Below are 144,179 nucleotides of genomic sequence, written 5' to 3'. Positions count from 1 at the left end.
CCTGAAAAGAGATCAACACACACCAAGACATACACAAAGCCTAAACAGGTGGTCAAAGCTTATGTAATCTACCTGGACTCTCTAAAGCGGAGAGAGTGGCTTTGGGTATACTTTCGGGGGGACTGGTACAGTCCTCCCTGGATTGTGTAGAGCACAGCACAGGTCATGTAGGCTCAAAGAGCAACTACTGTGGTGGAGATACCAGGGGCTATCGAAGATCTGTCTATGACTTGCAGCATAGCCCCTTTGGACAAAAGCGTTTTACCATGTATGACTTGGGCCATCATTGGGAACAGAGCTCTAGGCAGGCAGACTTTTGCAGAAGTCTCCCATATGCCGTATTTCCTCCTCTGCCCCTAATTTCTTCCAAGATTCATTTACAGCAATATCTGCCTGTTGTGATAGAGTTTTTTAACACGCTTACCTCCACATCTTTGGCAGATATCACTAGGACTGGCTTGTCCTTCCCTTTCCATGGCAGTGTGGTAACTGCCTTTGCAGGGGTGTTAGCCAACTCATTACCTTTGGCTTCTAGAGTACTTGGCCTTGGTATGGGCCCTAATTTTGACATCTCCTCTGGCATTGGCAGCACCTCCATGAGTGCTCCAACTCTCTGCATCTTTGATTGGTTTGCCTGAAGAGGTGAGAAAAGTCTCCCAGATAACTCTAAGTGGTTTTACCCCCAGCAAAGTCTGTAGGCCCCAGTTAGTGCAGAAAACTCTACTTTTTTCCCTGGGCAATAAGGTAGGAATGGTTCCGTTTTGACTACTTGGTGAAATGTAGAGTAACTTAACTGCATACCCCATAGAGAATCATGTGAGAACCCTGCAGCCTTCTGTATCATTAGCTCTATACAGTCACTTTATATATATATATATATATATATACAGCACCAGAAGCTTGCACCTGTAAGCCAGGTCCATACAAAAGTTTGGAATCAATAGTGCTGGCTGACTTACCCTTTTTCTATATATATATATATATATATATATATATATATATATATATATATATATATTTTTTTTTATATAATATATATATATATATATATATATATATATATACACACACACACACACACACACACACAGAGTTTGTCTAAAATCATCATCATTCAAGGGCAGCTTTTCTTTACTTCTATTAAAAAATCTTAATCCTTTCAGTATTTATGAGCTTCTGAAGTTAAGGTTGTTCTTTTCTTTCTAAGTTCTCTCTGATGACACGTGTCTCGGCAAACGCCCAGTTTAGAAGCAAATCCCCATAGCAAACCTCTTCTAAACTGGGCGTTTCCCGAGACACGTGTCATCAGAGAGGATTTAGACAGAAAAGAACAACCTTAACTTCAGACGCTCATAAGAACTGAAAGGGTTAAGATTTTTTTTAACAGAAGTAATTTACAAATCTGTTTAACTTTCTGGAGCCAGTTGATATATAAAAAAAAGTTTTTTCCTGGAATACCCCTTAAGGACCCTTGACATACGCGTACGTCATGGAGAATTACGGCCCCTGCCGCGCGCCGGGCGGGGATCGGAAGCGGATGCCTGCTGAAATGCTTCAGCAGGCATCCAGGGCAAATGCCGAGGGGGGCCATGTAGGCCCCCCATGTCGGCGATCGTCGCAAATCGCAAGGGAAATCGCCCCTGCGATCTGCGGCGATATCGGGCTGATCAGGTCTCAGGGACCCGACCGCCCGGTAATTTTGCATGATCCCGGTTGTCACAGACAGCCAGGACCATGCTGAAGGCTAGGAGCGTCGGTTAGCTAACTGACCAATCTCAGGGGGGGGGGGGCAGTTACTTCCTCCCGCCCTGCCTGGCCCCTGGAAGTCCGGAGAGGACGGGAGGAAGACCGGAGGATGCGGCGGGGGACGGGGGAGTGCTGGGGCCCAGCCCCGGTACTTATCTCGTCCCTGAAGACCCGGATCCCGGCGATGAAGACGGCGGCGGCGGCGACAGGTGAGTGGATCTTCAGCCGTGGTCGGGCCCTTTACAGCAATGCACGTCGCCGTAAAGCGACATGCATTGCTGTAATGGGACCCTGTATACTACAACTCCCAGCATGCCCAGACAGCCCTTGGCGTCTGGGCATGCTGGGACTTGCAGTTTTGCAACATCTGGAGGTCCACAGTTTGGAGGCAACTGTGCAAAACTACACATCCTCAGCATGCCCTTACTGTCCAGCCATGCTGGGAGTTGTAGTTCTGTAACATCTGGCCCTTCAGATGTTGCAGAACTACAACTCCCAGCATGCCTGGACAGTTTTGGCATACTGGGAGTTGTAGTTTTGTAACATCTGGAAGGGCACAGATTGGGAACCACTGTATTAGTGGTCTGCAAACTGTAGTCCTCCAGATGTTGCAAAACTACAACTCCAAGCATGCTGGGAGTTGTAGTTCGGCAACATCTGGCTCTAAAGATGTTGCCGAACTACTACTTCCAGCATGCCTGAGAATGTTTGGGAGTAGTGGTTTTGCAACAACTGGAGGCACACTGGTTGGGAAACATTGTCTGTTTCCTAACTCAGTGTTTCCTAAGCCGTGTGCCTCCAGCTGTTGCAAAACTATAACTACCAGCATGCACTGATAGACTGTGCATGCTGGGAGTTGTAGTTTTGCAACAGCTGGAGGTCCCCCCCCCCCTGTGAATGTACAGGGTACATTCACATGGGCAGGGGGCTTACAGTGAGTATCAGGCTGCAAGTTTGCGATGCAGCAAACTTTGTGCGGCAGCTCAAACTCGCAGCGGGAAACTCGCTGTAATGCCCCGCCCGTGTGACTGCACCCTAAAAACACTACACTACCACAGAATAAAAAGTTAAAAACACTACATATACACATACCCCTACACAGCCCCTCTCCCCTCCCCAATAAAAATGAAAAACGTCTGGTACGCCACTGTTTACAAAATGGAGCCTCCAGCTGTTGCAAAACAACAACTCCCAGTATTGCCGGACAGCCGCTGACTGTCCAAGCATGCTGGGAGTTTTGCAACAGCTGGAGGCACCCTGTTTGGGAATCACTGGCGTTAAATACCCCTATGTCCACCCCTATGTAAATCCCTAATTCAGGCCTCAAATGCGCATGGCGCTCTCACTTTGCAGCACTGTCGTATTTCAAGGCAACAGTTTAGGGCCACATATGGGGTATCGCCGTACTCGGGAGAAATTGCCTAACAACTTTTGGGGGTATTTTTCTCCTTTCACCCCTTATGAAAAGGTGAAGCTGGGGTCTAGACCAGCATGTTAGTGTAAAAAAATTAATTTTTTACACTAACATGCTGGTGTTGCCCTATACTTTTCATTTTGACAAGAGGTAAAAGGGGAAAAAAGCCCCCCCAAAATTTGTAATGCAATTTATCCCGACTACGGAGATACCCCATATATGGGCGCAAAGTGCTCTGGGGGCGCACAACAAGGCCCAGAAGGGAGAGTGCGCCATGTACATTTGAGGTGATTTGCACAGGGGTGGCTGATTTTTTTGCGTTTGTCAAAACCGCTGTAACAAACAAAACCCCACATGTGACCCCATTTCAGAAATTACACCCCTCATGGAATGTAATGAGGGGTGCAGTGAGAATTTACACCCCACTGGTGTCTGACAGATCTTTGGAGCAGTGGGCTGTGCATATTAAAAATTTTGTACAACCCACTGTTCCAAAGATCTGACAGACACCAGTGGGGGGTAAATGCTCACTGTACCCCTTGTTACATTCCTCAAGGGGTATAGTTTCCAAAATGGTATGCCATGTGGGTTTTTTTTTTTGCTGTCCTGGCACCATAGGGGCTTCCTAAATGCGACACGCCCCCGAGCAAAATTTGCTCTCAAAAAGCCAAATATGACTCCTTCTCTGCTGAGCATTGTAGTTCGCCCGTAGTGCACTTCAGGTCAACTTATGGGGTACCACCATACTCAGAAGAGATGGGGTTACAAATTTTGGGGGGTATTTTCTGCTATTAACCCTTGCAAAAATGTGAAATTTTGGGGGAAACACATTTTAGTGAAATTTTTAAAAAAAATTTTACATATGCAAAAGTCGTGAAACACCTGTGGGGTATTAAGGCTCACTTTATTCCTTGTTACGTTCCTCAAGGGGTCTTGTTTCCAAAATGGTATGGCATGTGTTTTTTTTGCTGTTCTGGCACCATAGGGGCTTCCTAAATGCAACATGCCCCCAAAAACCATTTCAGAAAAACGTAATCTCCAAAATCCCCTTGTCGCTCCTTAGCTTCTGAGCCCTCTACTGCGCCCGCCGAACACTTTTCATGGACATATGAGGTATGTGCTTACTTGAAAGAAATTGGGCTACAAATATAAGTATAAATTTTCTCCTTTTACCCCTTGTAAAAAATTCAAAAATTGGGTCTACAAGAACGAGTGTAAAAAATGAAGATTGTGAATTTTCTCCTTCACTTTGCTGTTATTCCTGTGAAACACCTAAAGGGTTAAAATGCTGACTGAATGTCATTTTGAATACTTTGGGGGGTGCAGTTTTTATAATGGGGTCATTTGTGGGGTATTTCTAAGATGAAGACCCTTCAAATCCCCTTCAAACCTGAACTGGTCCCTGAAAAATAGTGAGTTTGAAAATTTTGTGAAAAATTGGAAAATTGCTGCTGAACTTTGAAGCCCTCTGGTGTCTTCCAAAAGTAAAAACTTGTCAATTTTATGATGTAGACGTAAAGTTGACATATTGTATATGTGAATTTAAAAAAAATTATTTGGAATATGCATTTTCCTTACAAGCAGAGAGCTTCAAAGTTAGAAAAAGGCAAAATTTTCAAATTTTTCATCAAATTTGGGGATTTTTCACCAAGAAAGGATGCAAGTTACCAAAAAATTTTACCACTATGTTAAAGTAAAATATGTCACGAAAAAACAATCTCAGAATCAGAATGATAACTAAAAGCATTCCAGAGTTATTAATGTTTAAAGTGACAGTGGTCAGATGTGCAAAAAATGGCCGGGTCCTAAGGTGTAAAATGGCTGGGTCCTTAAGGGGTTAAACCAGGGGTCAAGTCCTGGGAAAAAAAAGTGTGGGAACTCACCCAAGATTTCCACATAAAGGGGTATTCCGCCCCTAGACATCTTATCCCCTATCCAAAGGATAAGATGTCTGATTGAGGGGGCCTGCCGCTGGGGACTTCCACATTCTCCCTGCTGCACCCGGCATTCGTTTAGAGCATTAGGTGCAACTCCGGAGGCTCGTGAGGTCACGGCCACTGCCCCTCAATGCAAGTCTATGGTCATGCCCCCTCCCATAGACTTGATGGCCGTGATGTCACGATCCTCTGCCCCCCTTCGCCAGTAATTCGGAATGGAGCGAAGTTCACTCCATGCACCGGATGTCTGAGTTGCCACAGCCGAGAGCCTTTGGATAGGGGAAAAGATGTCTAGGGGCGGAGTACCCCTTTAAGGGCTGGTCCTGCAGGACTCCGTCTAATTTTTCCTGCTGTGGAAAAAGTGCAGGAACTCCTTTCCCATGAGTTCCTGCAGGACATGAGCCCTGCATTAAACATGTATCATACCTCGCATAAGAGGTAGGAAAAAGAAGTTCCATTACCATAGAAATGTTATATTCACTTAAAAATGTAGCATGTTAGATATAACATGTGCTGTATATACAGTAAACAATATTACAGACTTCAAAATAACATACATCACATGGACTTCACAGAAAGCTTCTGCCTATAACTTCCAAGTTTTTTTTTCACAAGCTTGTTATTCAACTTAACTTGTCAACACATCCCATAACTCTGTCTTTCCAATGCTGATTACTCTGTATTCCATCACTGTCACATCCTGACTTCCTTCTTAACTCCTTACATCCCTTTCTTCCTACTATAGCACTACTTTCCATATGTTTGTGTTTCCCAAACAAAATAATCATATTCCCTCCGTCTCCAATCCCTGCCTTATTTTATAAGGGCTTACTGGGATATTTCCCTCCGTATTTAAGATGCATCCCCTTTTCCCAGAGAAATGTCCCTCTGTAGAGGCTTCTCTTTTAATTCCTAGAGATCGGTTAAGGGGGTTTATCAGGGATATTCCCTCTTAATTACTTAAAAGGCTCCCTGTCTTACTTGCTGCCCTATCTTATACAAACCCCCCAAGACAAAACACACATATATGGACAAACAGACCCACCACATATTACTCATACAGCATATCCTTTTGACTTGGAGGAAAAACATTATACTAAAAGCATGCATACTTACCCCTTCAGACAAAGGAGCAGGATCAGCCCGGGAAGCACAGATAGAGGTGGCAAGATAAAGTCTTACCCTACAGCGCTGTTTTATCAATCTGTAGTTCCAGGTGTCACTCCTCCTCCTCGAGGTCTGAAGGTTCGGCAATGCAGCTTTTTAAGTCATCTTCGACCCCACCCAGGAAACACCTATATGTTAGGGAATTCAATGGATTCCTTCAAATATGTTGTTTGATCCTGAATCAGTAGTTATAAGTGACCAGGCCTGGTAGAAGAATGAATGACACAGACTCCAAAGCTGTATACCGACTCTTCTCATGTTTTTACTACAGAAATCAGATTCTTATAGACATACATGAAAGGATGGCACACTTCCAGATTATACATGGTCCAAACAGCTGTCTTATGGAAGGACGATGTGCGTGAGGCTTCAAACTAAATGGCCTTGAAGCTTTCCTGTAAGCTCAGCAATTGTAACCTTGAATATAAGTTTCCTGGCTATAATTGCTAGTGAAGTTCATGATCAGTTCATAATGAAAGAGTACAAACAAGATGACAGATTATAGACAACATGGCTGATGATATACAAGATGGAGTATAAAATCTAAAAGTAGTATATAAAAGAGTATATGAAAACTTTTATAAAAACGTATAGCAAGCTAAATTCCCTCACACCCTTTATATAATATTGCCAAACACTGTGCCCTGAACTGATTAATTGTCCTACTGTGCCTTGAAAAAGAGATCTGTCTGTGCCCCCTCAGACAATGAATGATGCCACTGCCCATCCTAATGAATTGTGCCAGTATGCAACCCCCTCCCCCCCCCCATGACCTGTGCCACTGCTCCCCTAATAAACTGTGTCCCTGTGTTCTAAAATCATTGTCTCCCAACCTGTGACTCTCTGGTTTTTGCAGACTACAACTCACATCATGTGCTGCCAGAAGGGCATGATGGGAGCTGTAGTTTTGCAACAACTGGAGAGCTACAGGTTGGGGAACATAAATAAAGTTAGTGATGAAATGACTGGCTTTGCCAAGAAGCAGCTTGCATGGCAGCGAGCTGGCAGATTCAGAGTGAGTTTACTAAAACTCCATGCAATAGAAATAAAAGAAAGTTCCATAGCACTCACTGTGTGAGTTTTCATTTATTTAAAGCTGGTACATTGAAGAAAAACAACAGGCAATGATCATTTCGTTTAACACTCCATCATAGCCATGATAAAGTGTTAAACAAAACAATCTTCACCTGTTAACAACAGAGAGTCCAGATCAGCTTACCCTAAAAACGCCTGGGGCGACACAGACTGGCATGGAAAGACACCCAACGAAACAAATGAAGAGAAACAGTCGTCCAGTGCAACCGCTCGTGGTAAAAGCTTCAGTGATAAAATCTTGCACATGATCACATCAAGACAGATAGATATGTAAACTGTGATATGTTTTAATTGGAGTTTATATATATATATTTATGCAGAGTCAGCTGATCAACTCAGCACACCTGAGCAGTAACGTTAAGTATACACATATGGGGAGAAATTCCAAGTGAACAACTAATCACCAATATGTATAAAGAGATCAACATATTAAAACGCATACAGGCTGACATAAATACAACATAAATCTAAAAAAAAAAAAAGTGACAGGAATAAAATCATACAAATGTCCAGACACAAGGTGAACATACAGTGGGGATCAAAAGTTTGGGCACCCCAGGTAAAAATTTGTATTAATGTGCATAAAGGAAGCCAAGGAAAGATGGAAAAATCTCCAAAAGGCATCAAATTACAGATTAGACATTCTTTTAATATGTCAACAAAAGTTAGATTTTATTTCCATCATTTACACTTTCAAAATAACAAAAAATAAAAAAATGGTGTCTGCAAAAGTTTGGGCACCCTGCAGAGTTAATATCTTGTACTGCCCCCTTTGGCAAGTATCACAGCTTGTAAACGCTTTTTGTAGCCCGCCAAGAGTCTTTCAATACTTGTTTGAGGTGTCTTTGCCCATTCTTCTTTACAAAAGTCTTCCAGTTCTTTGAGATTTCTGGGCTGTCTGTCACGCACTGCTCTTTTAAGGTCTATCCATAGATTTTCAATTATGTTGAGGTCAGGAGATTGTGAAGGCCATAGCAAAACCTTCAGTTTACGCCTCTTGATGTAATCCCCCATGGATTTTGAGGTGTGTTTAGACTCATTATCCATTTGTAGAAGCCATCCTCTCTTTAACTTCAGCTTTTTCACAGATGGCATCAAGTTAGCATCCAAAATTTGCTGAAACTTTATTGACTCCATTTTTCCTTCTACTCGTGAGATGTTCCCTGTGCCACTGGCTGCAATACAACCCCAAAGCATGATTGATCCACCTCCATGCTTAACAGTTGGACAGAGGTTCTTTTCATTAAATTCTGTTCCCCTTCTTCTCCAAACATACCTTTGCTCATTCCGGCCAAAAAGTTCAATTTTAACCTCATCGGTCCACAGAACTTGTTTCCAAAATGCATCAGGCTTGTCTATATGTTAATTTGCAAATTTCAAACGCTGATTTTTGTTGTGCGGACATAGAAGAGGTTTTCTTCTGATGACTCTTCCATGAAGACCATATTTGTACAAGCATCTCTTTATAGTGGAATAGTGTACCACAACTCCAGTGTCTGCCAGATCTTTCTGGAGGGATTGTGCAGTCAAATGTGAGTTTTGAATTGTTTTTCTCACAATTCTGCGAGCTGTTCTGTCTGATATTTTTCTTGGTCTTCCAGATCTTGTTTTAACTTCCACTGTTCCTGATGACTGCCATTTCTTAATTACATTTCGAACAGAGGATATTGACATCTGAAAACATTTTGCTATCTTCTTATAACCTTCTCCAGTTTTGTGAGCGTCAAATATTTTCAGTTTCAGATTTCTAGACAACTGCTTAGAAGAACCCATGGTGCTAATTGTTGGGGCAAGGTCAGATGAGTCTGGGCATTTAAAACCTTTGAAAGTGTAAATGATGGAAATAAAATCTAACTTTTGTTGACATATTGTAAGAATGTCTAATCTGTAATTTTATGCCTTTTGAAGATTTTTTCCATCTTTCCTTGGCTTCTTTATGCACATTAATACAAATTTTTACCTGGGGTGCCCAAACTTTTGATCCCTACTGTATACAAAGATCTCAATACAGATAGTAGTGATATCATACCATATTATAAAACAAGGATATATATATATATATATATATATATATATATATATATATATATATACAAACAAAAAAGGTTTTGAGAAGGCTCACAACAGAGGAGAATATACCGTATTTTTTGGCGTATAACATGCATTTTTAATGCAAAAATTTTTTGCCTAAAGTCTATCTGCGTGTTATATGCCGATAAACTATTTGTGACCCCGCAAAAGCCGCTGCAGTTCAATAAATTAAAGCGGGCGCTTTAAATCATTGAACTGCAGCAGCTTCTGCCTGGCCAGAGTCCCACTGCCACTGCCAGATTCCCTCCCCGTCCCCGGTTTTATAGTTGCATGTCCCGCCGCCGCTGCCAGAATAAGTGGAAATGTGCATAATTAAGCACTACACTCCCCGACGGCAGCGATCTCCATTCAGCTCTACTAGACTTATTATAGACATTTTAATGATATTAGGTGCATTCTTTGCCATTATATACCAGTACTGGAACAGGACGACGTATTGAAGAATGTTATCCGAGAAGGTATAGAGGTAGCTGCAAAAAAGTGCGCTCTCTAGATAATTCGCTTTCAGACAGTGAATTCATAAGTGCAGTATTTACCTCACCAAACAGGCAGGGGAAATTTTAAGTCCGGTAGTTCCATATGTATCACACGTTCAGTAATAAAAGTTTTATCAGAATCCACATAGTTTTACATCTACATTATTACAGGTAAGACTTATCCACATAAATGCTTAATCAATTGTAAAACCAATGTGTAGTGTACATGGGATCCTGCAAGATCTGTCAAAAGCAATACGTAGGTTGTACCATGAACCTTGCATATGAAGACACATCTGGGATGTTTGTAATAATTGTGTCAATGTCCCTGCGCTTTCAAGGCATTTCAGAGAGGTGCACAATAATGATGCAGCCTTACAGTACAGGACATTGAAAACATATTTCCTTTGAAGAGAGGTGGTGACTTACATAGAAAGTTACTTAGAGTAACTTAAATAGAGAGAGCAACTGGCCTTTTGTTTTGGCCACTAGACAGCCAATGGGTTCAACTATTTTTTTTAAGACGTTGCTGTCCTTGTGTGCTGAATTTTTCTTCACAATTTAGTGAGCTGATTACTTGTATCTTATATATATATATAGACTTATAATGGGGACATCCAGTAAAGCTGGACAGAAATCAATGCTAGCCAGGTAATGAAGAGCTTAAAGGGGTACTCCGCTGAAAATTGGACCTGGCGTGGAACACCAGTCATCCTTGCAAGAGCGAACTCTGCTCCGGATGACTGGCAACTACAGCCACCACACCCCCCTCCAATTATGTCTCTGGGAGGGGGCGTGATGGCTAGTACGTAGCCGTCACTCCTCTCATAAAGATGAATGTAGGCGTGGCATGACATCACGAACACGGAAGCTCCAATGTTGTTATGTTGGGAACTCATGCTAAAATAAATAAAAAAAATCAAGTTTTCCCTATTATTCTGCACTCAATACCCCTGGATTTGGAGATTTTCTTCTATCCCTGTTGAATTGCGCACAGGAGGCGGGCCAGCCAGGTGAATTTAAATATTCATTGGCGCTGGTCATGTGAGCGCTCTATAGGCACCAGCACTCATGTGACCAGCGCCAATGAATATTCAAATTCACCCGGCGGGCCCGCCTCCTGTGCGCAATTCAGTGGGGTTGGTGTGGTTTAGTGTGGGTGAACAGGATGACCATTTTCCTTTAACCCATTAAGGACCAATACAGTTAAGTGCCACTAAAGAAATGGTAGTACCGGCACCCCCAGTCAGTATGAACCAAACAGGCACTTGCACAAGTCGCACTAGGCGGCACAGCCAGTGGCGTCTCCTACAAAGTACATGTGGTGCTCAGCAGAGAAAGCAAAAGTCCAAATGCGATAAAGTCCAGTCAACAAATAAAGCAGATAGCAGCACTCACATGAATTGCAAGCATGATCCTTTATTCTTGGAAACAGACGCAGGTGTGTTCCACAGGAGAGCGACAACATTGTTTCACAACATGCTTCTTCCGGCTCTGTGAAACAACGTTGTCGCTCTCCTGTGCAACACACCTGCATCTGTTTCCAAGAGTAAAGGATCATGCTTGCTATTCATGTGAGTGCTGCTATCTGCATTATTTCTTGACTGGACTTTATCCCAATACAATTAAGCCTGTATCCCCTTTAACCCCTTGGGGACGGAGCCCATTATGACCCTAAGGACGGGAGCATTTTTTGCAAATCTGACCACTGTCACTTTAAGCATTAATAACTCTGGGATGGTTTTACTTATAAATTTGATTCCGAGATAGTTTTTTCGTGACATATTCTACTTTATGTTAGTGGTAAATTTTCGTCAATACTTTCATCAACATCATTTGTTGGTGAAAAATTCAAAAATTTCATGAAAAATTAGAAAATTTTGCATTTTTCTAACTTTGAAGCTCTCTGCTTATAAGGAAAATGAATATTCCAAATAAATTATATATTGATTCACATATACAATATGTCTACTTTATGTTTGCATCATAAAATTGATGAGTTTTTACTTTTGGAAAACATCAGAGGGCTTCAAAATTCAGCAGCAATTTTCCAATTTTTCGCAAAATTTTCAAAATCGGAATTTTTCAGGGACCAGTTCAGGTTTGAAGTGGATTTAAAGGGTCTTCTGGTTAGAAATACCCCATAAATGACCCCATTATAAAAACTGCACCCCTCAAAGTATTCAAAATGACATTCAGTAAGTGTGTTAACCCTTTAGGTGTTTCACAGGAATAGCAGCAAGTGAAGGAGAAAATTCAAAATCTTCATTTTTTACACTGGCATGTTCTTGTAGGCCCAGTTTTTGAATTTTTACAAGGGGTAAAAGGAAAAAAATCCTCTCTAAATTTGTAACCCAATTTCTCTCGAGTAAGAAAATACCTCATATGTGTATGTCAAGTGTTCGGCGGGCGCAGTAGAGGGCTCAGAAGCGAAGGAGCAACAATGGGATTTAGGAGAGTGAGTTTTTCTGAAATGGTTTTTGGGGGGCATGTCCCATTTAGGAAGCCCCTATGGGGCCAGGACAGCAAAACCCCCCACATTGCACACTATTATGGAAACGACACCCCTCAAGGAACGTAACAAGGGGTACGGTGAGCCTTAACACCCCACAGGTGTCTGACAACTTTTTGTTAAAGTCGGATGCGTAAATGAAAAAAAACATTTTTCCACTAAAATGCAGTTTTTTCCCCAAATTTTACTTTTTTTTACAAAGGGTAATAGGAGAAAATGCCCCCCCAAATTTGTAACCCCATTTCTTCTGAGTATGGAAATACCCCATGTTTGGACGTCAAGTGCACTGCGAGCGAACTACAACGCTCAGATGAGAAGAAGCGCCATTGAGCTTTTAGAGAGATAATTTGTTTGGAATGGAAGTCGGGGGCCATGTGCATTTACAAAGCCCCCCGTGCTGCCAGAACAGTGGACTCCCCCACATGTGACCCAATTTTGGAAACTATACCCCTCACGGAATGTAATAAGGGGTACAGTGAGCATTTACACCCTACTGGCGTTTGACAGATCTTTGGAACAGTGGGCTGTGCAAACAAAAAAATTTAATTTTTCATTTTCACGTACCACTGTTCCAAAAATTTGTCAGACACCTGTGGGGCGTAAATGCTCACGGTACCCCTTATTACATTCATTGAGGGGTGTAGTTTCCAAAATGGGGTCACATGTGGGTATTTATTTTTTTGGGGTTTATGTCAGAACCGCTGTAAAATCAGCCACCCCTGTGCAAATCACCAATTTAGGCCTCAAATGTACATGGTGCGCTCTCACTCCTGAGCCTTGTTGTGCATCTGCAGATCATTTTACGCCCACATATGGGGTATCTCCGTACTCAGGAGAAATTGCGTTACAAATTTTGGGGGTCTTCTTTTCCTTTTACCTCTTGTGAAAATAAAAAGTAAAGGGCAACACCAGCATGTTAGTGTAAAAATTGTTTTTTTTACACTAACAGGCTGGTGTAGACCCCAACTTTTCCTTTTCATAAGGGGTAAAAGAAGAACAAGCCCCCCAAAATTTGTAGTGCAATTTCTCCCGAGTACGGAGATACCCCATATGTGTCCCTAAACTGTTTCCTTGAAATTCAACAGGGCTCCGAAGTGAGAGAGCACCATGCGCATTTGAGGACTAAATTAGGGATTGCATAGGGGTGGACATAGGGGTATTCTACTCCAGTGATTCCCAAACAGGGTGCCTCCAGCGGTTGCTAAACTCCCAGCATGCCTGGACAGTCAGTGGCTGTCCGGAAATGCTGGGAGTTGTTGTTTTGCAACAGCTGGAGGCTCCGTTTTGGAAACACTGCCGTACAATACGTTTTTCATTTTTATTGGGGGGGGGGGGGAGACAGTGTAAGAGGGTGTATATGTAGTGTTTTACTCTTTATTAGATGTTAGTGTAGTGTTTTTAGGGTACATTCACACTGGTGGGTTACGGTGAGTTTCCCGCTAGGAATTTACGCTGCGGCGAAAAATTTGCCGCAGCTCATACTTGAAGCAGGAAACTTGCTGTAAACCCGCCCGTGTGAATGTACCGTGTACGTTCACATGGGGGGGGGGGGGCAAACCTCCAGCTGTTTCAAAACTACAACTCCCAGCAGCATGTACTGACAAACCGTGCATGCTGGGAGTTGTAGTTTTGCAACAGCTGGAGGCACACTGGTTGGAAAACCTTCAGTTAGGTTCTTTTATCTAACTCAGTATTTTCCAACCAGTGAGCCTCCAGCTGTTGCAAAACTACAACTCCCAGCATGCACGGTCTGTCAGTACATGCTGGGAGTTGTAGTTTTGCAACAGCTGGAGGCACACTGGTTGGAAAACCTTCAGTTAGGTTCTGTTACCTAACTCAGTATTTTCCAACCAGTGTGCCTCCAGCTGTTGCAAAACTACAACTCCCAGCATGCACGATCTGTCAGTACATGCTGGGGGTTGTAGTTTTGCAACTGCTGGAGGCACACTGGTTGGAAAACCTTCAGTTAGGTTCTGTTACCTAACTCAGTATTTTCCAACCAGTGTGCCTCCAGCTGTTGCAAAACTACAATTCCCAGCATGTACTGATCACAGAAGGGCATGCTGGGAGATGTAGTTATGCAACAGCTGGAGGTACGCAACTACAACTCCCAGCATGCCCAGACAGCTGTTTTCTGTGTGGGCATGCTGGAATTTGTAGTTTTGCAACATTTAAAGTGCTACAATTTAGAGACCACTGAACAGTGATCTCCAAACTGTGGACCTCCAGATGTTGCAAAACTACAACTTCCAGCATGCCCAGACAGCAAACAGCTGTGTGGGCATGCTAGGAGTTGTAGTTTTGCAAGATCTAGAGGGCAGTATAGAGATCACTGCAGTTTTGCAACATCTGGAGGGCTACAGTCTAGAGACCACTATAGTGGTCTCAGACTGTAGCCCTCTAGATGTTGCTAGGCAACTTACCGGCTTCCGTCGCATCCAGGGAGCCGTCCTCTTCTGCCGCACGCCGCCGCAGATCTCCGTCGCCGCCCGCCGATCGCCGTCGCTCCACTGCCTCCGGACGGGTAAGTGGACTCCGGTGCCGCTCCTCTTCGTTTTGCCCGTTCTGCCCCGCCTATTGTGGGAGGGCAGGACGGGGAAAACAAAAGTAACCCCCCCCCCCCCGCCCCAGATCTGCTTTTGGTGGTCGCGTCTAGACCACCAATAGCAGGGATGGGAGCGGTGGCACCCCTGCCACCTCACTCCTATCGCTTTAGGGGGATCGTGGGTGTCTTAGACACCCGCGATCCCCCTTCTATTCCGGGTCACCGGGTCACCATAGACCCATAATGATCCGGAATCGCCGCAAATCGCTAGTGTGAATTCACTTGCGATTTGCGCTGATCACCGACATGGGGAGGTCTAATGACCCCCTTGGGCATTTGCGCGGGGTGCCTGCTTATAGATATCAGCAGTCACCCCGGCCCGGTCCCCGCCCGGCACGCGGCAGGGACCGAAATTCCCACGGGCGTATGGATACGCCCTTCGTTCTTAAGTACCAGGACGTAAGGGCGTATGCATACGCCCTTCGTCCCCAACAGGTTAAAGACCAGGCCTGTTGTTTCAAATCGGAGATGCTTGACTTTATTAGAGAATAACTCTGGTAACGTTTTGCCAATCACGATAATTCTGACATTGTTTTTTTGCCACAAGTTGTACTTCATGTACATAGTAAAAGTAAGCCGATATAATTTGTAGTTATTTTTTTTTTTTCACAATGCTAAAAAATAATGACATTTTCCCAAATAAAAAAAAATAAATAAATACTCACTAGGGGGTATAGTGAGTATTTTAACACCCAAAACATTTTTGGCAGGATTTATTGCAAAATCAGTGCTAGAAATAAAAAAATAAAAAATTTCCCACTAATGCTTTAATTGTGGGACATATTTTTTGTACATCACTTCTAATATTTAAAGAAATGCACCCTATATTTTATTGAGCCACTCGGCCCGTGTTTGGAAATACCCCCACTTAGGCCATATTTGGTTCCTTTGCCGTGTGGTAGGACCCAGAATGAGGTTCAGGGCATTATTTTAGGCCGAATGGATTATAGGCAGCACTTCATGCCTGCAAAGGGTTTTAGCTGCCAGAACAAATCAGAAACCCCAAAAGTGACCCCATTATGGGAACTTCACCCCCAAAACTATTGATCTAGACCAAAAGTGAGTACTTTGAGTCCTTTTTGTGTGGCTGGAAAGGTTACAAAGTCAGTGGAAAAAACTGAAATTTGCCTTTTTTCTCTCCCACAAATGCATCATTGGCGGGATATATTTTTTGTACATTGCGTCTGAAAAGGAGGAAATGCACCACACATTTTATTACGCTGTTCGTCCTGTGTTTGGCAATACCACTGCTTAGGCTGTATTTAGTTGCTTTGCTACATGCGTCATATACAAAAGATAGTCCCCTAAGGGTTACAATGACCCAACGCTACTTTACCAAAACACCAAATGAACAAATGCGTTTATGAGGATCAAATGAATTCATATTTTATTAATACAAAATTAGACATGAAATCGACATAGCACCAGAAGAACAATTGACCTCTTAAAGACTCAGGGTGTACCTGTACGCCCTGAGCTCGGTCCCGGTGTTAAAAATGGGGTCACGCCGTGACCCCGCATCACACCGGGTCGGTCCCGGCTGCTAACGATCGTTGTGCCGTGCGCTGTTAACCCTTCAGACGCGGCGATCAAAGTTGATCGCCGCAACTGAAAATAAAAGTAAACACTTCCCGGCAGCTCAGTCGGGCTGATTGGGACATCACGATAAAATTGCGATGTTCCGATCAGCTGGGACGCAGGCGGAGGTCTCCTTACCTCTCTCTGTGGCGTCCAATCTGGGTTTGATTGCTCCAAGCCTGAGCTACAGGCTTGAGCAATTGAGCCCCTATCTCGCTGATCCGTGCAAAGCTTTGCAGGGATCAGCATAAGAAATCAGTGTGTGCAGTGTTATAGGTCCCTATGGGAGCTATAACACTGCAAAAAAAAGTGGAAAAAAAAAGTTAACGAAGGTCATTTAACCCCTTCCCTAATAAAAGTTTGAATCACCCCCCTTTTCCCATCAAAAAAAAACATGTAAATAAAAATAAAAATTTACATCTGGTATCGCCACGTGTGTAAATGTCCGAACTATAAAATTATATTATTAATTAAACCATACGGTCAATGGCGTACACGCAAAAAAATTCCAAAGTCCAAAATAGTGTATTTTTGGTCACTTTTTATATCATGAAAAAATGAATAAAAAGCGATCAAAAAGTCCGATCAACACAAAAATGGTACCGATAAAAACTTCAGAACACAGCACAAAAAATTAGCCCTCATACCAGCCCGTACGCGGAAAAATAAAAAAAGTTACAGGGGTCAGAAGATGACAATTTTAAACGTATAAATTTTCCTGCATGTATTTATGATTTTTTTCAGAAGTACGACAAAATCAAACCTATATAAGTAGGGTATCATGTTAACCATATGGACCTACAGAATAAAGATAAGGTGTCATTTTGACCAAAAAATGCACTGCGTAGAAACTGAAGCCCTCAAAAGTTACAAAATGAAATTTTTTTCTTCAATTTTGTCGCACAATGATTTTTTTTCAGTTTCGCCGTGGACATTTACGTCCTAAGCATAACCGCGGGCATCGGAGCAATGCCCGTGTCATGCGCGGGTGATCCCGGCTGCTGATCGCAGCCAGGGACCCGCCGGCAATGGCCGACGCCCGCGATCTCGCGGGCGTCCGCCATTAACCCCTCAGGTGCCGGGATCAATACAGATCCCGGCATCTGTGGCAGTGCGCGATTTGAATGAATGATCGGATCGCCCGCAGCGCTGCTGCGGGGATCCGATCATTCATAACGCCGCACGGAGGTCCCCTCTCCTTCCTCCGTGCGGCTCCCGTCGTCTCCTGCTCTGGTCTGTGATCGAGCAGACCAGAGCAGAAGATGACCGATAATACTGATCTGTTCTATGTCCTATACATAGAACAGATCAGTATTAGCAATCATGGTATTGCTATGAATAGTCCCCTATGGGGACTATTCAAGTGTAAAAAAAAATGTTAAAAAATGTAAAAGTAAAAAAAAAGTGAAAAATCCCTTCCCCCAATAAAAAAGTAAAACGTCCGTTTTTTCCTATTTTACCCCCAAAAAGCGTAAAAATTTTTTTTTTAGACATATTTGGTATCGCCGCGTGCGTAAATGTCCGAACTATTAAAATAAAATGTTAATGATCCCGTACGGTTAACGGCGTGAATGAAAAAAAAAAAGTCCAAAATTCCTACTTTTTTAAGACATTTTATTTAAAAAAAATTATAAAAAATGTATTAAAAGTTTTTTATATGCAAATGTGGTATCAAAAAAAAGTACAGATCATGGGGCAAAAAATGAGCCCCCATACCACCGCTTATACGGAAAAATAAAAAAGTTATAGGTCATCAAAATAAAGGGATTATAAACGTACTAATTTGGTTAAAAAGTTTGTGATTTTTTTTAAGTGCAACAATAATATAAAAGTATGTAATAATGGGTATCATTTTAATCGTATTGACCCTCAGAATAAAGAACACACGTCATTTTTACCGTAAATTGTACGGCGTGAAAACGAAACCTTCCAAAATTAGCAAAATTGCGTTTTTCGTTTTAATTTCCCCACAAAAATAGTGTTTTTTGGTTGCGCCATACATTTTATGGCATAATGAGTTATGTCATTACAAAGGACAACTGGTCGTGCAAAAAACAAGCCCACATACTAGTCTGTGGATGAAAATATAAAAGAGTTATGATTTTTAGAAGGCGAGGAGGAAAAAATGAAAACGTAAAAATTAAATTGTCTGAGTCCTTAAGGCCAAAATGGGCTGAGTCCTTAAGGGGTTAAGGACCAAGAACGTACAGGTACGTCCTTGGTCCTGCTCCCGTGATATAACGCGGGGTTACACGGTAACCCCGCATCATATCACGGCGGGCCCGGCGTCATAGTGAAGCCGGGACCCGCCGCTAATAGCGCGCAGCGCCGATCGCAGCGCCGTGTGCTATTAACCCTTTAGCCGCGCGCTCAGAGCTGAGCCACACGGCTAAAAGTGAAAGTAAAAACTGCCGGTTAACTCAGTGGGCTGTTCGGGATAGCCGCGGCGAAATCGCGGCATCCCGAACAGCTTACAGGACAGCGGGAGGGTCCCTACCTGCCTCCTCGCTGTCCGATCGCCGAATGACTGCTCCGTGCCTGAGATCCAGGCATGAGCAGTCAAGCGGCAGAATCATCGATCACAGGTTTCCTATGAGAAACCAGTGATCAATGATAAAGATCAGTGTGTGCAGTGTTATAGGTCCCTATGGGAGCTATAACACTGCAAAAAAAAAGTGAAAAAAAAAGTGAATAAAGGTAATTTAACCCCTCCCCTATAAAAAGTTTGAATCACCCCCCTTTTCCCATAAAAAAAAACACAGTGTAAATAAAAATAAAAATAAACATATATGGTATCACCGCGTGCAGAAATGTCCGAATTATAAAAATATATCGTTAATTAAACCGCTCGGTTAATGGCGTACGCGCAAAAAAATTCCAAAGTCCAAAATAGTGCATTTTTGGTCACTTTTTATATCATTTAAAAATGAATAAAAAGCGATCAATAAGTCCTATCAATGCAAAAATGGTGCCGTTAAAAACTTCAGATCACGGTGCAAAAAATGAGCCCTCATACCGCCCCATACACGGAAAAGTAAAAAATTTATAGGGGTCAGAAGATGACAATTTTAAACGTATTAATTTTCCTGCATGTAGTTATGATTTTTTCCAGAAGTAATACAAAATCAAACCTATATAAGTAGGGTATCATTTTAATCGTATGGACCTACAGAAAAATGTACTACATAGAAACGGAAGCCCCCAAAAGTTACAAAATGAAATTTTTTCTTCAATTTTGTCGCACAATGATTTTTTTTCCGTTTCTCCGAGGACTTTTTGGTAAAATTACTAATGTCACTGCAAAGTAGAATTGGTGGCACAAAAAATAAGCCATCATGTGGATTTTTAGGTGCAAAATTGAAAGCGAGTCCTTAAGGGGTTAAAATCATGGCATGATTCCACAAATAGTGGTCCAGTGGACAAGAACTGATAGGCGGTGGCTGGAGCAAAAACAATATAATTGCAAGTAGTGAATGGATCAAATAATGATCTCCATCTGAGCCACCAGGAAGCAGCAATATTGATAAGTAAAGTGCAGTCTTCAAAAGTGCATACTATAAATAATCTATATCTGGATCACCAGGAAGTAGTAGAGGTAAGTAAGATGCAAAAATTTATTATTGTTTCTTACTTACCTATACTACTTCCTGGTGATCCAGATGGAGATTATTTGTAGTATGCACTTTTGAAGACTGCACTTTACTTTACTTTACACAATATTGCTGCTCCCTGGTGACTCAGATGGAGATCATTATTAGAGATGAGCAGCAGGGGCCATGTTAGAAGTTGCGATATTTCGCAAATATATTGACGATTATTTGTCCTATGTTCGTGAAATTCACATATTCGCTCACTTCGTTCACTTTTTTTTCCATGCGAAATTCGCATAAAAATTTGCATGTGAAAAAATACTAATATTCTTCATTACAAATATATAGCACTATATTCAAAATATTAGCGAAATTGCAAAGTGACGATATTCACGATAAAAATTTGCATTACGAATATTCGTGCTCAACACTAATCATTATCTGATCCATTCACTACTTACAATTATATTGTTTTTGCTCTAGCCACCGCCCAACAGTTCTTGTCCACTGGACCACTATTTTTGGAATCATGCCATGATTTTAATTGTTCTTATTGTGCTATGTCAATTTCATGTCTTATTTTGTATTAATAAAATATGAATTTATTTGATGCTCATAAATGCATTTGTTCTTTTGGTGTTTTGCTTAACTACATGGTGGGACCAAAAATGAAAGGAACCTCATCATTATAAAAATGATAGGTCCCACTTCATGCCTGCAAAGGATTGAATGATAGGTCCCACTCCATGCCTGCAAAGGATTGAAGCAGGTAGATCCATACCACACCCCGACAAGTTACCCATTTTTTTAAAACTACACCCCCTAAAGTATTCACTTGGTTTAGTAGCGTGTTCTTTGAGGCCTTTTTGTGTTGATGGTATTAGCATAAGTCCAATATGCATCATTTGTGGGATACATAAAAAAAAACAGCTTCTGAAATTAATGAAATGCACCCCAACTTTTATAAAACGCTGCATGTCCCATGTGAGCGTGCATACAGACCATGGCGCCGGAGGGCATTACTTACAGTACCTGCTAACTCCAGGTCTTTTTGAAGCTCTCAGCAAGTGTCCTTGGCTCATGGACAACTCTTCTGATTATTCTTTTCACTCCTCTATCAGAAATCTTGAGCGGAGCACCTACCCGAGGCAACTTTATGGTGAAATTATTTTCCTTCCACTTCTGTATTATGGCTCCAGCAGTGCTCAATGTGACATTGAGAAGCTTAGAAATGTTCCTGTAACCAATGCCACTTTGGCAATGATACATTTTTGTAGGCCATTGTAACACTCACGTTTCAGAAGACAGGAACACCGGTGGATGTGGATCCGCTGGACCTGTGAAGCAGATGACTCGGACCTTACCAGGGAGTGGAGTCTAAGGTGCAGCTGGTTTTCACCAGAGCCCGCCGCAAAGCGGGACGGACTTGCTGCGGCAGGCGGCACCCAGGTCGTTACCACTGGCACGGCTCGATCACACAGGTGGCTGAGGAGATGTGAGGCACAGGAGGGATAAGGCAGCTAATAGTCAGGATAGCAGAAGGTCAGGGCAGGCGGCACAGTAGCATAGTCAGGACATAGCAGGAGGTCAGTAGGCAGGCGGCAGAGGAGTAAGGTCAGGTCACAGAGCAAAGGATCAGATACACAGCAAGGCAACTCTCAGGTATGCTTTCTCTCAGGCACAAGGCAACAAAGATCCGGCAGGGAAGTGTGGGAGGAGGAGGAATTTATCAATGAGCCACAGGTGTACTACACTAATGGGCACACTGACCCTTTAAATCTTAAAGCTCTGACGCGCATGCGCCCTAGGGGGTGGGGACATGCGCGCTGCAGCAGAGAGGCAGAGGCGGGGCAGGAGAAGCACCTGGTAAGTGATGGACTGGGATTCGCATGCGGGTGCGTCCCACTATGCGAATCCCAGCCTCGCGGGCAGCAGCAGGCAACGGGACCATGCGCTCACAGCCAGCGTGTGTGGCCGGAGCGCATAACATAACAGCTATCAGTGGGGCCTAAACTGATATTAATTTGCAAATATATTTAGAGAGAAAAAAATATATGTACACATATTCAAAACGTGTGTGTGTGTGTATATATATATATATATATATATATATATATATATATCCACAGCAAGCCTATTTTTATAATCTGCCTTTCATCTTTTGCGTGAAAAAAAATGCCAAAAAAATGATTAGATGAATGGATTGACTGTGACAGAGAAGCAGGATCCTGTGTCTTGAGTGCACACACTGAGTGTTAAGTTTATTATAAATCTTACTGGGTCAAGATGACAGCATATTTGAAACACGAAGAACAGATTATCTTGTCATATCAGAAGGAAGCCATTACAAAGTTTGTAACATTACTGTCATACATCTGAGTGCATAAGTACTAGCAGTGCATTAACACATATTGTATAGAACTCCTAAATACGATAAACTGTGTCATTAAGGAACAAAAAAAAAAAAAAAAAAAGAGATTGTAAATTTCTAAGCTGCTGTCTTCTGCCATGACTTTTAAAGGGGTTATCCAGAGGGAAGGGACCTTGCACAGTAAAGAAAAAAAACAAACCTTTACTCACCTCTAGCATTCCCGCTGTGACTTCAGTGTCCTGCTACAGTCCCCAGCCGCAATCCTCTTCATGTCAGAAATCGCAATGCTGGGTGATGTCAGGGCCCAGAGTGTCACACTGCTCTCAACCAATCATTGGCTGAGGAGGGAAATCACTGCAGCCAGTGATTGGCTGAGAGTCAATATGACACTCTGGGCCCCTATGTCACTCCATAGAAATCAACACTAAAATTGCCCATAGATAGGGGAAGGGTGCTACAAAATACCACAAGTTATGTGCCCAAAGGGCACTATTACCCTTATTGTCCCCTATCCACTAAAACATAACTTTTATTGCTTGCTTAAATTACATAATGTGGATACAAAGTTTAAAAATCACAGCACCAGTGTTTATATAGGACCAATGAATATCACCTAATGAAGGGAGCACTACACAAACGGCACCCCAAGAATATAGTCATAAGGCACCTAATGGATTCAAATATATGCACACCATAAGAGAATGCCACACAAATATGCACTAGTGCCTAATCACTAATGTGCACCCTAAAAGAGCATGCTAAGCATACCTAAGTACATATAAATAATAAATGTAAACTACTCAATGATTATGCACTTATGAATGCATCCTAATGTGCACTCATGAATATGTACTAGTGCACTCTAAAGATCATTCTGTGTTTGCAACAGCTGGAGGCACACTGGTCAATTGCTTTGAAGGTATCACAAGTGTGTTTAATTGGCGGAGTGGCTGATGTGTGGGAGGGAGAAGAGTGACTTCACACTTACAAATAAGGAATTATGGGATTTGTAGTTTGAGGGAACGAACTCCAACAGGAAATAGCCAGTTCCCAAAAAGATAGCCTCAGCTTGGTAATCTCACAAAAAATTTTGCCCCATGACAAGCGCGGATCCTTCCTAAGCATGGCTATTACTCTGTCTGGCAGGTACATACTAAAATCCCCTTATGATGGATAACCCCTTTAAACGAGTACTCTGGGATCCAAAATAACTTTTTAAACTTCCCTAGGCTGCCAAAAAAAAAAAAAAGTGTACATACCTGCAGTCACTCCTCCGATGCCTCTGATAACCCGCTCTGGCCTCCGCAGTGATCTCCTAACTGGTTGCCGGTGGTCGATCTGTCACTACGGCTTAGCTAATCGCCGACCACAGCAATATCCATCTGGGCCGATGATAGGCTGAGCGGCAGTGTGATGTATTCGGTCCCAGCAACAAGAAAAAGACCAGGGCCATGGCCGAATGCGTTACACAGTCGTTCAGCCTATTGGTGGCCGAGGTGGGACATCGCTGCAACTGCCAATTTGCTAAGCCATAGTGTGATGAAACAACTACCAGCAACCAGGATGAGGATCGCTGAAGGGGCTGGAGCGGGTTATCAAAGGCACCGAGGGAGCTGCTGCAGGTATGTACCCATTTTTTTAAATAAAATAATGTAATAATAAATAAAAATAATCATATGTGGTACAGCCACGTGCTTAAAATGTCAAAACTATTAAAATATATGGTTAGCTAAACCGCACGGTCGAAGGCATACAAGTAAAAAAATACCAAAGTCCAAAATTGTGCATTTTTGATAACTTCATATAGTATAAAAATGCAATCAAAAAGTGCCATCAAAACAAAAATGTTACCGATAATAAACTACAGACCACGGTGCAAAAAAATGAGCCCTCATATAGCCCCGTATGTGGAAAAAGAAAAAAGTTATAGGGGTCAGAAGACAATTTTAAACATACTAATTTTGGTGCGTGTAATTAAGATTTTTTTTTAAGTAGTTAAATAAAATAAAACCTACATAAATTGGGCATCCTTGCAACCGTATGGACCTACAGAATAAAGATAAGGTGTCATTTTTACAGAAAATTGCACTGTGTAGAAACAGAAGCCCTCAAAATTAGCAAAATGGTGTGTTTTTTTTAATTTCATCCCACAAATTTTTTTTTTGTTTTACGCCGCAGATTAAGTTATAAAATAAGTGATGTCATTACAAAGTACAATTGGTGATGCAGAAAAATAAGCCCTTATAAGGGTCTGTAGGTGCAAAATTGAGTCCTTAGGGGATAAGATGCCTGATCACGCGGGTCCCGCCGCTGGGGACTCCCATGATCTTGCACGCCGCACCTCGTTAAAATCAGTCCCCGTGACGTCACACGGGGCGGAGCCTTGACGTCACAATGCTCCGGCCCCGTGATCGACAGTAATCAGACCCGGAGCGAACACGTTCCAATACACACAAAGGGAATCCAGTTTGAGTGTAATGTCTATAGTGTGCATAGTGTTTTATTATTTTGAATTTTAACCAACACAATGCTTTTTTTTTCCCAAAAGAAACAAGCAATGCAGTCTCCAGCATTATTCTTGCTTTTGAAAATACTTGAAACCCTGCTGAAAAATCTCATTATCTGCCAATGGGACCAGGATTTGTTTAAAAATGCTTGTTTTATAAGTGAAACAGATGCTTAGAAATACTTCATTTCTCAAGTGCAATATTAGCGTTAAAATATTATGTTATTTTTCTCTTTTTATTTTTCAAGTCTTTCGCTAGAGAAGGAGAAAAAAAAAAAGTAATCAATTTGTGCCTAGATAATGTCAAATTGTAGCACCGGAGACACCAGGCTCTTTTTAAAGTGATGCTGCTGGCAGTGTGATATAGGTCCTCTATATGTGTGCATGCAGCTGGATGAGAGATGAATGAAGGGAGACGACAACTTGATTCAGAGCTGCAGTGTAGCGCCCCAATGACTCCAGGTATTAAATTGACATACAGCACAGACAACAAGGTTTAATATACGGTATAAGAGCATATTGCTTAGACACACATCACACTCAAGTATAGAATGGGTCCTACATAACCTTTACCACATGGCCAGCAGCTTAACTTTGAAAAAGCTGCTTACAAGTTCCTTTTAATGATAAAGTCGAACAGTCGTAAATGTAAAGAGGAGAATAAAGAAGTGGCACTCACCCAATTTGTCTTTATTTTAAACTTTTTATTGATCCAATGTGCTTAAACACATTAACAGGACAATGGAAACAGATGCCAGAAAGCAAAACTGGTAACAGCTGTTTCACGCTGGTACAGAATTTCTTTATTTTTATTTTTAGAAAGGTGCTGTTACGCCGAGCGCTCCGGGTCCCCGCTCCTCCCCGGAGCGCTCGCTTCACTCTCCCCGCGGCAGCGCTCCGGTCACGTCCTCTGACCCGGGGCGCTGCGATTCCGCTGCCAGCCGGGATGCGATTCGCGATGCGGGTAGCGCCCGCTCGCGATGCGCACCCCGGCTCCCCTACCTGACTCGCTCTCCGTCTGTTCTGTCCCGGCGCGCGCGGCCCCGCTCCCTAGGGCGCGCGCGCGCCGGGTCTCTGCGATTTAAAGGGCCACTGCGCCGCTGATTGGCGCAGTGGTTCCAATTAGTGTGTTCACCTGTGCACTTCCCTATATCACCTCACTTCCCCTGCACTCCCTTGCCGGATCTTGTTGCCTTAGTGCCAGTGAAAGCGTTCCTTGTGTGTTCCTTGCCTGTGTTTCCAGACCTTCTGCCGTTGCCCCTGACTACGATCCTTGCTGCCTGCCCCGACCTTCTGCTACGTCCGACCTTGCTTTTGCCTACTCCCTTGTACCGCGCCTATCTTCAGCAGCCAGAGAGGTGAGCCGTTGCTAGTGGATACGACCTGGTCACTACCGCCGCAGCAAGACCATCCCGCTTTGCGGCGGGCTCTGGTGAAAACCAGTAGTGGCTTAGAACCGGTCCACTAGCACGGTCCACGCCAATCCCTCTCTGGCACAGAGGATCCACTACCTGCCAGCCGGCATCGTGACAGTAGATCCGGCCATGGATCCCGCTGAAGTTCCTCTGCCAGTTGTCGCTGACCTCACCACGGTGGTCGCCCAGCAGTCACAACAGATAGCGCAACAAGGCCAACAGCTGTCTCAACTGACCGTTATGCTACAACAGTTACTACCACAGCTTCAGCAGTCATCTCCTCCGCCAGCTCCTGCACCTCCTCCGCAGCGAGTGGCCGCTCCTGGGATACGCTTATCCTTGCCGGATAAATTTGATGGGGACTCTAAGTTTTGCCGTGGCTTTCTTTCCCAATGTTCCCTGCATCTGGAGATGATGTCGGACCTGTTTCCCACTGAAAGGTCTAAGGTGGCTTTCGTAGTCAGCCTTCTGTCCGGAAAAGCCCTGTCATGGGCCACACCGCTCTGGGACCGCAATGACCCCGTCACTGCCTCTGTACACTCCTTCTTCTCGGAAATCCGAAGTGTCTTTGAGGAACCTGCCCGAGCCTCTTCTGCTGAGACTGCCCTGTTGAACCTGGTCCAGGGTAATTCTTCCGTTGGCGAGTATGCCGTACAATTCCGTACTCTTGCTTCAGAATTGTCCTGGAATAATGAGGCCCTCTGCGCGACCTTCAAAAAAGGCCTATCCAGCAACATTAAAGATGTTCTGGCCGCACGAGAAATTCCTGCTAATCTACATGAACTTATTCACCTAGCCACTCGCATTGACATGCGTTTTTCCGAAAGGCGTCAGGAACTCCGCCAAGATATGGACTCTGTTCGCACGAGGCGTTTCTTCTCCTCGGCTCCTCTCTCCTCTGGTCCCCTGCAATCTGTTCCTGTGCCTCCCGCCGTGGAGGCTATGCAGGTCGACCGGTCTCGCCTGACACCTCAAGAGAGGACACGACGCCGTATGGAGAACCTCTGCCTGTACTGTGCTAGTACCGAACACTTCCTGAGAGATTGTCCTATCCGTCCTCCCCGCCTGGAAAGACGTACGCTGACTCCGCACAAAGGTGAGACAGTCCTTGATGTCTACTCTGCTTCTCCACGTCTTACTGTGCCTGTGCGGATGTCTGCCTCTGCCTTCTCCTTCTCTACAGTGGCCTTCTTGGACTCTGGATCTGCAGGAAATTTTATTTTGGCCTCTCTCGTCAACAGGTTCAACATCCCGGTGACCAGTCTCGCCAGACCCCTCTACATCAATTGTGTAAATAATGAAAGATTGGACTGTACCATACGTTTCCGCACGGAGCCCCTTCTTATGAGCATCGGATCTCATCATGAGAGGATTGAACTTTTGGTCCTCCCCAATTGCACCTCGGAAATTCTCCTTGGACTTCCCTGGCTTCAACTTCATTCCCCTACCCTGGATTGGTCCACTGGGGAGATCAAGAGTTGGGGGTCCTCTTGTTCCAAGAACTGTCTAAAACCGGTTCCCAGTAACCCTTGCCGTAACTCTGTGGTTCCTCCAGTAACCGGTCTCCCTAAGGCCTATATGGACTTCGCGGATGTTTTCTGCAAAAAACAAGCTGAGACTCTACCTCCTCACAGGCCTTATGATTGCCCTATCGACCTCCTCCCGGGCACTACTCCACCCCGGGGCAGAATTTATCCTCTCTCTGCCCCAGAGACTCTTGCCATGTCCGAATACGTCCAGGAGAATCTAAAAAAGGGCTTTATCCGTAAATCCTCCTCTCCTGCCGGAGCCGGATTTTTCTTTGTGTCCAAAAAAGATGGCTCCCTACGTCCTTGCATTGACTACCGCGGTCTTAATAAAATCACGGTTAAGAACCGCTACCCCTTACCCCTCATCTCTGAACTCTTTGATCGCCTCCAAGGTGCCCACATCTTCACTAAATTGGACTTAAGAGGCGCCTATAACCTCATCCGCATCAGAGAGGGGGACGAGTGGAAAACGGCATTTAACACCAGAGATGGACACTTTGAGTATCTGGTCATGCCCTTTGGACTGTGCAACGCCCCTGCCGTCTTCCAAGACTTTGTCAATGAAATTTTTCGTGATCTGTTATACTCCTGTGTTGTTGTATATCTGGACGATATCCTAATTTTTTCTGCCAATCTAGAAGAACACCGCCAGCATGTCCGTATGGTTCTTCAGAGACTTCGTGACAACCAACTCTATGCCAAAATTGAGAAATGTCTGTTTGAATGCCAATCTCTTCCTTTTCTAGGATATTTGGTCTCTGGCCAGGGACTACAGATGGATCCAGACAAACTCTCTGCCGTCTTAGATTGGCCACGCCCCTCCGGACTCCGTGCTATCCAACGCTTTTTGGGGTTCGCCAATTATTACAGGCAATTTATTCCACATTTTTCTACCATTGTGGCTCCTATCGTGGCTTTAACCAAAAAAAATGCTGATCCCAAGTCCTGGCCTCCTCAAGCAGAAGACGCCTTTAAACGACTCAAGTCTGCCTTTTCTTCGGCTCCCGTCCTCTCCAGACCTGACCCTTCCAAACCCTTCCTATTGGAGGTTGATGCCTCCTCAGTGGGAGCTGGAGCTGTTCTTCTACAAAAAAATTCTTCCGGGCATGCTGTCACTTGTGGTTTTTTCTCTAGGACCTTCTCTCCAGCGGAGAGGAACTACTCCATCGGGGATCGAGAGCTTCTAGCCATTAAATTAGCACTTGAGGAATGGAGGCATCTGCTGGAGGGATCAAGTTCTCCTGTTATTATCTACACCGACCACAAGAACCTCTCCTACCTCCAGTCTGCCCAACGGCTGAATCCTCGCCAGGCCCGGTGGTCTCTGTTCTTTGCCCGATTTAATTTTGAGATTCACTTTCGTCCTGCCGATAAGAACATTAGGGCCGATGCTCTCTCTCGTTCCTCGGATGCCTCAGAAGTTGAACTCTCTCCGCAACACATCATTCCACCTGACTGCCTGATCTCCACTTCTCCTGCCTCCATCAGGCAGACTCCTCCAGGAAAGACCTTTGTTTCTCCTCGCCAACGCCTCGGAATCCTCAAATGGGGTCACTCCTCCCATCTCGCAGGTCATGCGGGTATCAAGAAATCTGTGCAACTCATCTCCCGCTTCTATTGGTGGCCGACTCTGGAGACGGATGTTGTGGACTTTGTGCGAGCCTGCACTATCTGTGCCCGGGATAAGACTCCTCGCCAGAAGCCCGCTGGTTTTCTTCATCCTCTGCCTGTCCCCGAACAGCCTTGGTCTCTGATTGGTATGGATTTTATTACTGATTTACCCCCTTCCCGTGGCAACACTGTTATTTGGGTGGTCGTTGATCGATTCTCCAAAATGGCACATTTCATCCCTCTTCCTGGTCTTCCTTCTGCGCCTCAGTTGGCTAAACAATTTTTTGTACACATTTTTCGTCTTCACGGGTTGCCTACGCAGATTGTCTCGGATAGAGGCGTCCAATTCGTGTCTAAATTCTGGAGGGCTCTCTGTAAACAACTCAAGATTAAATTAAATTTTTCTTCTGCATATCATCCCCAGTCCAATGGACAAGTAGAAAGGATTAACCAGATCTTGGGTGATTATTTGCGACATTTTGTTTCCTCCCGCCAGGATGACTGGGCAGATCTCCTCCCATGGGCCGAATTCTCGTATAACTTCAGGGTCTCTGAGTCTTCCTCCAAATCCCCATTTTTCGTGGTGTACGGCCGTCACCCTCTTCCCCCCCTCCCTACTCCCTTGTCCTCTGGTCTGCCCGCTGTGGATGAAATTTCTCGTGACCTTTCCATCATATGGAGAGAGACCCAAAATTCTCTCTTACAGGCTTCATCACGCATGAAGAAGTTCGCGGATAAGAAAAGACGAGCTCCCCCCGTTTTTTCCCCTGGAGACAAGGTATGGCTCTCCGCTAAATATGTCCGCTTCCGTGTCCCTAGCTACAAGTTGGGACCACGCTATCTTGGTCCTTTCAAAATTTTGTGTCAAATTAATCCTGTCTCTTATAAACTTCTTCTTCCTCCCTCTCTTCGTATCCCTAATGCCTTTCACGTCTCTCTTCTCAAACCACTCATCCTCAACCGTTTTTCTCCCAAATCTGTTCCTCCCACTCCTGTTTCCGGCTCCTCGGACATCTTCTCGGTCAAAGAAATTTTAGCTGCCAAAAAGGTCAGAGGGAAAAATTTTTTTTTAGTGGACTGGGAGGGTTGTGGTCCTGAAGAGAGATCCTGGGAACCTGAGGACAACATCCTAGACAAAAGTCTGCTCCTCAGGTTCTCAGGCTCTAAGAAGAGGGGGAGACCCAAGGGGGGGGGGGTACTGTTACGCCGAGCGCTCCGGGTCCCCGCTCCTCCCCGGAGCGCTCGCTTCACTCTCCCCGCGGCAGCGCTCCGGTCACGTCCTCTGACCCGGGGCGCTGCGATTCCGCTGCCAGCCGGGATGCGATTCGCGATGCGGGTAGCGCCCGCTCGCGATGCGCACCCCGGCTCCCCTACCTGACTCGCTCTCCGTCTGTTCTGTCCCGGCGCGCGCGGCCCCGCTCCCTAGGGCGCGCGCGCGCCGGGTCTCTGCGATTTAAAGGGCCACTGCGCCGCTGATTGGCGCAGTGGTTCCAATTAGTGTGTTCACCTGTGCACTTCCCTATATCACCTCACTTCCCCTGCACTCCCTTGCCGGATCTTGTTGCCTTAGTGCCAGTGAAAGCGTTCCTTGTGTGTTCCTTGCCTGTGTTTCCAGACCTTCTGCCGTTGCCCCTGACTACGATCCTTGCTGCCTGCCCCGACCTTCTGCTACGTCCGACCTTGCTTTTGCCTACTCCCTTGTACCGCGCCTATCTTCAGCAGCCAGAGAGGTGAGCCGTTGCTAGTGGATACGACCTGGTCACTACCGCCGCAGCAAGACCATCCCGCTTTGCGGCGGGCTCTGGTGAAAACCAGTAGTGGCTTAGAACCGGTCCACTAGCACGGTCCACGCCAATCCCTCTCTGGCACAGAGGATCCACTACCTGCCAGCCGGCATCGTGACAGGTGCTTTCCTGCATACATTGCTTTTGATATAATTTTTGTTACATTCTGTTTACTTCAATTGTACATAAATGCATTCAAAAGCACACTCTCCAAAAATAAAACAGGTTGCATCCGGTGACATTTTTCTAATTCATGCTAACAACATAACAAGATGCAAGACACGTTTGCTTCTGTAACTTACAAGATAGGACCAATATGTGTATGGGGGTACACAGAATGGGGGTACATAGATGCCAATAAATATATCAACCTACAAAACAATCTGCCCTGAATAATCAAATAAATATAACAACAAGATAGTCATCAAAAATGATATTCTTATATGTTTCCCCCCTTGTTCGTCCTCCCCCTAGTCTAGTCTGTCTCCCCCCCCCCCCCCCATGATTCTGGATTCTTTGGGTTACCTTTTGTATTTTCTTTTTTTCCCCGCATTTGATTGATTTTCTTGTATTTTCTTATTCCTATAGCGCCCTGCGAGGCGCAGGTTTTCTTGGATTTCGTTGTATTGCCATGCTCGTTTAGTCTTGTCAATAAATACATCTTTTGACACAAAAAATTATATTCTTTATTAAACAAGAAAAATTCATATATGACACACAACTGATAATCCCAATTTCCCCATATAAAAACATATACACATAAGACAATGTTAAAACAATGGATGGGGGAACATCCTGGAAAATTGTAAAAGGTTGTATAACTATATGAGAGCCTAACAAAAAGTCACTATTGCTCTTAGCCCGCAGTAAACATATACTGGATCTATAATGTATGTGTCCAATAAATTAATGGTCTAAATTGTTAAGCATACTGCTTCTATATACAGACAAAAAGATTTATAATAAGGTGGCTAGTGTATAATGGGAATTGCAGCATAAATATAGGGCATAGTGCAAAGCAAGGTATTAGAGATGAGCGAACTTACAGTAAATTCGATTCGTCACGAACTTCTCGGCTCGGCAGTTGTTGACTTATCCTGCGTAAATTAGTTCAGCTTTCAGGTGCTCCGGTGGGCTGGAAAAGGTGGATACAGTCCTAGGAGACTCTTTCCTAGGAATGTATCCACCTTTTCCAGCCCACGAAGCACCTGAAGGCTGAACTAATTTACGCAGGATAAGTTATCAACTGCCGAGCTGAGAAGTTTGTGACGAATCAAATTTACTGTAAGTTCGCTCATCTCTACAAGGTATAGCAGAATTACATAGTACAGGTGCTAACAGATAAGGTGTATAATGGGAATTGCAACATGAATATAGGGCATAGTGAAAAACAAGGTATAGCAGCATTATATAGTACAGGTGCTAGCAGATAAGGTGTACCATACCACTCAGTAAGATTGCATAAGGTACACTCCAGGATGTCCAACCACCTCACACTCCAACGCTTTTCGCCAAGCTTCCTCCTTTTTCTTTCATATATTTTTTTTTTTTTTTTTTCTGTATATTTCTTTTTCTTTATTTTTAAACCTATTTATCTAGTACGGGAATAAATAACAAAGGATAGTCATCTAGTACGACTATCTATTTGAAGCAACATAATTTTGTGAAGTGTGAACACTAACCTGTTAAGCATTATTTCTTCAAGATCCAGTGCCATATCTTATTTTATTTATCTAGTGGTATTATCTATTTGAAACAATACGTTTCTGTGAATTGTGAATACTGGTCTATTAACCACAGTATTATACCTTTAACCCCTTAAGGACGCAGCCCTTTTTCACCTTAAGGACTGAGCCCTTTTTCGCAATTCTGACCACCGTCGCTTTACGAATTAATAACGCGAAAACGCTTTTACCGAATATTCTGATTCTGAGAATGTTTTTTCGTGATATATTCTACTTTATTTTGGTGGTAAATTTTCGGCGTTACTTGCATCCTTTTTTGGTGACAAATCCCAAAATTTCATGAAAATTTTGAAAATGTTGCATTTTTCTAACTTTGAAGCTCTCTACTTGTAAGGAAAATGGATATTCACAATAAAAAAAAAAATATTCACAAATACAATATGTCTACTTTATGTTGGCATCATAAAATGGACATATTTTTGCTTTTTGAAAAAATTAGAGGGCTTCAAAGTAGAGCAGCAATTTTCAAAAAATTCATGAAAATTGCTAAATCTGAAGGGACAGATGTTACAGAACTACAACTCCCAGCATGCCTGGGCAGTCCAGGCATGCTGAGAGTTGTAGTTTGGCAACATCTGGAGGGCTACCGTTTGGGCACCACTGAAACAGTGGTCTCCAAACTGTGACCCTCCAGATGTTGCAAAACTACAACTCCCAGCATGCCCAGACAGCCTTTGGCTGTATGGGCATGCTGGGAGTTGCAGTTTGGCCTTCCTAGTGGTTGCCACAGTAAAGATCGTTTTACTTTCACTTTCAATACCCCCCCCCCCCCCCATCGTCGCTTCCCTACCTGCTCCAGTATCCAGCAGTCTCCAGCGAAGATCCGGAGTCCCCAGGCATCTTCTCCTGCAGGTACCTGCCTCCATCTTCTTCCCACGATCCCCTCGACATCCAGGGGTGGGTGGAACGGGAGGTTGCCATGGCAACCCACTGTCCTGCTCTGCCATTGGTCAGAATCAGTTCTGACCAATGGCAGGGGATAGGAGGAGATCGCAGCTCTGCGACCTCACTCCTAGCCCTCAAGATGATCGGGGCTGTCCCTGACTGCTCCGATCATCGCTATGTTCTGGGTGATCGGGTCACCAGAGACCCGATCAGCCCAGAATAGCAGAAAATCGCATGTCTGAATTGACATGCAATCTTCTGTGATCGCCGACATGGGGGGGGGGGGTCTCAGGACCCCCCTGGGCGATGTGCCGGGGTGCCTGCTAAATGATTTCAGCAGGCATCCCGATCCGGTCCCCAACCGGCTAGCGGCGGGGACCGGAATTCCCACGGGCATATCTATACGCCCTCAGTCCTTATGGACTCGGGATGCAGGGTGTATGCATACGCCCTGCGTTCTGAACAGGTTGAGATCCAGCACCGCATTTTATCTATTTCCCCCCGCACCTGCAAGCATCAATTAGTACAGCTATAAAAACGTCTGGAGACACCTTGGAGACAAAGCTACTGAGGAAGGGGTCAATTACCTTACTTTCAAGCACTCCGAAACGCGTTTAGACATTTCTTCATGCAGAGTGACCGATATATAGACTTCCATTTAGACCAGCACTAAATATCACATGTTACAAGAAACCGGCTGCCACCGGTATCACTTACCACTGTCGAGGTCCGTCTTCTGCTGGGAAAACTGCTGATCCTGCGATCCATTCCTGTCTACTGCCAGTGTGTGTTGCTGACCTTTTGACGTCAGACGCTACCACCACGAGGTAATCCAACGAGAGCCATCTATTACGGAGACCTCTGATCCACTGCAGACAAGCACGTCAAACATCGGGTTTGAGTGCCATCCGAACTAGCCGTGCTGGCGCATGCAAGCGCCTACATAGCAGCCCACCACAGCGGGACCTCAACCTATCTGGTAATATAATTATCTTACACCAAATATAGGTCTGTAACATTTATTTTCAAATTTGCTGGAAAATTTTGCATAGTTTTCCGGATTATCAGACATTTCAACTGCCGGACTATTGGTCACACTGCATTATATTGTTTTTTATTATATTTTTAATATGATTTAACATGTTTTAATGTTCTCTGCAACTATTTCATATTACAATTGATATTTCCCCCACAAGGGCCCTGTGAGGGAAACTTTTTATATTAGAGTTTGTACTTTTAATAAATGTTGGTTTACAATTGAAGCACGGTCTCAGCCACTATATCTATCATTAAAAGTGCAGACAAAGAATTAGTCAGCCAGCACTTTAGTTGATACCAAACTATTATATGGACCTGGCCTACAGGTGCACGCTACTAGGCTAGATATACAGCAACAGAAGAATGCAGCAGCACACTACCAGCACAAGGATATAGGTGAAACATGAAAATGCAGTTAAAACATGGAGAGCTATACAGCTATAGTGTAATAGATGCAAATGTGAAACTATGAAATAGTGAGGCACTTAGCTCGCAAATTTGTCTCCGCCGGCGGTCAAATAGCTTGGACCGTCCCACCGCGATAAGGTAGCCTCCTTGGGACGGACCCTACACTGTGTATATGCCTCTGTGTGAACAGTTCAGTAAGCATGGCAGGATCTGGAACATCCAAGACACCTTATATACACACCATTAAAAGTGAATACTGTCCTTGAGGTGTAGGCAGCCTTTTAATCAAATATCTATTTTTTCCTTATATACCTAGGGTATTGGTGTTTTTTAGCCTACTTTACCTCGGCCAGTATGTAATTGTGAGCTGCACCACCCACTCTTTTTGTATAGATTTGTAAATTACTTCTATTTAAAAATCTTAATCCTTCCAGTACTTATCAGCTGTTGTATGTTCCAGAGGAAGTTATTTTCTTTTTTGAATTTCTTTCTGTCTGACCACAGTGCTCTCTGCTGACACCTCTTTCCATTTTAGGAACTGTCCAGAGTAGGAGCAAATCCCTATAGCAAACCTATCCTGCTCCGGACAGTTCCTAAAATGGACAGAGGTGTCAGCAGAGAGCACTGTGGTCAGACAGAAAGGAAATTCAAAAAGAAACTTCCTGTGGATCATACAGCAGCTGAAAAGTACTGGAAGGTTTAACATTTTTTAATAGAAGTAATTTACAAATCTGTTAAATTTTCTGTCACCAGTTGATTTAAAAAACATTTTTTTCCAGGGGAGTACCCCTTTTTTAAAGGTGGCCTTATTATTTTGCTTCCATGCATCCATACTGAAAGATCTGTAAAGATCCGTTTATACCTACAGATGTGGCCAAAATTGTGGGTACCCTTCTGTTAAAGACAGAAAGTTTACTGAGATTGAAAGTAACAAACGTAATAATGAATAACAACTTAATGAAAACTACCTGATGAAAATTAAGACTTTTGAATTGTGGTTCAGCAGAATATTAAAAAACAAAAAAGACAAAAATGATGGTCCCTGATCTTAATATTTTGTTGCACAACCTTTTGGGGCAGTCACTTCAATCCAGTGATTTCTATCACTCTCAATGAGACTTCTGCACTTGTCTCCAGGTAACTTGGCAAACTCCTTATAAGATCCCGCTCCAGCTGTCTCATGTATGAAGGTGTCTTCTCCAGACTGCAGGTATCTTGGCCCACTCCTCATAAGATCCTGCTCCAGCTGTCTCAGGTGTGAAGGTGTCTTCTCCAGACTGCAGGTATCTTGGACCACTCCTTATAAGATCCTGCTCCAGCTGTCTCAGGTGTGAAGGTGTCTTCTCCAGACTGCAGGTATCTTGGACCACTCCTTATAAGATCCTGCTCCAGCTGTCTCAGGTGTGAAGGTGTCTTCTCCAGACTCCAGGTATCTTGGCCAACTCCTTATAAGATACTGCTCCAGCTGTCTCAGGTATGAAGGTGTCTTCTCCAGACTGCAGGTATCTTGGCCCACTCCTTATAAGATCCTGCTCCAGCTGTCTCAGGTATGAAGGTGTCTTCTCCAGACTGCAGGTATATTGGTCCACTCCTCATAAGATCCTGCTCCAGCTGTCTCATGTGTGAAGGTGTCTTCTCCAGGCTCCAAGTATCTTGGCCAACTCCTTATAAGATCCCGCTCCAGCTGCCACAAGTATGAAGGTGTCTTCTCCAGATTGCAGGTATTTTGGCCCACTCCTCATAAGATCCTGCTCCAGATGTCTCAGGTATGAAGGTGTCTTCTCCAGACTCCAGGTATCTTGGCCCACTCCTCATATGATACTGCTCCAGCTGTCTCAGGTGTGAAGGTGTCTTCTCCAGACTCCAGGTATCTTGGCCCACTCCTCATAAGATCCTGCTCCAGCTGTCTCAGGTGTGAAGGTGTCTTCTCCAGACTCCAGGTATCTTGGCCCACTCCTCATAAGATACTGCTCCAGCTGTCTCAGGTTTTTTTATTTTTTATTTTTTATTATAAATTTAATACATACAAAGTCCATTAATGCTTACATCATTATCACAAAAGAAAAAAACAAAACCCCTCCCCCTCCCTTTTCCCTCCCTCCCCTTAAGACAGCCTGCCCGAAATCCATTGACTTCCTTCCTTTCCCTAATCCTCTCTTACTCTTTTCTCCTTTTAACTATCTGCTCTCTCCTTTCTCCCAGGGTAGCCATTTATTTTCGATTTTTTTATTTCTTTCACTGTTCTTGAACCACAACAACTCATAAATTCTAACCTTATTTATACCTCCTAACCATTCTTCCCTTGATGGAACCGCTGGGGCCAACCATTTCCTAAGAATTAAATTCTTTGCCACTCCTAATACTCCAAGTATGAGATCAGTATGCTTAGTTCCCATTGTTCCTAGTCCATAAATTGCAACCTTAGGTTCAAAGAGCAATACCGCACCTATTCTAGCTTTAATAGTTTCAAACACTACACTCCAAAATTTTAGCAACTTCATGCAATTCCATATCATACGTAACCAATTACTTCCCTCAAACCCCCACTTGGGGCATTGTGCATTTTCCCTAACATAGCCCCTCTTTCCAAGGATTCATTAATAATCTCCAACAAGCAGGGCAGCAGAGACCCATGAAATCTTTTATAAAAATCAAATGAGAACCCATCAGACCCTGGGGCGGAATTCCCCGCACATGTTCTCAATGCTTCTTGGACTTCCCCCAGGCTAATCCCCTCATTCATTTTCCTCTTCCCCTCCTCATTTAAACTTGGCAGAACTAAATTTTGTAAGAATGCTTTAATCTCCGATTCTGATTTTTCCCCTTCAGATTCATATAATGTTTGATAATACTCCATCGCTATCTTCCTTATCTCCTCTTGATCTGTTACTATTAATCCCTGCTTATTTTCTAAATGAGTAATTTCCGTATTTTCCCTTTGATTTTTGATTTTACCAGAGAGCCACTTATTGGATTTCCCCCCTTCCGCATAGCGTTTATGTCCCCAGAAAAAGATCCTATGTTGTGCCTTCTCAAGCATTAACTCTTTATATTCTTTTTGCGCTTGTTCCAGTTTTTCCCAGTTCTCATCTCTGGCATCAGATGCATAAACTTCCTCCAATTTTTTAATCTGATCTACCAAGTTATCTTCTTTCTTCCTTACTTTCCTCCTAAACTGGGTTATATTTCGGGACAAAATCCCCCTCAAATATGCTTTCATAGCATCCCAAACCATAAATATATCGGCCAAACCTTTATTTGTAGCCCAAAACCATTTAAACTCCTTCTCTATACCCTTTGTCACGTCTTCCACCTCAAACCAATGTGGATTAATTATTAATTAATTATTATTAATTAACTATTCATGTTCTGGGGGGGGACCCGATCTTCACCACCGAAACTACAGACCACCATGGAGTGATCAGACAAGCCCTTGGGCTCATAGACAATTTTTTTAATACCCTTTGCTCCACTATCATTGGCCAGAATCATATCGATACGTGATTAAAACAAGAAAAATGTTCTCGCAATGGATTCAGGTTTCTCCATACATCTCTCCAACCTGCTTCTTTACAAAAATCTGCCAGGACATTCCTCCCCTCCCTCATTACTCCTCCTCTATGGTCCCTTTTGTTATCCATTACTGAGTTAAAATCCCCCATAATATATAAATCTTTCATTTTTCAATCTGTCATTTTTATCACTTAAAAATTTCACCAGATTAACCAATACCTCTGTTTTGAAAGGGGGAGGAATATAAACAAAAGCAAGAATAACTTGTACCATATTCCACTCTACGTGGAGAAAAACAAATCTCCCTATATCATCACAGCGAGCATTTTTTACCTGCATATTCATTTTACCATGAATCAACACCGAGACCCCCGATGAGTAGTTTGTTCCAAACGAGTGGAATTCCTGAACAGCCCATTTCTTGTTCATTAGATGGACAGATTCTTTTGTTAAATGTGTTTCTAGCAAACATACCACTGCAGGTAGATAATTTTTAACCCTATCCATAATAGCTACTCTTTTCTTCCTCTCCTTAATACCTCTAATATTCCATACTAACATTTTACCTCCTTGGCTACCCTGGGTCCCCATACTCTTTTACTCCATCATCTCTACTTCTAACCAATTTCCAGGCTGTCTTCCCATAACAGGTTGAAAAAGTCCGTTCTCCAAAGGTGTCAGCTAGCCATTTTGTGCAGAAGGCAATAAGGTCCGCTCCTTCTTCCCCTTCCGGAAGGCCAATAACTCTTACATTAGCCCTCCTTGATCTATCCTCTAAATCTTCTATCTTCCTTTTTAAGAAATGATTTTCCTTTGTGAGTTCTTCCTGCACTTTCTCGATGCTTTGTAGTTTACCGTCCATCTGGGGCACCATGTTCTCTATTTTCCCCACTCTTTCTTTCACCTTTTTTATATCTTCACGGATAAAACTCACGTCTGAGCTGAGACTGCCCACTTGAACTGTTAAGTCTTCTAATGCTTTATTACTTTTTTCCACACCACTTAATATGGAAGTTAGCATAGAATTATTCACGTCTTCACTCTCTCCCTCCTCTGTTGTTCCTTCCTCCTGAAGGGCTGCATATCTAGAACCATACATGCTATCCCCATGTCTTTGTGTTCTGGTTTTAATTGTTTCTTTAGGTGATTTTAGAAATTTATCCATTTTGCCGCTTCTCCTGTAACATTCCCGCCCGATCTCCTAGGCTGGATCTTGGGAGCCATATTAATTTGTTTGGCTTTTTATGTTATATTCAAGGAAAACACAGTTCTGTTGTTCAACTCTGCAGGGTCTAAGCTGTAAATCTTAATGGATACGTCCGCCGCTTGGTCCCTTCCCACCAGTCTGGCACTGATCCTGGCCTCTGTTACCCGAGCTGATTGCAGGGCTCCCGGAGCGGCCAGCGTGTTCCGTCGCATGCCGAGCCCGCTCATGTGGTCCCCCCAGCTGCTTTGCACCACTCGCACTTGCGCTCCGTCTCCTCCTCTTCTTCCTGCCGGATCTCTTTTCTGCTGTCTGTGCGCCTCTCAGCCCGTTCACCACCACCACTGACCACTGCAGCGAAGCCGCCACACCCCCTCCCACACCGGACACCTCCATCTCCATACCACAGCGGGGAGCAGATCCGTCCGTCAGATGGTTTCCTTTTTTCTCTCTTTCCTCTTTTCCTTTCTTTTTTCGCTCTAGTCAGGGACGTTCGTCCCGGGGTCAGCATCATGCCTCCTGGGGGGGGGGGGGGAGGGAGAGAGCCCTGGAGCGGGAGGAGCTGACGAGATCACATCCTCTCATCATGTGACCCTCTGAGTATAGTGGAGAGCTGTCTCAGGTTTGAAGGTGTCTTCTCCAGACTGCAGGTATCTTGGCCCACTTCTCGTAAGATCCTGCTCCAGCTGTCTTAGGTGTGAAGGTGTCTTCACCAGACTGCAGGTATCTTGGCCACTCCTCATAAGATACTGCTACAGCTGTCTCAGTTTGAAGGTGTCTTCTCCAGACGGCAGGTATCTTGGCCCACTCCTCATAAGATCCTGCTCTAGCTGTCTCAGGTGTGAAGGTGTCTTCTCCAGACTGCAGGTATTTTGGCCACTCCTCATAAGATACTGCTCCAGCTGTCTCAGGTGTGAAGGTGTCTTCTCCAGACTGAAGGTATCTTGGCCCACTTCTCGTAAGATCCTGCTCCAGCTGTCTTAGGTGTGAAGGTGTCTTCTCCAGACTGCAGGTATTTTGGCCACTCCTCATAAGATCCTGCTCCAGCTGTCTTAGGTGTGAAGGTGTCTTCTCCAGACTGCAGGTATTTTGGCCACTCCTTATAAGATACTGCTCCAGCTGTCTCAGGTGTGAAGGTGTCTTCTCCAGACTGAAGGTATCTTGGCCCACTCCTCATAAGATCCTGCTCCAGCTGTCACAGGTATGAAGGTGTCTTCTCTAGACTGCATGTTTCATCTCCTTCCACTGATGTTTCAGATGGACCACAATTCAAAAGTCATCAGATTTATTTTAGTTTTAATTTCTTATTACTTTTGTCAGTGGCAAGTTATTTTAGGGAGCATTGTGGGTTTTTCTGTCTTTAACAGAAGGGTACCAACAATTTTGTCCACGTCTGTATGTAAAAGGGGTGCTCCACTGGCCAGCCTTCCGACTGTCTTTGGAACTAATGTTCTGAATGCGTGCTGCGGGGGTTGGCCACGCCCCCTCGTTCCTTCAGGCCATGCCCCCTCAGTGCAAGTCTATGGAAGGGGGCGCAGCAGCCATTACACCCCCTCCCATAGACTTGTATTGGGGTGTGTGGCCTGAAGTCACGAGCACAGCAGCACGCGCACAGCATTCGGCACATTAGTTCTGAAGGCAGCCGAAAGACTGGCCAGTGGAGTACCCCTTTAAGTTAAACACAAGAGCATTTATCATGTGACAAAGTAAGGGGAAGTTATCATTGGTTTTACCCTGGTTTTGTGGTGTACATTTGTCTCACAGTTTGTCTCAGATGCTGTTTTGAGACTTTTCACTGCGACTTTTTCTTTAGAAGGTTTTCCAAAAGGAACATACCCAGTCATGATTTCAGTTGATATCATGCAGTGGTAAGGAATTTATCATATGCGACTTTTCAGTTTGTCGCATCTTTTGTCGCAAGTGTGCTAACTTAGGCGCATATCTACACCAGCCCTGACTTGGCTTACAGAACTGACTGTGGACAGCATTTTGTCCCACGGAATAAAAAGTCACACAAAAAGTCACAAAGGAATCACCATACAAAGTGGAGTACTGAAGTAAGAAATGTGATCAGCACCAGAGTTATCACATTCCCTGTACCATGTAAGAAATCTGGTGCAGGTACACTGTTTCCACCACATGAATTAATGGGTAAAAAGATGTTCACCTACACCACTCTTAATGAATTACCCCCGTAGTTCTTTACATATAATTGCTGATATATGGATATGTTCATGGCATTAGCATGTCATGAAATATATGAAGACAGACATTTAATGCTTTCACTGTATTTATTTTAATCTATGATTATCCCTATAATATTCCTTGAAATATCGGAACGTGACTTCAAGGACTTCTGAGAAAGGAATCCACCCTGAGTGTGCATATATTAGTCCTTACCTCAAGAGCACTTGCTTTTAGCTTTTATACCCCCCATCCTTAACATTGCAGTAGAAGATGACTTCAGTATAAGAAGAAAGATAATAAAAAAGGTTTTATAGGTTGTCTTCAGTCAAGCCATTTAAAAAACTTATCTTAATATACAGTTGCATTTAGATTAAAACCTGGGGTGTGGGAAGAAGTGCTTCATTTGGTCATCCCCTTGTCACTACCTAAAATATGTAAACCAGAGAACCTTCAACAACAAGAAAAAAGCGTAACCTAGAAACCTAACCTAATAAAACCTAATGTAATAAATTGAACAAATTGATCAAAGTCTTACAGCGTCCATTCAGTCCTGCATTCGTAGAGAGGGGGCTGGAGCACAATATGGGCAATTCAGGCAGCTACCCAGGTTATGATCTGCAATAGGATACATTGTATCAAAAATAGGAATGGTAAAACTGAGCTATCATTTAGGCTGGTTTAACACATCACATGTGCTTTTCACTCTAATGAAAACTAAGGGCTTATTCACACTACAGAATCTCCCCCTGGAGATATATCAGGGAAGGGATTCTGTCTAAAGCGGGCATCTGCAAAACAAGCAAAAAAAAAAAAAAAAGTGTAGCCAGCACCTATACCCAATACATGGGTGCACGCTGCTGTGGCAAGTACAAAACATGTAAAAAAAGAAAATGGCAGCAGCACACTTGGTCAACAAAATGGAGGCTCTTAGCGCACTTTTTGATCAAAACGTGTCCCCCCATCCACCACGTGGAGGTGGCCTCATATAGGATGGGACCCTAACATTCACTCACCTCAGGCTGGGCGACATGCTGGATCCACTAACAACCTAAAACCACCTCCAGTGAAAATAGGGGAGGGGATGCACGGCTACAGAGGGAGCCACTCCCCCTAAATTGCCCAGCAAAAACAAAAACAAAAAAAATGTAGCCAGCACCTATTTTTATTTATTTTTTTGTTTTTGCTGTGCAATTTGGGGGGAGTGGCTCCCTCTGTAGCTGTGCATCCCCTCCCCTATTTCACAGGAGGTGGTTTGGATTAATAGTGGATCCAACATGTCACCCAGTCAGAGGCTATATGCCCAGCAGAGGTGAGTGTTATTAGTGTTAGGCTCAGTTTTGTGAAAGTGTCCCATCCTATATGAGGCCACCTCCGCATGGTGGATGGGAGGAAACGTTTTGATCAAAAAGTTCGCTAAGAGACTCCATTTTGTTGACCAAGTGTGCTGCTGCCATTTTCTTTTTTTATCTGCAAAACAAGCTGGAGCTAGGACCATTGAGAAATGCTCTGTCTTAATAGACAGCAATGCATTTTAGAGCAGATTCCAGCGTAACAATGGACATATTCATTCTTTTGGTGGAGTCTCGGGTATGAAATTTCCACTGTGAAAGTTTTGTAGTGTAAATGATGCAGCAGAATTCCATTGAAAATAATGAGAGCCTGCTGTACCGTATTTCTCAAGCAGAATTCCGCTTGAAAAATATGTGATGTGAATGGACCCTAAGGGTTTAATCTTCTGCTTCCTGATTCAAGTGGTTCCCTAACATAGCAATGGGGTAGTAGTGGGGTTGCCACCCAGTGTCAAGCTATTTAAGTTAGGGACTCACTTGAGTCAGGTGGCAGTGAGGTGGCAAGAGTGCTTATATATCAAAGTGTGTTCTAACTACTAACTACCTTATGTTAGGTTTTGACATTCTTGCTTAGAAGCAGTAGATCAATGAATAACATATGGATGTGCTGCCATGACTTTCTTTCTGAGTGTAATGTATATGTTCTGGTGGACTCAAGCTGTTTATGTATTACATGGGAAGCCATTCATCTGAATGGATGCTGCAGGGAAAATACATAACTGGATGAATCTTCCCCCAACAGAATCAACTGAACTGTGTCTGTCATGAGATAATATTGTGATGTAATAATCTCTTTACAATTGGAAATCACAATGGGGGTGTGCATGGACACCTAGAGACACACATGTCCTTGATATATTCTGCAGCATGTAAGCCTTTTCTTTGTAAATGATCCCTCCTTTGTACAGTGATATAGGACAGCAGGCGCAGGCACACATCACTTCTGATTGTTGTAACACTGCAGGCAATACATCTGTGACTGATATGACGTGCCTCCAGCCTGCACTAAACCTTTCTAGTGAAAAGGATGATACAAGATCGCCATAGATAATAAAAGAACAACCCCTGGGGCAAGGGGAGGGAGTGGTTTATAAAATTAAATACTCTGTAATAATTTGATTATTTAGATGGCAGAATCACTGTGTCTGTATAGATGAAGTCTTGTATTTTTGCCACTGCTCAGATGAAATTGAAGTGCAAGAGGGGAATGACTAGGAGACTGCACCCCAAGTTTACTTAATAAACACTTTGTCAAAGGGTTAAAATAGATCTTTAAAAATTTTTTCCTCCTGTCATACTGATGGAAAACCCAATTTGCTATGATAGAAGAATGTAGAAGTTGCTAAACTACAGAGTGATTCAAAAAGGAAGGAGCAAAAATTATAGCCTTGGTATTCATAACCGAGAGAGCATAACACAAAATGATTACCATGAAAAGACACATTGGCCCTCATTTACTAAGCTAAAACCGACCAGTTTTTGTCGGGTTATTATGGTGCATAGTGTCTGCGACATATCTGCGCCAGGAAAATCCAACAAACCCGACATTTTCTCTCCAAACGTGGCCAGCATACCAGATGTGGCCAACATATCGTCAGACATTGACTCTGCTGTTTCAGGGATGCGTTGTCTCAGGTCATACAGATTATGTGGCTGGGGGCAAATATATAAGGTCCTTGATGCAGCCCCACAGAAAGAAGTCACAGGGTGTTAGATGGAAGCCAGGGCAACATTGGTAAATTGTTGTTTCTGGCGCTGCCAATCGAAGGTTCAAATATGAGTTTCATTCAGGTTTCGTCAAACATCCAAATGGAAATAAGAACTTATTGCTGTTGCACAGGCCTCCACAATCGCCAGATCTAACACCCTACAAATCCCTTCTGTGCGGCTACATCAAGGACTTGAATATCTGTCCCCCCGCTGCTTCTTCCCAAAGACAGGATCTGAATCACCTGAGACAATGCATCAATAAAACAGTGCATTTACCGTGTCACCAATGGAAATGGTTTTGAACATTTATAACGTATAGATAAAACATGGATGTGTGTCAGGGTAATAAATTTGCGTAATGTTCTGTCAAATAGGAATTGTGAGGCTATAATTTTGCAGTCCGACGTTAAATTGGATCTTCACCTATACCTTATGGTGCAAATGAGTGCTAAACTGGACAAATTCAAAATCCAAACCTCAAGGACGTCACCAGTAATACTGGTAGATGATGATGACTAAATAGATGAAAGACCGTGCTTCAAATACATATGAAATTTATTAAAACAGTATATATATATGACACATAAATTATGTCCTAACACAAGGCCCTTGTTAAAGGATACTGATTAATACAATTAAAACAAATCAATAAAACAAAGACATTGACACCACTACTGTATGAAATAGTTGTAGGTATGCAAGCAGAAACAGATATCATTCACTGTATTGTTGCATACTCCGGCATCCTATAGTCCGGCATAAATGGAAAAAGTGCCAGCTAAATAAATATACAGTTCCCACTTCATGTAAATGCTCATTCCAGGAGTGGGTTGCAATTAATCTCTACTCAAGGGTTAATAGTTCCACAATATTTAATATTCAATGGTACAATGTACCTCCCACCCAGTGGGCTCTTAGTATTTCATACAGTCCCCGGCAATAGGCAGACAACAGGAATCGTGGCACCGGCAGGCGTCTCACACAAGGGCTGTGGCTGATCCAATGGCAAGGGACAAAGACTGCAGCGCTTATAGCAGTAGCGATGGGTCTAGAAGTATAGCAGTAGTGGTGCATCTATTTAAGGCACAAAGTTCACACTAGACACATTTCAAGGTACTCATAGAACAGATATATGACTAGTTGTGCTGAGAAGGAGGTCATATATCTGTTCTATGATTACCCTTAAACAAGCTTGTAGTTAGTCTATGCCTGAAAATCTCATATACATCTACAGTACAGAAAGAAAGATGAGGAGGCACTCACAGTTTTGAAGGTGCAGCAGGTTTCTTTATTTTCGGTGCCATCTGAAGCGGAGCGGCATCAGTGGGATGCCATTGCAGATACACAAGTGCAGTGACAATTGTTTCACGCCCCTTCTGGGTGTTTCATTCAGTTTGCACCGAAAATAAAACCTGCTGCACCTTCAAAACCGCGAGTGCCTCCTCATCTTTCTGCCTGTACTATGGATTATGCATGTCTTGCTCTGGAGGATTGAGCACCCCGTTTGGTACAGTTAGGAACCTGCTTCCCTGCAGCACTGTGTTTAGTGGCTGATTGCCAGAGCATGTTAGAGATTGCTTTCATCTAAGATGTCAGTGCCGATCTTTTCCTACCCACATGCTCATATACATCTACAGCTGCCTGAGAAGTAATCAGGATTTTCTATAATATGTTTTTAAATTTTTTTTTCCCCCCAAAACGTGTTTTCAAACCAAAAAGGAAGACATAGAAAGAAAAAGTTGCTCCTCTACCTGGCTTCTTCCCTTGGTATTTTTTCTGGCAGTTTTTGGAATACAGCCACTGCAGTTTTTGAGCCAAAGCCAGAATATAAAGGAAGGACTTATACTTATCCTCCCTTATGGATCCACTTCTGACTTTGGCTCAAAAACTGCAGTTGCAGTATTCGAAAAACTGCCAGAAAAAAAACCAAGTGGAAACTTGGGCAGCAAACTAGCAGAAAATAGCTTTTTGCGATTGATCTAAATCAGATGAGAGCACAGTCAGATCCTGTTATGCTATACATTCCAGGTATCACAAGCTGTCTACCGGACAATCAATCTGCATAAAAGATACTAATGATTCAATTGATCACGTATGGGTGTGCATGCACTTCTCCAGACAAGGATAGATAGCCATATTAATAAGTCAGCCATTATGACCAACGATAAGCATTTGATTATAAAGGGAACATCAATGACTACCTTTACACAGCAGTGGTTCTGTGAGCGCTGACAAATACTACAAATTGGATATAATCTTACGGTTATCCTAATCTTTAGAACAACTAAATCTTGTGTATGTAGATTAGGTTCTGACCAGTTACAGCTGAGATCGTGCACAGGATAAAAATTTAACACAACATAACAGTTCTGCCAAATGTCAATGCATGTAAAGAATCAATTGTTCAATTGACTGTTATACATTGTGCACATTTGTACTTGAAAGTTTACCATTCACAGAAAGTGCTGCCTAAATACAGCTCTCCACAAAATACATTTTTTGTCATTTTTCAAACCAGTTCACATAGATATGATTTTAGTTACTCCTTGGATTTGTTAACTTTAAAAATCCCTACCATTTTTTGCATTGATAAAATGTGCCAGGAAAGTACTCTTGAACTGTAGTAGTATAATAGAAGCAAGCCACAAATGAGGACATTTATCATTGTTGCTTTGCTAAGCGAGTTCTGTAGGCATTTTTTTCTTGCTTTAGTTTTGCTTTTGTGTGACATATTTATTATACTATCACAGGGGGTTGATAAATTTGGCTTAGATAAGCAAAAAAACTATAAATCACTTTTGAACACCATTTATTTAGCACACAAAGGCTAAAACCATTAAATGACTTCAGAACAGCACTTTGTAACACCACCTCCTCTCCTGTGACTTTTCTGCTCTAAAATCGTAGTTGTAAAAATTATGTGCGGCATATAAAAAAAATGTTTAACCTTTTGGACACAGGGTTTTTTATTTTTGCACTTTTGTTTTTTTTTCTTCTCACCTTTACAAAAATTATAATGCTTTCAATTTTCCACCTTACATATAAAGCCTTGTTTTTTGCACCAATAATTTTACTTTGTAATGACATTAATAATTTCACCACAAGATCTATGGCAAAACAAAAAATATATTTGTGGGACAAAATTGGGGAAAAAATGCAATTTTAGGACCTTCCATTTCTACCCAGTGCACTTTTCTGTAAAAATGACACATTCTACGTATTCTGTAGGTTCATACAATTGAAATGATATCCAACTAGGCTTCTTTCACATTGACTTTGTGACACAGCAGTGTGATGTCCGTCATGGAACCGGGGAGAATAGCAGGAGGAAAAAAACATCATGCAACGTTTTTTCCTCCCGGTACTCCCGCCAAAAAACAACATTGCCCGTCAGACCCCATAATAGTAAATGGGATCTGTCGGGACCCATTGTTTCCTGTTGAGCCCCGTCAAAAATAACGTCTGTTAAAGGGGTATTCCGTTGGAAAACTTTTTTTTTTTTTTTTTTATCAACTGGTGCCAGAAAGTTATACAGATTTGTAAATTAATTCTATGAAAAAAATCTTAATCCTTCCAGTACTTATTAGCTGCTGAATACTATAGAGGAAATTCTGTTCTTTTTGGATCACAGAGCTCTCTGCTGACATCATGACCACAGTGCTGACATCTCTGTCCATTTTAAGAACTGTCCAGAGTAGGAGAAAATCCCCATAGAAAACATATGCTGCTCTGGACAGTTCCTAAAATGGACAGAGATGTCAGCAGAGAGCACTGTGGTCATGATGTCAGCAGATAATAATTCCTCTGTAGTATTCAGCAGCTAATAAGTACTGGAAAGATTAAGATTTTTTAATAGAAGTAATTTACAAATCTGGCACCAGTTGAGTAAAAAAAAAGTTTCCCCCCCGGAGTACCCCTTTAAAGCACAAAAAAAATGTGCCTGACGGACGTTTCTGTCAGTGTGAAAGGGGCCTTATATAGGTTTGATTTTGTTTTGCTTTTTTCAAAAAATTATAACTATTTATATGAAAATTAACAAGTTTAAAATTGTCCTCTTCTGACCCCTCTAACTTTTTTATTTTTTAGTATACAGGGATGTGTGAGGGCTCAATTTTTCATCACGGGAGTTGTAGTTTAGAAACAGCGAGACTCCAGCTGTTGCTAAATTAAAACTCATATCTTTCCCAGACAGTCAAAGGCTGCCTGGAAATGATGGGGTTGTAGCTTAGCAACAGCCGGAGGCTCCCTTTTAGGAAAAGCTGGTTTATGGGCTTTTTCCCTAAGGGAGGGCACTATGAATATACTAACCAATTTTCTGTGTTTTTTTCTTATTAATTCAGATCTATTGATGCAGAGGACTTCTTCTTTGGGTTTGGTAGACTATGTCGATGCCCAGCATTTTTTTTTGTTTAATATTAATAATATGGTAAACGGGGGCTTGTGGGGGAGTGTTTTTTTGAATAAAAGTTTTTAAAAAGTGTTTTCTTTTTTTGTAAAAATTTACTTTACAGGCTAAGTAGCGGAAGCCGTCTTATAGACGGAATCCATTACTAAACCTGGACTAAACCGGGTGCTAGCCACAAAAACAGCTAGCGCTAACCTGCAATTATTACCCCGGTACCCAGCGCCACAGAGGTGCCGGCACCAACAGGCTCGTAGGGTTAAAAAAAATGGCGTTCCTGGGCCTAGACAGTAACAGGCTGGCATTTTTTAGACTGGGGAGGGCCAGTAACAATGGTCCTCGCCCACCCTGGTAACGTCAGGCTGTTGCTGCTTGGCCAGTATCTGGCTGAGAATGAAAATACGAATAATCCTCACGTTTTTTGCATAAATAATTAAATAATTAAACAATTTTAAAAAAAATGTGTGGGATTCCCCCTATTTTCATTCTCAGCCAGATACCAACTAAACAGCAACAGCCTGACATAACCAGGGTGGGCATGGACCATTGTTACTGGCCCTCCCCAGCCTAAATAATGTCATCCTGTTACCGCCTAGGCCCAGGAGTGCCAATTTTGACGCTCCGGGCCTGTTGGTACCAGCTCTTCCCGGCACCACTGTGGCGGTGAGTACCGGGGTAATAATTGGGGGTTAGAGCTACCTGTTTTTGTGGTTAGCGCGAAGCCCTGGCTTAGTAATGGATTCCGTCTATAAGACAGCTTCCACTCCTAAGCCTGTAAAGTAAATTAAAAAAAACACAACACTTTTTAAAAACTTTTATTCCAAACTCCCCTACAAGCCCTCGTTAGCCATTTTATTCATATTAATTAAAAAAATGCTGGTCAACAACATAGTCCACCGAATCCGAAGAAGTCCTCTGCATAAACGGATCTGAAATGATAAGAAAAAAAACATGAAAAATAGATTAGAACATTTATAGTGCCCTCCCAGCGTTTCCTAAGAGGGAGCCTCCAGCTGTTGCTAAACAACAACCCCATCATTTCCAGACAGCCTTTGGTTGTCTAAGAAAGATATAAGTTGTAACTTAGCAACAGCTGGAGTCTAGCTGTTTCTAAACTACAACTCCCTTCATGGAAGTTGTAGTTTAGCAACAGCTGGAGGCACCCCATTTGTAAACTACTACTTCCATCATGGAAGTTGTAGTTTAGCAACAGCTGGAGGCTCCTCATTCTGAAACTACAACTCCCATCATGGAAGTTGTAGTTTAGTACCAGCTGGAGGCACCAGCCACTCCCCGGCCACCTGCGCGCTAGCTGTTGCAAGACTACAACTCCCAGCATGCCCTAACAGTGAGACATGCTGGGAGTTTTAGTTGCAACAGCTGGTAGTTGCAGGCAGGTGGCCTGGGAGCAGAGCTGGCCGACTGCAAGGAATATGAAACCACACTTTAACTTCATATTTCCCGGCCTGAGCTGTAATTGGCCGAGACCGACCAGCCAATTACAGCTCAGGCCGGGAAATATGAAGTTACAGTGTAGTTTCATATTCCTTGCAGCCGGCCAGCTCCGCTCCCTGGCCACCCGCCCGCAACTACAACTCCCAGCATATCCTCACTGACAGGGCATGCTGGGAGTTGTACTCCTGTAACTAGCTAGCCGGCAGGTGGGAGATCTGGAGTGGGGGCTGCTGCAAGCATTGGCGAGGCAAAGATAGGCAGCGGTGAGGGGGACGTTACACACACGGGAGGAGAGCGGCCGGGGTTGGGGTGTTGGCAATTGGCGGGGGGGGGGATGTTGGCAATAAGCAGGGGGGGATGTTGGCAATAGGCAGGGGGGTTCAGCCAATTACAGCTCAGGCCAGGAAATATGAAGTTACAGTGTAGTTTCATATTCCTTGCAGCCGGCCAGCTCCGCTCCCTGGCTACCCGCCCACAACTACCAGCTGTTGCAACTACAACTCCCAGCATGTCCTCACTGTTAGGGCATGCTGGGAGTTGTAGTCCCGTAACGGCTAGCCGCCGGATGGGAGATGTGGAGTGGGGGCTGCTGCGAGCAGCGGTGAGGCAAAGATAGGCGGTGGTGGGGGGGGGACATGACACACAGGAGGAGAGCGGGTGATGTGATTTCATATTTCCCACAGGAGCTGTGGTTTCGGAGGCGGTTGCGACTTTTGTGCGACTGTCGCACTTGATCAATCCCTGACCACTGCAAAGTGAAAACTGAAATTTGCTTTGGCAAGCTCTTTTGTAGATTTTGCTTACAGCCAAAAGTCGCACAAAAAAATTGCTTAGGTGCAGATGCGACTTTTTTAAGCAAAAAAAGATCTCTAAGTCCCTTAATAAATCTCCCCCAAAGTTTTTAAGTAGTCATACAGATACGATAGCTGATGGTGGAACACTCATTCAACTAACAGCTATCTCTCCTGATTCACCCATATACATGAATTCTTAGCTTGGATAAGTGTTCATGTATTCTTAATGGGGACTCTTCTGGCAGTCGCTTATTTTTCCAAGAACAAAGGGATTGGGCGTTTGAAATCTTCCCCACATGATCTGTTGAGGGATAGTCACGAGAAACCCATGCACATTAGATACTCAATACATTCGCCAACATATCTCTAATGTGTATGGAGAAAGCCTTTATAGTACTGCTATTCGGTTACCTGTCTGTATCATATTCATGGGTCTGCACCTATAAAGATTGTCTACATGAAGGTACTTAACTAAACATGCTGCATTTAAAATATTAAAATTATGACATATAAGTACTCTGTGTTGTTTCTGTATACTCTACAAGTTTTAATGGACAGTAAACGAGTATATGAAGAAAAATCTTGCAGGAAACAAGAAGACAGACCAAGGCAATTTTTTGAATTGTGGGGTTGATACAGGTATTAGACCCCTAGCAATAAGACAATAATGTTACTGACAATTACAAATCAGTATGGTAAGCATAATTCACCGATATATAGCACTGCATGTAAAGACTGTGAAGAGTAATATATTGGAGTACAGAATTCCTACCCATGTCCTGTAAAAAGGTCTAAAACACTATTTTTAGGCGGAAAATCCAACAGTCCAATATCATCCTGGTGCTTTTCTTTGTGAGTAATTTAAAAAAATAAATGAGTTTTTAATAAAGTAGCTTTGTGAGTGTTTGTTCTTCCATCACCTGCTGAGGGTGTTGCTCAGTGTAAAATCGGTGGCTTGTTTTCTGAGACATGACCATGATTCTGCTATCTGCTTTTTCCTTTCTGAAAAAGTTTGTAACCTAAGGGAAACAAGAAGGTACATATAGAGATGAGTACTGTTTCTATCCTATAAGGCCATTGATTGTATGTAGCATAATGCATGAATCCACCTCATCTGAAACAATGACTTGCATCTATCTTCCCAGTGTAAACTTTGTAAGGGGAGGGCGGCTGGTTGTTTTACCACAGAATCCAAACTGTCCAGACTGAATGCAAGTAGAGCGCAAGATGAATTTTCATGGGTCAAAATCTCTCCAGAAACCCTGTTCTCATTTGCTACAGGATAAAGATAGAGAAAAGTAAACATGACATATCTGCTGGGTAACATTTTACTTTCTTATGACCATACTTCATTGGGGCAAGATGCAATACCTGGAACAGCTGCTACTGAATGTACAGAGCTGTGCTTGATATAAATGTGATGAGACCACAGCTCTAGGATGAGCACCGCAGCCCCATCCACCTGATGATTGCATGAGCTGGACCCTCCATGATTGGATATTGATGGCCTATCCTAAAGCAATCTGAATTACTTTGCAGATCATGGTGATGTTTTTTTTTCCTGTATGTGGATTTTCAAATGTTTTATTTAAATCTACACTATATGAACTACGGTGTGGTTTCCCATGCCATAAATCCAAAAATGTATGTGCTGGCTTTTTGGCATCCATTTTGTGTATATATTTTTCAAAGCAACTTGTGCCAGGAACTAATACAAATGTAGAGCAAAGTCCAGCTCACCCCGCCCTGGACAGGTGGAGCACGGATCCAGGTGCTGGCCGGTACCAGCGCAACAATGGAGAAAAAGAGGATCGGATCGAGCTCTTGTGCGAATAAAAGACTGTATTTATTAAAACATGACAACACAGGAAGGTAACGCGTTTCAAGTGCTGAAAGTGCTCTTAGTCATACAACAAGGGAAGGAAAAACATGGATATTTATAGGTGGAGCAATCATACCGGATCACAGGTCATGTGGCCCAGGGATATTAAAGGGGTACTCCCATGGAAAACTTTTTTTTTTTTTTAATCAACTGGTGCCAGAAAGTTAAACAGATTTATAAATTACTTCTATTAAAATATCTTTATCCTTCCAGTACTTATTAGCTGTTGAATACTACAACAGAGGAAATGGTTTTCTTTTTGGAACACAGTGCTCTCTGCTGACATCATGACCACAGTGCTCTCTGCAGACATCTCTGTCCATTTTAGGAACTGTCCAGAGCAGCATATGTTTGCTATGGGTATTTTCTCCTACTCTGGACAGTTCCTAAAATGGACAGAGATGTCCGCAGAGAGACTGTGGTCATGATGTCACCAAAAAAGTGCTGTGTTCCAAAAAGAAAACCATTTCCTTTGTAGTATTCACCTTTGAGATTTTTTAAATAGAATTCATTTACAAATCTGTTTAACTTTCTGGCACCAGTTGATTTAAAAAAAAAAAAATTTCCACGGGAGTACCCCTTTAACTCCTTCCAAATCAAGGAGTTAGCTAATTCAAAGTGTGTGGTAGGGGAAAAGGAAAGTCCGCGTGATCATTCTGAGACTTGCTGTGCAGATAGATTTTTGGCCGAGATATTGTAAATAGGTACAGTTTTTACTTCTTCCTCTCCTTGCGGTGACGTGGGCTCTGCCTTTCGGGTTTTGTGTGCTGCGCCTTTAGACCCGATGAAGTGGATCGACATCGGGGTCCTGTTAGGATACAGGGTGAGCTGGACTTTTCTCTACATTTGGTTTCCTTGGATTATCCGCGCTCCCCACATCAGCCTGCATCCTAACAGGACCCCGACATGGATCCACTTCATCGGGTCTAAAGATGTCCTCCGCCAGCATTTGCTTGAAATCTACGGAGGACAGGCAGGCATGTACGGACACACTATGTTACAGACTCTACGGATCTATGGATCTACGGATACACATGTTGGACCTAGAGGCAGCTCTTCTATGCGGTATGTCAAGATGATTATCAGTCACGAACAACAGGTTTTGGAGAAGGTGAGAAATAAAATTTTTACTTTGCAAGCTAATGTGGTTAAATATGCTGAACATGAACTTTTCAATGAGCTTGATGCTAAAATCAATGAAAAGCTGACTAATTTAGAGACATCTATTGTGGACACTAAACATGTTAAATATTTGATAGAAATGCAGGACTATGTGGTCTCAGCTGAGTACTTAATCGGACACCCCACGTTCTATCCTCGAGAAATCTTCTACTAAAAGACGATAGTTTGAATCTTCAGACTCTGCTTCTGAACATGGGGAGGCTACGAATAACCAAAGCGGGGATGGCATCCATCAAACCAGCTAACACAGCCACTCCTCGTTTACACACTGCATCTTCCTCCCAAGCATCGGCCCCAAAAACAGAGGACAGCAGTAAGCACAGAACCCGAAAGGTGCAGCACACGTCACCGCAAGGAGAGGAAGATTCATGTGCAAATGAGTTTAATGATATTAAAACCTTTAATGATTTTTTTTTTTTTGCATACAGAATCTGTTGGTTATAAGAATCATTTGGAAAACACTCAGTTTGAACATGACTTAACCATTGTTTTTTCTTTTCAGGATCTAATGTCTGTATCACATTTAAATCAGTTACAAGATCACAAACCCCCTGATAAGATTCCCAGTTTCAACACTCTTAATTCTAACTTTTATCCTATTGCATCTAGGACACCAGTCCTGGATACTTTTCAAGAGGCAATCGAGTGAGATCTTACTACTTTAGCACAGACATCCACACGTGGTAGATTCAATTTAACCTGTTTGGAGAGGGAAGTTCTTGACAGCCTGTCCACAGCCGATGATCTTATAGTTCGGCAGGCCGAAAAAGGCTGCGCTGTTGTTATTCTAGACAAAGGTGTATACAGACTTATATATATGGACATGCTGTCAGATGCAAATACTTACCGTGTCCTTAATTCTGATCCTACAGACATCTTCAAACGTCAACTTACAGAGCTTGTGAATCTTGGTAAGAAGGGTGGCTTCTTTACTTCTAGAGAGGCCGATTTTATTTTAGTAGAACACTCTATTATTCCTATTTTTCATTCCCTTCCAAAGATTCACAAGCTCTGTTTTCCCCCACCTTGCAGGCCAATTGTTGTTGGTATTGGCTCCCTAAACGAGAATTTATGCGCCTGGGTTGACACACTTCTTCAACCTTTGATTCCCCAAATTCTTGCATATAAAGACACAAAGCACCTCTTAGAAAATCCTGAGTTGCTTGAATGGTCCCAGGATTACTCATGGGTGTCTACTGATGTGACATCACAACTTGGCAATAGTCGCACTCAATTGGTTTATATCTGTCTATTTATCTTATTCCTCTGATCTGTGTGAGTTTTTGGGTGTGGCAGTCACTTTTTTGTTGGAGCACAATTAATTTTTTTTTTGACGGCTGTTTTTTTTCTCCAAATCACTGGAGCTTCTATGGGGGCCAAATTTTCCCCTTCATTAGCTAATATCTTTATGTGTTGGTGGGAATGCAACTATTTGCTTTCTCCCGATAAGCTTTTTGTTGACAGCATGATCTGGTACAGTAGCTACATCGACGATCTCATATTTATATGGTGCCCCGGTGTGGTGACCGTACCAGAATTTACTTTATACCTTACTTTAACTTCAACACCTGCAATTACCTTTTACTGCCACACACCATAACCACATTGTTTCTTTTCTAGAGTTAAACTTGAGGGGTGATGCTGAGAAAAACAGATTTTTTTCTACAACGTGATGTAAAAGCACGTCAGTTAACTCAATCCCGTGTGCCCGCTCGTGTCACCCACCACATGTTTTTAAGAACCTGCCGGTGGGTGAGATGGTTCGGGCATGCAGGAATTGTACTACAGACACCGATTTTTTTACAGGAAGCAGATGCCATTCAATCCCGCCTGAAAGCCACATTGGATAGGGCTAGAAATATTGTATTCAATAAAAGTCACATGGAACTATTAAATAGTTCCGACAAACTTAAAATGAAAAATCATACTGGCCCATCCCCCATTGTGTTTACCACTTCGTATAGTACTGAGTTCTCATCCATCTCCAAAATTATTCATACCTACATGCCCATGATCCACATTTTAGCTTTGTGAAAAAATCAGGATAAAAGGTGTGTAGCTAAAAGGGCCGCCACAAATGGCCAAATTGTTTCCCCCAGTTTGTATCTTAGCTCACGATCTGTATCCTCTACATGGTTATCTCATAAATGCAGCCACTTGCTGCACAGTTATGCATGTCACTAAATCTTCTACATTTTATGTCAATAATACTACATATTTGATTAAACCCTTAAGGACCGAGCATTTTTTTTTGCGCCACCAATTCTACTTTGGAATTACATCAGTCTTTTTACCCAAAAATCTACAGGGAAACAAAAAAAAATAAATTATAATAATCATTGTGTGACAAAATAGAAGAAAAAACTAAATGTTTTAAATTTTGGGGGCTTCCATTTCTACGCAGTAAATTTTTCAGTAAAAATTACACCTTATCATTATTCTGTAGGTCCATATGATTAAAATGATACCCTACTTATATAGGTTTGATTTTGTCTTACTTCTGGAAAAAATCATAACTACATGCAGGAAAATTAATATGTTTAAAATTGTCATCTTTTGACCCCTATAACTTTTTTATTTTTCGCATACGGGGTAGTATGAGGGCTCAATTTTTGCGCCATGATCTGAAGTTTTTAGCGGTACCATTTTGTATTGATCGGACTTTTTGATAGCTTTTTATTCATTTTTTACTGATATAAAAAGTGACCAAAATTATTTTGGAGTTTGTAATTTTTTTGCGCATACGCCATTTACCATGCAGTTTAATTAATGATATATTTTTATAGATCGGACATTTACGCACATGGCAATACCACATGTTTATTTTTATTATGGTTACATATTTTTTATAAGGAATTTGGGAAAAGGGGGGTGATTTAACTTAGAAAATCAACATTTATTCAACATTTTTTTTTTTTTTTTTTTTTTTACACTTTTAGTCCCCTTAGGGGACTTTCAGGAGGAATCATTTGATTCCTCATACCGATGAATGTGGTTTCAAAAACCACATTGATCTGTGTGCCCTGCGCTCGATTGATAAAGCCTGGTCCTATCATTCTCAGTGCAGCAGCCAGCACAGGAGGAGAGGTAAGCCCTCCGGCTACCTCAGCAGTGGATCGCCTGCCCCGCGATCGCACTGCAGGGGGGCAATCCACCCCACTGGTCCAACAGGGATGGTTTAAATGTCCCTTTAGACACCGCTGTCAACTTTGACAGCAGCGATCTAAAGGGTTAATAACCGGCTGTGGCAATCGCCGCATGTTGGCTATTAAAGCTGCCCCCCAGTTACAGGAATCAGGCCGGCCGGTATGGCGCAGGCTCGAGTCAGGAGCCAGCGCCATACAACAGTTGCCGTCTCAGGACGAGCCGGCTCGTCCTTAGACGGCAACCGGTTAAACAGTATATTAATTGTAATACCACCTATGTAGTCTATTTAGTGGCATGCATAACTTGTTGCATGCAATATATCGGCTGTACCATAAATCCACTAAAAGTGAGACTCCGCAAACATTTGTCTGACATTCCCCACTTCTCTTCTAAGAATGTATCTGCAGTTTCCAAACATTGTGCCGAGATACATCAGGGCAGTTTTACATCATTACAATTTTCAGCCGTTGAAAGAGTGAACCCATCTAAGAGAGGAGGAGATCACAAACAAAAGCTTTTCAATAGGGAGGTTTATTGAATTCTAAAACTCTACACTCGGGTGCCACTAGGTATGAACAAACGCCAGGATGTTGATTTACATTATTAAATTATAGGTCTTTAGTGTTAATATATACTTTTTGACAAACTGCGTTTGTCTTCCCTTAGATCACCCTTGTACAGCACTAATGTCTGGACTATTCCCATGTCCGAAATATGCATTATTATGGTGTGGTTAATTTTCATCACACGGACTGTGTCATGCTCAGGACATCATTCCCCTGTTCTGCTATTATCCTTCCTCCTTATGAAACCGCTCCACTTCCTTACAAGCATATTTATGTTCTTTAATACCCCTTTATAGGTTGATTCCTAATGATGTTCTTTATAGGTATTGTTTTTTTTTTTTAATACTTTTTATTCTGATAGCATTGAATAAATACTATTGCTTTTATTATATGTGTATTCTACAATGGTTAACCATGAAGTTTGGAAGGAGTTAATATCCCTGGGCCACATGACCTGTGACCCGGTGTGATTGCTCCACCTATAAATATCCATGTTTTTCCTTCCTTTGTTGTATGACTAAGAGGACTTTTAGCGTTTGAAACGCATTACCTACCTGTGTTCCTTTCTTTTCATGTTGGAATAAATGTAGTCTTTTATTTGCACAAAAGCTGGATCTGATCCTCTTTTTCTCCAGGAAGTTATACAGATTTATAATTTACCTCTGTTTCTTTTTCAGTCTGACACAGTGCTCCCTGTTGCCACCGCTGTCCATGTCAGGAACTGCCAATAGCAGATTCAAACCTTTCCTGTTCTGGACAGGTCTTGACATGGACAGAGGTGGCAGCAGTGGGAACTGGGTTGGATTGGAAAGAGCTATGAACAAGATCATACTGCCCCATTGACAGCCCATCCTGTACTGCCATAGGGGACTGAAATAATCAGGTCCCTGTCACTAAAAACTAAGAACACAATCAAATTGAGGAAGGGAACCCCTAAGTACAAATGTGACTACTTCTTCATTGGAGTCCTTGCTAGAAAACTCTGTGATTTCATTCATGTCCCAGGGATTCTGTGTGTGTGTATGTATGTATATATATATACAGTAACCCCCCGACCTACGATGGCCCCGACATTTGATAAAATCGACATACGATGGCCTCTCAGAGGCCATCGCATGTCGATGTCAGCATCGACATACGATGCTTTTATATGTCGGGGCCATCGCATTAACTGCTATCCGACAGCGCAAAATGCTTAAGCTGCTGTCGGATAGCCGTTTAAGCATCCCTGGCAGGTTCGCTTACCTATTCCCGCTGCTCCGGGTCCACTTCGCGATCCTCCGGTGTCTTGCGCATCTTCTCCAGGGTCCGGGCCTCGCTTTCCGGCGTCGTTATTACGTCACTACGCACGCCGCGCTGGCGCAGCAGCGTAATAACGTCACCAGAAAGCGAGGCCCGGACCCTGCAGAAGATGCGCAAGACACCGGAGGATCGCGAAGAAGACACCGGAGCAGCGGGACAGCATCGGGAGCCCCTGGGACAGCATCGGGAGCGGTGAGGACCTGGTCTGGAGCGACGGGGACAGGTGAGTACAGCTTCCTATACTTTACATTGCACGGATCCCTCAACATACGATGGATTCGACAAACGATGGATTCGACAAACGATGGGTCGTTTGGAACGAATTACCATCGTATGTTGAGGGACCACTGTATAGCAAAATTGTAGAGCAGCACTCCCAGATCAGAGTAGAAGTAAATGGGTGCAAGCGGTCTCAGGGATCCCGGTCCTGGATCCAATAATTGTAGATACAATAGAAGGCAACTGCAGATCACTGTTGATCATCACATATGTGCTGTCTGCTAACCTGAGTAAAAAAAGATAAATTGTAAGAAATAATACATAAGTATCAAGTGCTCAGAAGGTATATAATCTCCAAATTTTTATATGTTCTAACCTAGCTCTCCCTGGTGTTCCTTTTTGCTAAAACATTTCTGTAAGTGAAACATTGGCCCTCATTTACTATTGCAAACCCGACATGTTTTATCGGGTTGTGCACCAGATTCTGTCACATTGCACCAGAAATTCTGTCTGCTCCAGAATTTGTGCCAGAATTGAAAAAACCCCGACTAACTCTCCATTTTGGTTAAAAAAATACGAAAAAGCGGCGGATAAAATGTGGTGGATTTGAGCTGAGGAAAACCCAGACAGATCAGAGCATGTGTAAAAAAAGCAAAATGTAGGGAAAGTGGAAAATGTAGGCAAACCTTAGTAAATACTGTGGAAAATAAATTGTAAGAAATTAAAACCCACAAAGAAACCTACACAACACTCTTAGTAAATCAGGGCCATAATGTTCCATGACTGCACTGACTCTAAAGTTAAGAAAGGCAAATGAATACAAAACTATAATTGTCACAAGACTGTGGCTCTCATTTACTAAGCTAAAACCCACTAGTTTTTATTGGGTTTTTCCAAGTTATTGGCCCTGATTTACTAAGAGTGGAGTGTAGTTTTCTTTTGTGGGTTTTAATTCCCTCCAATTTTTTTCCATGGTATTTACTAAGGTTTCCCTAGATTTAGCACTTTTCCCTACATTTTGCTTTTTTTTACACATGCTCTGATCTGTAGGGTTTTGCTCAGCTCAAATCCACCACATTTTCTGTGGAAACCTTATTAAATATGTTGGGGATTTGTGAAAATGTCAGGGACACGCCCCTTTTTGGGTTTTCTCAGTAAAATGGAGAGTTAGTCTGTTTTTTTCCAATTTGGCGCAAATCCTGGCGCAGACAGAATTTCTGATGCACGACTCGACAAAACATGTTGGGTTTACAATAGTAAATCAGGGCCATTGCTGTGTGACAGTGTACACCAAGAAAATCCAACTAACATGACATATTGCATTGAGAAAAGCCGAAAAGGGGGCTTGGTCTGTCGCAAAGGATCGAAAAGTTGCATGGTTTCACAACCCGACCTATTTACTATTGAATTCACAGAAAATCTTGTGAATAAATGGCTGAAAATTTCCACCTAGAAAAAGCTGGTCTTGTAAATCTGTGATCCCTATAGTAAATAGAGAGGATACAACATTTCACACTAGTAAAAACCCTACACTCTTAGTAAATGAGGCCAATTATGAATACTACAATACCACACATAACGGAGTTCACTCCTCACATTTTTGTAAATATATTATATGTGACAACACTGAAGAAATGCCACTCTGCTACAATGTAAGTGCACAGCCTGTATACAGTGGGGATCAAAAGTTTGGGCACCCCAGGTAAAATTTGTATTAATGTGCAATCCAAGGAATCCAAGGAAAGATGGAAAAATCTCCAAAAGGCAACAAATTACAGATTAGACATTCTTATAATATGTCAACAAAAGTTAGATTTTATGTCCATCATTTACACTTTCAAAATAACAGAAAACAAAAGAATGGTGTATGCAAAAGTTTGGGCACCCTGCAGAATTTATAGCATGCACTGCCCCCTTTGCAAAGCTGAGATCTGCCAGTGTCATGGATTGTTCTCAATCATCATCTGGGAAGACCAGGTGATGTCAATCTCAAAGGTTTTAAATGCCCAGATTCATCTGACCTTGCCCCAACAATCAGCACCATGGGTTCTTCTAAGCAGTTGTCTAGAAATCTGAAACTGAAAATAGTTGACGCTCACAAAGCTGGAGAAGGCTATAAGAAGATAGCAAAATGTTTTCAGATGTCAATATCCTCTGTTCGGAATGTAATTAAGAAATGGCAGTCAACAGGATCAGTGGAAGTTAGAGGGGTTATCCAGGAATAAACTTTTTTTTATATATCAACAGGCTCCAGAAAGTTAAACAGATTTGTAAATTACTTCTATTAAAACATCTTAATCCTTTCAATAATTATCAGCTGCCGAAGTTGAGTTGTTCTTTTCTGTCTGGAAACAGTGCTCTCTGCTGACATCTCTGCTTGTCTCGGGAACTGCTCAGAGTAAAAGAGGTTTGCTATGGGGATTTGCTTCTACTCTGGACAGTTCCCGAGATGTCATCAGAGAACACTTAGACAGAAAAGAACAACTCAACTTCAGCAGCTCATAAGTACGGATTAAGATTTTTTAATAGAAGTAATTTACAAATTTGTTTATCTTTCTGGAGCCAGTTGATATATAAAAAAAAAAAGTTTTTTTTCCTGGATAACCCCTTTAAATCAAGATTTGGAAGACCAAGAAAAATATCAGTCAGAAAATCTTGCAGGATTGTGAGAAAAACAATTCAAAACCCACGTTTGACTGCACAATCCCTCCAGGAAGATCTGGCAGACACGGGAGTTGTGGTACACTATTCCACTATGAAGAGATACTTGTACAAATATGGTCTTCATGGAAGAGTCATCAGAAGAAAACCTCTTCTATGTCCTCACCACAAAAATCAGTGTTTGAACTTTTCAAATGAACATATAGACAACACTTAGAACGGTAATAGATGACTGGTACCTCAAAACCAGAATGATACAGCAAAACCCTAGGTGTACTAAATTGAGTATTCGAAGTAGAAAAAACACACCAATTAGGCAGACCTAGATATTAGAAATTATTATTTACTCAAAAGTGAAGTGCCCAACATACAATATATACAAAAATGAGCGTTTAAAATATTAAACACAAACCACAAACGTGGGGGATGGGGGGGGGGGGATAAGGGTACAGGTGAATGACTACACTAGAGTTCCTACCTATCTAGGGTGGACACTCCTAAACTAAGTGTGGATGGGGAACGGAAACAGAATATAATGATAATAATGCTGAATGAGCAAACCTCTCTACCAACGCGTTTCACCCGATAATAGACGGGGCTCAACAGGGAACGAGAGGAGGGCAAACAGGTAACACAGTAAAGATAAATCAGATAGCAGGATTGATAATCACATACATGTTAGTTGACATGATTAGTGGGCACAATTGATGTCGATACAAAATATTAGATACAACAAATAAAAGTAGAGGTAGGTTAGCACAGCGTCAGTGGGTCAAGGATAGTCAGTCAGGCAGTCACCAGGGGTTTGTACGATCCAAAACTATGTTGTACACATGGACCAAACTCCAAACTTATACCAAACTCAGATGCAATATAATAATGAAGCCAAAACATAAGGCTATGTAGATGGCCAAATAATATCCCAGCCAATTGGACAGATGCTTGATGAATGCAAGAATATTGCACATATGTAGTAAGACCCAAGAGAATAACCATATGGAGCTGTTGATAATGATGTAGTCCCAATCAGGGAGCACCAGGACCAAACACCCGGACTCGTAGGTACCGAGAGGACTAAAGATAGAAGTCAAAAGACCTAGGTATGCCACCAGATAACCACCAGTAGGTATCCAAAGAATAAGGATTACACTGTTGCTGTCAGGATTACAGTGTAGGGGAATCCCAAAAGATGAGGGAGAGACCAAAAAGATCGAAGTGCAGTGTACTATGGTGCTGTCATGTCATTCATGGTGGCTGCTGGACCCATCGGGTCTAAAATTTGGTATTATCGCTCTCATACTCTCTAATACTGGTCACTGGAAGTTCAGCATGTCACCTCATGGCAAAGAACTCTTTGAGCATCTGAAAAAAATTGCTGCTCTGCATAATAATGGCCTAGGCTATAAGAAGATTACCAAAACCCTGAAACAGAGCTGCAGTATGATGTGCAAAACCATACAGCGGTTTAACAGGACAGGTTCTACTCAAGACAGCCCTCACCATGATTGACCAAAGAAGTTGAGTGCACTTGCTCAGCATCATATCCAAAGGTTGTTTTTTGAAAATAGACTTATGAGTGCTGCCAGCATTGCTGCAGAGCTTAAAGGGGTGGGGTGAGCATGTCCGTGCTCTGACTATACCCCAGAATGTATTCTATGGAGAAAAAGATAGAGCAGAGCTCCTCATAGGGCAATACGTTTGGAACAATGTAAATATGTATATGGTGAGGCTGTAAAACAAGTAAGTAGTCTCGCTCACCTTGTACTGTTGTGTATATAGACACAACAGCAATAAGCGCGTGGTTTAAAGTGATGGTGGAGCAGCTTCCTGGAATCGGCAGCAGGTTAACCTGTCCGAGGTATTTGATGCAAGTGCTGGTGCTAGGCAGGAAAGGTACCAGGTTCTGTAGCGCAATCCACCACTCAGGCAACAGGTCAGTGTCTCTTCCTTGTCCCACAAGAGACACTGGAAGAGACACTGACCTGTTGCCTGAGTGGTGGATTGCGCTACAGAACCTGGTACCTTTCCTGGCTGACTATACCCCACACACTGCATCAAATTGGGCTGAACCACAAGAAATCCCACAAACAGTTTGCTGAAGACAAGCAGACTAAGGACATGGATTACTGGAACCATATCCTGTAGTCCAATGAAACCAAGATAAACTTATTTAGTTCAGATGATGTCAAGTGTGTGTGGCGGCAACCAGGTGAGGAGTACAAAGACAAGTATGCTACCTACAGTCAAGCATGGTGGTGGGAGTGTCATGGTCTGGGGCTGCATGAGTGCTGCTGGCACTGGAGAGCTGCAGTTCATTGACAGAACCATGAATTACTTTGCACATATTTGACATCGCTATTCTCAAAACACTTTTAAAATACATATACGACACATTTAGATAGTCTTCATACCCATCACTTTTACACATTTTGTTATGTAAGCAGTAGAATAAAATATAAAACTTCCACTTAGAAATTGCGCTTAGAAATTTTGATGCTGCAGAATCCCATTGCTGTCAATGGAATTCAGGTGCACAGTCCACACTACGGATTTTCATTCTTTAGGCAGAATATGCCCCGAATATATTGCGGTCTATGATACGATAATGTCTTTGTGGTCCTAGTGCTGACTGATTCAATCGGCAAAGGGTGCACTCCGAATCTCCTCAGTGTGAACTATTGTTTATGATACATATTTATGATACTTATGAATACTGAAGTGATGACATTCATTAGTCTTAACCTGTATATCAGAAGCTGTTGTGATAAAAACATCTGCATAAACAACCATTGTAAAATGTGTATAAAATTACATCTTTTGCACTCTCTTTAGTACTGAATGTGTGCAGAGTAAATTGCCTTGTACATAAGATAACATGGGACTGTAATTGTGCAGAGTGATTGTATAGACTGAAGCAAACATTCAGGATGAGTCTCTTAGGGAAATTTTGAAATGAAGCTCAAAAGGTTTCATTTGAAAGAAAATCATATTTCTTAACTATAGAAATGTGTTATACAAAGGTAAAATAAGAAGTCATTTTGAACGTGACACTAGACTTGGTATGTTAATAAAAGTCAATGTCATTCTCTACAGTAATAAGAGGACTCAAAATAGAGTCTTTAAATGCGTTGCTACCCAGGATTAGAAAAATATAGTATTTCTTCTAAAAACAGTACGACATCTGTCCACAGGTGGTGCCTTTTATTGCAGCTCAAGCTTCATTGAAGTGAATAGGGTTCAGCTGCAATACCACATACAACTTTTGAACAAGTGTGGCACTGTTTCTGAAAGAAAACAATTATGTTTTTCCAATCCTGGACAGCCCCACTTTAAAACCATAATCTTATATCTAAGTGAATAAGGAACAGAGAAAAATACAAGAATGTTCTATAAAAATGAAATTTCAGCACTATAAGTATAAGCTATCCAATGTTTGTGACCATTACCTACCTTTAAGAAAAAGACAGTGGTTTACTGCATCAAGAACATACACTGGTTGCCAGGGAAAAGCTACTTTATAGGGAAAAGGGAGACCAAACTGGCAAATCAGTTGTCGTTCACCAACGTCCATAAGCTTTACCATTCCGCTGCGGTAAAATATAAGCACCTAGAAAATATAATGGTAGATTGCCAATAGACATATTGTAATATATCTTAAACATAATGGGGGAGATTTATCAAAACCTGTGCAAAGGAAAAGTTGCCCATAGCAACCAATCAGATCCCTTCTTTCAATTTGCAGAGGCCTTGTTAAAAATGAAAGAAATGAGCTGATTGGTTGCTATGGGCAACTGTACAACTTTTCCTTTGCACAGGTTTTGATCAATCTCCCCCAATGTACAAAATCTAATGCTGCCACATTTTATCTAAAGGCTATGGACACATTTGAAAAGCCAAATTTTTATGCTTGATTTTAAGTTATGATGGTGCAGAACATGTTTTCTCCATAGGTCTTCATTAAATATGTTGCTTACTTTTACTTGTACAGCCTCTACACTGTGCTGTATGAGCTCTATTTTCTGTCCATACTTACATTGTTCTTACATAACAGTGCCTATATAATTCTTTGTCGTAAACTATCTTTTGTGAGCTCTCCTCTGTTTCTCCAGTCTGTGTAAGTTGTCCTCCAAGGTCCCCTCTCTGTCCACGGTTTGAGCTGGTATGTAGGCATGAAGCTATCTATAACACAGAGGGAGTAGAAAGCCCATCTGACGAATTTACCCCTATTTTTCTTTGAGTAGCAGCTAAATGGTAGGAAATGTCTAATGAAGACTATTTAGAAAGGTGCTTTAGTTTGCATTTCAGAAACAATAAACAATAAAAATGAAAAAATGGGTTTTCCAGGGAAAAATAATTTCATGACCCAGGGTTGTTCCATTTTTGTACTTTCATTTTTCCTCCTTACCTTTAAAAAACCATAACTCTTTCAATTTTGCACCTAAAAATCCATATGATGGCTTATTTTTTGCGCCACCAATTCTACTTTGTAATGACATCTGTCATTTTACCCAAAAATCTACGGCGAAACAGAAGAAAAATAATCATTGTGCGACAAAATTGTAGAAAAAAAAAATGTTTTAACTTTTGGGGGCTTCCGTTTCTACGCAATACATTTTACTCCCTTTATTCTGTAGGCCCATACGATTAAAATGATTCCCTACTTATATAGGTTTGATTTTGTCATACTACATGCAGGAAAATGTATACGTTTAAAATTGTCATTTTCTGACCCCTATAACTTTTTTTATTTTTCCGCGTAGGGGCGGTATGAGGGCTAATTTTTTGCACTGTGATCTGAAGTTTTTAGCGGTTCCATTTTTGTACTGATTGGACTTTTTGATCGCTTTTTATTAATTTTTTTCATGATATAAAAAGTGACCAAAAATACGCTATTTTGGACTTTGGAATTTTTTTGTGCGTACGCCATTAACCGTGCGGTTTAATTAATGATATATTTTTATAATTCGGACATTTACGCATGCAGAGATACCACATATGTTTATTTTTATTTACACTGTTTTTTTTTTTTTTATGCGAAAAGGGGGGTGATTCTTACTTTTATTAGGGAAGGGGTTAAATGATCTTTATTAACTTTTATTAATTATAACACTGCACATACTGATCTTTTACATTGAGCATTGTTCTCCCATAGGATAACATTGCTCAATGATTCTGCCGCTTGACTGCTCATGCCTGGATCTCAGGCACTGAGCAGTCATTCGGCGATCGGACAGTGAGGAGGAAGGTAGGGGACCCTCCTCGTGTCCAACAGCTGTTCGGGATGCAGCGATTTCACCGAGGTGATCCCGCAGCCCCCTGAGCTAACCGGCATTTATTAACTTTCACTTTAGATGCAGTGATCAACTTTGAATGCCGCGTCTAAAGGGTTAATAGCGCCGTTGCTAGGTGCCGAGCCTGACCCACTATGACGAACATGTATGGCATGGCCCCGCGTTATAGAATGGGAGCCGACCCATGACGTACATGTATGTCATGGGTCCAGAAAGTTAAACAGATTAGTAAATTACTTCTATTAAAAAATCTTATTCCTTTCAGTACTTATGAGCTGCTGAAGTTGAGTTGTTCTTTTCTATCTAAGTGCTCTCTGATGACACCTGTCTCGGGAACTGTCCAGAGTAGAAGCAAATCCCCATAGCAAACTTCTTCTACTCTGTCCAGTTCCCGAGACAAGCAGAGATGTCAACAGAGAGCACAACTCAACTTCAGCAGCTAATAATTATTGGAGGGATTAAGATTTGTTAATGGAAGTAATTTACAAATCTGTTTAACTTTCTGGAGCCAGTTGATATAAAACAAAAAGTTTTTTCCCTGGAATACCCCTTTAAAGCTTATCCACAAAATAGGGCGTTAATAGCTGAACAGGGAAGTTCTGACACCCAACACCCCTGCTGATCACCTGTTAAGAGACAGTCGTGGTGCCTGAGTTTAAATACCTCAGAACTGGAAGCCTTGGCTCCATAGTGTGGTGGGTCCGGTTATTGTAGTGCAACTCCCATTCACTTCAATGGAAACTTCGCTGCAGTGACCCAGTATGGCCACTACACACTGTACAGAACCAAAGTTTTCGGCTCCACACACGGTTTACATCTGGGCACCGTAGTTAAGACATACAGCCAAGCGGCCATTGATGGCCTATCTTGTGGATAAGGCCATCAATTATTTTTAACTTAATTATATTTATGTATAATGTATTTCATGTTGCTTAGAAAAACTGTCAGAACATAGCCTGTAGGAACTGTCTTCACATTATGAACCCATTGAGTCTGATGTAAGAGATTTCCCTATTAAACACAATCTAGGGACAATTTCATAGGAAGTCTATTAATCTCTCAGTGTGTATCAAATATATACTCCCAGCAAACACATGCATACAAAAAGACACAGACACAAATACTCTTATATTGTGCATGGTCAGATTTGGAACCAATGCTGCAAGGGCACAGGGTCAAACACTGCGGAAGCATATTGCCTGTCCATACACAAGCACAATACATTTACACACTAGACCTTATTTATTTAATAGTAAAAAAAAGTGGGGAAATTGCCCATAGGAACCAACTGACCAACTATCCCTATGGGTACTGTCCCACTTATATCAATAGTAGTATTAATGCATTAGACCGAGTATAAATTTATGGACACAGGTTACAATGGTATAGGAAGCTGGTATGTATTGGAAGAAACATACATGGGATACAGTTAAACATGAAGCCCAGGGATATGACATTCAGATATCGATTGAGGATGGGAAATGAATCAGATAAAATGGAAAAACATCAGAATATGACATTCAGGTTTACAAAGCACAAAGGTAAATACCAATATTTATTGAAATTCATAGGTAAACATAGGAAGAAGACCAGATTCCGTCACATTCCATGTGAGATATAAGCAAACATGGGTGGAATACTAAGACAATATTGATGGGGTAGGGGCAGTAACAGAAAAAGACAGAAACACAGAATCCATGGTGAAGTAATGTGAGATCCTAGGCACAAAGATCAGATAAACACATGGATGTGTGCATAACTTCAGATGACAGATTAGAGGTAATAAAGTAAAACTCACACTATTAGGAAGTGAGGGGACTGGGGCCACTGCACTTATCCGTTCATCAGAAGAGCCGGCACTATGAAAAAGAAAAGACAAGAGTGGAAGATGCTGTATTAGCTGTACATATATATTCTACACTCCTATATACGGTCCAGATTAACTCCATTATGTTTTCTCAATAACCTACTAGTATTAAAATATAAAAGGTGACCCCCTTTTCAGGAATAATAATAATAATAATGTAATGCACAATGTCATGCATTGTTCCCATAGAATACATTATAAAATGAGCTAGAAGCAACCACACAACCAGTAATTATTAAATAAAACGTAATCAACTTATCAACAACTAGTAGACTTAAAGGGGTACTATCATACTGACAACTTATCCCCTATCTAAAGGATAGGGGATAAGTTGCCTGATCACGTGGGGTCCCGCCGCTGGGGACCCCCGCAATCTCGCACGCAGCACCCCGCTCTCATCAGGCCTCATCACGAACATCCGCTCCGGGTCTGATGACGGGGTCGGTGACGTGTGACGTCACGCTCCGCCCCTCAATGCAAGTCTATGGCAGGGAGCGAGACATACTCCAGCCCGTGATCGGTCCTGTCATCAGACCCGGAGCGGATGTTCGTGATGAGGCCTGATGAGAGCGGGGTGCTGCGTGCGAGATCGCAGGGGTCCCCAGCGGCGGGACCCCGCGCGATCAGGCAACTTATCCCCTATCCTTTAGATAGGGGATAAGTTGTCAGCACGGTAGTACCCCCTTAAAGGGGTTATCCAGGAAAAAAACTTTTTATATATATCAACTGGCTCCAGAAAGGTAAACAGATTTGTTTATTACTTCTATTAAAAAATCTTAATCCTTTCAGTATTTATGAGTTGCTGAAGTTGAATTGTTCTTTTCTGTCTAAGTACTCTCTGATGACACGTGTCTCGGGAACTGTCCAGAGTAGAAGCAAATCCCCATAGCAAACCTCTTCTACTCTGTGCAGTTCCCGAGACAAGCAGAGATGTCAGCATCGAGCACTGTTGCCAGACAGAAAAGACCAATTCAACTTCAGCAGCTGACAATTGTTGAAAGGATTAAGATTTTTTAATAGAAGTCATTTACAAATCTGTTTAATTTTCTGGACCAGTTGATATATAAAAAAAGTTTTTTTTCTGGAATACCCCTTTAATAATGGACTAAGGCTTGGTTCACACATTGTTAAAATGAAAACACAAATACTGCAGTACAACAGTTATAAAAAGAGGCAATATATATATTTAGCCGTCAGTGCACGCATTGTTTTAAAAAACTGCAGTTATTCCAGTGTTGGAATTGTTGCAGCTTTTTATATCTATTTTATGTGTGCACTTTTTGTATCTATTTTACTGCAGTATCTTTGTTTTCAATTCACAATGTGTAAACTTTGCCCAATGCTAAAGGTAAAAGGTTGGACAGATTCTGTAGCTTTGAACATGCATGTATGGTCATAGTGTAGCATTGGCTCACTGTACCATTCACAGGAATAATATATTGCATTTATAGACCAGAACAGTAATCTAGTTGGGGAAGTCTCACCTGTCATGGAGAAGAACAAGGCTGGACTCCTTTCCCCCTGCCACAGTCACAAGGTAGAGAGACTTATCAGTACACCACACCAGCACCTGGGCTCTGGGTACAGCTGGAGGATCTCCATTAGAAGTGACATGCTCCAAGAAATGAATATTATCAATGGATTTTCCCTCTGGCAGGACAACAACACCCATTGGAAATCCTGGGAGAGAAGAATGTTCCCAACATAAAAGTATAACAATACGAGTCAAATAACATAAAGAACATGCGACAGACAAGCATAGGCACCCACCAGAATACTTCATATCCCAAAGTGAAAGTGTTTCATCTTCAAGGCCAAAAGCAAAGTATGCGGAGCAAGAACTGACTGCTGAGATTCTTATAGGAGCTGCACATGGCCACACTACATCAGGTTTTATATCACCATCTATAAAACAAAATGATATCATGAAAACATGTAGCAATTTAAAGGGTACTGCAGTGGAAAACTTTTTTTTTTTTTTTTTTTTTTTTTTAATCAACTGGTGCCAGAAAGTTAAACAGATTTGTAAATTACTTCTATAAAAAAATCTTAATCCTTCCAGTACTTTTTAGGGGTTAATTACTACAGAGGAAATGCTTTACTTTTTAGATTTCTCAGATGTCATGACCACAGTGCTCTCTGCTGAATTCTGCTGTCCATTTTAGGAACTGTAGTATAGGTTTCACCCAAAGCAAATATAAAAAATATAGAACAATACAGTAACCCCCCGACATGCGATGGCCCCGACATATGATCAAATCGACATATGATGGCCTCTCAGAGGCCATCGCATGTCGATGTCAGCATCGACATACAATGCTTTTATATGTCGGGGCCATCGCATTAACTACTATCCGACAGCGCAAAATGCTTAAGCTGCTGTCGGATAGCAGTTTAAGCATCCCGGACAGGTTCACTTACCTATCCCCGCTGCTCCGGGTCCACTTCGCGATCCTCCGGCGCATTCTGCAGCTTCTCCGGGGTCCGGGCCTCGCTTTCCGGCACCGTTATTACATCGCTGCCCACGCCGTCCCGGCGCCGCAACGTAATAACGTCACCAGAAAGCGAGGCCCGAACACCGGAGAAGATGCAGAAGAAGCCGGAGGATCCCGAAGAAGACGCCGGAGCAGCGGGACAGCATCGGGAGCCCCTGGGACAGCATCGGGAGTGGTGAGGACGCGGTCCGGAGCGGTGGGGACAGGTGAGTATAATATCCTATACTTTACATTGCACGAATCCCTCAACATACGATGTATTCGACAAATGATGGGTCGTTTGGAACGAATTACCATCGTATGTTGAGGGACCACTGTATATATAACTGCATTGGTGCAAACGCTGACATCAATCCAATTGGCTTGACCCAGCTTGCCAATAAGCACATTATATCCATATCATCAAGAAAAAAAACTTTCCGTTTTAGGTAGAATCCTTATAGCCAGGACTTCATAGTTTGAAAATTCTGCTAGGCTGGCATGTGCACAAATACTTGTCACAGCAACCTGAATTCATACATGGGTTTTAGTTGTGAGGTTTATGGGATATGTTCTTCCAAATACTGATTTTACCTTTTCTCTTAAATGGGCACTGTCAGATACAGCTTTTTATATGTCGTACATCTTGGCAAAACAATAGTTTTTCTAATATACTTCTTTAAAAAAAAAAAAAAAAAAAAATCACATAGTGAAGTTCCAAAAAGTATGGGGAATTTGGCCACAAATTGATTTATGTAAGGTATTAATGCTAGGTGTGTTTCCCTTTTTTTTTCTTTTTTTCTCCATCCGGTGAAGTGGGAGGGTTGGGAGGAATAAGGAAAAGATAAATAAACATACAAATAAATAAAAAATTCACATTTTATTGACCCCCTTCCCGCAAAATCAGGTACATGTACATGGTGATTAGGGATGACTTCCTGCAACACCACAAACATGTACCTGATGAGAGTAAAATGTCACAGCGCCGCCGGGCGCTGTGATAGTTTATTGAGCTCGGATGTGCTGCATAGCCGAGCCTCCCTGAAGCCAGCCAGGGACCAATCACAGCGGTCCCCGGCCGGCGATCGCTGCTATTGGTCCATCAGTACAGACGGACGAATAGCAGGGATCTGGCGGGGGTCTCCTCCTTCCCACTCTCCTCCTCCCACACAGTAAAGCGATCGGTGGTGAGGGGGCCTCATCGGAGGAGTCCACCCGCGGGCCGCTATGATCCTGAATTAACCCTGCAGACGCTGTGGTCACTGTGACCGCAGCGTCTATTAGGGTAACAGAGGGAGGGAGCTCCCTCTGTCACCGATCGGCGCTCTGCAAAGTGAAAGCAGAGCACCGATGGTTGCAATGGCAACCGGAGGATTGACAGTAGCCTCCGATGGCAACAGATCAGTCTTTACCTAAGGTAGTGACTGATCTATCCTATGTCTATGACAGACATAGGCATAATTCAATGGAGTACAGATGTGTATATCCTGCTGTAACTGGCACAGGCGAGGCTTCTGCGGGCTAACTGACACTGACGTCAGCGCCGCTCATGAATATTTATCCCTCCCTCTGGTTAGGAGCGGCGAAGAGAGGGAGAACAGGAGGAATGAATATTCATGAGCGGCGCTGACGTCAGTGTCAGTTAGCCCGCAGAAGCGCCGCCTTTGCCAGTTACAGCCGGATATACACAAGTGCGGCCAACGGCGGCGCGGATCAGACCAAGGTAGGGCTCGTTTTAATCAGCGTCTCCCACACTATCCACCAATACCGGTGGATAGTGTGGGAGAAAATATGTGACAGTTTTCCTTTAAGGTTAAAACAGGCTATTGAGTAAAGGGGTTAAATAAAACTGCCTTTGAAAATCCCACCACTAGGGGTCCTTATACCTCCTGGGACACTATTGAGTCCCACAGCAGCATGAGCGTGTCCAAGGGTCATGGACATGAGATGGCTGATTGACAAGGCTGAAGGAGGAACACAGCCTGCAGCAACACTGCTCTAACACTGAGTTTTACCAATCATGTGCCTCCAGCTGTTGCTAAACTACAACTCCAAGCATGCCTGGACAGTCAAAGCATATCTGGGCATGCTGGGAGTTTTAGTTTTGAAAAGTGGTAGGCACACAGCTGAAGACAACACTGCTGTAAAACTAGTTATCCAAACACTGTACAGAGTTTAGAACTACAAGTGCGGCCAACGGCGGCGCGGATCAGACCAAGGTAGGGCTCGTTTTAATCAGCGTCTCCCACACTATCCACCAATACCGGTGGATAGTGTGGGAGAAAATATGTGACAGTTTTCCTTTAAGGTTAAAACAGGCTATTGAGTAAAGGGGTTAAATAAAACCGCCTTTGAAAATCCCACCACTAGGGGTCCTTATACCTCCTGGGACACTATTGAGTCCCACAGCAGCATGAGCGTGTCCAAGGGTCATGGACATGAGATGGCTGATTGACAAGGCTGAAGGAGGAACACAGCCTGCAGCAACACTGCTCTAACACTGAGTTTTACCAATCATGTGCCTCCAGCTGTTGCTAAACTACAACTCCAAGCATGCCTGGACAGTCAAAGCATATCTGGGCATGCTGGGAGTTTTAGTTTTGAAAAGTGGTAGGCACACAGCTGAAGACAACACTGCTGTAAAACTAGTTATCCAAACAGGACTGCCAAAGGATGACACACGTGAATGACATAGGAACAGAAAATGTATGCATTAAAAACCACTGTATTTTAGCACTAAACATTTGCACTATTTAGGAAGTTGTAAGTTATACACTCAACATATTGTTTTAGGTGGTAGAGTACAGGCAATCTCCAATAATCATGGTGTGTGTGTGTGTGTGTGTGTGTGTACAGCATAAAACCAGAGGAGAAAGGGTTATAGAGCAGGACTGCCAGGCTCACTCCTGAGAGCAGTTAGTCAGCAGAGTAAGGTAGGGAGAGGAGTCATCACAGTACAGGCAAGAGATGGACACACCCCTTCGCTTTGGGGAAGATGAAAAAGGCATTGGGCAGCTGTAATATGCTATTTTTTGTGAAATATCAGTGGTAGATACATAAAAATAATATGTACATGATCACGATTAAGTACTGAGTAACACAACAGTTTAGTTGTTGTTTTTTTTTTTTTTTTTGCGGCATCTCACAGGTTTTTTATGTGCAGTAATTGTAGTCTATTGTATTGTTTGGTTGTGCAATATACTTAGCTCAGGTTTTTGCCTTTGTAAGGCTAGGTTTCCACACAGGTTTTTTTCTGGCATTTTTTTTTTTTTAAAACATCCAGTAGGAAGGAGAAGTTTAGGTCCTTGTCTTATATTTCCCATGCCTTTTGAATACACTTCTGACTTTGGCTCAAAAACTGAAGTGGTTGTTTTCCCAAAAATGCCAGAAAAAACCTGTGTGGAAACCAAGTCTAACCAAAACAGGAATAGTATATACAGCTGGCTATGAACATAAGACAACATTCAGTATTGCATAGTTACAAATGATTCTGCCAGACTAATAAGATTTAACTTTACATTTTACTTATAATGAATACAGAAATGTATTTACCTTAATTTGAGTATTTACCTGTTTTGTCCTTTGTCTGTTTGCCCAGGAGGTACATGAGATGATTTTGGCATGAATCCCAATGCACAATTATGGCATTAGGTATAGCTACAGAAAGAAATAACACTTAGGAACAGACCGATGATCAGTATATTCATTACCCTGTATTCCATAGTCTAAATATTTAATTTAGGAGGTGCCACCATCTAGTGGCCATGAGTGATGTTTACACACCAAAATAATACTCTGTATAATCGAGTAAAACTCCTTGGACCTGGGAGAAGCCAATTATCATATATTCTAGATTACAAGACAATCATAGATATAGAAAAAGAATATCAAACTGTAAGGGCAGCCCAAAAGTAATAAACCACTAATAAGATACACAACTATCACATAGCTTGTGTTTAATACTGCAACTTAACCCCTTAAGGACTCAGCCCATTTTGGCCTTAAGGACTCAGACAATTTAATTTTTACGTTTTCATTTTTTCCTCCTCGCCTTCTAAAAATCATAACTCTTTTATATTTTCATCCACAGACTAGTATGAGGGCTTGTTTTTTGCGCGACCAGTTGTCCTTTGTAATGACATCATTTATTATATCATAAAATGTATGGCGCAACCAAAAAACTCTATTTTTGTGGGGAAATTAAAACGAAAAACGCAATTTTGCTAATTTTGGAAGGTTTCGTTTTCACGCCGTACAATTTATGGTAAAAATTTATGGGTTTTTTTGATACCACATTTGCATATAAAAAACTTTTAATACATTTTTTATAATTTTTTTTAAATAAAATGTACGGAGGAAGGAGAGGGGACCTCCGTGCGGCATTATGAATGATCGGATCCCCGCAGCAGCGCTGCGGGCGATCCGATCATTCATTCAAATCGCGTACTGCCGCAGATGCCGGGATCAATACAGTATTGATCCCGGCTCCTGAGGGGTTAATGGCGGACGCCCGCGATCAGCAGCCGGGATCAGCCGCGCATGACACGGGCATCGCTCCGATGCCCGCGGTTATGCTTAAGGCGTAAATGTACGTCCTGGTGCGTTAAGTACCACCGCACCAGGACGTACATTTACGTCCTGCGTCCTTAAGGGGTTAAAGGGGTATTCCAGGCAAAACCTTTTTTTTATATATATCAACTGGCTCTGGAAAGTTAAACGGATTTGTAAATTACTTCTATTAAAAAATCTTAATCCTTCCAATAGTTATTAGCTTCTGAATTTTTCTGTCTAACTGCTCAATGATGATGTCACGTCCCGGGAGCTGTGCATGAAGGGAGAATATCCCCATAGGAACTGCACAGCTCCCAGGACATGAGTCATCAGAGAGCAGTTAGACAGAAAACCACAACTCAACTTCAGAAGTTAATAACTATTGGAAGGATTAAGATTTTTTAATAGAAGTAATTTACAAATTTGTTTAACTTTCCGGAGCCAGTTGATATATAAAAAAAGTTTTGGCCTGGAATACATACCCCTTTAATATCTTCACCCCTCTATTCTATTATCTGTTTGACTCTTCTGTAAATACATAAGATCACAGGTCGGTACCATTTGGCGACTTGTGTAATTTAAACGTTTACATTTTAATGTGCATGCGGTTATCACTAACAACAGTATATAAGATCTCTCTGCTCGCAAGAAAGATCTCACAGGAACGTGAATATGCATGAAAAGGGTATTAACATGAAAGATGTGAGCCAGATGGTGCACTCTGGCCTAGTAAATGCCCAGAATGCACCAAGACACCTTATTTACATAGTAACATTTTCAGGCACAGCAAAGCAATGGAGACACAAATAAAAAAATGGTAAAGACCATTGTAATCAGCATCACCCGCAATATAAGTCTGTACCAACAGGTTAGTTTGGCTGATGCTGATAATAAATTGCCTTTAAAAGTCTCAAGGCTTCCAGTAACAGCTGTTGTCTTGGAGGAAGTTGTGTAGTTCTTTCCAGTTTGACACAGTACTCCTTAGCTGAGTGGGCCCCTCTTTGTGTCAAGAGGAGAGCAAGAAGTAGTAAGAATGGCAAGCATTTAATGCTGAAAACCCCATTTTATGTGGTCTAATGAGGCTTTTATAGCTAGAATTAATAAAGGAATAGTTGGATTAATTTGTTATTACAGCAAGTGAAACAAAGGTATGTGAGGACATCATGTTCTCTCAATCATCACCTTTCAGGGAAGGTATATAGGACTTCCAGTATGGTTCAGATGGTAAGGGAGATATAGAAATCTTGGCTTGGATGAGGTGAGTAAATAGAATGGACCCTTTGAACTCACTGATTTTTAAACCCATATCAATGGATAGTCCGAGATGGAAGATCTAGCTGATGGAAATTGCCCATTAAGTGCGTACCTCAGTTGTCTAAGAAAGCCCTTCCTAGGTATACTGGATTCCATGTGAAGTTGTAAAAAGGACTACAGGACACTATCGTCATAGACATGTTCTAAAGTCTGCACCCCAGCCATTATCCAAAACTGCGAATCTATTGAACCCATAAGATGAGGAAAACTTGCGTTGTGCTAGAGGGGATGATATGAGGTGATGCTAGTGAAAGAATGGAGACTTTCAGTCACCCTCCAAACCTGCATGGCTTGTTGGAGTAGCTCTTTAATAAATTTGGCAGCATTTAAAAGTTTACACATGGAAATACTGAAACAAACAGAAGTAAATATCTCTGAGCATCCCACCATTAGCCCTATGCTGTCCTCAGACAGGTTAGGATAGGAGAAATGACAGATCCACCTTAATATAATACATATACAAATAATATTGCAAGCTTACCTGCATTCATCGGCTCCGAATCTCTATGCATCATTTTATTATGCTGGACAAAATGAAACTTAGTGTACCTAAGAAAAAAGATTTTTTAACACTAGTGGCAAGTAGTAAGTGCAGGATTCTACATTTAATACATTCCACATTAGCTACTATATATTAGTACACAAAAATGTTTTGTTTAGTTTTTTGTTCTTTCTAATAAAATCCTTTTCTCACTAGGAGGCGACAATAAGTAAGAAAGTGTAAACTCTTCCTGCACAGGCTATACCCCTTCTACAAACATTGGGGGAGAAACGAGGGAGGTTGGACTGAAGAAGTTGAACATCCAAGATGGTGTAAAGGACATTCCCTGGCATGGGAAAAGGAAACGGAACCAGATAAAGAACAGCAAACAAAATGCCAACTGAAACTCCAATAGGATGCAGAAGCAAGCACCAAAAGACCACCTGCCCAGAATTCAGAGAGAGAAGCTCACACACATAAGACTACTGCAAAGGGAGTGGTGGTTACAATAAAAAAAATTAAAAAAACATATTTAATTCTAGGAGGAATATGTAAGATGTGGGCTGCTGAAAAAAGTTAATCTAAGCCTACAACAGGGTCTTGGTCAAGTCTGAGCGCCGGGTCACCATGAGGAGACAGGCACATGTCCAAAATAGTATGGTAGGAAAAAACCCAAGAAGGAGAGTGTCAGTTATGGCAAGGCTGCCCCATTGGAGAGGAAGAAGAGCATCATTATGTGAAGCAGAGAGTAAATCACCTGATAAAGTGAGAAAAAGAGGCACTAAGAGCAGGGGAAGACCTCCCAGGGGAAGGATACCTAGGAAGAGGTCATGGTGGAATACCCTGGCCAGGAGGATTATCCCTCTAGATAAAAAAAAGGGCAGGTGTGCAAGTGAATAGAAAGGTTTTTATTTATTTATTTTATTTTTGGAGACTGTCCCTAAAAAGAACAGGAGATCTGTCATGACCATGGTAAGTACAACCAGGGAGATACCTGAAAATTCAATGTATCCAGTGCAACCTGGGAACTTGGGGGGCTGTAGAGAATCGAACGCAGAGCTCAGGAAATCCTGATGGCTCAACCACCATCCTCACTTATTCCAGTCAGACTATGAAATTCTGAAATCCGATAGACAGGATGAGGCTCGGGGCATGAGGACAATCCCAAGAAAAAAAGCCTAGAAGCCAATCACATAGGCCAAATTGACAGGGCTGGAGCCTGCAGCTATTGCAGACATAACATGAGTGAATGGCAAGTCTGCAAAACACATTTCTTAGGGCTGAGAAAATGGACCCCAGAAAGGGTGTGGTCAACTAGTGAACAAACAGTCCAGCTCTGGACCCTGGAAAAAAGAGGCAGCAAGGAGGGGGCCTATGAAAGAGAATTTAAAATCTGAAGAAGCCAACAATGCGAAGACAAGAAAATGGCATATCTACCCTGAAGGCAGAGAGAGTGCTTTGTTAGTGATACTTCAAAGGAAGAAACTAAAGAATCATGCCTACCCTTAAATTTAAAGGGGTATTCCAGGCAAAACCTTTTTTATATATATATCAACTGGCTCCGGAAAGTTAAACAGATTTGTAAATTAGTGCATAAGAAGACAAAGAAAAGTCGGCACTCACCGGGTTTCCAATTCAGCAGATTTTATTGCACGTTGCTCACAGCCGTAGTACAATTCTAGGGGAGACGACGAATGGTACAAGGGGGGTACCACAGAGAGGCGACACCTGTGTTTCGCACTTAGTAGTGCTTCAACGGGCCTAACTCTTTACCGGAACATGTCATCTTCTTATACAGGTGAGTTTAGTAATTGGACCTATCACCATCTAACACACCTTGTGACGTTAAAAGAAGGGGAGGAGGTTGCTTAGTTAAGCTTGTTCCTACTTAGATCTAGCTCATTGTTCAGACTGCCAGGACTAGTATCGTAAAAAAACACTCTTAGAAGCAAACTGAGACATCAACTTTATCATTAAGCCCTAAGACTCCCGTTGCGTCTAAAGTTGATGTCTCAGTTTGCTTCTAAGAGTGTTTTTTACGATATTAGTCCTGGCAGTCTGAACAATGAGCTAGATCTAAGTAGGAACAAGCTTAACTAAGCAACCTCCTCCCCTTCTTTTAACGTCACAAGGTGTGTTAGATGGTGATAGGTCCAATTACTAAACTCACCTGTACAAGAAGATGACATGTTCCGGTAAAGAGTTAGGCCCGTTGAAGCACTACTAAGTGCGAAACACAGGTGTCGCCTCTCTGTGGTACCCCCCTTGTACCATTCGTCGTCTCCCCTAGAATTGTACTACGGCTGTGAGCAACGTGCAATAAAATCTGCTGAATTGGAAACCCGGTGAGTGCCGACTTTTCTTTGTCTTCTTATGCACTGATGGTATATTCTACGTGAGTCCGAGCACCACCGTATCCCCATTCCGCTACAGCGACTTAGTGTCCACGCGCTTTCAGGTTCAGAAATTAGCAGTGCCGAACTACTCATCTATACGCTACAGTATAGATTTGTAAATTACTTCTATTAAAAAATCTTAATCCTTCCAATAGTTATTAGCTTCTGAAGTTTTCTGTCTAACTGCTCAATGATGATGTCATGTCCCGGGAGCTGTGCATGATGGGAGAATATCCCCATAGGAACTGCAGAGCTCCCGGGACGTGAGTCATCAGAGAGCAGTTAGACAGAAAACAGCAACTCAACTTCAGAAGCTAATAACTATTGGAAGGATTAAGATTTTTTAATAGAAGTAATTTGCAAATCTGTTTAACTTTCCGGAGCCAGTTGATATATAAAAAAAAGTTTTGGCCTGGAATACCCCTTTAAGGCTGCAAGACTGAACCCAGCGGTTTTTAAAGAAAGCATCGCCACATAAAGAGGTTGCCTGGTTAAGGGAGAGACCAGAAGGATTAATTGCACCAAAAGGTCCTACTCAGATAGGGGAAGTACAGGGACTGCATTTGGAAAAAGCTTGTTTGATTAGTACCACTCAGCGGGTAGACCAATATAAGGGCCAAAAGAAAAAGTCCAGCGTTTAGGAGGCACAGGGGAGCAGTGACCATGCAGACCACGTGGCAATGAAAGTTACACCATTAGCAGGGGTGGCCATGCAGCTGCCAAGTCAGGGCTATAGAAAAAGTAATGGCTGACTATTTTGCCATGTACCCTGCAGGAGAAATCTCCCTAGTTTGGAGACAGGGAGAAGAAAGGAAGCATGTGAGATCCTTATCAGGGAGAGGTCTCAATGTGTTATTAAAAAAGGAGGCAATAAGGAATGAGCGGGAATAGGGGTAGCAAAGGGGTGCATACTTAGCTTGTTCCAAGTATCCAACAGGATCACTGCCTCTGTGTACATTGCAGGGGGTAAGCAAGGCTATCGGCATCATTACTTACCTATCTGGCATCTTCGGTCACACACACGGACCCCCTTCGGTCACACTCTGGCTTGAGTGCAGTATCGGCGCTCCAGGCTACAGCAGCAGTAAAACGAGGGCGGGTGACCAACGTAGGAAGGAAAGTATGGCAGCATGCTGCCTGGTTTCCTGTTCCTAGCACCCTCAGGGAGATTATATCTATATAGCAGCCCATACTGACGATCCCCCTGAAAAGGTTGAGAGAATAAACCTCAATCACCACCTAAAAGAGAATATAAAAAAATAAACCTAAAATAAAAAATGTAGCAGAGCATGAGAGGTCTGCCTCTTATGGACTCTAAAATGGATTAGCACACTGTCTGCAGGAGGGGTATAGCCTGTGCAGAAGTAACTAACACTTTCTTGTTTAGTGTCACCTCCCAGTGGTACCAGCCTCTACCCACGGTCTTCTTTGTCCCCCAATGGAACATGCATGAATATTATAAGCAGATATATGTCTGTACACAAGCAACAGAGCAGAATTATATAACATTACATGGCTGCATTGTCTGTGCAACAGAACTCTTGGGGAACAGGTGAAAAGCCAGTGTATTGCTACTAGCTAATATCTATCTACTACAATGGATCCAGAAAGCAAAATCACAGCACAACTCCAGGGATCCAGTTTTTCAAATCAGGGCTGAAATTTTATTGCACCATTTAACATACAAGTGCTATAAAATTTCAGTCCTGATTGGAAAGACAAGATCCCTGGAGTTGTGCTGTGACTTTGCTTTCTGGATGTACAGTATATTGCTGTTCCAGCCTGGCAAGCTGGCTAGTCGCTTGTACAACACAGGACGGGTTATTATTGCTGGCCTCCCCTTTGGACTGTTGATTTGATTTACTTAAATGGGTAGAATCTTTTTAAATATGCACAAGAAAAGAACACTGAAATCTCTGAAATCTACAACCAATCACCCAAAAATGCCAGAGAAAAAAAATTTTCAAGGAAAACTGTCAGATATTTTCTCCCACACTATCCACACTACTGATGGATAGTGCGGGAGACGCTGATTAAAACGAGCCCTACCTTACCCGGATCCGCCCGCTCGTTCATGCGCAATTGTAGTTTTATTCTATGTGTACATCTTGATATAACTGGCACGGGCGGGGCTCCTGCAGCTAACTGGCACTGACTTCAGCGACGCTTATGAATATTCATCCCCCTCCCTCCAGCTCCTATTTTTGCCGCTCCTCACTGGAGGGAGGGGGGATGAATATTCATAAGCGGCGCTGATGTCAGTGCCAGTTAACCTGCAGAAGCCCCGCCCGTGCCAGTTACAGCAAGATATACACATAGAATAAAAGTACAATTGCGGGCGAACGGCCGGGAGGATCCGGGTAAGGTAGGGCTTGTTTTAATCAGCATCTCCCGCACTATCCAACAGTAGTGTGAATAGTGCGGGAGAAAATATCTGACAGTTTTCCTTTAATAAAATCTTTGATCACACAGGGAGTCTTCATGTATTAACTTCTACAAGAGCCAAGCTTTACTTTTTTGAGCATTTCTGTCTCTTGAAACAGTCTATCTAACATATCTATCAATAGGTAGATTTTCTTCTCTCCAACTTACTAAATCATTATTAATAATTTAATATAAAATAACAAATAAAAAAATTAAAAAAATAAATGGACAGATATCATCAGTGACAATACATCAGCTCCCAATCTAGTTTGACAGAAAGGACATGTTGCCCAGTGCCTATCATATGATCCTGGATTATCAAGAGCTAGAGTATAGGTGGTGTGCATCCTAGCTTGATATGAGCTGCCACTACATTTCTGACCAGAATATAATTTTTTTGTAGTGTTATGACATCTATTGTACTAGAAGCATAGTCAAAAATAGGGAACCCGATAACCACGTGGTTTTAAAACACTGGTGTGGGGCGTATATAAAGGTATTCTTTTGTCTGCCTATTGGTTTACCTTGACATCCTTACTTCTTCTGTGCTTGGTAAATCTAAGCTCAGATACTTTTCATACACTCGCATAAATACTGAATCTTGTTGATCCCACTGATGAGAAGTGTGCAAGTGATTCTGCCCGGTGCCAAGCACATTGCTGTCTTCATTCTTCTGCACAGCCTCCTGTACACTTCTAAAGAAACTTCCTAAGGGACAAAAAGGTGAATAAAAATGAATTCTTAGCAGAAAATTAAAACTTTACATAAAATAACAGATATTGGCCCTTATTTACTAAGAGTGTTGTGTAGGTTTCTTTGTGGGTTTTAATGCCCTACAATTTATTTTCCACTGTATTTACTAAGGTTTCCCTACAGTTTCCACTTTCCCTATACTTTGCTTTTTTTACACATGTTCTGATCTGTAGGGTTTTCCTCAGCTGAAATCCACCACATTTTCTGTGGAAACTTTAGTAAATATGTTGGGATTTTGTGAAAATGTCGGGAACACGCCCCTTTTATGTGACCAGGCCCCTTTTCCCGACGACCACGCCCCTTTTCGGGTTTTCTTAGCAAAATGGAGAGTTAGTTGGGTTTTTTTCAATTCAGGTGACAATTCAGGCGCAAATTCAGGTGCAGACAGAATTTCAGGCGCATATTCTAGCGCAGACAGAATTTCAGGCGCAATGCATCCGAAACTGGCGCACAACCCGACAAAACATGTCGGGTTTGCAATAGTAAATGAGGGCCATTGTTGTTACAACTGTTTAAGGTGGCTAAAGATCATACCCTAGGTCACTATACCCCAATGGTTCTCAGGACTCTTGTTTTCAGGATGTTCGCATGCAAAATTATTATTTTGTATCAAGCTTCCTGAAGTTCTTCATGGGAGGAGCCCACCTGTCTTCTCATATACTGCTTTAACTCTTTAAGCCCCACAGTTTTTTTGTTTGTTTTTTCAATTTTAGCTCGTATTTTCCACCTCCCCTTCTTAAAATCATAACGCTTAAAATTTTTCACCTACAGACCAATATAAGGGCATGTTTTTTGCGCCACCAATAGTACTTAGGAATAACAAAATCTATGGTGAAACCATATGGTGAAACCCCCCAAAAAAATCTTTATTGGGCAAAATTGAAAAAAAAAATGCCATTTTGTAAGTTTTGGGGCTTAAGATTCTACACAGTGCACTTTTATTATTTTTATTCTGTAGGTCCATATAATTAAAATGATACCCAACTTAAATAGGTTTTATTTTGTTTTACTTCTTTTAAAAAATTATAACCATTTTGTACAAAATATTTGCATGTTTAAAAATGTCCTCTACTGACTCCTATAACTTTTTTATTTTTCTGTATATGGGGCTATATGAGGGCTAATTTTTTGTGCCGTGATCTCAAGTTTTTATTGTTACTATTTTTGTTTTGATGGGACTTTTTGATCACTTTTTATAAATTTTTTAGGGTATACAAAGTGACCAAAAATACACAATTTTGGACTTTTGAATTTTTTTTTTATGTGTACGCCATTGACCATGCAGTTTAATTAAAAGGCTTAAATGGAAAAAGGGGTGTAATTCAAACTTTTATTAGGGAAGGGGTTAAATCACTTATATATATATATATATATATATATATATATATACACACACAAATTTTTTGTCCCCATAGGGGACTATTACATGCAATCCTTAGATTGCATACACTGAACAATGCTATGCCATAGCATAGCATTGATCATTGTTATCAGTGCTCGACTGCTCCAGCCTCCAGCCTGCTAAGGTAAGGGCCCTTCCTTACCTGGGACACCGCGATTTCACCAGGGTGGTCCCGAACATCCTGCTGAGCTAGTCGTGATGACTTTTCTCCCGTTTTAGATGCCGCAATCAACTTTGATCGCGGCATCTCAAGGAACAATACCAGACATCAGCCTGATCGGCAATCTCTGGCATTAGCCGCTGGTCCTGGTTGCTGATAGCAATCGGGTCCCACCGGGTATGAAGCTTCATATAACAGGAGCGGGCAATGGACATAAATATTTGTCTATTGTCCTTAAGCAGTTAAAGCCAATCATATGGCAAAAAAATAATGTATCATGGCTTTTTTATGTTGGCTAGGGTAAATCATCTCACTTTATACAGAGATGATTATTTTAAAGGAAAACTTTCTTTAGTTTCTTAGTAACAGACTACAAACCAAACTAGTCGGAAAATGCTGACAGTATGAAATGTGGAATCTGTTTGTCCTATTGAGGCAAAAACTTTCTTTACTGTCATTTAAAAATGACAGGGTCTAGGTGCCAAGACTTCTACCAATCGCTAGAAAGAGCGGGGAGATGTACCTCTTCTGCAGTGAGGAGACAGCAGGAAGAACAAGCGCTTAACTAATTGTTTCTTCCTGTACGTTCTAGCGGTTGGTGGGGGGATCACATCTTTTGACGTCTCTAAAGCATGTCAAAAGTTTTTTAAATGACAATGAAACTTTAAAACAATGGAAGCATTCCAAACAAAAGCGAGTGTTAATATATAAAGAAGCATTCCCAAGGTAAATATCGCTGATAGGAAGTTATTGCACATCCAACAAAGATCACAAATGTTACCTGTAAGTGGTTTAGGTGGCCTAATCTTCATTACAAGTACTGGTTGTGTGATCTTTGGGTCGGTGATAACAGGCGTACTAGCTGACTGTAATGTACAATAAATGTCTTGTCAGAGTTAAGATAAACTGAATTTAGCTACAAATCAGTAACTGAGCTGTACAAAATCAAACCCACATCACAGGCTTGTAAACAATTATAGAGGACCATTTAGCATCTCTGAAAGCTTCATTGACCGTACCTTTTAAAGTGTGAAAGCCAATGATTCTTAGCGAATGGAACACTTGACAAGCATGTTATGTTATTTTTCCAAATGCTTATTTTGTGCAGAGCCAGTCCCTAATACTGATGCCCCCATCACCCAGCTGCAGTGCAACCACGCTACACTAAACAGTTTTAAAGGTTTTCAGTATTTTTTTTTAAACCATAGCATGCCCTTTTCTTATTTTTTTTTTTTTACCTCTTAAGGACCAAGCCCATTAAGCATTTTTTGCACATCTGACCACTGTCACTTTAAGCATTAATAACTCTAAGATGCTTTTACTTATGAATTTGATTCAGAGACAGTTTTTTTCGTGACATATTCTACTTTAACATAAATTTTCGTCAATACTAGAAAAAATCTAAAATTTCATGAAAAATTTGAAAATTTTGCATTTTTCTAACTTTGGAGCTCTCTGCTTGTAAGAAAAATAGACATAACAAATAAATTATATATTGATTCACATATCCAATATGTCTGCTTTATGTTTGCATCATAAAGTTGACATGTTTTTACTTTTGGGAGACATCAGAGGGCTTCAAAGTTTAGCATCAATTTTCCAATTTTTCACAAAATTTTCAAAATCGAAATTTTTCATGGACCAGTTCAGTTTTGAAGTGGATTTGAAGGGCCTTCATATTAGAAATACCCCATAAATTACCCCATTATAGAAACTGCACCCCCAAGGTATTCAAAATGACATTCAGAAAGTGTGTTAACCCTTTAGGTGTTTCACAGGAATAGCAGCAAAGTGAAAGCGAAAATTCAAAATCTCCTTTTTTTTTCACTAACATGTTCTTGTAGTTCCATTTTTTGAATTTTGGGGGTTATGCCCCCCAAAGTTGTAACCCCATTTCTCCTGAGTATGGAAATACTCCATGTGTGGATGTAAAGCGCTCTGCGGATGCACCACAATGCTCAGAAGAGAAGGAGCCACATTTGGATTTTTGAAAGCAAATTTTGCTGAAATGGTTTTCGGGGGGCATGTCGCATTTAGGAAGCCCATATGGTTCCTTACAGCAAAAAAAAACTACATGGCATACCATTTTGGCAACTACACCACTCACGGCATGTAACAAGGGGTACAGTGAGCCTCCTCCCCCCCCCCAGGTGTTTGATGACTTTTCATTAAAGTCGGATGTGTAAATGCATTTTTCCCCCCAAATTTAGCATTTTTACAAGGTGTAAAAGAAGAAAATGCCCACCAAAATTTGTAACCACATAAAAATTTGTAACCACGGAAATACCCCATATATTTACGTCAAGTGCTCTGCAATGCTCAGAAGAGAAGGAGCGCCATGGGCTTTTGGAGAGAGAATTTGTTTGGAATGGAAGTCGGGGGCCATTTGCGTTTACAAAGCCCCCATGGTGCCAGAACAGTGGACATCCCCCCCCCCCCCCCCACGTGACCCTATTTCGGAAACTACACCCCTCACTGAATGTAATAAGGGGTGCAGTGAGCATTTACACCCCACTAGCGTTTGACAGATCTTTGGAACGGTGGGCTGTGCAAATGAAAAATAAAATTTTCCATTTTCACGGACGACTGTTCAAAAAATCTGTCAGACACTTGTGGTGCGTAGATGTTCACTGTACCCCTTGTTACATTCGGAAAAGGGTGTAGTTTCCAAAATGGGGTCACATGTGGGGGCCACATGGCCTTCAATTACAGCCAAATTCTCTCTCCAAAAGCCCAATGACGCTCCTTCCCTGTAGTGCACCAGGAGAGCATTTTACGTCCACATATTAGGTATTTATATACTCAGAAGAAATGGGGTTACAATTTTTGGGAGTCTTTTTTTGTATTACCCCTTGTGAAAAAGAAAAATTTGGGATAACACCAGCATTTTTGTGAAAAAATACAAATTTTTCATTTTCACGTCCAACTTTAATGAAGATTCTTCAAACACCTGTGGGGTGTTAAGGCTCTATACCCCTTGTTACATCCTCCAAGGAATGTACTTTCCAAAATGGGTTTACATGTGGGTGTTTTTCTTTTTTTGGCATTTATGTCAGAACCACTGTAACGATCAGCCACCCCTGTGCAAATCACCTGCAAATCACCTCAGCCACCCCTGGCACTCTCTCACTCCTGAGCCTTGTAATGCGCCCGCAGAGAATTTTACGTCCACATATGGGGTATATCCGTACTCAGGAGAAATTGCGTTAAAAATTGGGGGGTCTTTTTTTCCTTTTAGCTCTTGTGAAAATGAAAAGTATGGGGCAACACCAGAATGTTAGTGTAAAATAAAAATTTTTTTACAATAACATGCTGTTGTAGACCCCAACTTTACCTTTTCATAAGGGGTGAAAGGAGAAAAAAAATTAGTAACGCAATTGCTCCCGAGTACGGAAATACCCCATATGTGGCCCTAAACTGTTGCCTTGAAATACAACAGGGCTCAAGTGTGAAAGCGCCATGCGCATTTGAGGCCTTAGTTAGGGATTTGCATAGGGACAAAATTACCAAAATTACCCTACGGCAGTGTTGCAAAACTCCCAGCATGCCTGGACAGTCAATGGCTGTCTGGCAATACTGGGAGTTGTTGTTTTACAACAGCTGGAGGCTCCGTTTTGGAAACAGTGCCATACCAGACTTTTTCATTTTTATTGGGGGGTGGGGGTAACTGTGTAGGGGTATGTTTATATTTAGTGTTTATCATGTGAAGAAAAGAAAAGCCAGCCACTCACCATAGTCCATCTTCTGGCTTTATTGCAACATGTAATACTATTACAGATACAAAAAGGGGAGAGGGAAGGAGCGGGGGGGAACAAAAGGCAACAAGCTCCGTTTCGCACTTAGCAAGTGCTTCTTCTGGAAATCCAGAAGAAGCAGCAAGGCACTTCTGGAAAAAACTTCCCAGTGTGAAATGGCAGTCTTATGGGGTGCATTGTAGAACTGCCCACTTTACTAAAAATGTAAATGAACGGATGAGCCAGAGAAATAAAATACTAGTTAGTATGTGTATTTGAGCACATAAGACTATAATTTCTAAAGATAGGGAGGTACAGAGGTTTATGGATATACATTAGAGCCTGGGATAACCCTTTTAAAACTTCTAATACCATTTTAGTTATATAAATGCACTGACCTGGGAGTCTGATGGTGATGTATTTGGTGCCAGCAATGCTGTTTGAGAAGATTCCAATTCCTTTAACCAGATATCCTTGGGCAACTTAAATACTTCCAGACAAGTATCTCCCACACCTGGGGGAAACAGGCTGACATTTTAGTGCAGTATTAGTATACAAAGAGTATCCTATTATCAAAGGGTATCATGTGGTCTAAAAACATGAAAAAGTTATATGGCCATTTAATGCCAACTCTGTGGAAAGCAAAAGCATTAATGCAGCAATGGGCAATGTGGGTGTTAGATTACTTAGTTTCTTAAAGTGAAAACGGTCAGCAGGAAAATAGGGGTGTAGATAAGCACACAGCTAGATAGTGTAATCATCAAGATTCCGAGATTACCTTTTCTTTTTTAATAGTCCACCTCATCAGCCAAATATATATTTTTGATGTTATTATACAAAATTAGGCTCATGTGCCCTGGGGACTTCCCCAATGCAACAAAATACCAGGTATATGCAGCAACTCAATGCGCTTTTTATTACCCCTCCCGATACCTTAGCATCCGCCTACCCAATTTGACTGGTAGCCACTAGATAAGAAGAACATTGGTTGGGTGTACCTAGGTTATTACAGTGCTAGGGAACATCCCCTGGGTACTTAAGCTTATTTGCATGGAGAGGAGCATTAAAATAAAAAAAGTATGCCCCAAATCATTATGACTAGGTCTATCTAGCTTGGGCTTATTTACACCCCTTTTTCCTGTGACAGTTCCGCTTTAAAAGGAGTTTTTCGAAGAAATAAATTTTATAAGTAAATGTGGCCAGGCTGGGCTAAAAAAATTAAAACCATGTGTATTCACCTACCCAGATCCCCTGCCACCTTTGTTCACAGTGCCCAGTTTACTGCTCAGCACTTCCCGGTCTCGATTTGGACAAAAGGAAGTGCCCTTTCAGACTGAAAAGGCACTTCCCAGTGACAAGACCAACTAGGAAGTGGCAAGCAGAGGGACCAGACACCATCAAATGGTAGCGGGGGGGTTGGGGGATCATGGCGGGAGGGAACATTGTTTTATTTTTTTAGTTCAGTTTAGTTTTAGTTGGCAGCATTAAAAATAGTCATCTGATAATCCCTAAAAAGATAAGGTCCACATTTGCAAACCTTTTATTTTGTTGTTTTAATTCATGTGTAAGTAATCTAAAAAAAAAAATAAAATCACCTTCAAAATCGCCCATTGTTTTGTGTCTACAGTTCTCATGCAAACCTAAATGTCTCCAAGGTAACACACTGCAAACAAACTGTGTAGTCTGATCCTGCAGTTCCATTCCCTTGCACCAGAACCTTAGTTTCTAATACATTTGGTAGGTTGGCAGGAAATAGGAAACAGAAAAATTGCAATATAACAGCAGAAATAGATTATACATGGCTAGTCTATACACGTAAATCTCCATAGGTGCTGATGAAAATTAAAAAATCTAGTAATTGGAGTCATTTTTGTAAGGCCAGTGGCTTTGCGACCCGGGTGCGGGGGGTGCGGAGTGCACCGGGTGACACCAGCCTGGAGGGGTGACACCAGGGCCGGCAGCACCCCCACATCTGCACACCGTCACTCAACTCAGCCGGTATTTGCAGCATCCCCAGACAGAAGAGGCTTCTTTCATGACCTGCAGGCTGCCGCACTCCAGTTTCAGCCCCCGACACAATCCTATCCCCCAGGCCCAGGAAGCTGCCTCTTTAAGACCTGCAATGCTTTCTGGGAACAGAAGTGCCGTGCGCACGTCTGCTCCCTCCCCCGACGTGTCCCTGCCTCATGTGCTCCGCGTCTTCTGAGGATTCATGGGTGATAAATTCCTCCTCAACCCCCGGACATTCCTGGACCTGTAGCCGCCCGGGGAGAGGAGAAAGTGAAGACAAGAGACTGGTGAGACCTCTCTGCAAAACTGTGTATTTAATGCAGTGTTTCCCAACCAGGGTGCCTCCAGCTGTTGCAAAACGATTATTCCCAGCATGCCCAGACAGCCTTTGGCTGTCCGGGCATGCTGGGAGTTGTAGTTTTGCAACAGCTGGAAGCACCCTGGTTGGGAAACACTGATTTAATGTTTTAATGTAACAGGGAGAAAGGGGGTGCTGAGAGGCTCTGGGGGGTGCCATTGCCAGGAGGATGATCCACCTTTTGTATGATGGGGGTGCTACTGATGAATGATGGGGGTGCTGCACCCCTATTATCCATCAGCAGGATCATCCTCTTGTGAGTAGCACCCCCATCATCCATCAGCAGGATCATCCTCCTGTGAGTAGCACCCCCATCATCCATCAGCAGGATCATCCTCCTGAGTAGCACCCCCATCATCCATCAGCAGGATCATCCTCTTGGATGATGGGGGGTGCCTCTGGCAGGAGGATGATTCTCCTTATGTATGATGAGGGTGCTACTGATGAATTATGGGGGTGCTGCACCCCCATCATCCATCAGCAGATCATCCTCCGGGATGATGGGAGTGCTACTGGCAGGAGGATGCTCCTGCAGATGTAGCACCCCCCTCATCCTGGCCGTAGCACCCTCATAATCCATTGGGAGGATCATCCTTCTGCCAGTAGCACCCCCACCATCCTGGATGATGGGGGTGCCACTGGCAGGAGGATGATCCTCCTTATGTATGATGAGGGTGCATAAGGAAAGACTATAGAGAAGTCACCTGTAGTCACTGATATTATTGTGTATTTTCCTCATTATGTCCCATCAGAGCTGTAGTCACTTGTAAGTTCTGCAGTTGTGATGAGTAAAACTACAACTCCCAGCCAGGGCCGGTGCAAGGATTTCTGCCTACACAAGCGAAGCTCCATTTCGGGAATCTCGGTGGGCCGCAGCCATAAAACCAGAGAGGGTGGAGTGGTGGCAGTGACCTCTGCTGTGTGGCGGCGGGGCGCACAGGTGGGGGTCTTAGTATAAAAAAAAGTCTTCATTTTTCCGCCCCCATCAGCTGCAAGTCCATGCGCCCTCAAGCGGACGCATGGTTTGCCTTATGACAGCACCGGGCCTGCTCCCAGCATAACCTCACCACTGCTTAGGTCATACTGGGAGCTGTAGTTTTAATTGGTGAAACCTTTTTTAGCGCTTTCCCATTCTTTGGCAATTGGTATATTTGATTGTTATACTGGAATTTTTCACACTGCTCTACATCAGTGGCGCCTGTCACATCAGGCTAAAAACTTACTGGGGGGGGGGTAGGTATGGGGTGACACCATTTTATATCGCACCGGGTGACACCAACCTTAGCAACGCCACTGTGTAAGGCTACTCTATTTTAGATGCAATTTAACTATAAAAAATGCTTTTCTAGATAGATATTTCCTTTAGATGAACAGAGTAATTTGAAAACGCTTATACACATTTTAGGTTCCTGTGGATTAATATTATGTTGTGTCTATAGATCAGAAATAGTTTATTGCAAAGAACATGTAACAAATGTAGGATTGTCAGATAATTGTTATACAGTACTCACCTTCTAAAAGAATGCCAGCATAATCCCCTCCTTGAGACAGGTGAAAGACTATGCAGTTGGTCCTCTTACTTATATCTTCCTGTGAAGAAAGCATTACGCTTAGGCCCCGTTCACACTATGGAGATTCTGCTTGGAATTTCTACAAAAAATTCAAATGTGGAATCCACATGTAGCAGCCTCCCATTGACTTCAATGGGATTCTGCTGCTTATTTCCCATGTTGGAAGTTCTGTAGCGGAACTTCCAACAAGAAATTGGATTCCACCAGAAGACTGATGTTCAATCTTCTGGCGGCATCTGCCAGAGAAGTACTATTCGTCAATGGGACCGGACTTATTTACACGACAGATTGATGTGGACATAAGCGAATCCACTGTGGAAATTCAGTGAAGAAGTTCCTTGCTGAATTTACGTAGTTATGGCAGATGATCTCCCTTATAACATTCTATCTTTTTAGCTTCTTTATACAAAGAAAACAATTCCTACCGGCTCATTAAAGGATTTCATAAAACTGAGGTTTTCATCAGAGAAGCAAAAGAGGCGGGCAATACCTAGGTAAAGGGAGAAGTACATTATGTGATGTAATCCATATTTATCAATTATCATCCATCTACATGAATGGAAATTATGTACGTAATATTCCTGTGACTTTACTTTACCCATATCATCCACTGTGCTGAGGAAGTAGACTTGGTTTTGCACCTGGCACACGTTGAGGTTACAGACTTCTACTTTACTAGCATCCCAACCACAAATCCAGTCCTGATCAGTTAAGCTGTACACTGCCAGTCCCTCCGAAAGACCCACAAATAAATATGAGCCCCCAACAGCCATACTGTGAACTCTTTTGGACACCTAGAAATGCACAAAGAAAATGCACGGTTTATTGGTAAATGAATAAAAGGGCATTCAATGGATATTATATACGGTAAATAACATAGCCCATGTCCAAGAAAAAGAACAGTTCTATTTGAGATAAAAGCCAAAGTCTAGCTACTCTCAAATCCTTAAAATTCAGGTGTGACTGCATTAGAAAAGGGGTTACATACAGGTTTAAAACTGATGGGACACACCTGCAGTACCTGGGAAAACCAATATGAAAAGTATGGCATATTCTAGTAAACTGCAAAACTACAACTCCCATCATGCCCTAACAGCTTTTGTTCAAATACAGAATTAGTACCCCTCAATACTTAACACTAACGCAATGGAGGCGGATGAAGATGTAAAGAGCTTCCCAGCTACCTTCCCCTCTGCTCCCATATGCCCGTCCACTTCAAAAATTATTTATGAGACCCCCGTTGCCCATGTGAGCGCAAGGTGGGTGAGAATATCAAGGCAGAGGCCGAAAAGCTCTGTATTTCGGCTCCCGCATCTATCGCGCAATGGAGGTGGGAGCCGAAATATCCACCATAAGCCATTTGCTCAGGCCCATCAAAATACTTTATAGCCAAATGACACATGTAGTACACAGAAAAAAAACATTGTTATAATAGAAAACATTAGCCATCCCAATACAGCTTGTTAACACTTTGATATATGTTCCTGTGCCCTTACATGGATTTCAGTAGTTGGCTGCAGGACACGGATTTTTGCTGTGAGTTTCTCTGCTTCTCGTTTTTGCTCCCGTATGTTGATCACTTGCACTGTCTGGTCAATGAGAAGCTCCACTACTTTGGCAATCATCTTGTATGGCTGTGGTAGACAGTCTCGTGACTGGTCTGGATCCTTCAGAAAATAATCTTCCTCTTGTTCTTCATTGGCCCAGTCTTTCTCAGATCCTGGAGGTATTTCTAAAGGTCCTTTTCTTATGTACACTGGCATGGTGCAAGCCCTAGTCAGTAAATGATATTTGTAAGCAGGCCCAGATTAACTTGAAAACTGCTGAAAAAAACACCTAAGAAAAAATATAGATAATAAAACAATTATATGGATCCGACAATTAGCATTGACTTGAATAAGGTCTGTCAGGGTTCAGATATTTTACCGGAGTTGAGCAGAGAAAAAAAAATAGCACATGCAGTATTTTTTTCTTCGCACAACTCTCATTCTCCCAACAGACTGACTGACGGAGCTTCATTTAACAGGGCACAACTACAATGTGAACGGGCCCTAGCACTGTTTTACAGTAACATGATACCGATGCATTTTGTCATTTGTATTGCAGCTGCAAGTCCTGGCCTGACAGCAGGTCTGATAAGCCAAAGTGACAGCTGTCAAACCCTTAGGTTTGAATGAACAGGTTCATTCTTTCTGCTGTCACGGAAATCGGAAATTCTGCCATGTGCACAGCACAGCAGAATCCCATAGATTTCAATAGAAAAAAAAAGGACAAAAGGCGTGCGCCCCTAGCATAGACCATATGAGATGAGGAACACAGAAACATGGCAAAGGATGGCTCCTTACCAGATGATGTTGTACTTAGCGCAATACATCTTAGTAGGCATGAAATGGATATAGAAATCTGGTCAGTGGCCTCTCGGTTCCACCGGATAATACAGCTGCATACCGGTACGATACAGTTCCAAAGAACAAATCTGCTTTTACAATAAAGCCATTTGTGTTCATCTTTACAATGGCTTCATTGCTTTGCATTTTCTTTGTGTTTGACACATTTGTTCTATTGATTTCAATGGGAAACTGATGCTCCAGAATCTCCGTGCAGAATTCCAATGCGGAACTCCACAAAGAAATTTTGAGGTGTGAACATGGCCATAGTCAGGCTGGGACATGCAACTGTAATATGGAGAAAAAAACACATTTGTATTACATTAGTGTAAAACTGGCCTAAAAGCCATATCACTTGGGTAGATCTTTTTATCTTTCACTTTTCAGTGTGGCTGAATATCACCTGTCATACAGTATATGAGAGTTGCTCACGGCCTACAAAAGACCTGGGACTTCTGCCTTGTAAGACTTCAAACCACTAAAAAGTGGAGAGCAAGATAAGATAATCAAGTGGTCTAAAGCAGTGTTTTCCAAACAGTGTGCCTCCAGCTGTTGGAAAACTACAAGTCCCAGCCTTCCATGTAATTCCCATGCTGGACGTTGGTGGTTTTGCAACAGCTGGAGGCACACTGCTTGAAAAACATTGGTCTAAGTAACACCAATAGACCCTTAATATTTTTTCTTACTGGAATTATAGGATTTATTGTAGGATTGGAATGTGTCCCCTTCTATTTCTTACCAAACAGAAGTCCTCAGTATTCTATGGACGGCCCATAATGGCAGACACAAAGTTGGTAATTGCAGGTGGCACACATAATATCTTTTGATCAAAAATCACATATAAGTTTATAATGTTTACATGTGCTTTTTAGCTGCAGATTTTCTGCAGCAGACTTTGCTACCCATTAACTTTTGAGAGAATAATGGATGCGTGGAAAAGCCTTCCTGTAGAAGTGGTAGCTGCAAATACAGTGAAGGAGTTTAAAGTGTACCTATCACTTAAAGGAGAACTACGGGATTGAAAAATGTATCTCCTATCCTAAGGATAGGGGATAAGTTTCAGATCGCGGGGGGTTCGACCGCTGGGGACCCATGTGATCTCCCGTATGGGGCTGCGGCTCTCTGGTTAGAGAGGGCGTGTTGATCACCGCACGAAGCAGCGGCCGACAGGCCCCCTCCATATACTGCTATGGGAGAGCCGGAAATTGCCGAAGGCAGCGCTTCGGCTCTCTCATAGCAGTGTATGGAGGGCGCGTGTCAGCCGCCGCCTCGAGCGGTGGTCGACACGCGTTCTCTATGCAGAGAGCCGCGGCCCCGTACGGGAGATCGTGGGGGGCCCCAGCGGTCAGACCCCCCGCGATCTGAAACTTATCATCTATCATTAGGATAGGGGATACAATTTTCAATCCCGTAGTTCTCCTTTAAAGGGGAAATCCAGGATAGCAAAATGTATCCCCTATCCTAAGGATAGAGGATAGGTGTCAGATGATAGTAGGGGGTCCGACCAATGAGCACAAACTTCTCCCGGCTCGTTCTCCTGAACACTCAGACCCCCACCAAACAAAACTTTTGGCATGTCCTTAGTGCCCATATAAGCATGCATGGGATAGGCATAAGGCTATCCTTCATGTAAGATAGGGCCAGGGAATATTCAAAATATTGGGCAGAACAGATGGGCCGAATGGTTCTTATCACACATTGTATGTTTCTGTTTCCGTTCACACAACAGAAGTTGTGGTCAGTGCTAACCGCGTGCTAAGGTCTGGGAAGGAGTAAGAATGACTTACCTGTATGTAGTGAACTCGCCTTCACCTGTAATAAAACATTAAATACCAATACTCATGTATATACGGTTGAATTTGTGCCTGGAAACCGTGACCGAGGATCAGCCTTAAGAGGGCATCCCCTATGTAAGGATTTATGAAAAAGAGAGGGGGGGGAAAGGGTGGGTTTCGCCAAACGCAACACACGCACCTGGATGCGGGGCGTGGTGCGTTATATACCTCACGCCCCTCCCACAAATACAGCCTAATTAGGCTTCACACTTGTGGTCAGTGCTAACCGCGTGCTAAGGTCTGGGAAGGAGTAAGAATGACTTACCTGTATGTAGTGAACTCGCCTTCACCTGTAATAAAACATTAAATACCAATACTCATGTATATACGGTTGAACTTGTGCCTGGAAACCGTGACCGAGGATCAGCCTTAAGAGGGCAAAAATGAAAGACAGTTAAGTAGGGTATAAGAAAAGTGGTTTATTGAATTAAAGAGCCAAATGTTTAAACACGTCAGCCATCTCTACTCGGGGATCTGGAATATATGTGGCAAAGCAGCCTGAACTCCAACGCCCTAACTTCCTAATGATGTGAGGTGGAACCTTGTGTGCAGAAGCTGAGGAAGCTGCGCCAATGCGGAATGAATGGCCCGAAAACTTATTTGCCTCCAGACCCAGGGTATTGATCAGGATACGGACATGGTTACAGAACTGTGACGTGGTGAGTGCGGCTGAATTGAATGGCAGCAAAGGTGAATTGCCAGGTTTTGTTCCCAAAGCTTGCGTTAGACTTGATAGTACAGCCACGGGGCACCAGGGATTTTCTGAGGGAAAATATTTGATAATAGCCCCGCCCCTGGCCGTCTTCGTGACCTTAAGGCTTAGCTCAAACTGGCCCTCTACCCTTGTCAATTGTGATATGGCCAAGGCTGGTGAGTGTACTGACCTGCACGTGAATTCCCCTGGCCGGAGAAAACCGTAGAAGGCTAAGTAAATTGCGGCTTTTAAAACTAAACTGAGCATGAACCCAAACGGTCTCTTGTCCAGAAGGTCTGACATGGAACGGAACAATTCTGCTGAAATGGGAAGGCGGCCTGGGCTGGCAGGTGTTCTGCTGAGCTGAGCCCCTTTGAGTGCTGCCTTGATTGTGTGTACTGACATGATGGACGGTTTGTCAGGGTGAGAGAGGGAGATGAAATGTTGGATGCCGGCTAAATGTTGTTTGATAGTGGAGGGTGATAGATTGCGGGCTGAATGGCAGAAGCCAATGTATGATAGTATGGTTTGTGTATCGTAAGAAAACGGAATGTTGAATGTGGTGAGGAAATATTTGTATGAAGACAGAGCGGCGTCGTATGACTTCTTGGTGCTTGGAGCGAGAGATTTCTTTATAAGTTTAAGCGTGACATTTGAATAATGAGCTAATCCATCCTTAACGTGGCACATGGTGCCGGATAACCCGCGAGATCCGCTTCGGGCATCACCTGGAAGAAAACATCTACTTTAGATCTAAACAAGGCATCAGCTGCCAGATTCACAACACCCGCCACATGTTTACAGACAAAATTGAACTTATGTTGCAGCGAAAGCCATACCAATCTCCTCATAAATTTCATGATTTCAGGTGACTTAGATCTCCCTTTGTTTATGATCTCGACTGTGGACACATTGTCACAGGAGAACTGGACCGTCTGTCCTGTCCAACTGTGCCCCCATGTCTGGGCCGCTGCTACTATGGGGTAAATTTCGAAAAGTGCTGATGTCTTGAGGAAGCTGGCTATGGATAGCACCTCTACTGGCCAGCGATCTGCCAACCAGTGACTGCCAAATATTGCAGCGAAACCAACAGATGCTGATGCGTCCGAGATGATTCTGGGTGAATCATCCGAGACGGCAGGGATGAACATGGAGATCCCGTTCCATTGTGAGATGTAACTGTCCCACATCACCAAGTCGGCCATGGCCTGAGGGTCGAGATAGATGGGACTGTCTTGGGTAATACCTGTTGGAAGTAAGGCAAGTAGACGGGAAGTGAAAGCTCTGCCCTGTGGTATGATCCGCATGGCGAAGGCTAACATGCCCAGTAGGCTCTGGAGCTCTGCCTTTGTGGTGACCCTGGTGACTGTGAATTTGTGTACCATTTCTTGTATCCTGTTTAGCTTCTCGGGAGGGAGGCTGGTCTGTAGTGAAACTGAGTCTAGGACAATACCCAAGAAGGTTAACCTTGTGGTGGGGCCCTCCGTCTTGTTGGGGGACACTGGAACACCAAGAAGAGAAAACAGCTGTAAGAGGCTGGATAGATCCGCAGGGTGAGAAGTGGAAGGTTCAAGAAGCAGGAAGTCATCTAAGTAGTGTAGAACGTGGTGACAGTTCCTAGTATTTACTAAAGCCCAGTGTAATGCTTGTGCGAGTTGGTCGAAAAGCCATGGGCTGCTCTTTGATCCGAATGTTAGTTTGGTCGCGAAATAGTATGTTTCTTGCCACTTAATGCCATGCCATTTCCAGAGATCGGGGTGTATCGGTAGTAATTTGAAGGCATCTGTGATGTCCGCCTTGGACAACCATGCTGCCGGACCTAGGTGTAGTACCAGCTGGATGGCCTGATCGACAGACGTGTATTTCATCGACACCTCGTTTGATGGAATCAGTGAATTTAAGCTAGGAATTGCCGAAGAATGGGGCGCGGACAAATCGTAGATCATTCTTTTTTTATTACTGAATTTGCCCGTCACTACGCCCACCGGGCTTACCCGCCAACTTTCAAAAGGGGGTTGCAGAAAAGGCCCAATGATATAACCCCGGTCGAGCTCCACCTTGAGCAGATCTGATACTACATTGGGTTCCTGTATAGCTGAATGCAAATTTTTGCACTCGAAAGTGCACTGGGGTAAAGCCACTAGACCAGTGTGGAACCCCTGGGTGAATCCATTGATCAACCATTTGACCCAGCTTTGGTCGGGATGATCTATTAGTACTTGTGCCAGAGCCTGTATCCTGACCCCGCCTAGTCATGCTTGCCCTTTTATCGAGCACATTGTACTTGGGTGGGCCCTATAGCATAGGAAACATACATGTAACAATCTGCAATTGTTGTAATTACACGTGGTCAAATTGTAATTGTTGCAGATTTGACTGCGTCCTAAATATCGGACCGGCCGCCCTAGTTTGTCAACTGTAGGAGTGACCTTCGGATTGGAGCCTGACCCGGACGTGCCACCTCTGCTAGTGCTGGCCTCGGGCTGGTGGTTGCTGCACCAGGCTGTGGAATGGAAGATGGATTGGCAAGTCGCACAGGCCGGTGATTTCAGGCCTGCGAAGTGCTTGCAGAACAGCACTGTGTCCACCAGGCTCCAGTCGGTCATGTAACCGAATTGGCTGTGCGCTGCTGCCGCCTTGGCGGAGAAAGATCGGTGGTAGTCGTAGAAATGACTTCCCCCGTACTTATATGAAAATTCCGTGATTTGATAGAGGTATAGATCCAGCTCCTCCCTACGTTCTGGCTTTGCCGAGCATATTATGTCCCTGTACATACTGAATGCCAGGACGAATTCTTGGAAAGTCAATTTGCGACTTAGCCTGGCATCCTTGCTCTTTAGTACTACTGACAGCTTGAGACGTGATAAGCAATGATGCTAAGTTTATGTCTTTCCCCTCTAATATGTCCTTGCGGATAGAGGCAGGCACGAAATGAGCCGGGGCAATTTTGGGGGCTCCCTCGTGCGTACCTGACACTGCGGCTTGAGGGGTTGAAAGGGTAGCCCCCCTGTCGGGGATCGCCGGATCCCGGGTACTGCCCTGCTCCAGTGAATCCAGTCTGGAGTTGAACGCTGCAATTGATGACATCACGGAGGTCATCATGGTATGCAGTTCGTCAAGGGTAGCTGATGAAGACTGCCCTGGGCCTGTTTCCCCACTACTCCCTGCCCCTGGGTCAGCCATCAATAACTTGAATAGTTCAGATTTGCGGGCTGATGCCGGAAAAGGAACGTTCCTCCTACGGAGTTCCTCCATCAATTTCGGTATAGTCCATGAGCGGTACTTGGAGGACGTGAATCCGCGTTCGGAGCTTCTGGCAGGGGTATCTGGCACCGATAAAGGATCTTCGATATCTGATCCGTGAGACATATTGCCACACTCTGACCTGTCCGGTCCAAGTGGGTGCCGGGGAGAAAGAAGCGAACACTGTGAGAAAACAACGACCCTACTGATGCCCCTGCCACCTTTGATAACAATACTGACCTGCCACTCCCTAGCTGATACAACCAATAAACGTCCAATGACCGAAACCTAAGACAACAGAAGACATGTAATTTTAACCTGACCCCCAAAACATGGAAACTTGCTAGAACGGCAGGTGCCCCGTAGAGACAACTGTGAATTGAGCCTGATGGCTCTTAAGAAGGGGGAAGCGTGCAGGTATTGTTGTATGGTGCCATAGCCGAGTGTGGTTATGTGACGGTGTTGAGGCCTGTGCCTCCGTGTGTTTATGGGCCGGTGCGCATGTCACAAGGATTAGGATGCAACATGTAACAAGACTATTGCTCCGAAGACGTGTCGGTAACAATAGCAACCGTGGCTTCCCCTGAAGAACGTGTCAGGTATAGCGGTAAAACCACGGTCTATGTGTAACAAACGACGTGACCCAGAACCTGGCGGCGGTCCTGTGCAGAGGCCCCTGGCTCTGAAGACGTGTCAGAGTCAATGGTAAGACCGACTGCCTATGTGAGAGCTTGTGTGCTGTGGGCCGAGATGTTGAGCGTGACGATAACCGTGATTGTGACGGAACTCATACTGCTCCGAAGGCGTGTCAGTAACAGTATTGAGGCGGTTGCTCCTGAAGATGAGTCAGGATGTATCAGTAGTCCGATGTAAGATTTATTGATTGCTCTGAAGACGTGTCAGTAACAATAAATCTACAGTAATCTCCCCTGGAAGGCGAGCCAGGATATCGGTAACAACTACTGCCTATCCTTGATCATTGTGACACATGTAGCAGTGTGATTTGTGACAACGAGCCTGGCAACCTAAGCCTCATGACTACCGATGACCTGTTACCTATCTGGTATTCAACCCACCTGATCTGACCTGATGACAACTGTCCACGGCAAGGACACGGACCGTGCTGTAACTTGCTTGAAACTAACAACCCGTGCCTACCGAGATGGCGCTTCTTCTCCGAGATGGTAGAAACAGCTTCAGCTTGGAAGACGTGGGAGCTCACAGCGGTGCACAAGTACAACCGCCAAACGCAACACACGCACCTGGATGCGGGGCGTGGTGCGTTATATACCTCACGCCCCTCCCACAAATACAGCCTAATTAGGCTTCACACTTCTGAGCAGAAAAATTCTGCTCGGTTACTCCACATGCCGCAGCGGCCACTGATATCGTCACTAAAACCGCATGGACAAGTCGTCCCCATTGACGGCTATGCATTTCCGAGTGGATTCCGAAAAAGTAATGAGCATTCTTTAGTCAGAATTTGGAATGCAGTATTTTCACAGTGGAAATTCTGTTGTGAATAGGTCAGTGAAAATCCCATTTAGCGCAATGTTAACTTCATATAGCAGACTTTTCCAAGCGGAATGATGAAGTTGGATTCTTTATTCATTTAAATTAAAGAGTACCTGTCATCCAACCATATTTTCTAAACTAACTCAGATTATATTCCCTAACTACTCCTAACACGTCACGTCCCCGTCTCGGAGGCAGCGCCCGGCAGAGAATGCTGGCGCTGCACCGAGATTATGGAGGTCCCAAGTGGCTGGACCCCTGCAATCATACATCTTATCCCCTATCCTTTGGATAAGATGTATAAATACCCCTTTAAAAAAAATTCCAAGCTTTAAAAATCTCTGTATCATACATTTCACCTTGCTCACATTGTGTGAGCTCCCGGCAGGAGAGAGTGGGCGTTCCCCAGCAGGCGTGACATCACTGAAGCCTGTGAGAGCTGTGCTTCACCATGCCCCACACACACTTCCTGAGTTTGGTCTGCCAGGCCTGGAGGAGACCAAACTAACTGTTTGACTTGCGGCAGGGAACAGAACAGAGCCACCTAGTGGCTGTTTTTTCAATTGCATTAAAAACATATAAAGGTTGAGAATTTTAACAGCAAATAGCAAAAGTGTCTTATAATTACATAAAGAACAATATATTAAAAGTTTAGTTTGGTGACAGATACTCTTTAAGGATGCCGGGCATAAGGGTACCCAACCCCCCACCCCCCCGTCCCGAGTCCTTAAGGACTCAGGCGTACCTGTACACCCTGATCCCACTAACGGGGTTTAAACCATTCTCACGAGTGGATAACGGGTTAAAACCTTTGGGTCCCGGTTGCTACGGGCAGCCAGGACCCACGGCTAATGCCGGGCACCACCGATCGGGCCTATGCCCGGCACTAACTCTTTGATCGCAGTGTCTAAACTGAAAGTAAAACTATCCCGACAGCTCAGCGGAGCTGATCGGGACTATCGCAACAGAATCACGATGTCCAGCTTACTGGACGACGGGATGGTCCTCACCTGCCTCCTCGTTGTCTGATCGGCGATCTACTGCAAAGTGATAAAATAAAATAAAAGAATAAATGTGAATAAGCCCCCCTAATAAAAATTTTAATCACCCCCTTTTCCTATTTTTAAAATAAAATAATGTAATAAAAAAAATCATATGTGATACTGCCGCGTGTGTAAATGTCCGAACTATTAAAATATAAGGTTAGCTAAACCGCACGCTTGATGGCGTACACGTAAAAAAAATACCATTGGTCACTTCATATACCATAAAAATATTAATAAAAAGCGATCAAAAAGTCCCATCAAAACAAAAATGGTACCAATAAAAACTACAAACCACGACGCAAATAATAAGCTGTCATATAGCCCCATAAGGAGAAAAAGAAAAAAGTTATAGGGGTCAGAACATGACAATTTTAAACATACTAATTTTGGTGCATGTAGTTAGAATTTTTTTAAAGTAGTAAAATAAATAAAACCTACATATATATGAGATATCCCTGTAACCGTATGGACCTACAGAATAAAGATAATGGCCCTCATTTACTTAGAAAATCGGGTTGTAAGTCTATGTTGCTTTCTTACCCGACTGCTTTTTTCCCCTGGTATTTATTATTATGTCGCATCCTGTTTGTCGCACGTGGGTTTTGTAGGTTTTGGTTTCCAACTCCTCTGAGTTGTCGGGAAAAAATCCACAACAATTCAACAAATTCAGGTTGGAAACCTTTATAAATACGTGGGAAAGCTCAGAAATGTCGGGTTACGCCCCTTTTTCGAGTTTGGGAGAATCCACATCGTGTCCGTCAGGAAAAAATTTTGCATCGTGTCGCAGACTGGCCCACGATGTCTGCGACATGGCGCAGACAAAGATGCGCCAAAAAAACCCGACAAAACAAGTCGGGTTTAGAATAGTAAATGAGGGCCAATATGTCATTTTTACCGAAAAGTGCACTGCGTAGAAACGGAAGCCCTAAAAAGTTGCAAATGGTGTTTTGTTTTTTTCATTTCACGCCACAAATAATTGTTTTTAGTTTGCCGCAGATTATGTTATAAAATAAGTAATATTACTACAAAGTACGCAAAAAACAAGCCCTTATATGGGTCTGTAGGTGCAACATTTTACGTGTTATGATTTTTAGAGGATGAGGAGGAAAAAACGAAGATTGTTTTGAGTCCTTAAGGTGAAAATGGGGTTAAAATATAAATTTTAAAGCTAGAGAATAACTAAATATATGTGCAGCAGTTTTTCACAACCTGTGGCTGATGCAAAACTACAATTCCCATCATGCCCTGACAGAGGAGGAGTAGTAGTCTGAGTAGTCTCAGGAAGCTGTATATTCTCCTATGCTCTTTACCTGTGCCCTAGATACACCAGTACTTCACCCTCCGAACTTCGGTCAGTCAGGGCTCCCAGCACCAGCACTTTGTTACTCGTCACCATAGTAACCCTAAACAGGAAGAGCCTGGGAATCCGGAAGTAGAAAAACGCTCTGCTTTTCTTTTATCGTTTTGTATTCAGTTAGTCATAGATACTAAGAGTGTAATACATGATGTACATTGCAGCACGGAACCGGCTTGAAAAGCGACTATGTGGCGGATTTACCCGCCGGGGATTGTGAGCCTATGGAACGTTCCCAAAGGGCGTGCAGTTTCCGCCGGAGCGGGTAGGAGTCGGGCAGTCACGTGATCGCACTCTGGTCAGGCACTTGCGGTGGCAGGTCCCCGTGCTGTATTAAATTGGTGACAGCCTCCTTTCAGTCCTCCGCTCTCATAAGGTAACGTGTGGGGGGCTGTTCTCTCTATAGGGGGCGCTGCACACACCTGTCATTAGCAAACGTCAAGGTTTAGTAAGCATGTACTTTAACCTCTAAGACAGTGTTTCCTAAACCAGGGTGCCTCCAGCTCTTGCTAAACTACAACTCCCAGCAGGGGGCGCTGCACACACCTGTCATTAGTAAACGTCATGTACTTTATGACAGTGTTTCCTAAACCAGGGTGCCTCCAGCTCTTGCAAAACTACAACTCCCAGCAGGGGGCGCTGCACACACCTGTCATTAGTAAACGTCATGTACTTTATGACAGTGTTTCCTAAACCAGGGTGCCTCCAGCTCTTGCTAAACTACAACTCCCAGCAGGGGGCGCTGCACACACCTGTCATTAGTAAACGTCATGTACTTTATGACAGTGTTTCCTAAACCAGGGTGCCTCCAGCTCTTGCAAAACTACAACTCTCAGCATGCCGGGACAGCCGTTGGCTGTCCCGGCATGCTGGGAGTTGTAGTTTTGCAAAAGCTGGAGGCACCCTGGTTGGGAAACACTGCCCTAAGGGTATGTTCACACTGAGGTTTCATGTGGATTTTCAAGTAGATTCCACACCAAAATAAGTAGAGATGAGCGAACTTACAGTAAATTCGATTCGTCACGAACTTCTCGGCTCGGCAGTTGATGACTGTTCCTGCGTAAATTAGTTCAGCCTTCAGGTGCTCCGGTGGGCTGGAAAAGGTGGATACAGTCATAGGAAAGAGTCTCCTAGGACTGTATCCACCTTTTCCAGCCCACCGGAGCACCTGAAAGCTGAACTAATTTATGCAGGATAAGTCATCAACTGCCGAGCCGAGAAGTTCGTGACGAATCGAATTTACTGTAAGTTCGCTCATCTCTAAAAATAAGCATAAAATTTGCACCACATTGATTTTTTGGGGAAAGTTTTGGAAGAACTCATGATAATGACATGTCCATTCCAGATGTGGTGTTTTCCATTGAAGTCAATGAGATTTCAAATATAAAAAAAAAAAAGCATCTAAAAAATCTTGTGCGTCCCCCTCCCTTTCGTCTACACAGTCATATGAGGGCTTGTTTTTAAGTACAAATAATAGTATTTTCTTTATTTTTCACACACACACAATAAATATATAAAATCTCTGTGCAAGATAAATAAATTAAAGGGTTGCTCCGCTCCCCAGCGTCCGAAACTCAATGTTCCGAAAGCTGGGTGTGGGCTTCCGTGTTCACGCCCACCCCCTCGTGATGGCCATTGCGCCCCCGCAGGACGTGACATCATGTGTTGATGTCATGAGGGGGAGGGCGTAAACACGGAAGCCCGCACCCAGCATTCGGAACATTGAGTTCCGGACACTGGGGAACTGAGTAACCCTTTAACCCCTTAAGGACCCTTGACGTACGCCTACGTCATGACACCCTGGTACTTAAGGACCCATGACGTACGCGTACTTCATGGAGAATTCCAGCCCCTGCCGCGCATCAGGCGGGGATCGGACCGGGATGCCTGCTGAAAACATTCAGCATGCATCCCGTGCAAAGGCCCAGGGGGGTCATCAGACCCCCCCCATGTCGGCGATCGCGGCAAACCGCAAGTGAATTCACACTTGCGATTCCGCGTCATTACAGGTCTATGGTGACCCGGAATAGAAGGGGGATCGCGGGTGTCCATGACACCCACAATCCCCCTGAAGGGATAGGAGTGAGGTGGCAGGGGTGCCACCCCTCCTATCCCTGCTATTGGTGGTCTAGACGCGACCACCAATAGCAGATTGGGGGCAAGGGGGGTAACTTTCGTTTTCCCCGTCCTGCCCACCCACAATAGGCTGGGCAGGACGGGGAAACCCGACAGGGGCCAGCGCCGAAGATCCACTTACGGATCCGGAGGCTGCGGGCGACGGAGATCGGCGGGCGGCGACTGAGATCGGCGGGCAGAGACGTGTGGCTGGATCCTACGGAACCCGGTGAGTTGCCTAGCGACATCTGGAGGGTACAGTCTGAGACCACTAGATAGTGGTCTCTAACTGTAGCCCTCCAGATGTTGCAAAGCTACAACTCCCAGCATGCCCAGACAGCTGTTTGGGCATGCTGGAATATGTAGTTTTGCAACAGCTGGAGGGCTACAGTTTGAGACCACTATCTAGTGGTCTCTAAACTGTATCCCTCCAGATCTTGCAAAACTACAACTCCTAGCATGCCCAATCAGCTGTTTGCTGTCTGGGCATGCTGGGATTTGTAGTTTTGCAACAGCTGGAGGACCACAGTTTGGAGATCACTTTGCAGTGGTCTCTAAAACTGTAGCCCTCCAGATGTTGCAAAACTGCAAATCCCAGCATGCCCAAACAGCTGTCTCGGCATGCTGGGAGTTGTAGTTGCGTATCTCCAGCTGTTGCATAACTACATCTCCCAGAATGCCCTTTGGTGATCAGTACATGCTGGGAGTTGTAGTTTTGCAACAGCTGGAGGCACACTGGTTTTTTTGCCGCAGCGCAAACTCCCAGCGGGAAACTCACTGTAACATGCCAGAGCGAACGTACCCTAAAAACACTACACTACACTAACACATAATAAAGAGTAAAACACAACATATACACCCCCGTACACTGTCCCCCCCCCCCCCCCCCCCCAAAAAAAAATAAAATTAAAACTTATTGTACGACAGTGTTTCCAAAACGGAGCCTCCAGCTGTTGCAAAACAATAACTCCCAGCATTTCTGGACAGCCACTGACTGCCCAGGCATGCTGGGAGTTTAGCAACAGCTGGAGGCACCCTGTTTGGGAATCACTGGCATAGAATACCCCTATGTCCACCCCTATGCAATCCCTAATCTAGTCCTCAAATGCGCATGGTGCTCTCTCACTTCGGAGCCCTGTCGTATTTCAAGGAAACAGTTTAGGGCCACATATGGGGTATCTCCGTACTCGGGACCCCCAAAATTTGTAACACAATTTCTCCTGAGTACGGAAATACTGCATTTGTGGGCGTAAAATGCTCTATGGGCGCACAACAAGGCTCAGGAGTGAGAGCGCACCATGTACATTTGAGGCCTAAATTGGTGATTTGCACAGGGGTGGCTGATTTTACAGCGGTTCTGACATAAACGCAAAAAAATAAATACCCACATGTGACCTCATTTTGGAAACTACACCCCTTACGGAATGTAATAAGGGGTACAATGAGCATTTACACCCTACAGGTGTCTGACAGATTTTTGGAACAGTGGTACGTGAAAATGAAAAATTTAATTTTTCATTTGCACAGCCCACTGTTCCAAAGATCTGTCAAATGCCAGTGGGGTGTAAATACTCACTGCACCCCTTATTAAATTCTGTGAGGGGTGTAGTTTCCAAAATAGGGTCACATGTGGGGGGGGGGTCCACTGTTCTGGCACCACGAGGGGCTTTGTAAATGCACATGGCCCCTGACTTCTATTCCAAACAATTTTTTTCCCAAAAGCTCAATGGCGCTCCTTCTCTTCTGAGCATTGTAGTGCGCCAGCAGAGCACCTGACGTCCACACATGGGGTATTTCCATACTCAGAAGAGATGGGGTTTCAAATTTTGGGGGGCATTTTGTCCTATTACCCCTTGTAAAAAAAAATTATTTAAGGGAAAACTGGCATTTTAGTGGAAAAAAAAAACATTTACACGTCCAACTTTCACGAAAAGTCGTCAAAGACCGGTGGGGTGTTAAGGCTCACTGGACCCCTTGTTATATGCTTTGAGGGGTGTAGTTTCCAAAATAGTATGCCATGTGGGTTTTTTTTTTTTTTTTTGTTGCTGTTCTGGCACCATAGGGGCTTCCTAAATGTGACATGCCCCCCAAAAACCATTTCAGAAAAACTCACTCTCCAAAACCCACTGTCGCTCCTTCCCTTTTGAGCCCTCTAGTGCACCCGCCGAACACTTGACATACACATATGAGGTATTTTCTTACTCGAGAGAAATTGGGTTACACATTTTAGGAAGATTTCTCTCCTTTTACCCCTTGTAAAAATTCAATAACTGGGTCTACAAGAATATGCGAGTGTAAAAAAATGAAGATTTTGAATTTTCTCCTTCAATTTGCTGCTATTCCTGTGAAACACTTAAAGGGTTAACAAACCTTTTCAATGTCATTTTGAATACTTTGAGGGGTGCAGTTTTTATAATTGGGTCATTTGTGGGGTATTTCTAATATGAAAGCCCTTCAAATCCACTTGAAAACAGAACTGGTCCCTGAAAAATTTCGATTTTGAAAATTTTGTGAAAAATCGGAAAATTGCTGCTATACTTTGAAGCCCTCTGATGTCTTCCAAAAGTAAAAACATGTCAACTTTATGATGGAAACATAAAGTAGAAATATTGTATATGTGAATCAATATGTAATTTATTTGGAATATGCATTTTCCTTATAAGCAGAGAACTTCAAAGTTAAAAAAAATGCAACATTTTCTATTTTTTCATCAAATTTTGGAATTTTTCACCAAGAAATGATGCAAGTATCGACAAAATGTTACCACTAACATAAAGTAGAATATGTCACGAAAAAACAATCTCGGAATCAGAATGAAAGGTAAAAGCATCCCAGAGTTATTAATGTTTAAAGTGACAGTGGTCAGATGTGCAAAAAATGGCCGTGTTCTACAGTGAAAATTGGCTGGGTCCTTAAGGGGTTAAAGGGGTTATCCAGGAAAAAAAGTATATATATTAACTGGCTCCAGAAAGTTAAACAGATCTGTAAATTCTACTTATTTATTCTATTTATTTATTGCACTTCTATTAAAAAATCTTAATCCTTTCATTTCTTATGAGCTGCTGAAGTTGAGTTGTTCTTTTGTGTCTAAGTGCTCTCTGATGACACCTGTCTCGGGAACTGTCCGGAGTAGAAAACCTCTTCTACTCTGTGCAGTTCCCGAGACAAGCAGAGATGTCAGCAGAGAGCACTGTTGCCAGACAGAAAAGAATAACTCAACTTCAGCAGCTGATAATTATTGCAAGGATTAAGATTTTTTTTAATAGAAATAATTTACAAATCTGTTTAACTTTCTGGAGCCATTTTATATATATTTTAAAAAAAAGTTTTTTTCCTGGAATACCCCTTTAATATTTTAATGAACATTCCCACATGCATCAATACCTAACTATGTTAATTATAATTGAATTTAGATTTATTTAAATATTTTCCTTTTTCTTTTTTTTTTTATGAATCATTATTTTTTAGTTCTCCCTCCTAGAGGACTAAACTATATGATTGATCTCTTGTACAGTACACTCCAATGCTAACATATTGCTGAGTACCGTGCTATTGCTGATCTGCTATTACACCCTGTCTATCCCAGTAATAGGAGTTGTAATATGTAAGCCACAGAGGAATTCACAAGGCCTCCAGCTGCCATGACTGTCCATCTACACCCCACAATTGCTTATTGGGGGGGGGGGCTGATTGAACCCTGGAAGTGACCCACACATAGCTTCTAACCACCTAGATGCGGAAGCCACTACTGATACAACATGTAGGTGGTAAAGTGACCAGCATCAGAGCTAGCTGTTAGGTCCTGAGATATGTCCCGCAGAAGATCCTCTGCTGAATTCAGTGAATCACGCAGTGGGGGTGGGGCTTATGGACTCCACTTCACTAGGATGTGGAGTCACAGACAATTAATATGTAAATGAATCCGATAAAGCTCCGCCCCCATTGCGCGGGATCTTCTGGGAGACATATCCCAGGACTTACTGGGCATATTTAAGTAAGTGACCCTTTGTTGGACTCCTGTTCCCCCACATTATAACCCAGTGTATAAGGCTTAGTGTGGGCGAATGGGCTGACAGTTTACCTTTAAATATGTTATTCTGTTATATCAGATTTAAAGGCACTTAAAGGCTCTGTTTACATAAGTGTTTTTCTTATAAGTAAGTGACCCCTGTATGGACTCCTGTTCCCCCACATTATAACTCAGTGTATAAGGTTTAGTGTGGGTGAACAGGCTAACAGTTTTCCTTTAATGTATTCTTACGTGAGAGCATGTTTGTTTGATGATATGCCAATAGTTTACCATCTTATTTTCAGATATTATAGAGGAGAGTGCGCCGCATAAAACTAAAGATGGATTCATTTGTGAAGTTCACGAACCAGAGTCAGGGAAGAGATCGACTGTTCAGGTACATTTTCTCATATCATCATCCCTATAGTAACCTGTATACCACTCATGATACATTTAGTTTTAGTTATGATTTTACCCTTAGAGGATTATCATTTTGTAGTATAGGAAAAGAACCAGGAATCTCCATTCTGTCTTTCCATAAAACCACCATCACACTCATTTTTTTCCATTTCAGAGCTACTCAGTATGCATGCATGTTGCTTAGTTATGTTTTAGAGAATAAGGCTGGCAGAGAGAAAGTGGTAATGAAGCTCAGACGAGTGGAGTCTAACATGAGCTCTGGCCGTAAATGTAAGTACTAGACCTGGCTGTGATCCTTACCCTTAGCTTGCTGTTCCTTCTCCTAACATATTCACTATTTTAGTGTTATTTGCTGGTCTACCTACACTGTTTATCCTTTGTATATTGTCCAGTCTAGATATGAATACATTCATCTTTCTGACCAATGCCATAAAGCTATGTCTAGATCAATGTTTCCTAACTAGTTTGTCTCTATCTGTAGCAAAACTACATATCAGGGCATGCTGGGGATTGTAGTTTTGCAACAAATGGAGGCAGCCTGGTTGGATAACAGTAGCCTATTGCATTAAACAAATAAAAAATGTTGATAACTTTCTTAATATATTTAAATCCCTTTTTACAATGCAGATTGTCCAGTGATCAGCAATCTTCAGTAATCATTCATCTTCCTTAAGCAAGCCCTGTGCAAGTTATACAACATATAAGGAAACCGCAGTTCAGGTTTTAAGGTGTTAACGTGGACCTGTCAGCAAGAAAACATGGGTGTAAATAAGCCAATGGCTAAATAGGGCTAGTCATCAGTATTCTAGGCATACCTTTTATATTTTAATAGTCCTCTCCATTTGTGCAGTGTAAGCTTATGTGTAATTATGTAAATGAGCCTCAATTGCCCAGGGGGTGTTCCCTAATATGACCAAGACTTGGGTAAGTCTAGCTGTTTGTCACAGCTCCTTGGCCTGCCTAAATTTGCTTACCCCAACGCTACTGACAACCACCAAATAAACACTTGGGCTGGACTTATCTGGGCCTTTGTCCTGCCAGGGAACACCGTCTGGCCACTTTAGCCTTATTTGCATATTAACAAAAAAGATTTATAACTTAACTGAAGAAGAGGACTAGTGAAATAAAAAAAGGTATGACTGGAATTCTGATGAATAGCCCTATTTAGTCAAGTGCTTTTTTACACCCCTGTTTTCCGAATGACAGGTTCACTTTAACAACTGCCTGGAGTAACAGAGGAAAATATCCAAATACTTGTAGTGAAAAGTCCAACACCATATTTAAAAACATACGCTTTACTTAGACCATTAAAAACTAAATTATTTGGTGATCCACCCGTAACTAAAGCATCTGTACAGTCCTTAATCATAGTTTAAAGCTTAAGAGTTTTAATGTTGTGCTGAACTTTCCACTACAAGTCCTCTGAATATCCTATAGCCATGAGTCCATACACATTCATACCCATTCATTCATTTCCAATCTCAGATCCATTGGCTCGCAAGACTACATTTTCAGCTTGGTGAGCTTCACTTGGTTCATGTTTCTTTTGTTTGTACAGAGTAAAAATGCAATAACCTTATTGAAGCATTACTGCAATTAAAATAAACTTTTAACATGTCATGTCGATGTGTCAAATGTTATGATCATTCAGGGTCTCAGTGCTGAGACCCCCACTGAACTGTAGATATAGCTGGGTGTAGCACGTTTTACTCATCAACTCTGCGCTCAATTTGTCACCTTGCAAGTGACATGCTCCTTAGACTATAATGGAGCCCATCCAGGGAGTAAAGCCTGCTTCACCTGGCTATAGCTAGAGATCAGTAAAGGTCTAAGCACTGAGACCCCACCTGATCAAAACATTTAACATGTCTGCATGACATGTCAATTCTTTTTGAATGACAGTAGCGCTTTAAATATATTGAAAAAAGTTATCACAATCATACATCCCATTTATTTCTTCTAATTTGATACAGTATACAGTTGGAGCATTTTAATGTACCGTGACCAGTTCTAGCACAGGGGACCTCTTTCCTGTATTCATCTAAACCAGGCTTGGACAAAATACTGGACCAGTTGGTTTGCTTTATGATCTATTTTGCTACTTTTTTATTGTTGTCCGGTACTTAAAAAAAACTATAAACACTAAATCTAAAAACACAGAAAACTACTCAAAATAGTGTAGAATTATCATGACATTTCTGAGAGTATCAGTGGCCTTGTTACTGGGATTTGTCCAGCCCTCCTCGAATTTTCTTTAGTTTCTTGCAAGTGTGAATGTTTCTTTATTTTAGCTTAGTTTTTGAGAGTCCAAAAATCCTTTTGGTCCAACCCATGCTTGTATGCAGAAGTAAAGCCAGACAAGAAGAACCAACAGGAATCTGCCCCAGTGACTCTTCTTCCCATTACCAACTAATTTTAAAATAGTTTTCTGTGAAATGCTGCAGTGTTTCGTAGTAGAACAAAGCTGTTTATATTAAGAGAGCCTGCCAGGATTTCATGCTGCTTGTGTTTTTTGCAGCATGAATCTCCTGACAGATTCTCTTTACAGAGGTTGCCTTATGAGGACATTGCATTTTTTAAGAAAGCCTCCCCCAGGGATCAGATGATCATAGCAGATTAAAGGGGTACTCCACAACTAGACATCTTATTCCCTATCCAAAGGATAGGGGATAAGATGTCTGATTGTGGGGGTCCCACTGCTAGGGTCCCCCCCGCGATCTCGGCTGCAGCACCCCAGTCATCCAGTGCAATGAGTGAATTTCACTTCGGATGACTGGCAATGTGGGGCGGAGGCTCATGATGTCACGGCCATACTCGTGATGTCACTGCCAAGCCCCCTCAATGCAAGTCTATGGGAGGGGTGTGACGGCCGTTACGCCCCCTCCCATAGGCTTGCATTGAGCGGGCGTGGCCGTGACGTCATGAGCGGGGCTTGGCCGTGACGTCACAAGCCTCCAGTGCTGCACCTGACGCTCGAAAGAAATGTCGGGTGCAGCAGGGAGATCAGACATCTTATCCCCTATCCAAAAAATAGGATAACCAAAGGATAAGATGGCTAGGGGCAGAGTACCCCTTTAAGCTCCTGATAACCCCAGAGATCCGATACTAACACTGTTAGTATCTTAAGCTCCATGTTCCGTGCATAGGATACCATTTACCACAAGTAGCTGGCCGTGTAATCTCTCTGGGGGAGATTTATTATCTGGGGTGTTTTTTATCAGCTGGCCAGAATTTAAAATGAGATTACACCTTGTAATAAATTGTAAACAATTGTAATGTATGACATTACTTTATTGTTTGATGCAGAAAACTATGCATCTAGCTTGCATGCTACACTTTCCTAGGAGAGAGCTATGGAAAATGAATGGTAAAGTCTCAAATAAAACCTAAAGTCGCAGGCATATGCAACAGTCAAGGGTGGATAAAGTTGCAATTTTAACCAAAAGTTTCAGGTTTTGGAAACTGGGTTGTTTACTTTAAATGAAACATACGTTAGGTACGGGTGGTCAGGGGTGGCGTGGGATCTGTGCAGTTTTGTGCAAATTGGGCAATTATGTGCTAAAGTTTCAGATAATAAATCCGACGTCGAAAGATCACTTGTTAAACTACACCCACTTTGGCCACTAAACACACCCTCTGGTGCACACAGTGCAAATGGCATGTGCATCGGTGAAAAGTTGCACAATAAATGCATGGAAAACAGATTCTTTGTCTATATTGGCCATTTGCCCTATGTTTACAGGCATACATGACTTAGTAAATGTCCTCCCCTGTGTTGTGTGTCTCTGATCATGGACCTTGACCACTTTCGAATCTCAGACCGAAGGATCCTCTGACAGTGCTTGTGCTTTTCTATATAAGATATGAACTTTATAAGTTTATCAGGGGATCATCTCTAAGCCATCTAGACTGGAATGTGCTGTGATAATATGGATGACACTTGTCACAGTGGTGATCTGACTGATGAATGATTAACTATATATTGTCTTTCAGTGTTCCGACTGGGTAATATGGCGCATGCCATAGAAGCTTCCAGAGCCTCCATCCAGCTGTCAGATCCCATTCTGTGCTATTGTCTGACTGCTGCCAACCTAAACCGCGTTCTTTACTTCACTTGTGACACCATCCTGTGGGTGAGAAGTGTGGATCTAGTTTCGAATATTGACAAGGAGAAGTGGCGACATCGAGCTAGCCAATGTTATTTCTACTCTCTCCTCTTACATCTTGCCAGGGATTTATATGTAATAGTGTACTGCATGGAGAAAGAGAGGAACTGCAAGGGGAAAGGGGCTAATGGGGAAAATGGCCCTACTCTAAATTCAAGTAGTACTTGGTTTAAAGGCCTTAAGAACTTCTTATTTATATTTTGCTTAAGTTTAAAGAACCACCCTCCAGTCTTATTAGACACAATAAAAAATGTGTGTGATCTTTTCAGTCCTCTTGATCACTTAGGATTTTTCAAAACCAATCCTGGATTTATTGGACTTTGTGGCCTAGTGTCTTCAGTCCTGGGCATTATGACTATAGCAAATCCACAATTAAAGTTAAAAAACTGATAGGAGGCAAAATGCCTTTCCAATTCCAATTGCTGCTATTTGATACAAATGATGCTTTTAGTTATCTAGAAGAAATTGTAAACTACTTACTGTATGCTGTGTTTATTGTAGTAAAGCTGGCCATACACATAATGATGCACTACAACCACTACTACAACAGCTATATGGTGCTAGCATATTCCCCAGCACTTTACAATTAGGGGAACCAGTGACTGTCAAAATGGACATATGTAAATAGAACAAATGAAGAAAGGATCCCGGGTACAAAGTGCTGATTTTACTTAAGGGGGTATCCAGCAAAACCTTTTTTATCTATAAATGTGTCCAGGCTGTGTGATAACATAAAAAAAACGATATTTACCTCCCTTGCAGCCTATGGTATCAGCTCCCGATCTCTGCTTAACCTTGCGTCCTAGAGCTGCAGACAATTCATCACATTTCTGCACAGCCAATCACTGGCAGAGGCGTCGATGTGATGTACCTTCTGTAGCTCTGGGAAGTGAAATAGTGTGGAGACTGGGCACCATTACTGGAGGCTGCGAGGGAGGTAAGTATAGTATAGTTTTTTTTATGTTCCCACACAGCCTGGGCACATTTATAGATAAACGTTTTTTGTTGAATAACCCCTTTAATGGCTTTGTACATTGGAGATGGGAAGAGAGTAGCAAAGTTAGAGTACCTGTCATCAAATTATATAGCAGTAGCAGAAGAAAAAGACGGTGCAAGCTGTATTTTTTTCTCCTGCTATTTTCCCCGATGGCCATCACACTTCCGTGTGATAACTGTAGTGTGAAAGGGGCCTTAAAGAGATCCTGTCCTATCTGTTTCAGTTAATACTTGTACAGTATTTGTATTAAAATAACAATACTGGAGCATAATTCCTTAAACTCTATTCTGTTCCCCTGTTTGAATAAATTGATAACTGGTAATTACCATTCTCTTGTCAGGGGGCGTGTCCCCCTCCCCAACTGGTAACACCCTCTTGTCAATTTTTTCATTTCGAAGAGGAATAGTAGAAGAAGCAACAAGCCTTCTTTACTATAAGAATTGTGGAACAGTCTACCTCTGGAACTGGTCACAGTAAAGGGCTTCAAAACAGGGTCAGGCAAATTCTTAGAACAAAATATATGGAATACCCACATTCACTTCCCTTCGTTCACCCACACCCATTCCCTTTTATCCCTCTTCTCACCTCCTTTGTTGAACTTGATGGACATGTTTCTTTTTCCACCTGTACTAACTATGTGAGAATGCCACAACATAGAGCTAAAAGAAATGAGGCTCCAGAATATTTTTTTCATAGTGAATACCATTAGTTATAAGCCGGCTGTGAAGATAGCTGACTCTATTTTAAAACGGTAGAGCAGTGTTTCCAAGCGCGGTCCTCAAGCACCCCCAACAGGTCATGTTTTCAGGATTTCCTTAGTCTTTCACAGGTGATATGACTGTGGTGATGTCTGATGCACTGACCATAATTTTATCCCCTGTGAAATACTGAGGAAATCCTAAAACATGACCTGTTGGGGGGGTACTAGAGGGCCGTGCTTGGGAAACACTGCTGTATAGGCCTCATGCACACAGTTGTATTGCGGTTCAATACAGCTTCTGAGTTAATTGGAGGTGTAATGCGGCACCAATATCCTTCTATTGAGCTCTTCTGTACCGCTTTATGCTTCTAATGTAAAATAGAGGGTATTTTTTGTTGGGTAATGCATAAGCTTAGAAGGAGGGGTTGGTATTAAAGCAGGTCTGTTGGCAGGTAAAAGGGGTATAAAGAAGGACATGGCTGCATGGGGCTAGTCATAAAGATTTTTGGCATATTTTATTTAAGTTCAGTAGTCTTCTTCTCTATTGGCAAGATATAAGCTGTTTTCATGCAACAACATGAATAAGACAATGATTCAAAACAATGCCCTAGACATTTTTCTACATGTAAGATTTTATATTACATTTTTTTTTATTTTTTTTATACAATTTATCAAAGACTGTGCAGAGGAAAAGTTTACCAGTTTCCCATAGCAATCAGTCAGCTTGCTTCTTTCATTTTTTAAAATGCCTGTGAAAAATGAAAGAAGCAATATGATTGGTGCACAGGTTTTGATAAATTTCCCCCAAAAAACTTATAACATATATGCATATACTTGCTTTTGTTATAAATGAGATTATATACAGGGTGGGCCATTTATATGGATACACCTTAATAAAATGGGAATGGTTGGTGATATTAACTTCCTGTTTGTGGCACATTAGTATATGTGAGGGGGGAAACTTTTCAAGATGGGTGTTGACCATGTCGGCCATTTTGAATCCAACTTTTGTTTTTTCAATAGGAAGAGGGTCATGTGACACATCAAACTTATTGGGAATTTCACAAGGAAAACAATGATGTGCTTGGTTTAAATGTAACTTTATTCTTTCATGAGTTAGAAGAAATGCTAGCACAGGCTTCCAGTATCCGTAGTTTCAGGTGCTGCACATCTCCCAATGACCCCACATGACCCCAAAGATAAAAGTCTAAGGGGGTCAGATCGGGAGACCTTGGGGGCCATTCAACTGGCCTACGATGACCAATCCACTTTCCAGGAAACTGTTCATCTAGGAATGCTCGGACCTGAAACCCATAATGTGGTGGTGCACCATCTTGCTGGAAAAACTCAGGGAACATGCCAGCTTCAGTGCATAAAGAGGGAAACACATCATCATGTAGCAATTTTGCATATCCAGTGGCCTACATGATGATGTGTTTCCCTCTTTATGCACTGAAGCTGACATGTTCCCTGAGTTTTTCCAGCAAGATGGTGACCACCACATTATGGGTGTCAGGTCCGAGCATCCCTAGATGAACAGTTTCCTGGAAAGTGGATTGGTCGTCGTGGGCCAGTTGAATGGCACCCAAGGTCTCCCGATCTGACCCCCTTAGACTTTTATCTTTGGGATCATCTGAAGGCAATTGTCTATGTTGTGAAGATACGAGATGTGCAGCACCTGAAACTACAGATACTGGAAGCCTGTGCTAGCATTTCTCCTGCGGTGTATATAGTAGTATATAGCAGTGTATACGGATACTGGAAGCCTGTGCTAGCATTTCTCCTGCGGTGTTGCTATCAGTGTGTGAAGAGTGGGAGAAGAGGGTTGCATTGACAATCCAACACAATGGGCAGCACATTGAACACATTTTATAAGTGGTCAGAAACTTGTAAATAACTCATGAAAGCATAAAGTTACATTAAAACCAAGCACATCATTGTTTTTCTTGTGAAATTCCCAATAGGTTTCATGTGTCACATGACCCTCTTCCTATTGAAAAAACAAAAGTTGGATTCAAAATGGCCGCCATGGTCACCACCCATCTTGAAAAGTTTCCACCCTCACATATACTAATGTGCCACAAACAGGAAGTTAATATCACCAACCATTCCCCTTTTATTAAGGTGTATCCATATAAATGGCCCACCCTGTATAATTTTGAATTGTATAATAACAGAAGTAAACTGGAAGAACAACAGTGACACATAAAGTTATGCATTCACATAGTCTTGGTGTATTAATGTCCGGTATTGGACATCGAAGATTTGAGGTTTCTAATAAAAGATGTTTAAGCCCAAAGTTTAGAAAAAACATCACCTAAGTGATAAGATTAACATGACTATTCACAATAGTGGGTGGAAAAATGCATTCTTGAGAAGACACGGTAACATTGTCGTTACTCAAATTTTTTTTACAGTTTTTACATATTTTTTGTCACTTGTTCTTTATCCAAAAAGTAAAACTATTTTTTACAAGTAAGTGTGAACAGAACCTGTTTGCTGCAGTGTTTGTATACCATTGAGCAACTAAGTTCAGTATTACACAAGCAGGCTGCTGTCCGATGCGAGTGCTGACTACATGGCGGTCACTACACAAGATGCATTCTACTCTGAGCTTTCTCCAGGAAACACTACCACTTCATTGTAGAACTTTTATTATTTCACTAGGAATTCCTACAAACAAAGGGGGAGATTTATCAAAACCTGTGCAGAGGAAGAGTGGTGCATTTGCCCATAGCAACCAATCAGATTGCTTCTTTCATTTTTAAAGAGACCTGTGAAAAATGAAAGAAGCGATCTGATTGGTTGCCATGGGCAACTGCACCACTCTTCCTCTACACAGGTTTTGATAAATCTCCCCCAAAATACAGGAGCTGATCTGCACTGATTTACTATTACCGTATATACTCGAATATAAGCCGAGTTTTTCAGCACGATTTTTCGTGCTGAAAACAACCCCCTCGGCTTATACTCGAGTGAACTCTCCACCCGCAGTGGTCTTCAACCTGCGGACCTCCAGAGGTTTCAAAACTACAACTCCTAGCAAGCCCGGGCAGCCATCGGCTGTCCGGGCTTGCTGGGAGTTGTAGTTTTGAAACCTATGGAGGTCCGCAGGTTGAAGACCACTGCGGCCTTCGACATCATCCAGCCCCCTCTCACCCCCTTTAGTTCTGTACAGTACTCGCCTCCGCTCGGCGCTGGTCCGGTGCTGCAGGACTGTCCGGTGAGGAGGTCGTCTGGTGGGATAGTGGTTCCGGGCTGCTATCCTCACCGGGGAGGCCTCTTCTAAGCGCTTCGGGCCCGGCCCCAGAATAGTCACGTTGCCTTGACGACGACGCAGAGGTACGTTCATTACCAACGTACTTCTGTGTCATCGTCAAGGCAACGCCTCTATTCTGGGCGAGAAGCGCGGAGAAGAGGCGCCCCGGTGAAGATAGCAGCCCGGAACCACTATCCCACCGGACAGTCCTGCAGCACCGGACCAGTGCCGATCGGAGGCGAGTACTGTACAGAACTAAACGGGGTGAGAGGGGGCTGGATGATGTCAAAGGTCGCAGTGGTCTTCATCCTGCGGACCTCCAGAGGTTTCAAAACTACAACTCCCAGCAAGCCCGGACAGCCGATGGCTGCCCGGGCTTGCTGGGAGTTGTAGTTTTGAAACCTCTGGAGGTCCGCAGGTTGAAGACCACTGAGGGCGGATGATGACAAGAGGATGATGAAGGGGGGGTGTGGGATGATGACAAGGGGATGATGAAGGGGGGTGGGGATGATGACAAGGGGATGATGAAGGGGGGGGGATGATGACAAGGGGATGATGAAGGGGAGGGTGTGGGATGATAAGGGGATGATGAAGGGGGGTGGGGATGATGACAAGGGGATGATGAAGGGGGGTGTGGGATGATGACAAGGGGATGATGAAGGGGGGTGTGGGATGATGACAAGGGGATGATGACAGGTGATGATGATGAGGGTCTGGATGATGACAGGGTGATGATGATGAGGATGTTAATGACGGGTCTGGATGATGACAGAGGGGGATGATGTATTTCCCACCCTAGGCTTATACTCGAGTCAATAACTTTTCCTGGGATTTTGGGTTGAAATTAGGGGATGATGAAGGGGGGATGTGTGGGATGATGACAAGGGGATGATGACAGGTGATGATGATGAGGGTCTGGATGATGACAGGGTGATGATGATGAGGATGTTAATGACGGGTCTGGATGATGACAGGGGGGGATGATGTATTTCCCACCCTAGGCTTATACTCGAGTCAATAACTTTTCCTGGGATTTTGGGTTGAAATTAGGGGCCTCGGCTTATATTCGGGTCAGCTTATACTCGAGTATATACGGTATTTACTTTGACCAAGCAGTATATACCCATATGACTGCCATCAAGAGATACTGTTATCTATGACATTAGAGTGTGTGCTCTTTTATTATAAATTTGCTGCTGTATAAATCTTCCTATGGATGTGATTTAGTTTTTAATATAGTTTTATTTAAAAAGTAAATAGTCTTAAATCTGTCAAAACTTATACATTAATGCTGGTGCATTTTTTGGTACTGTACTTCCTATAACCTTGAAATTGCAATGAATATGTGAGCATAAAACAATAAAATATTTTTAAATATTAGTTTGCATTTATTTTTTTTGCGCTTTAATGGCACAGTTAAAAAAAATTATTGTAATGCAGTGTTCATATCAAAGGATCACTGAGAAGCTATGATGTGCTCAGACTCAAGTGTTTGACAATAATAGGCTGCAGTTAAATATTGGATAGAAAGACATTTGGAAACACAATCCTGCTTTCAATTTCTACAAGAAGTCTACGAAAAAAAACTTTATAGTTATTGTTTGAGATTTGGACAAAGCCCAGAAATGGACCTGGCCTATTCACTCCCCCTGTATTAGCCAAAGCAGATAACTTCTTGAAAGAGAGGGGGGGGGGGGGAGAAGAGAAATATGTTTTATGTTGCTGTGTTCAGTGTCAATTTTTATATGTTGTTTGGGTTACATATAATTTACATTTTAATTTTATTTATTATATTTTTCATGGGAGGAAATGGAAAAACCGCTGCTACATAAATAATGTGTTGCCATTTGTTCTGTACCATGAACTGTGTGTCTGTTTTTATTGTTTTTTTCTTCAACCTTTTTTGTTAAGGCCCCTTTCACACTTTAAAATTGCGCCATTATTAAAGCCTTTTAATACTTGTTCACACTGAGTCTTTGTAAAGTCTGCATCTCATTGGGGGAGATATATCAAAATCTGTCCAGAGGAAAAGCTGCCCAGTTGCCCATAGCAACCAATCAGAGCCCTTCTTTAATTTTTCACAGGCCTTTGCAAAAATGAATGAAGCAATCTGATTGGTTGCTATGGGCAACTCAGCAATTTTTCCACAGGACAGGATTTGATAAATCTTTTTTTTTTATTTTATTTTATTTTTTTTATCCACATCAAAAGTGACCTGTCACTTGATGCAGTATCCATGCAGATTTCAGGTCTAGTAGCCCACACAGTCATTAGCCCCATTGTATGGAGATAATTGTGCACTGCACTGCTCACCAAGTCCGGAGTCGCTGTAAGGTCCTATGCTTAAGCCCCTTAGCACGGCTCCAGCCTTCTGGCTGGCCTGATGTGCGAGGCGAGCTGCCGACATATGGATGCTCTCAAAGGGATCGCCCACCTGCAGCACGGCATTTGGCTTCGAGTATGTCTTCATGTGTGGCGGGTGGGTGCCTCCTGGTTGTGGAGCGGGCGTGTGCTTGCTGCAATAAGGCTGCATTCACACCACGCTTTTGCAATACAGTTCCTGTATCATGGTTTTGATGAAAAACTGATTCCTCTAAACCGGACTAAACTGTATCAAAAGGTGTGTGCAAATTTTAACCCGTATATGGTTAAAAACCGTATACGGTTTGAAAAATGATGTCCAGTTGCATCCGTTTTTTAAGAAAGAAGTTTTAAACTTTTTACTCCATTATGAATAAAGTTTAACTGGTTTGATTGAAATTCCAAGAAAAAAAAAACTGTGCAGAGTCAAAAACCGTATGGTGAAAACCGGATGAAACCATACGCACGTACGGTTCTGTACAGTTCCCATTGACTCCCATGTTAAATAAAAATGGATAAGGTTTAATACAGTTTTTCACCCGGACCAAAACCATGGTAGGCAACGGTTTTCGGTACGGGAAAAAAAACAGACAAAACCATACAAGATGCCAAAAGGATGCAACCGGATGCATTGTTTGGCATACGGTTTTCAATGGAGAGTCAATGCATACGGTTTTCAATACAGTTCCATACGGTTTTCACATTGAAAACGTATAGGGGAACTGTATTGCAAAAACTTGGTGTGAATACACCCTAAGATGGGGCGTGTGCCTCCTGGCATGAGATGACTGTGCGCCTCCTGGCATGAGATGAACGTGTGCCTCCTGGTATGAGATGACTGTGCGCCTCCTGGTATGAGATGACTGTGCGCCTCCTGGTATGAGATGACCGTGCGCCTCCTGGTATGAGATGACCGTGCGCCTCCTGGTATGAGATGACCATGCGCCTCATGGTATGAGATGACTGTGCGCCTCCTGGTATGAGATGAACGTGTGCCTCCTGGTATGAGATGACTGTGCGCCTCCTGGTATGAGATGACCGTGCGCCTCCTGGTATGAGATGACCATGCGCCTCATGGTATGAGATGACCGTGCGCCTCATGGTATGAGATGACTGTGCGCCTCCTGGTATGAGATGAACGTGTGCCTCCTGGTATGAGATGACTGTGCGCCTCCTGGTATGAGATGACCGTGCGCCTCCTGGTATGAGATGACCATGCGCCTCATGGTATGAGATGACCATGCGCCTCCTGGTATGAGATGACCGTGCGCCTCCTGGTATGAGATGACCGTGCGCCTCCTGGTATGAGATGACCGTGCGCTTCCTGGTATGAGATGACCGTGCGCCTCCTGGAATGAGATGACTGTGCGCCTCCTGGTATGACATGAACTTGTGCCTTCAGGTATGAGATGACTGTGCGCCTCCTGGTATGAGATGACTGTGCGCCTCCTGGTATGAGATGACTGTGCGCCTCCTGGTATGAGATGACTGTGCGCCTCCTGGTATGAGATGACTGCCTCCTGGTATGAGATGACTGCCTCATGGTATGAGATGACTGTGTGCCTCCTGGTATGAGATGACCATGCGCCTCCTGTTATGAGATGACCGTATGCCTCCTGGTATGAGATGACCGTACGCCTCCTGGTATGAGATGACCGTACGCCTCCTGGTATGAGATGACCATGCGCCTCCTGGTATGAGATGACTGTGTGCCTCCTGGTATGAGATGACCATGTGCCTCCTGGTATGAGATGACTGTGCGCCTCCTGGTATGAGATGACTGTGTGCCTCCTGGTATGAGATGACCGCGCCTCCTGGTATGAGATGACTGTGCGCCTCCTGGTATGAGATGACTGTGCGCCTCCTGGTATGAGATGACCGTGCGCCTCCTGGTATGCTAGTGGATATGTGTCCTTATGGAGCAAATATTGCCTGATATCGTGGTTCCAAATAGTAACAGGTTCAGCCGCATCCTGCATGAGGACGCTGCAGTGATCCGTGCTTCACTTATCAAATCCATTGCAGGATGCGGCTGAACCTGTTACTATTTGAAATCAATATCTCAGGTAATGTTTGTTCCATAAGGACACATGCCGGCCGTATCCACTAGCATACCAGGAGGCACACGCCAGTTCTACAACCAGGAGGCGCATGTCCGCCGCACATGCGGACATACTAGAATCCGCATCTGCTGGAGCCATGCTAAGAGGCTTGAGCATAGGACCTTACAACAACTCCGGACCTGGTGAGTGGTGCAGTGCACCTAAGTAGACTATCTGTTTGACTACTATACATGTGTACATAAACAATTGACTTTATTATTATTAGAGAATATTTATGGCTACACAATAGCAAAGGACATTTACTTACACTCTATACAGACTTTTTTGCTTGTGCTGGGGAACACCATTTATATATCTATCGTTAGGTGGTCATAGCTGTTATCCTATTATAGATCTCTGTATTACATTTAATATTCAAAAAATTTCACTTCATGAAGTTTTACTGTATATTTTATACTCTATTAAATATATATTTTATCTATGCGTACTTTTGAGGACTGGTTAGCATTATATAATTTATTATATCATTAATTTTCCACATATCCTTCTAGGCTTATTTGGGTTATAGGTAACACCGGTAACCTTGGGCACGTTTCTTGCTACAGTGAGCTACACTACAATTGGTTCCTTAACTTTCTGTCACCAGTTGATTTGAAAAAGATTGTTTTTCACCGGAGCACCCCTTTAAGAGCTGAGGGCTTTAACGCCTCCTCGCTCCCTTTACCATTCCTGTCCCTGCTTCCAGCGCTAAGCCCTGTTAACAAGTCTAGTTCCTGCTCTGTGCATATGCGCAAGTGCAGGGTTTGGACACAGGGCTGGGCTTCCAGCGAACTGCCAATCAAGCAGGGACAGACATTGGAGGAAGCAGAAAAAGAAGCTCTAGCCCTTAACACTATAGGAGTTTGGAAACACCCCTGTGACACATTGAGTTTCTTACATTCTATTACATACATAATCTTTATTTGCTCTGGGATGTATATGCTCTAACTTATGTCCCGTTAGACCATATTCTTCCTATTCTTACCATCATCTAACTTGAGAAGGGAAACATTTTTTATTAATGTCCCTGTATACATGATTAGTGTCAGGCATGGTTACAATGTAATACTTTGATCAATGGTATGGGTTTATTTGATTAGATACCTAAAAAGTCAGATGAAGAACCCCAATTGATTATGGACTGCAGGAAGGAATAACCTGCAATGAAGGAGATTTATCAAACTTTGTGCAAAGTATCAGTGGAACAGTTTCCTATAGCAACCTATAGAGTGTAGCTTTGGTTTTTAAAGGGGTACTCCACTGCCCCGCTGGGTGCGGGCTTTGGGGGTTGTTACATTATGCCCACGCCCCTCGGAATGTCACGCCCCTCAATGCAAGTCGATGGGAGAGGATGTGGTCGCTGCCACGCCCCCTCCCATAGACTCTCATTGAAGGGGAGTGGAAATGACATCACAACCCCCACAGCCTACACCCAGCGTTTGGAACAAAATGTTTGGAACAAAGTGCAGTGGAGTACCCCAAAGTGCAAAGTGCAGTGGAGTAGGCTTCTGAAAAATGAAAGCTGAAATCTGAGAAGTTGCTACTGGCAACTACTCCTCTTTTTCTTTACACAAGGTTTGATAAATATCTCCCATTTCGAGTTATTCCTTTCTGCAGTACATAATCAATTGGTGTTCTTTATATGACTTTTCCAGTATGCTACTTGATTTCATCCTTACAAAATAATCACCTCAAAATCATGCTATACAATTGTCATATAATTGTTGAACATTCGATGCACTTGGCACTTCTATAGCTTTTGAACAACATCTTCTGGAATCACGTTTTGCAGCCAATGATCCCTTTTTTTTTTCCTCTCACCCCACTATTCCCCCTTCCCTCCCCTCTTTCCTTTTCTGTCCTTTGCTGTAATTTTTTCCTTTATCGACACTTTTGATATGCACTCTATGGTGGGAATTCATCAATGGTGTTTGTGTAGGTTTTAGGGGAAAATGTTCACAAATTTTTGACTTGTTTATGTGTACAAAAATTGGTGACTTTTTATGTATTTTTGCACAAAAATGTGATTGTTTTTTTCATGACAGTCTTCTGGTGAAAAGTATTGAGGAATACCCTTTGTATTTTGATGGAATTGTTTGTAATTTGAAATAAGTTGTATTTATATTTACACTTACTTTGTATGAGTTTTTCTATGTTACAGCCTGAAGAAGTGCATTGATTGCCGAAACGTTGCACATTTGAAACTGCAGTGTTGTACTTCGTTGTGCATGGATAATACACAATAGTTAGGAGTAAGTTGTACAACCAATGTGCTATCTATTCTCTCCTATTCTCATTGTGATAGACTCAGTTTAAATATGCACCCATACAGTAAGACATTGTAGTAGTTTGTAATTTTTATTATCTAAAAACTACACACACGTTTATTAATCTGCAGTTTTCTATTGTAAGCCCATGTGGCTTTAGATCAGTCCATCCTTTATTGTTTCACGTTCATTGTACTCGCGTTTGTATTATGTATATGTCATATGTATTTTAACCCCTTCATATGTACAGTGCCCTGGAACCAAGGTTGCTATAAAAAGTAACTAATAATAGAAAAAAAGGTTCTTTTCGCCATAGTAAAACTTTATCCACAAGGGGGCAGTATTTACCAAACTATCTCAAGCCCTGCACTAGGCAAAACAATGTGACATTTTTTTTAAATACATTATATGTTAAAATCATTAAATCTTTACCTAAAATAGTAATTTTCCTTTTTTGAAAATTACATTTTCAAGTTTGTATCCAGGATTCTATAAACAGGAAGATACATGGAAGAAGGAGAGGAGAAATAAGGGAATGGAAATGTTGGCCCATTCTGGCCACTCCCAGACTTCTCTTGGAATTAAATTCAGGGTTCTTCTTATTTATTTTTCCTTAGAAGGAGGCTGAGTAAGAAGTAAGAAATTTTCATTTCTATGATGTACGTAATCTACCTTCAAGCAGGATAAGCTCTACATTATTGCATTTCCAATGCTTAGCTTTCATTTAAGGTCATCTGGGGGCCTTCGAGGGTGGTTCATTCAATATGAGGTCTCCTTAGATTTTCTATGTTTGTTCTCAGTTACAACCAGTTTGAGTGCATAAACACTTTATTCTACACCAGAATTATAAATGTACTTGTAAGTAGAATAGAAGACAATTGCACTCACCAATCTTCGTTTATGTGCTTTTATTCTTCAGAACGAGGGGTACAGTTTGCGGGTGCAGGAGTGAGCGACACGTGTTTTACACTATTCAGCGCATCGTCTGTATGTATATATATATATATATATATATATGTACAATAGAAGGCAGCTGAAGCACACCAACTTAAAGTGCAAAGAAGTGATTTATTCCAGAAAATACAGGCAACAATAACAACTGCCCTTCATCACAGCCTCACCACAGCCCCAGTATATATATAAAATTATCAGGAAGATTTCTGAACATTTAGCTTATGTATGGGCAGCCTAAGAGCTTGGATGTAGACTAACATTCACATAGTTTAAAGTCTCTCTGCTGAACATGGGCCTCCTGCATCCTGAAAGGAATACATGCCCTCACCTCCTTTTTTTTAAGCTGTTTTATAACTTTAGTTGACATTGAAAACGATTGTAGTTTAAAATAACTTCAATGGAGACTGGTCCTTGGAACGCTGCTTCATCAGAGTCATTCCTTCTACCTCCTCCTCAAAGCTTGTAACTAAACCCCTGTGCAATCTCCCTGAGAGATCGTAACTAAACACAACAAGAATGAATTTATTCCAAGAAGGCATCTCACTTTTATCTGTGTCTAAAATTAAACTGTGATTAATGGTATGAAATAAAAAATAAAAAACATTCGGGGAGGAATGTAGGATCCTGGGAAAAAAAATAAGTAAGACGGGCAGAAAGAAAAATATCCAGAGGAAATACCTTACTGAAAGGAAGTCTACACAAAGCGTGGTATAGGATTTTAGTAGATTTTAGAAATATTACAAAGAATAAATTGTCAGATCGTAAAAATGGAGAGATTAGCAGCGCGGCACAGGCTGTTCAGTGTGGAGCGTTCTGAATCATTTCTAAAAATGTTCTGTTTGTTTGACGGACAGTCCTGAAAACCTACTGTTTGCAAAGCTAAAGGACTTCACTGAGCTGTTTTTAGCTTGAAGTGTCCTAGGCACTAGTGATATTATTTATGCTATTTGTTAATGTATAAAATTATTTTTATTATATTTATTTATATAATACCAACATATTTTGCAGACATTACAGAATTGTCCAGACAGGAGGAGTGAGGGTCCTGCCCACAAGAGCTTACAATCTATAAGGAATGTGGTTGAGACAAAAGGCAGAAAGTGCTTTATTTGACTAAATGTCGGGTGAATGGGTGATACAGTACAGGAATATGGGTGCACATATACATCTACCACAGTAGTGCACCCATATTCCTGTATTGTATTATTCTAATTGTTACACATCCACACCGTCTATCTGGTGTAGGATTCTATTGTGGCACTTGTAGTCCGCTGCAGGCATCCTCCATTGTATGCATTTTTATGCTGGGTATCACCCCTAGCAACGGACTACAAGGGCAGGATCTGCTTCCCCAGTATAAATGCACAACCACATTTGGGGTTGAGCACCTCCAGCCATTTGAGGCCACGTTTTTTGTTGGGTGATTGGGTGAGCCAGTCGCTAAACAATCTCTGTTGGTTTTAGAAAAATTCTGTTTTAGATGTAGGGCAGTGTTTTCCAAACAGTGTGCCACCAACTGTTGAAAAACTACAACTTCCAGCATGCCCGGACAGCCTGCTGATGGTTTGTCAAATAGGGGCATCAAGAGAGAGGAGAGGGCCCATGCAGTGGCGTACCAAGGGGGGGCCGGGTGCCACTCACAAGGGGTGTGCCAGGGGCAGACTGACCCACCGCCACTACTGAGGATCTGGGACACTCGTCCTAGATCCCCAGCAGACAGCGCTCCATTCTCCTGTATGCGCGATACATGCACATACAGGAGAAGGCGTCCCCTCTGTGTGAGCCGCATCTGCAGCTACACAGAGGAGACGTGACCTCCGCCCCCACGCAGCACGCAGTACAGGCGCCGGTGACGTCACTCATCGACGCCTGTACTGTGGAGGGGAGAAGACGCGGGCCCTGCAGCTGAGGAGATCGCTGTGTGGGATATCAGATGAGCATCCTTTTTTATTTATTTTTTAACCCTGCATATACCTAAGGAGGGGGGGGGTGTAGGTCTGCATATACCTATGGGGAGGGGAGGGGGGGGGTGTAGGTCTGCATATACCTATGGGGAGGGGAGGGGAGGGGGGTGTAGGTCTGCATATACCTATGGGGAGGGGAGGGGAGGGGGGTGTAGGTCTGCATATACCTATGGGGAGGGGGGTGTAGGTCTGCATATACCTATGGGGAGGGGAGGGGGGTGTAGGTCTGAATATACCTATAGGGAGGGGAGGAGGGGGGTGTAGGTCTGCATATACCTATGGGGAGGGGAGGAGGGGGGTGTAGGTCTGCATATACCTATGGGGAGGGGGGTGTAGGTCTGCATATACCTATGGGGAGGGGAGGGGGGGTGTAGGTCTGCATATACCTATGGGGAAGGGAGGGAGGGGGGGTGTAGGTCTGCCTATACCTATGGGGAAGGGGGGGTGTAGCTCTGCATATACCTATGGGAAAGGGGGGGTGTAACTCTGCATATTCCTATGGGAAAGAGGAGGGGGTGTAACTCTGCATATTCCTATGGGAAAGAGGAGAAGGTGTAACTCTGCATATGCCTATGGGAAGGAGGAGGGGGTGTAACTCTGCATTAGTCTCCTACAACTTCCAGCATGCCCGGACAGCCTGCTGATGGTTTGTCATATAGGGGCATCAAGAGAGAGGAGAGTGCCCAGGCAGTGGCGTACCAAGGGGGGGCCGGGTGCCACTCACAAGGGGTGTGCCAGGGGCGGACTGACCCACCGCCACTACTGAGGATCTGGGACACTCGTCCTAGATCCCCAGCAGACAGCGCTACATTCTCCTGTATCTGCAGCTACACAGAGGAGATGTGACCTCCGCCAGCACGCAGTACAGCCGCCGGTGACGTCACTCATCGGCGCCTGTACTGTGGAGGGGAGAAGACGCGGGCCCTGCAGCTGAGGAGATCGCTGCGTGGGATATCAGGTGAGCATCCTTTTTTATTTATTTTTTAACCCTGCATATACCTAAGGAGGGGGGGGTGTAGGTCTGCATATACCTATGGGGAGGGGGGGTATAGGTCTGCATATACCTATGGGGAGGGGAGGAGGGGGTGTAGGTCTGCATATACCTATGGGGAGGGGAGGAGGGGGTGTAGGTCTGCACATACCTATGGGGAGGGGAGGAGGGGGGGTGTAGGTCTGCATATACCTATGGGGAGGGGAGGAGGGGGGTGTAGGTCTGCATATACCTATGGGGAGGGGAGGGGGGGTGTAGGTCTGCATATACCTATGGGGAAGGGAGGGGGGTGTAGGTCTGCATATACCTATGGGGAGGGGAGGGGGGTGTAGGTCTGCATATACCTATGGGGAAGGGAGGGGGATGTAGGTCTGCATATACCTATGGGGAAGGGAGGGGGTTGTAGGTTTGCATATACCTATGGGGAAGGGAGCGGTGGGGGGTGTAGGTCTGCATATACCTATGGGGAAGGGAGCGGTGGGGGTATAGGTCTGCATATACCTATGGGGAGGGGAGGAGGGGGGTGTAGGTCTGCATATACCTGAGGGGAGGAGGGGGGTGTAGGTCTGCATATACCTATGGGGAGGGGAGGGGGGGTGTAGGTCTGCATATACCTATGGGGAGGGGAGGGGGGGTGTAGGTCTGCATATACCTATGGGGAGGGGAGGAGGGGGGTGTAGGTCTGCATATACCTATGGGGAGGGGAGGAGGGGGGTGTAGGTCTGCATATACCTATGGGGAGGGGAGGAGGGGGGTGTAGGTCTGCATATACCTATGGGGAGGGGAGGAGGGGGGTGTAGGTCTGCATATACCTATGGGGAGGGGAGGGGGGGTGTAGGTCTGCATATACCTATGGGGAGGGGAGGGGGGGTGTAGGTCTGCATATACCTATGGGGAGGGGAGGGGGGGTGTAGGTCTGCATATACCTATGGGGAGGGGAGGAGGGGGGTGTAGGTCTGCATATACCTATGGGGAGGGGAGGAGGGGGGTGTAGGTCTGCATATACCTATGGGGAGGGGAGGAGGGGGGTGTAGGTCTGCATATACCTATGGGGAGGGGAGGAGGGGGGTGTAGGTCTGCATATACCTATGGGGAGGGGAGGGGGGGTGTAGGTCTGCATATACCTATGGGGAGGGGAGGGGGGGTGTAGGTCTGCATATACCTATGGGGAGGGGAGGGGGGTGTAGGTCTGCATATACCTATGGGGAGGGGAGGAGGGGGGTGTAGGTCTGCATATGCCTATGGGGAGGGGAGGAGGGGGGGGTGTAGGTCTGCATATGCCTATGGGGAGGGGAGGAGGGGGTATAGGTCTGCATATACCTATGGGGAGGGGAGGGGGGGGTAGGTCTGCATATACCTATGGGGAGGGGAGGGGGGGTGTAGGTCTGCATATACCTATGGGGAGGGGAGGGGGGTGTAGGTCTGCATATACCTATGGGAAAGAGGAGGGGGTGTAACTCTGCATATGCCTATGGGAAAGAGGGGGGTGTAGCTCTGCATATACCTATGGGAAAGAGGGGGTTACCTGGCTACCTACCTACCTGCCCTTTTACTGTGCAGGACACAAAGGAGGGCATCATTACAGTTTGTGGGCCTATAGATGGAAAGATTGTGTAGAGGAGGAGAGGGCTCTGAAAAAATGCAGAGTCTGACATGTTTTTCCTGCAGATGTTAAGTGATCCACATGGCAGTCTTATCCGGACGGAGAAGAAAAGGAAAGAGGACACCGCTGATCAGAAAAGACGTAATTGTGAGTCCCAAAATGTAACTGTAATCACTTATATGGTATACACATCCTGTGTACAGCGGATATCTACCGCCATATGGTCCTGTATATAATCACTTATATTGTGTACAGATCCTGTAAAGTATAATGGTCTGTGTATAGTGGGTTTTATTCAGTACAGTATGGCGGTATTATCCAGTTATTGTGTGGTGGTATATATTTACTCTTTGTATACCAGTATTATTGGTCATGGAAATTTACCTACGTTAAAGTGTTAATTACATATATAAATTTTTGTTTATTGTGTGTGGGATGTGGGTGGATTAGGGTAGTGGCAGAAGATTGACGAACTGCAGAGACTAGCAGGGGCCCTTGCCTTTTTTTTTTGGTCCGGGGGCCCCGATCGTTGTCAACCCCTGGGGGGAAGGGAGGGAGGGGGTGTAATTAAGGGGGGAAGGGGTGTAATTAAGGGGGGGTGCCAAATAAAGGGTCCGCCCCGGGTGCCAAATGCTCTAGGTATGCCCCTGGGCCCAGGACAGATCTTTGAGGAACCCCCACAGTAAGGGGAAGAGAAGAAGAAATAGTTGGGGTTCCTTCTGAATTTTCCATAAATTTAGAAATACCTGTGCATGTGTCAAGGAAGGTGGCAAGGTTATGTGTATGGTCTGCAGGCATCGTGTTATAGATCAGGAGGAGCTGAGCAGATTGATATATAGCACTTTGGGAAACGTTTCAGTATAACTTGTTATTTATGTATGTAAATATCTGCTCATTCTGGACTAAGTAGTTATGTAGGTTGTTCTATTGCTATCAAGCACTCTTCCCTTCCTGTGCTGCCTGAGCAATAGTGTGGTTTTCCATAGTGAACATGTCTGTTCCGGTGTTGATTTCCTGCTTCTGACCATTGCCTGTTTCCTGACTCTGTCTCTAGCCTGTCTGCCTCTCCTGTGTATGACTCGGATTGTTGACCATGCCTCTGCTTTATAGCAAGCTCATTACAGCTCTGGTTAAATACCTAGTCAGCCTTGCTCCATCTGCATCATCGAGGAGTTCTGGCCTGCTTTGCCAGCTGCCATGTTGCCGGGACCACTCTTGTGGTAGCGACCTGGTGCCTCCTCTGCAGCTAAGAACAGCTTCCTCAACCTGGAGTGGAATAAACCAATTTTCACCTACTTCCTGCAGAGTGGACTGCATTTTCACGTGACAGGTTCCCTTTAAAAACTTAAGTTGTTAGGAATTCTAGAGAAAATGTATAATGGTGGTCTTTTAGAAAGGTTTCTTTGTTGTACACGTGTGAAGTAGCTTCTTAATCTACTTAAAGGGGTATTCCGGGCAAAAACATTTTATCCCCTATCCAAAGGATAAGTGATAAGATGTCTGATTGCGGGGAGCCCGCTGCTGAGATCCCCGCGATCTCCCTGCAGCACCCACATTCTATGCAGGTGCTGAATTTCCAGTTTCGGAAACCTCCGGGTTTCCGGGACTGGGGACGTGATGTCACGCCACGCCCCCTCCATTCATGTCTATGGGAGGGGGCGTGATGGCCGGTCCCGGAAACCCGGAGGTTTCATGGGTCTCTGTCCATGTTATAACTACCAGAGCTGACAGTGTTTCTCCCTTCCATTGGTTTATATTGGACAAAACAAGTGTCCTCTCCAGAATGCGCCTGATGGTACAAATTATCAGCCCTGATGTACATGTCATAAATCAAAAGGCCTGAACTACACATGAGAAACCAACAAAAAGCACTTTGTGTTTCCCCAGAAGAGTTAGCATTTGCTAAATAAAGACTGGGAATCTGCAGAAATGTTGCTATGTTTATGCCTCTATGTTATTATGTTGTCACCAAAACTACTGATTTACTCTTGATGTGTGTGCAAGAACTCATGTGTTGGTTCATTTGGAAAACAAGTCATATCAGAGGGCACGTACATTGATCCCTCAAGTTACAATATTTTTAACCTACAATGGTCTTTCTAGAACCATTGTGACTTAAAACAATTTTTAACATACAGTGCTACAGAAAGTACAGATTCATGGCACGTATTAACCCCTTAAGGACCAAGCCCATTATGACCTTAAGGACCAGAGCATTTTTTGTACATATGACCACTTTAAGCATTAATAACTCTGGGATGCTTTTACTCATGAATTTGATTCCGAGATTGTTTTTTCGTAACATATTCTACTTTATGTAAGTGGTAAATTTGCGGCAATCTTTGCATCAATTCCAAAATTTCTGGAAAATTTGGAAAATTTTGCATTTTTCTAACTTTGAAGCTCTCTGCTTGTAAGAAAAATGAACAGGCCAAATAAATTATATATTGATTCACACATACAATATGTCTGCTTTAGGTTGGCATCATAAAGTTGACATGTTTTAAATTTTTGAAGACATTAGAGGGCTTCAAAGTTTTGCAGCAATTTTCCAATTTTTCACAAAAATGTCAAAATCGGAATTTTTCAGGGACCAGTATAGTTTTGAATTGAATTTGAGAGTCTTTAGGTTATAAATACCCCATAATGGACCCTGTTATGAAAACTGCACCCCTCAAAGTATTCAAAATGACATTCAGAAAGTTTGTTAACCCTTTAGGTGTAAGGATGTGTGAATATGAAGTGTTTTACCCTTTATTTTGTGTTAGCGTAGTGTAGTGTTTGTAGGGTACATTCACACGGGCGGGGGTTTACAGTAAGTTTCCCGCAGTGGGAAACTCACTGTAAACCCAACTGTGTGAATGTAACTGTACATTCACGTGGGGGGGGAACAAACCTATAGCTGTTACAAAACTACAACTCTCAGCATGCACTGACAGACCGCAACAGCTGAAGGCACACTTGCAACAGCTGGAGGCACACCGGTTTGAAAACCTCGAGTTAGGTTCTGTTACCTAACTCAGTATTTTCCAACCAGTGTTCCTCCAGCTGTTGAAAAACTACAACTCCCAGCATGTACTGATAGCCGAAGGGCATGCTGGGAGTTGTAGTTATGCAAAAGCTGGAGGCACACAACTACAACTCCCAGCATGCCTAGACAGCTGTTTGCTCTTTGTGCATGCTGGGAGTTGTAGTTTTGCAAGATTTGGAGGGCCACAGTTGAGAGACCACTGCACAGTGATCTCCAAACTGTGGCCCTCTAAATATTGCAAAACTACTAATCCCAGTATGCGCAGATAGCAAACGGCTATCTGGGCATGCTGGGTGTTGTAGTTTTGCAAGATCTGGAGGGCTACAGTTTAGAGCCCACTGCGTAGTGGTCTCCGAACTGTAGCCCTCCAGATGTTGCTAAGCAACTACTCACCTCCTGGCTCCTGTCACCAGCAGGATCGCTGCCCGCCATCAGTAAGGGACCTCTGCCACCACTCACAGCACAGTTCCCACGCTCTGCCCGGACTACCGTGGGTGGGCAGAGTGGGGGAACTGAACTTTATCCCTCCCCGCCTCCGATTTGCTATTAGTCGGTCACTTTTGACCGACCAATAGCAGGGATAGGATGGTGGCACCCCTGCCACCTCACTCCTATCCCTTCAGGGTGATCGGAATTGACAATTTGTGGCGATCACTGACATGGGTTACCGGACGTTACGGCGGTGAATGGAAATGCCCAGGGCGTACAGGTGAGCCCTTGGTCCTTAAGTCCCAGGACGCAAGGGCGTACCTGTATGCCCCTGGTCCTCGACAGGTTAATAATGGGAAGATCTAACCTAGTGTTTCCCAACCAGTGTACCACTAGCTGTTGCCTAACATAGAAACATATAATGTGTCGGCAGATAAGAACCATTTGGCCCATCTAGTCTGCCCAATAATCTGAATCCTATCAATAGTCCCTGGCCCTATCTTGTATGAAGGATAGCCTTATGCTTATCCCATGCATGCTTATACTCCTTCACTGTATTTGCAGTGACCACTTCTGCAGGAAGGCTATTCCATGCATCCACTACTCTCTCAGTAAAGTAATACTTCCTGATATTACTGCAGAAACCTTTGCCCCCCTAATTTAAAACTATGTCCTCTTGTGGTAGTTTTTCTTCTTTTAAATATATTTTTCTCCTTTACCGGGTTGATTCCCTTTATGTATTTAAAAGCTTCTATTATCTCCTCTGTCTCGTCTTTCTTCCAAGCTATTCATGTTAAGGTCCTTTAAAGGGGTACTCCAGCACTAATACATCTTATAACCTAGCCAAAGGATATTGATAAGATGTATGATTGCAAGGGTCCTGCCGCTGGGGACCTCCGCAATCTGTCATTCCGCACCCACCTTTGTGAGCTCTCCAGAGCGCTAGAGGCTCCGAGTGTGAAGGTCGATGACCACGGGGCCGGAGTATCATGATGTCACGACTCCGCCCCCGTGTGATGTCACGCCCCGCCCCCTCAATGCAAGTCTATGGGAGGGGGCGTGACCCCTTTAAACTTTCCTGGTAATTTTTATCTTGTAGTCCTTGTAGCTCTGCTCTGAACTCTCTCTAAAGTATATCCTTCTGGAGATACGGCGCACAATACTCCAAGTGAGGTCTCACCAGTGCTCCTATACACCCATTAGCACTTCCCTCTCTACTGCTAATACCTCTCCCTATGCACCCAAGCATTCTGCTAACATTTCCTGCTGCTCTATGACATTGTCTGCCTACCTTTAGGTCTTCTGAAATAGCAACCCCTAAATCCCTCAGATACAGAGGTTAGGACTGTATCACATATTCTATATTCTGCCCTTGGGTTTTTACGTCCCAGGTGCATTATCTTGCACTTATCCCCTTCTGACCATTCCTCTACTTAAATCCTTTTCCATTTGGCATATCCCTTCAGGAACATGAACCCTGTTACAAATATATGGGTCATCAGCAAAAAGACCAATACCTTCTACAACCCCCAGCATGCTGGTTGCAAAACTACAACTCCCAGCATGTTCACACGTACGTATTTTCTGCTGCAGCTGTGCTGCAGATTTTACTACTCATTGAAGTCAATGGGCAGCAAAATCTTCAGCAAAAATATGCATGTGTGAACGCACCCAAAAGGGGTATTCTAGCACTAGTATAAAATAAAAGTTAAAGCGTACCTGTCATAGTGCAAAACAAAACAAAAAAAAAAGTGATATGTTACTCAGTACCTAATCCTGATCATGTACATATTATTATACTATGTGTCTAGGACTTATATATCCCTAAAAAATTGCATTTAAATGTTGCTCACTTGCTTTGTGTTCTTTCTTTCTGGAGGGGGCGTGTACATCTCTCCCCATCACTGTGGATGACTCATCTGCTCGGAGTCTGGGAGCACCTGGCAGTCTGCAAATCACTGCACAGTAGTTTTTATGCATACATTTTCTATCTGTTCCTAGTAAAGCTGGATGCTAATCAACATAGCTGTCACTATGGGGGACATGTATCAATATTGGTGTAGGTAGATGTCTTTTTTAGAGCATTATGGTTGGTCTAAATGTGGTGCAATTGCAACAAATTCACCATACTTGTGCAAGGTACATGATAAATTTTGTGCAAAGTTCTAAATTTACACACAGTTCTATTTGTACACCTGAGCTGCACCTCACAGGACAAGTGGACACAGGGATTTTGCTCTATTGCTTTGAGGCTCAGCTTCCATTGATGTTTTTTGTCCACCAGCAAAAACGCCAGAAAAACTCACAGCTTTTTCTTGCGTTTTTTTCTTGCATTTTTGCTGGTGTGCGGAAACAATCATTTTTTTAACCCTGTGGTGATTTTTTTCACTGCCTTCAGGTACCGCTCTGTAGGTCGGATGCAGAGCGCCCGGCCCACAGAGTGTAAGAAGGTGAGGAGTGATGTATAGCATATACATATACAGGGTGCAGAGCATCACTACTTATCTCCGCCGGCTGTATATTATATACATATACAGGGTGCAGAGCATCACTACTCACCTCTGCCGACTGTATAGTATATACATATACAGGGTGCAGAGCATCACTACTCACCTCTGCCGGCTGTATAGAATATACATATACAGGGTGCAGAGCATCACTACTTACCTCCGCCAGCTGTATAGTATACAGGGGTGCATAGCGTACCCATGGGGGGACATGTATCATTATGTGTCTATTGTAGACACAGTTCTACCTCTTTACCCTCTTGTCTAATTTACACTCTTGCTCAAGATTTACTAAGGCTGTGCACTCCTTTGATAAATTTTGTGCAAATATAGAAACGCCCCCCCTCGCTCTACCGTGTACTCCTTCTCTACCTCAGACGGTACACTGCTCACTGCTCATAGCTAGAAGTGTTGGAGCAGCAGTGTGCACCGAACAAAACTCTGCATAATAGTAAAATCATAAACCTGTATAAAGTACACAGAGGGGGAGATTCTCAAAGAATTTTGCGCCAAAAAAAAAAAAAAAAATTTTTTTTGCGTGAAAAGTATCACCACATTTTTATAGAGCTTTGTGCCGCGGTTTACACTGTTCAAGTCAGTTTTGTAAAAGTGGGCATGTCCACATATATTTTCTGCTTTAGGGTGCGTTCCCACAGGGCTGCGCAAAATTTAGGGCAGCAGCGGGAAATACGCTCCGTATTCCTTGCTCACTATACACACAAGGCTTTCCGGTGGCAGCCCTATGTGTGCAGTGAATTTTGGAGGCGGAGCAGAGCGTCACAGTCACACCGGCACACGGCCCCGCCTCCAAAACTCACTACACACATAGGGCTGCCGCCGGAAAGCCCTGTGTGTATAGTGAGCAAGGAATACGCAGCGTATTTCCCGCTGCTGCCGTAAATTTGGCACAGTGTTAAATAAGCTGCGTATACGCCCTGTGGGAACGCACCCTTACGTGATATTTATACGTGGGGTGAGAGTCCAGTTTACATAAAAAATTTCACACCAGCTTTTTGATAGTGTAGAAATCACAGAAATTGTTGTGGTTTTATTGTTTTGTGTTGTTTTTTTTTGTTTTTTTGGGGGGAAAAGGTGTTATGTAAGTAATTTAAAAAAAAAAAAAAAGTATTATTGAAAAATGTTATATAATTTTTTTTATATATATACACTTTTATTTTTATTTTTTTTCTTGGTCACTGCACCTGCACTCACATTTAAGCTCAGAAATGTTTTATTTATACAGTTATCGCTTGTCTGGGCATTAGTAACCATGGAATATTTCACACACACACCCACAACATGCCATGCTCAGCTCTAATACATACACCCACAACATACTCAGCTCTGCTATATTCACTCACACAACATACTCAGCTCTAATACATATACCCACAACATACTCAGCTCTGCTACATTCACACACACATAACATACTCAGCTCTTCTACATTCACACACACACAACATACTCAGCTCTGCTACTTTCACACACACACACACAACATACTCAACTCTGCTACTTTCACACACACAACATACTCGGCTCTGCTACATTCACAAACACACAACATACTCAGCTCTGCTACATTCACACACAACATACTCAGCTCTGCTACATTCACACACAACATACTCAGCTCTGCTACATTCACACGCATAACATACTCAGCTCTGCTACATTCACACGCATAACATACTTAGCTCTGCTACATTCACACGCATAACATACTCAGCTCTGCTACATTCACACACATAAGATACTCAGCTCTGCTACATTCACAAACACATAACATACTCAGCTCTGCTACATTCACACACATAACATACACAGCTCTGCTACATTCACACACAAAACATACTCAGCACTGCTACATTCACACACATAACATACCTCTGCTACACAGATATACATAGACACATTACAGTGGTATATTCTTAGCTGTGGTCACCAAGGTTACATTACACAGGTGCATTCTCCTGCACTCATCAAGAACAGCGGGAAGTTTGAATTTTACAGTGTGAAGTGGGATCTGTGTCGGGAAGTATTGCACTATAACCAGGTGTATTATGGGGTGTATGGGGTTACACTGCGGGTGAACGGGTGATCACAAGTGTCCATTATCATTACATTGTTATTAAAAGGTACATGGCAGAGTAATCTCGCAATCCGCTCTGAAAAATGACATGGATGATTTAGAGCATCTCGCTAAGTGCAGTCCAAGAAGGCTTATATTTGCGTTAAAAAAAGGTACTTGCGGAAAATTTTTGTGTGTGAAGGAAAAGTACGCAGTTTATAAATCCCTATAGATGTCACTCCAAGGTACCCCATATACACCACATCTGGAGGAAATGCTCTATCAGAATGAATGCAAAAAAAAGACGCAAAACTAGTGTAAATTCATTGATACATGTCCCCCATGTATACTATACAGGAGCCCAGCAAGGAAAGCGTTAACCCACGCTGCTGCTGAGCAGTTCTGGGATAAGTCTTTGTGTGCTATCCTGTATATACACCCATCTATAGATGACTGTATATACAGGATACAGTAGGTAGACATCAACAATTGGGGGCTCCCTGTTACACTGCAGTATGGGCGCACTCCCCAGGGGAGTGCGACAAAAATGTACTAACCTTTTTTCTTCTTTTCTTCTCATTTCAGATACGTGAATGCGGAGGACTACGTCAGATTCGGTGGATTGCGACAATGACCAATGTTTTTTTAATGTCAATAAAACGGTTAATGAGGGCTGTGGGGGAGTGTTTTTTAAAATAAATTTTTTTTCAATGTGTCGTGTTTTTTATAATTAAATTTTCAGGGTTAGTACTGGAAGGCGTCTTGTAGACAGAATACATTACTATGCTAGGGCCACAAACCAGCTAGTGCTAACCCCATATTATTACCCTGGTACCCACCGCCACAGGGGTGCTGGGAAGATCCAGAGCCAACAGTCCTAAACGACAAAAATGGCGCTCCTGGGCCTAGGCAGTAACAGGCTGGTGTTATTTAGGCTGGGGAGGGCTGAATTGAAACATTGAAAAAGAACATTTTACTTAAAAGAACACTCCCCCACAGCCCTCGTTAACCATTTTAATGACATAAAAAATGATGATCATCGTCGCAGTCCACCGAATCTGATATAGTCCTCCGCATTCACGTATCTGAATTGAGAAAAAAAGAAAACACGAAAAATGGGTTAGTATTTTTTTCCCCCTGGGGAGAGTGCACATAATGCAGTGTGTTCCTAAACAGGGAGCCTCCAATTGTTGCTAAACTACAACTCCCATCATGGGAGTTGTAAACAATAGCTGGAGTCAACCTGTTTGGCGACACACTGCCAGAAAGGCTCTGAGGGAGATTTATCAAAACCTGTGTAGAGAAAGAGTGGTGCAGTTACCCATAGTGACCAATTAGATCGCTTCTTTCATTTTTCAGAGGCAGTTTTAAAAATGAAAGAAGCTATCTGATTGGTTGCTATGGGCAACTGCACCACTCTTCTTCTACACAGGTTTTGATAAATCTCCCCTCTGTTCCAATTATGTAAAACGCATAATGAGAACAGAGCCATACTTACCACCCTGGCTTCAGGCCTGGACTGTGTAGCTCCGCCCCCTAATTATGTCATCATTAGGGGCAGAGTAGTAAAGGTCACAGGGGGTCTCCGGAATGAGACCCAGTGCGATCTGTCCCTTGGACTACTACTCCCATCATGGGACATTCTGTGTCCCATGATGGGAGTAGTTGTAGTACCAGAGTGCTGAGGGATGGCTCTTGCACATCCCCCCGGCAGCGGGACTCTATTGGGACTGTTAGGACTACTACTCCCTACTGCAGAATGTACACATCACACATAGATACACACACATCATACATACACATCACACACAGATACATCATACATACACATCACACATAGATACATACACATCATACATAGATACATACACATCATACATACACATCACACATAGATACATACACATCTGTTTCTCAACCAAGGTGCCTCCAGCTGTTGCAAAACTACAACTCCCAGCATGCCAGGACAGAGCATGGCTGTCCGGGCATGCTGAGAGCTGTAGTTTTGCAACAACTTGAGGCACCTTAGTTGATAAATTTTGGGCTAGGTAAACACCACACCCCTCCCCCACTCGCAGGGCCGTTTGAAGGAATTTGGGGGCCCCAAGCAAAATGGACATGGAGCCCCCCCCCACCTTTGATGTTTACGCACGTCACGCTCTAGGGCCGGCCCTTGAATTCTGGGAGCGCAACGTGAGTGAACGTCGATACGACGCACATTAGGTGCAGCAGTGTTCCCCCCACATTAGGTGCAGCAGAGTTCCCCCACATTAGGTGCAGCAGAGTTCCCCCCA

General features: G+C 43.0%; 2 protein-coding genes across 10 annotated transcripts; one reads left to right on the top strand and one right to left on the bottom strand.

The window, feature by feature from the left end:
• Positions 1-43,000: 43,000 nt before the first annotated feature.
• On the bottom strand, positions 43,001-106,213 carry WDR93 (WD repeat domain 93). 8 transcript variants are annotated; one of them, XM_056571935.1, is made up of 17 exons: positions 105,893-105,992; positions 95,359-95,635; positions 94,461-94,656; positions 94,288-94,352; positions 93,803-93,881; positions 90,322-90,437; positions 86,971-87,055; positions 84,399-84,582; positions 79,055-79,122; positions 76,279-76,365; positions 72,005-72,139; positions 71,719-71,914; positions 70,166-70,226; positions 66,527-66,683; positions 53,227-53,392; positions 53,038-53,136; positions 43,001-43,022 (listed from the first exon to the last, which is right to left on the bottom strand). In XM_056571935.1, the coding sequence occupies exons 1-17, from the start codon at positions 105,976-105,978 to the stop codon at positions 43,016-43,018; spliced, it is 2,064 nt and encodes a 687-aa protein (XP_056427910.1). In that variant the 5' UTR covers positions 105,979-105,992; the 3' UTR covers positions 43,001-43,015. The 8 variants fall into 8 exon arrangements, 6 of the variants coding, with proteins under 6 accessions (XP_056427910.1, XP_056427909.1, XP_056427912.1 ...); XM_056571934.1 differs by lacking the exon at positions 43,001-43,022 and adding an exon at positions 50,710-50,797; XM_056571937.1 differs by lacking the exons at positions 43,001-43,022; positions 105,893-105,992 and adding exons at positions 50,712-50,797; positions 106,141-106,213 and having other exon boundaries at positions 95,359-95,698.
• PEX11A (peroxisomal biogenesis factor 11 alpha) lies at positions 106,097-119,256 on the top strand. Of its 2 annotated transcripts, none has more exons than XM_056571942.1 (4): positions 106,097-106,234; positions 112,366-112,457; positions 112,635-112,750; positions 116,474-119,256. In XM_056571942.1, the coding sequence occupies exons 2-4, from the start codon at positions 112,402-112,404 to the stop codon at positions 117,034-117,036; spliced, it is 735 nt and encodes a 244-aa protein (XP_056427917.1). In that variant the 5' UTR covers positions 106,097-106,234; positions 112,366-112,401; the 3' UTR covers positions 117,037-119,256. The 2 variants fall into 2 exon arrangements, with proteins under 2 accessions (XP_056427917.1, XP_056427916.1); XM_056571941.1 differs by having other exon boundaries at positions 106,174-106,312.
• The last annotated feature ends 24,923 nt before the right edge of the window (positions 119,257-144,179 follow it).

The sequence above is a fragment of the Hyla sarda genome, chromosome 4 (assembly GCF_029499605.1).
Source record: "Hyla sarda isolate aHylSar1 chromosome 4, aHylSar1.hap1, whole genome shotgun sequence".
NCBI classification, from domain to species: Eukaryota; Metazoa; Chordata; class Amphibia; order Anura; family Hylidae; genus Hyla; species Hyla sarda.
The sequence above is the reverse complement of the archived record's forward strand: the minus strand, read 5'-3'. Positions and strand labels throughout refer to the sequence as shown.

What these genes read in the sequence shown, in the direction of transcription:
- WDR93 (XM_056571934.1), bottom strand. Translation starts at nt 105,978, where the DNA reads ATGGTGACGAGTAACAAAGTGCTGGTGCTGGGAGCCCTGACTGACCGA. An exon ending in CATCACCATCAGACTCCCAG is followed by an intron (nt 87,056 to 90,321) that starts GTCAGTGCATTT and finishes TGTACATTACAG; the next exon opens with TCAGCTAGTACGCCTGTTAT. An exon ending in ACAGACAAAGGACAAAACAG is followed by an intron (nt 72,140 to 76,278) that starts GTAAATACTCAA and finishes TTTGTTTTATAG; the next exon opens with ATGGTGATATAAAACCTGAT.
- PEX11A (XM_056571942.1), top strand. Translation starts at nt 112,402, where the DNA reads ATGGATTCATTTGTGAAGTTCACGAACCAGAGTCAGGGAAGAGATCGA. An exon ending in GGAAGAGATCGACTGTTCAG is followed by an intron (nt 112,458 to 112,634) that starts GTACATTTTCTC and finishes TTTCCATTTCAG; the next exon opens with AGCTACTCAGTATGCATGCA. An exon ending in CATGAGCTCTGGCCGTAAAT is followed by an intron (nt 112,751 to 116,473) that starts GTAAGTACTAGA and finishes ATTGTCTTTCAG; the next exon opens with TGTTCCGACTGGGTAATATG.